The sequence below is a fragment of the Pan troglodytes genome, chromosome 17 (assembly GCF_028858775.2).
Source record: "Pan troglodytes isolate AG18354 chromosome 17, NHGRI_mPanTro3-v2.0_pri, whole genome shotgun sequence".
NCBI lineage: Eukaryota > Metazoa > Chordata > Mammalia > Primates > Hominidae > Pan > Pan troglodytes.
The window spans coordinates 20477048-20621226 of NC_072415.2; the positions used below are offsets into that span (position 1 = coordinate 20477048).

At 43.6% G+C, this 144179-nt stretch overlaps 2 long non-coding RNA genes and 1 other non-coding gene across 4 annotated transcripts; 2 read left to right on the forward strand and 1 right to left on the reverse strand.

The window, feature by feature from the left end:
* Window positions 1-2021: 2021 nt before the first annotated feature.
* LOC107969432 (uncharacterized) lies at window positions 2022-43316 on the reverse strand. Its single transcript, XR_008540663.2, has 4 exons — window positions 42374-43316; window positions 35776-35902; window positions 5512-5632; window positions 2022-2373 (listed from the first exon to the last, which is right to left on the reverse strand). It is a non-coding gene; the product is annotated as an uncharacterized LOC107969432 (long non-coding RNA).
* On the forward strand, window positions 33743-33845 carry LOC112206308 (small nucleolar RNA U13). The gene has a single exon (XR_002940540.3). It is a non-coding gene; the product is annotated as a small nucleolar RNA U13 (small nucleolar RNA).
* Window positions 43317-51334: 8018 nt separating the features above from the next.
* LOC107969433 (uncharacterized) lies at window positions 51335-112118 on the forward strand. 2 transcript variants are annotated; one of them, XR_010151854.1, is made up of 8 exons: window positions 51349-51483; window positions 52257-52365; window positions 84779-84900; window positions 96401-96602; window positions 99973-100133; window positions 101280-101517; window positions 109762-109881; window positions 111844-112099. It is a non-coding gene; the product is annotated as an uncharacterized LOC107969433 (long non-coding RNA). The 2 variants fall into 2 exon arrangements; XR_010151855.1 differs by lacking the exon at window positions 52257-52365 and having other exon boundaries at window positions 51335-51483; window positions 99973-100561; window positions 111844-112118.
* Window positions 112119-144179: the final 32061 nt, after the last annotated feature.

Sequence of the window (144179 nt, forward strand, 5' to 3'; positions counted from 1 at the left end):
GTCATGTGGTATTTTGAGTTGTGTAGCATGAATGTAGAATAACCCATCATCCACGGCATCATCCCTTGACTTCTTTTTTTTTTTTGAGATGGAGTCTCCCTCTGTCGCCCAGGCTGGAGTGCAATGGTGCGATCTCGGCTCACTGCAACCTCCACCTCCTGAGTTCAAACGATTTTCCTGCCTCGGCCTCCTGAGTAGCTGGGATTACAGGTGTGTGCCACCATGCCCAGCTAATTTTTATTTTTAGTAGAGACAGTGTTTCACCATGTTGGTCAGGCTGGTCTCGAACTCCTAACCTCGTGATCCACCCACCTCAGCCTCCCAAAGTGCTTACAGGCATTGGGCCCTGGGATTACAGGCATGAGCCACTGCACCCAGCCATCCCTTAACTTCTTTAGGCTGACGTCACAGCGTGCCTATAATGAATGGGGTCTCTTTCTCCATGGACAACATCTGCCTTCCACGCCGCACCAGCAGGAGGCCAGGTGAAAGGGCTGCAGCAGAACAAGGACAGGGAGCCATCCATACAGGATGGCCTGTCCTTGCTAGTCATGGCTTCAGAATGACCCAACAGAGCAGTGTGGCTACATTGATGGGAAGTTTCATCAGGAGAAATGGATTTGACCACCTCCAAAACATAGCAAGACACATGTGCAGAGTCTGTGGAGGGCTGCTGGTCAGTGGGTGCTGTGCACCATGAGGGACACATGTTGGCACCTACAGCACCATCCCGTGCTATGAGCTAGAGGGCATCACAGCCAGAACACAGAGGGGAGGAGCCCATGCATGGAATTGCACACAGGCTGAGACTCAAGGACCATGGTCACCTTAACCAGGCTGTCAGCACCACTCTGATGGCCAGATCCCAAACGATCTCCTGTGGCAGTAAGTGGGAGTGACAGCCATGCTGGGCTGCCCCCTGGAGCCAGAGCCCACCCATGACCCACATGACTCCACAGGCACAGGTCCCTCAGCTGCTCTGGGCACCTGCAAGGAGTGGGTCAGTGCATGGGGCCAAAGCACAGGCCCCTTCAAGAGGGGAGCCCTGGGCAGGAGACCCTTGCTGGGCCAAAGGGCCTTGCTGCCCTTCACTTCCCAATATATCAGGAGAAAAGATTGGGTGAGGCTCCAGGGTCATTAGAGGGATGTGTTGAGGGAAGCTGGCCAGGGACTGTGAGACGGAAGCCCAGCACCTAGACACTGAGGGCTGCCTGCACTGGGAGCCTCAAGCCACATGGGAAGCCAGACTGCAGGCTCTGGAAGCTGATGGGACCAAACTCTCAAGATGCTCCCTAACCTGCACATACACCTGACGGCAGAGAAGGGGTATTGTTAATTCCCCGTGTTTCGGTGTAAGGATGAGAACGAAATGTAACTACCTTTATGCTTATCATTCTGAGGAAGACACAATATGTGGATTAATTCAAGGAACAGTTTTTAAAAGCAAAGTAACTTTTAGGTAATAAAATTGACTTGTTTTGAAAGATTCATTTCCAAAACCATAAGGAAAATAAGCCAACAATAGGAGGTTACAAAGGTTGGTATTCAGGCAACCTAATTCAATTGCTAGATCTTGCCTCTGTGGATGAAGGAAAGGCTGTGAGTGTAGACCAGAAAGCCTGGGCCAAGTTCTGAATCACTCACTGGGTGATCTTGAAAAAAGTCACCTACATTGTTTGATTTCGGTTTCCCCACCTTAAAATAAGAATAATATTAACACATCTCACAATGAGCTGTTTTTAAGATCCAATGAGATAATGTACAAAAAGTTCAGTGTAAAATGCCAAATGCCAGATGGATATTAGTTCATTCTTACTTAACCACAAAGAAGGTTTCCTCCTTGGCTCTCAGATGCCTCAGCGCAGCTGCAGAGTTCTTGGGCATTCTGCCACTGCCTTCTTTCTGGCCACATCCCCCCAACCACTCACGATGGGGTCCCTGAGGATGTCCATGTGCAAATCCCTGACACTCGTGATGAGGTTAGGCTACATGGCAGAAGGGAACTAAGGTTGCAGATGGAATTAAAGTTGCTAGTCCACTGACTTTAATTAGGGGGACGATCCAGGATTTTCAGATGGGCCCAAAGTAATGACAAGAGTGGAGGAAGGGGACAGAAAAGTCAGACAGAGAAGGGGGGATATGACAGCAGGAACAAGGGCAGAGCGAGCCACGTGAAAGGACTCCATTCATCATCTGTCGCTGGCTTTGAAGACGGAGGAAGGAGCCACCAGCCAAGGAATGTGGCAGCCTCTGGAAGTGGGAAAAGAGCAAGGATACCGATTCTCTCCTAGAGCCTCCAGGAAAGGACACAGCCTGTTGACACCTTGATTGTAGCTCAGTGAGACCCATTTTTTGGACTTCTGATCTCCAGACCTGTAAGATAATAAATGTGTGTTGTTTTAAACCACGAAATTGGTGGTGGCCATTCTGATAGCCTGGGAATTGGTGGTAATCTGTGAGAGCTGCAATAGACAACAAATAGTGCAATATCTGCTATCAAACTAGCTATAGCAAACAGATGGCTTATTACAGTGGCAATAGGTGAGAAATACAGCACCTCATTTCCCAAGCACCCTGCAGGCTTTCCCAATCCCCTGGGATTGGGACTGAAACTAACTCTGCAAAGATTATGACAGTTAGATAAATCCAACATAGTTGACTCCATCTATGACAGTAAGATAAATTCGATGTAGTTGACTCCATCATGCTTCCAACCTTCAAGCTATCGTTAGTCACTCCTGGGTGTAGGCCAAGCTAACTTTGGGAGGAATTTAGTTTAGAGTTTAAGCTTCAAGAAAGGATGATAATACCCCTTCTCAACACCAAACTGCCTTTGTAAAACTAACGAAAGGCCACAAGCTTAGGATTATGACAGGGACCTAAATTCTGCTAAGAGGTAGGCATAAAAAATAACCAGCTATTGTTGAGGAGGTCACCAGATTTGTGACTTCTCCAATTACTCCTGTAGATAACATCACTATTGTAGATACTATGATTGGCCTTTTGAGATTTTTTTTGAGACTTTTGCATTTCTGATGATTGGCTGACTCCACCTGGACCAACAACTCATGACTCAACTGTTCCTGTGGCTCCTACCAGAGATTGACTCAGCCCACAAGGACTGTTTTCCACACCCCTATGATTTCATCCCCAACCAATCAACATTCCCCATTCCCTGCCTGCCAAACTTTCCTTGAAAAACCCTAACCTCCAAGCCTTCAGAGAGACTGGATATGAGTGAAAACTAGGCCTTCCACATGCCTAGCCTGGCAGCAATTAACTTTCTTCACTGCAATACCATAGTCTCAGTGAACTGGTTTTGTCTGTACAGCAGGCAAGAAGAACCCATTAGGCAATTATGCAGCTCTCGACTTCTAACCCTTTTTAGACCATGAGAATCCTACTTACCCTTTAATCCCTGGTCGGATGTCTCCTCCTTCACAAAGCCCTCCCCAGCTTCCCTTTGGCTAGGTACAATGACACCTTCCTATAACTTTCTGCAGTGCTTGGCTCATTTCAGTATACTTCTGTTTCAGATTACAGTTTAATATTTGCAAATGTGTCTTCTCTGACAGACCGTAAGCTGTATAAGGTAAGGGATGGCCTTTTAGTTATTTCTGTACCCCTCACAGTGCCTAATTCAGAGCTTTGAACTGAGAAACAAAACTGAAATCCTAAGCCCTCCAACAAACTGAATAGACCCCCACTTGGCCAAGAGGACCCCAGAGAACCCCTAAAAACTGAGTTCTGGCCATGATGGGATGGGAACTCAGACATGTTGCACTATCCCCCCTCATTTGCTGGCCCCATTAGCTTTTCTTCACTGGGGGCTGAACAGAAACCAGCCCTTTGGAAAGACTACTCCACACCTGATATCAACCAACTGTCTGACAGTGCCCATCCCTTTTGCAGTTTCAAAACAACTGACCAGCATTCCTTCCTGATAAGACTACCACTGACCACAGTGTGGTTTTGGCCAGTCTACAGAGGATCCACAGAGAAGGTTTTTTTTTCTTTTCCTTTGCTTCACCTTTTGACATCAGAGGGCTAAAGTCTCCACCCTCATGTCATGCTAATGCCACTGTTTTTGGACCTGGGTCCCCATGGAAAGGCATGAAGCTCAGTTGTGCATGTGCATGTTTCTCCTTCCATAAATATCCACAACTCCTCCTAGAGATTGTTAAATATGTATACTTGGCCACACCACTCCGTACACATTCTTGCACCCTTTGCCCCTCCCTCTGAGTATCTGTTTCTGGCTTCTGGCTAGAGGCTACGATTCCCAGCCTATCAGACTGGCCACCAGCAAGCTGCCCTTTATGAGAAATGAAGTTCTCCTTTCCAGATGTATAAGCCTCATCATTCTTCAGTTGACAAAATCTTGCAACCTCTGTGTGTCGAAGTAACATAAAGTAAATTAAAAGGACATTTTTCATAACAAGCTACTATCTTATTCAAGGTCCTCCAGAGAAACAGAGCCAATGGTGTCTATAAAATGAGGAATTGGCTCCTATGACTATGGAGGCTGAGAAGTCCCATAATCTGTTGTATATAAGCAGGAGGCCGAGGAAACCCAGTGGTAATTCAACAGGAGCCAAAGGCTGGAGACCCAGGAGAGCTGATGGTGTAAATAACAGTTGAGGGCTGGAAAGATGAGACATTTCAGCTCCAGAAGTGAGGCAAGAAGGAAAAGGGACAGGTTCTTCCTTCCTCTGCCTTCAGGCTGTCAAGGGATTTAATGAGGCCCACACACATTGGGGAGGGCCATCTGCTTCAGATGCTAATCCCCTGGAAACACCCTTACAGAAGTCACAGTTAATCTGGGTACCCCACAGTGCAGTCCAGGTGACACAAAACACAGTTACCCAGAGGGGCCTCAGCAAGGCAGACAGGCTTGTGACCCAGGAAGAGGTTAGGAGGCTTCTCTTCTCCAGCCCTGATCCTGTCTTCTTTGCCATCAAGGACCTTTCTGGGGCACCCAGGGTCTCTTTTTGCCACATCACTTACTGTCTTTCAGCCTTCTTTTCCCAACCTCCCGGAGTGCTTCCTCACTATCATTTTTTTCCAGAATATATTGTTCATGGCCATTATTATTATCTTAGGGTGAAATTAAATCATATGTTACCTCTCTCATTGTGTTTACATTTCAGACTTTATGTGTACTTCTGGAATGAAAAGCTCTTCACTCGTTAAAAGCATTTAGGACTTCCATTGCACATTACAAAAAAGCACTGGGTTGGGACTTAGAAAACCTACAAAAGGTGGACACTATGTAGAACACTTTTAGGATTTCTTCCATCCTGAGATTCTGCAATTTTTTTTTTTTTTTGAGACAGAGTCTCGCTCTGTCTTCCAGGCTGGAATGCAGTGGCCCGATCTTGGCTCACTGCAAGCTCTGCCTCCTGGGTTCACGCCATTCTCCTGCCTCAGCCTCCCGAGTAGCTGGGACTACAGGCACCCGCCACCACGCCCAGTTAATTTTTTATGTTTTTAGTAGAGACGGGGTTTCACCGTGTTAGCCAGGATGGCCTCGATCTCCTGATCTCGTGATCCGCCTGCCTCGGCCTCCCAAAGTGCTGGGATTACAGGCGTGAGCCACCGCACCTGGCCAAGATTCTGCAAATTTTAAAACCTGTGGAAAAAGAGTTTGAAAGAATAAGTCAGGATAAATTTGCCAGGGATAATAGAGCTGCAGTTTTTCCATAAACTCTGTTTTCCCTGTAACTGTGTAAAAAAAAAGGTAATCTTACAGGGACATGTGATATGGTCCTGTAGTCAGTGCCAGGCACAGGAGCAACCTCTGTCAAGTAGCACAGAGGGAAAATAGCAATGGGATATGGGGCATAGCTGGTCTGGGGCTAAGCACATTTTGTTCAGGCCAGGCCTAACCTAGAAAAATGCTCTTTGAGATGCAAGAGGTGGCACAGCCAACAACCAAGAAACAGCTCCTGACCTCTTGGTCTGTGTGGTGTGCTGTGCTAGGGGGGGACTTGGGTTACTTCTTGTGGATACACTATTAGCTGGAACCTATTCAGTGGAGCTGCTTACACAGAAATTTTCCAGCACACAGCTGCACATAACTAGAGCCCTGTTTTCTCAACCAAGACTCACAGTAGGAATTGCAATTTACATCATAACTCAGTACTCAAAAGGCTGGCCTTGGATGTATTTTCATGGCTCAAAGATTTTCTCCAAGTTCTTCTCCTTGCCATTCTTCTGTCCAGTTGCCTCAAACCTGAATTTCCCCCTTGTGCCTGTCTTCTTTAGTCTTCTTTAGTCTCTTTAGTCCCACCTCTTCTTTGGGAGGACTGCCTAGTTTCTAACTTTGGTTTCTACATAAGATGTTTTCTCTTGCTGGGTTCCCTTGTCTCCAAGCATCATAGCCCAGGGGCAACTCCTTACCCAGCTACTACACCCAGTCTTGGCATGCAGACTCCACCCACCCCAGCTCAGGTGCAGCGCCCCAGGTCCTTGCTGTGTGGGAGGAAGAATCAGACAGGGAGTGACATGGCTCATGGCTGAAGATCTGGGAATCCAGTCCACGCTCTGAGTCAGCAGGGAGGCAGCAAGCAGGCTTTACGACCCAGAGCACGATGGCTCATTTTTGGGGGCCTTCGGGATGGAGGGCACAGTAGCCAAGGATAAAGGTATAAAGGCACCTTGGAATGACCAGGGGAACTGACCACCACCATTGCCTGAACCAAACTTATTCCACTTGTTGGTTTGGGACTTTCATGCTGCCTGTCTGTCATGGTTCACTTTTCCTCTGAGAGTGTTTCAGTTCCAAGCTGCTTGTAATTTTTAATTTACTGTTCATATACTTGTGTGCGAAGTTGACACGGATGTAGATGTAGCTCGTATATAGCTGAAAACACACTGAATAAATCAGTGGCAACATCTGCTCCCCTGGGGGCCTAGGTGCTCCTTCTCAACCCACCCACCACGAGGATACATGGGCAGCCTGGGATATCTTGTTTCTTCCCTTCAACGGATGTTCATAAAAGGAAAAAATATCACACATATTCGTCCAAATTCCTTCTCTGAATGTGTAAAAGAAGCTTGTCCAACCCGCAGACCATGGGCTACATGAGGCCCAGGAGGGCTTTGAATTTAGCCCAACACAAATTCGTAAACTTTCTTAAAACATTAAAACATGAGATTCTTTTGGAATTTTTTTTTAGCTCATCAGCTATCGTTAGAGTTAGTGTATTTTATGTGTGGCCCAAGACAATTCATCTTCCAATGTGGCCCAGGGAAGCCAAAAGATTGGATGCCCCTGGTGTAAGACAGCCCCCTTTGAATTCTAGGCATCCCCTGTATTAAGAACTAATGAGTATATTAATTCCAGTGTGTATCTAGCCATCTAACTTTGACCTTGGATTTCTCTTTGGGGGTAACCTTTTCATGAAATGCCTTTCCTCGGTGTTTAAGACCTTAAATCTCCCCACAATGAGCAGGTGGTTGTCTTTGAGAACTATGTGAGAAAACACAGCATTTTGCTGTGTAATTAGGCCTCTGGGGCACAAGGCTCTTTACAGTTACAACACACTGCCCGGCTGAGGCTGTGCCTGTCAGGAGTGCCGCTCCTCTGCGTGGCCTTCGGGTCAGTGTGTAGACTGATCGCGTTTTGGTGAGGAAAGGACATCTTATATGCTGTATCGGCAATTACACCCTGTCTATGAATTGCTCATTGCTGAACATGATTTGAATTTCAAAGGATGCAAAAGAGGACACTGGAGCTCATGAAATTCTCCCTTTTCATCTCCCCCCACCTCCACCAAGGTAATCAAAAATTCAGTGTCAAGCTAGGCAGCTGAAGCAATTGTTGAGACAGGAACTGCAAATCACAAGTCAGGCTCTGTCTCGGTTCTGATTATATTTCTAATGATAGTTTAAGATCTGAAACCTACTTTTTCCTTAGTTATCAATATACAGAAGCAAAGTAACTTTTGGGTCCCCAAATCTGCACAGTAACATAGGGAATGGGATATATTTCTGTTGGGGAAGCATTCTTTATTTTTAAATGTCAAAGGAATTGGGTATTCAGCAGGACACCTAAGGAATAGAATGCTGGGTGTTAAGATCCGAAGGCAAAAACACTGTCCTTATGATTGTGCCTTCAGAACATATTTTCCACTTCTCGGTTAAATAGACATTTATGTCATGCACCTGCATTTGAAAGCTAAGTTCCTGTGTGGGGCCAGGAGAGCACCAACATGCAGATTTCACATTCCTACAAGTTTGCAAATAAATAATTGTGCCTGTGTTGAGAGTGTCAGGTGCAGTGAAGTCTGGGGAGAAGGGGCCATAATGTTCTATATATTCATTCATTCTTCAGAAAAGAGTGATTGTGTTCATGCCCCCAGTACAGTCCTATACACGAAGGATACAACAGAGGCCTGCTTTCCTGGGAGAGACAAGAACAGATGAATACAGAAAAGAGCGTGCAGTGTCAGTGCAAGGCGAGGACTGAGAACCGGGCGATGCGGCTGCACAGCTGGGTCAGTGTGGATGATCAGGAAGGGGCTGATGGGCTGGCCCCTGTGCTGAGATTTTTCTTTCTTTTTTATTTTCATTTAAGATGGAGTCTTGCTCTGTCACCCAGGCTAGAGTGCAGTGGCATGATCTTGGCTCACTGCAACCTCCGCCTCCCAGGTTCAAATGATTCTCCTGCCTCAGCTTCCCAAGTAACTGGGATTACAGACGCCTGCCACCATGCCCAGCTAATTTCTACATTTTCAGTAGAGATGGGATTTCACCGTGTTAGCCAGGCTGGTCTCGGACTCCTGACCTCAAGAGATCCACCTGCCTCATCCTCCCAAAGTGCTGGGATTACAGGTGTGAGCCACTGTGCCCGGCCCTGAGATTTGACAAGCAAGGAGAGCAGCTACATGATGATCAGGGAAGATGAGTTGGATGCCAAAAATCCCTTGCTCTATTAGTGTTGGTTAAATCAGGGAACAAGACTTGCAGGGCAAGGAGCAGCTAGTTAAGGCTCTATGATGAGGGAATGCTGGCAACTTGAAGGAAAAGCAGGGTCACCTGTGAGCTTCAAAGTGGCACGGAGATGAGGCAGGGCCACAGGTGGAGGACTGAGCCTCGGGGTGAGGAGTTTGAATTCTATGAGGGATGTGAGGAAGCCTTTACAGGGCAAGCAAGGGAAGGGCATGATACACTAAATGTTAAGTGAATGCCTCTGGCTGCCAGGTGGAGGAAGGATTACAGAGAAGCTGGGTAGAACCAGGGAGACCTGCTAGACTCCACGTGGTGGGTGAGTACCAGCAGAAGCAGCGTGTACAGCAACCGGAAGTGTGGTGGCTCTGGACTCTGGGCTGTCGTAGCTAAACACGCCTTCTTGGCCGAGTGGTGGCATTCTGCCTGCCCCCTGTGGGCATCATTGAGATTCTGCTCCCCAGCTTCCGCAGTGCTCCGTTTTGTGATGGAAAGTCAGCATCCCTTGCCTTAGGAGAATCCCAGGTATCTGGTAATGGAAGAACTTTTGAGGGAAGCTTGAGACTGGCCAGTCCACACTCTGCTTAACCAAGGGAAGGGCACCACTTCTACCACCAGGAGATACCTGCTGTGGGACACAGTGCTGCTCCAGCCATGCAGAAGCTCACACAGGCCTGCAGCAGTTATTCATCCGTGCACAGCTGCCACTGGCCAGCAGAGCCTGTGACGGGGCCTTCACAGGTAATTCCCAAGATCAAAACAGCCTCTGTACTTAAAATAATTGCTTTGCCACCATTTCCAAGATGCTGCAGAGTGCTTCTGAATTCTGTTCATTTCAAAGAACCCACTTCCTCTATTTGAAAAACGGGTATTTTAATGTCTGCCAGGCCACAATTCCATGAGGCATGATAGTGTGCAGAATGTTCTGGAGATTTCCAGAAGAAAGATCTCTAAGGGCCAGAACTGACTAAAGTCATGTAGGCCACCTCTAAAAGAGGCAAGGCTCAAAGATAAATACTAGCATCAAAAGAGAGGTCCTTTGGTGTGATATGCCCCATGTCATTCAGCTTTGTTGTGGCCAGTCATCGTTGGTGGCAGCTGACTGGTGGCAGAATCACACCCACTGTGTGATTCTCTGCAGAAGGCTGGTGATTTGAGGATGGATAGGAAGTTCTGAACTCAGGAATACCATGCATTTTCACAAGCGTTTTCACTTTGCCTTAAGATTTGTAGAAGATTTAAGTTGGGATCCCATCATCAGCAAAACCTAACACCACCATCCTGAGATAAGCTAAGAAAAGCTAAGAAAAAGATAAGCTGAGAAAAGCTAAGGAAAGATTTGTCAACCTTTCTTCTAGATCAGAACTGCAAACGTGATGCAGGATTTCCTGAGGTTGGGACCGGACCGAAACATTTTCCATCTTCTATTTTTGTTTACTCAGCTTCAACTGCCACCTTTTATGCTATCCTGGGGGCAAGGGGGCACCCATATGAATGACAGATACTGGATTTGGCCAAGATCATTAGGCAAGGGTGCCCTTCCCACACAGTAATGCCTTGCAGGCACAAGGATGGAAAATTATGCCAGGAATGCGATACCGCCAAGCCTGAACACAGAGAGGACACGACGTTGGCACAGGCCTGTTGGGTCTTGACTTCAGCCTGCAGAGGAGCTGGAGGAGGCTGGCAGACTTGGCTCACAAATGGGAAGGCCCAGCTGCCAATGGCTTTTCCTCTCTGCCCATGTAACACTTTTTGTGGGGAATGTGTGGACACAGCTTGAGGCTTTGTATCCACCCTGTCAGTTGGTGAGATAGAGAAGAGATGGGCTGATGGTTATTGAGGCACTACTGCTCAGATGGGGCACTGTTGGAGCCCATAGATGGGGCATTGTTGGAGCCCATAGATGGGGCATTGTTGGAGTTGTAATGAGAGAAGTTGCTAGTGGCCCCTGGAGCAAGACACCTGGAGCTTCTATTCAGCTTGCTCTTCTTCAACGTCCATGCTTCTGTAAGATGAGATTTGCACTGTGCTTTTATTTATATATTTTATTATTATTATTTTGAGATAAGGTCTTGCTCTGTCACCCAAGCTAGAGTGCAGTGGCATAACCATGGCTCACTGCAGCATTGACCTCCCTGGCCCAAGCAATCCTCCCACCTCAGCCCCTTGAGTAGCTGGGACTACAGGCACACACCATCATGCCCAGCTAATTTTTAAATTTTTGTAGAGTTGGGATCTCACTGTGTTGCCCAGGCTGGCCTCAAACTCCTGGACTCAAGTGATCCTCTTGCCTCAGCCTCCCAAAGTGCTAGGATTACAGTCATGAGCCAGCATGCCCAGCACATCATCCTTTTAGAGTGACAAACTCGGGCTGGCTCGGTGGCTCATGCCTGTAATCCCAGCATTTTGGGAGGCCGAGGCAGGTAGATCACCTGAGGTCAGGAATTCAAGACCAGCCTGGCCAACATGGTGAAACCCCGTTTCTGACAAAAATACAAAAATTAGCTGGATGTGGTGGTGGGCATCTGTAATCCCAGCTACTCGGGAGGCTGAGGCAGGAGAATCACTTGAACCCAGGAGGCAAAAGTTGCAGTGAGCCAAGATCGTGCCACTGTACTCCAACCTGGGCAACAGAGGGAGACTCTGTCTCAAAAGAATAAAAAATAAAAAAAAGTTAAGAAGGGCAAATTCAAATAGGTCTAGGGGAGAGGCAGAAAAGCTGCTTTATGTTAGGACCTGGCTTGTATGAGAGGGAACAATAACTGCAAATGTGGAAAACTGGTAGGGAGAAAGGGGATGAGACTGATTTTGTATCACTCTAAATGGTAACTACGCTGACAAATGGAAATATCGAAGGAAAGTTTCCACTCAATAGAAATGAAGTGTTTTCCAATAATTAGAATGGTGGAAAAAAAAAAAAAAGTGGCTCCAGGTGAGAACACCCAGAGTTCAAATTCCAGGTTTGTGACTGACCACCTCTGTGACCACAGGCACATTAGACAATGACTCTGAGCATGTTTTCTCATATGCAAAACACATATGCTTTTGATGATTTCTTATTGATCACCAACTACATGCCATGTTCTAGAGACCATGTTCCACCCAAGAGTTGAAAAAAAAGGGGTAAATAAGTCCTGCAGTTTGCCTTCTAGGTGGGAAGAAAGAATAAAGAATGAAGTGAAATACCCACTGCACAGTGATCAGTGTGATGAGAACAGCACAGCAGGGACAGACATAGGTGTGGGTAGGGTGTGGCTGTGTGTGAGCTGGTAGGAAAAAATCTCTCCCCCTAAGGTGATAAGACTGAATGAAAATCACACATCTAACACCATCCACATATAGTAAACAACAAATAATAGCTCCTTTCCCTGCCCATTTTAGCAATGGAAAGGCTATAGAGAGAGGCACTGATCCCCTGGCCCTTCGGTGTCACATGGCTCTGCCATGGCTGGGTGGACAGGTTATGCCTCTCATCTGTAGTATTACCTTGAGAAGTAATAAGCCAACGTATGCAGTGTGCTTAGAGCAGCACCTTGCACATAGCAGGTGCTGTGTGATTGACAGATCTTCCTGTGATTGCTTTCCCTTTGATTCGCAGGGCTCCCACATGCATTCGCAGGTGCTCCCATTGTGGAGCACCAAAATGATCTCATTGCAGGCGGTGTGAGAATGCAGAATCAGCCAAAAGGAAGCACTCTCCAGTGCATTATTCTCATGCCGCAAAGACCTCCTGGGCAGTAGGAGGGGCCTCTCCCTGGCAGAGGGCTGGATTTGTTGACCATATGACAGTGGGCCTTTCAGGCCATCTGAAAGCAGACAGCAACAGGAGGTGTGGTCTTGCTGGAAATGCTGTAAGGACGATCCATTGAGCACATCACAGGCAGTGGATTTATTGTTCAGATGGGTAGTGACTAAGGTGTGAACAAGTGGGAGAAGATTTCCATGAGCTGGCAGGGCTCATTGACTAGGAGTGTTGGTTTCTCTTTTGCACGGATTAAAACAGTCACCTGGATCATTCTTAATCTCGATCAGCTACTTGTTTTGTTTAACATAAGTTTCAGCTGAGAACTAAGACAAGCTGACCAGGGCAGGCACTCCTGTTCTCTGTTCTTGGCTCCACTATCTGCACCGTGAGGCCTGAGGACTGCATATGACCTTCAAGCTCTCTCTCAGCTCAGACACTGTACAGTTCTCGGATGTACCTGGGATCTGAGCAAGGCGAGTGGCTCTAGGATAAGAGGATACTGGAATGATCCATGGGGGGAGAGGTGCCTTTCACTCTCCAGATGGTCCTTAGAGCAGCAGTCTCAATGTCAGCACAGTGACACGTGGGTCAAAACTGCCATGCTCACACTATGGCCTCCCCGTTTGTTTCCAGGGACATCAGACCAGCTGGACTCAGTTGGCTTTCACCACTGGGATATCTTCTGCAACCCTCGACACCAGCCCAGGAGCTGCAGCACAGCTGGTAGTGGGGCTGGCCAGGGACTCTCCTCAACATCTGAGAACATTGTTCTCCAAAGAGTATGGGTTTCTGGAAAACACATTTATCTGTTTCTTCTGCTGTCCTCCCATAAAGGCAACTTCCCACCCACAGTTGAATTCCTTCAGCTCTTCTGAAACTTCTCTAGTCTCTTGGGGCCCAGGAGGTCAGAGGGGTGTAAAAGATGTCTTGCCTTCTGCCTAAGCTCCCCTATCCACCTCTGAGTTCAGTGGAGAGCAAGCAAAAGTGTAAGGTCATGTGATATCAACGTCCTCCCCACATACTCTTCATTCCTTGGGAGAATAACTACTGGAGAAAAAAAAATGGTGCCTCTTTCAAGAACCGAGTCATTGTGATGGCCTCTGGGCCACGTGGTCAGGAGCTGTCGATGGTGTCCGGCCAACAGGTAGCAAGAAAGCAGAGACCCCAGACCCCTTATAACCACAAACGGCTGAATTCTACCATCAACTTATTGAACTTGAGAGACTACCATAAGCTACAAATGAGATCCGTGGCATGACTAATACCTGACTGCACCTTCGGGGGACCCTGAGCAGAGGATCCAGCTAAGCCATCCAGACTGCTGGTTGGCAGAAATGTGAGCTCATACATGGGTTTTGTTTTATGCCACTAACTTTATGGTACTTTGTTACTATAATGCACTTTGTTTGTATAGTGATAAATAACTATACAAAGGGGAAAAAATCTCAGCCTCATAAACAGATAGTTACTTTGAGTTCCCTAAAGGGGTACTATTTTTTGGGTGAAAGTGACAGTTCCAGTGAGTAAAGATGCTCCTTGACAAGATGCATATTAAACTATTTTCTTTTTTTAATTTTTAAATTATTTTGTAGAGATGGGGGTTCTCACTATGTGGCCCAGGCTGGTCTCAAACTGCTGACCTGAAGTGATCTTCTTGCCTCAGCCTTCCAAAGCACTGGGATTATATGCAGCTCAACATGCTCAGCAATTTAATTACCTTCTTTTTTGGAAAAAAATTTACCTGCATGAGGTATAAATACCTTGGATGACTTGAGTTCTCCAACAATAGAGAAGAAATTTTGCAAATGACACATCAATTCCAATTTAATATTCCCATGGAATATGAGAAATGTAAAATAGAAAACAAGAAAAGCCAGTTAAACTAATCAGTAATAGCAGAACCATTTTTAAACTCATGTCCACAAGGTCAAAGTTTCCATGCAAACATTTATTTAAGATGAACATATGTACATTTAATAGGAACTAAGGGCAAATAATCACTGAACTCTCCTTTCACCAGTTCCGTTTTACTTCTTACTTTTTGCCGAGCCATGTATTTTTCTATGCTACACCCTGTATTTTAATTGTGCTTCTTTAAGTGATGCTATTTCATGTTCATAAGCCATTCCATGTCTCATTGCAATCCACTGAGGTGTGACTAAAGAACACGGATTCTGCATCATAAAATTTGGAGTCAAGTATGGGATCTGCTTCTTAACAGTTGCTAGCTTTTTAAGCTGGTAACTTAACAGCTCTGAGCTCCCTTTTCCTGAGCAGTAAATACCCAATTTATAGCTGTGAATGTCAAATCCAGTGTGGATGTAATGTATCTCAAGCCTCGTGAAGTGGTAAGAGGTCTGCAAACTCTCCTGTCTCTCAGAAGCTTGCAAATACATCAAATAGGCCCAGAATAATTTTAGCCCAACAACTGCAGCTAGGCTGCATCAGGGCAGCGTTGCATGTGTTTCCATAGCTGCCACTACTGCCGAGAGAGTCTGGGGGCTCGCCTTAGAACAAAGATGCTCCTAGCCCCTCGGAGAGTCCTCCTGCAGGGTGGAAGCATGCGCTCTTCCATTCAGGTACAGTCTTAGCCTCCTGCTCGCTGGTGGGCAGCCTCTTTGATCCAGCATGTTGGAGAAATTCAGCCAGCCTCTCCAGATCCTCGTGGCTGAGATGACAAGTCTCATTATGGCCTGGCACTCACCACTGCCTATCTTCATCAGATTTGAACCCTTCTTTATCCCTGGACCTGTCTGCCCAGCCTTGGGCACAGCTCAGCCACTCATCCCAAGGAGCTGACATAAGACAATGAACAGACCCCAGAGTCTGAGGCAGCACTGCCCTGATGATCCCCATTGCTCCTGACCCTGACATTCCATACTCCTTCCGTCCACTTAAAATCCCTCCACTCATCAGCCATCACCTCAGCTGTTAGTGGTGTTTTCCCCCATTGACTTAGATGTCTTCTTCAATCTGGGGCAATAAACTTTCTGTTCTCCCGCTGGCTCCTAGGGTATACCCTTGTCCTCCCGCTCCAGCTAGGGGAGAATTAGAAAAGGTACAGTTTGTGTACCTTAATATTGCTTATTTATTACATAAACATTTCTAACAAGCACATGGTATAAGATTGGCAATTTTTTAGGACCTTCACCAAGGTTAACTCATTTAATCCTCACAGGACATTAGAAGATATGGACTATTATTATTCCTGTTTCTCAGATGAGAAAAACCTAGGTACAAAGAAGCTGAGTTCCTTCCCATGGTCACACAGCAAAGAAGTGAAAGCCACATTCAAAGGCAGGTATCCTGGCTCCCATGCCCTTAACCGCCACACCACACTACCTGGCACTGCCTGGATTCTCCTTCTAGGTGGGTGAGTCCTTCCTACTTTGGGCATTGGAGACTTAGACATTATCTGAGAGGTCTGGTGCGGGTAGGCACAGCTTCCTTCACAAATGGACATCTCCCCTGATTCAGTTCATTATTTTACTCAGACACACCATCATCTAACCACGTCCTGATTCTTAAACTTTCATTCTCTCACCACTCTGAAAACTCTAAAACATTACCTTCAGGCAAATAATTTGGGGGACATTTAAGTTGATCTCCGTTTTCCTCTATCTTTGCACAAGGCATTTAATTTTTTTTGTAGATTAGCTTTTTGTTGAAGGTATTCGGGATGATGAGCTGTAAGTCTGAGCAGTGAGCTTATGGCACCAGAAATATCGAACCAATTCACATTGCCACATAATATTGAATGGCTTACTCATAATCCCAGTGAAACTGGCTCTTATATTTTTTATTTTTTATTAGGTTTGTAATGATACTTAGATATGCTTAATCACATTTCCTTTACTGTTAGTAATATTGTTAGTATGCACTTCTATAGGTGGCAATTTTACTTTTTGAATTCATGTCTTTCCAAGCTTATTTAAATTGCATGACGGAGTTTTAAATATCCATATCAATCTGAAGGGCACAATGCACTTTATCTTTAAATAGGCCATGCTATCCTGTTCCACAAAACAGAGTTTTGGACTTTAGGCTACAAGAAAGCTGAAATATGAGAGGTAATACTGGTATTATTTGTATTTTGTGAGCACTTACCATGTGCTTGTTAATCAATTGACTTACAGGGTGTTTTCTAACCTTAGTTCTGTGCATAACAGTTGTTCCTCACACCCTTTGAAAAGGACACATCTCGTCCCCTATGATGGAAGAGGCAGGAGGGAGGACGGAGCACAGGTGGGAATGTTGAAATGGGAATATTCCAGAGCTGCTGGAGTTCAGAGGTGCTTGAGGAACTCCTCCTTTCCTCTGCATGTTTCAACTTGGAATCCAGTTGACTTCACAAACAATGGACCCCAGGCTCATGAACATCCTGGCTGAAAGTGCTGTGAGTCAAAAGAAAGCCCCCAGCTGGGGTGTTTCTAAGGAAAGCCCTTGATGTCAGGACTGTGTGGGGCGCCTCCCCCAACTTGGAGGAGGTTTCCTGCTGCTGGAGGAGGTGAAATTCTGATGATGGGGGCTTTGGGGCTGCTGCTGAGCTGGAGATTCAGCTGGCGCGCTCACGGGGAGAGGGAGGAAGCAGCAAGCATGCCTCTCAAACCGGGCTCAGGCTGATGGGCACTTCTCGCTTGAATAAGGTCGAGGTAATTATGGGGGTCACTCTTGCTGTGACAGACATTTACACAGGTGCCAGACGTTGGCCAGGACTTCTCGGCTCCTTTGTTGGGATCTCAGCCAGCATTTCCTGGCCACATCAACAGATGGTTCTCTGAAGCTGCCTGGGGAGGAAAGACCTGTTGATAATGAGCTCTCTCTCCCTCTCGTGTAGGGAACTTGCATTCCTCACAGTGAAGGATGGAAGCCCTTTGGCCTTGCCCTCCCGCCCAGCTGATGTGATGCGAGGCAGGTAAATGGGTGATATGGGAAGAGGGGGCTATACTCCCAGCACAGAAATAGTCTCGTTGCCCAATGTAGGACTATACATTCTAAGCGCCAATTTCTGAGGCTCAGGTTTCCAAAAACCAGCTTTGGATTCACAAAGAGAATAACTTTCTTGTCAAAGGTTGCTTCCCATCCCCAGTTGGTGGCAGGTTCGAAGGCAGACCTTCTCTGTTCACAATGGGGTCTCAGCCCTTAGATCACATGATTTATAAGGCAGGAGGGAGTCCCCTGGATGATGGAACCCCCTCCCTTGTATAAATCATTTGATTTAAGGGCTGAAACCCTTAAAAATCATTTGATCTAAGTCATACTGCTTTGGGAGTTCCATTCTCAGATAGGTTGTTCTGGTTGTTTATATTTTCCCTTTACAGATAGCAATACTCCAAAAGTCTGGCTTTTCCATGTAAACCTTCCAGTGCCATTGAAGATATACCACTGAGACTTGGCTTTACTTCTTACATACAATGGAGCCAAATTTCTTATCTTCCACTTATTTAAAAAGTATTGCAAATGCCATTAAATTTAAGGAAACACACAGTGGCTGCAGCATTCAGCTCTGTGTCCTAACCCCAGGAGGGCTCACTTTTCCTTCTAGATCCTACTCTTCATCATTAATTACTTCCTTTTCATTTTGATTTCAAACATTCTTCACAGTCAGTTGATAATTGATAATGAATTTGAAGAGCATAATGAATCCACATAAAGGATGAGGTTATTTAATGTTTTCCAGATGCAGGCAGCTGTCAGGAGAGCAAAGGGAAGGGAGATGCTGGGTCCGGAAACCCTGCTGCTGCTGCGACAAGTGCTCCGGGTCCAGGCTGTGATTTCCACAATCTGCATCCAAACCACAGAGTGAAGCCGAAATTGCGTGAATGATCGGGAGTGTTTGCAGAGTTCAACCGCGGTGTTATCACGTTTTATTCAAATCTCCTAGTCCAAAAAAGAATACCACGCCCTGTTTTTATCTCAGTGCGGAGTGTTTCATTTTGATCAAAATTGCAGTTGCGTAATTGACAGATGAGAGTGAGTGCTTGCAGATGTGAAGACTGGGGTGAAATAACACAGCAACAACACCCGCAAGACTGGGTTAATATCAATACAAATTCAGTCCGCTTTCGTTTCCCGTTCATTTTTCCTTAAGAGATGATAAATTGTCTTGAATTCCAAATTCATTTCTGAACCAGAGATGTAGAAAGACCGCAAATCCCATGTATAAAGTTTTAGTTCAATTGCAGATTCTAATTTTGCAATATTGTGGAGTTTAACTTTGTTTCCAGGCTTAAAAAGGGCCATTTGAAAATTGATCGTACCTACAAATATAAATCTATTTTAAGATACTTTTGAAGGATGCCAAGTTTTTAAACTGTTTTTTCTAGTTACCACATTTGTGAGCAACAGGAGAAGTTAGGAGATTCCGGGAACCCTGTACAATTTAACAACTAGAGTTAAAACTCGGCACCTTCAATTTTCCTAGTTTGCCACTAGAGTTGGCGATGAGACAAAGTAACAAAAGCCTGCAGCCTTCACAATAGGTGAATCCCCAGTACAATTTTCCTCTCCTCTGCTTGTTTTCGGCATCACCATCTCTCCGCTCTGGGTGTTTAATCCTCTTAGGGTCCTATTCTCTCGGGTTGCCCTGAATCTCTGAGAATAGAGGAAGGAATTGGCTCCGATTGAACCATTTGGCAGGAAGAGCAGACTGGGCTTGTGATCCGCTCAGGACTTCTGTGCTCAGCACAATCGCATGGAGAGAGAATGGTGGGCTTGCAGGCACCAAGCTGGTGGGAGAGAGCTGTAGGCTGGGCCCTCCCTGTCCCTGCAGGGACACACGCCCCGCCCCTGTGGCCCATGTGCCAGGCTGGGCCTAGGGCTGGCGAGTTCAGAGCCTTACCATCAAAGCTGCTTTGAACGTTAGAATAAGATGATATTCTTAAAAGACTTATCAGAAACTTTCATGGGAGTCAGTGGGTTTTAGGCAATAAGGATCTCTCTGCGTATTCCTTTTATTTACTTTACTTCTGATAAGTCAAAGGCTCTTGAGTCCCTCCAGTTTTCAAAAGGCAGGCATTCGGAGCATTTCCAGGACATGCAGGCTTATTATCATGGTGGACAGCCTTCAGACCGTCAGCGAAGGAGACCCCCTCAGTAAATCAGCCACAGACTCAGTGCCGGCGCGGCGCAGCTATTCACACCCTGTCACGTGTCACGTGTTTCAGCTGCTCTTTCTCTGCCCACCATGTAATCTCTGAAAAAAAATAGAAGCCTTTTTGTGTGCCTGGGGTGGGGGTGGGGACCCGCCTTGCAAATCCCCCTGCATGGATGCAAAGCTGGACCACTGTTGCCAGGGAGTTGTTTCAGCCTCTGAGGAAATTAAGGAGCTCATGGAAGGAGCTTATTCCCCATTTATAGTGAGTTCAAGAGGGACAATGGATCTGTGTGGCCGAGGATTACCCAGCCAGCCACAAAAGCATCAGGGCCTTTTAATCTGAAAATCAAAATTGTGCATCTAGTGACCCCACCTCAGAGGGAGACAGAATGCCAGAGTGAAGGAATTTTTTTTCTACTCTCATGATGGCAAAACTTTCTCAAGATGCAAATATCACTGTAAAGCTTCAGCCAGGCCTTTTCACAATCTATGCTACAGAATAACCTTCCCTCGGGATCCACCAAGGAATGGTGAGGGCTGCCCTCGGTGGTGCCTCAGGCCCATGGTGCAGAGGTGACAGAGGGGTGAACTGGGCTTGGAGGCAGGAAGGATGCCCTGCAGAGGGCTCCAGGTGGGGCCAGAGAGTCCTTCTCTCCAGGAACACTGGTCCCTTTGAAGACGGTGACAGGGATTAATTTTTCCCACCAGTTCACTTCTGGCCAGTTTTGTTTCTTTCAACTCAAGGGGATTGTACTCTGAGGAAGCCAACGTATCAAAGTACAAGTAGAAACAATAATAATAAATTATAGTGTTTCTCAGACGTATTCTAACACCAAGTGTCCATTCTTGCTAACCACTTTTTTGGCTAGCAGCCAGCTGTCCCTAGGTTCCTTTGTATGGGCAAGAGTGCAGTTTCCTATGTCAGGGTGGCGTTAAATCTTACCAATGGTACTTGCACCACAGAGACATTCAGAAAGTCTTGAACTTATTTGGAGACACATTTGCTTTAATGCGTATGTCCTTGAGTGAGCAGGACACGAGGATGCCCCCTCTACGTGCTTTGCTAAATGTGCTTTGCTAACCTAGAAGTCTCCGAGGCCATCTCCCTGGGGTGGAGAACTAGCACCAACAAAGCAGACACACACTTGTGGGCCTGATCATGTGTGTTAAGTTTATTTTTACAGGATGTAAAGTGTCTGCTGCCTGCCTTAAGAATAAATGTTTGCTAAATAAAAGATAATAAAAATTTAAAAACACAAGTTTACCTATATAACAAACCTGCACATGTACCTCTGAACTTAAAAGAAAAGTAAAAGAATAGGTGTCTGCCAAAAAGACCAAGGCTGTGATCTAAAGGCCACCACGGAGGACCCAGAGCAACATGGCAGATGAGTCTTTGTGTGCAAACTCTACTGTAACATCCTTGGGGGAAGAGATTCTTCTTATAAAACCATGGGTGGGCTCTGAGCCCCCCTGCCCTAGTTTCACTGCAAGAACGACCCCAGGAACTATTATATAATTTGTGCGCTAAAGTCATCAGCCTATGCTTCTGCTGTCATCTGGAGGACCCACTGAAAGCTGACCATTACCAGGAAGAGCACAAAGATAGGACTACCACCCTCCATTTGAACAGTGTCTGCCTCTGGCACCCCACATGGCTCTGACTGCCACATTTTGCGGGACCGCAGAGAGCACCTAGGCTGCTGCTGCCTGGTAGGGAACAGCAGGGACAGCGGCATTATTCCAGCTGACTGTCATGTCCTTTTCTACAGGAACAAAGCCCGTGTATTGTCTTCATTGAATCTGACGGCATCCTGGGAGAAAGAGCAAGATAGATACAGCTGACTCCATTTTTCATAAAAGGATATAAAAATGGTTTCAGTGACTTCCAACATGACAGAAGCTCCCCACAGTGGTGGCAGAATGATTCCAACCTTCCTCCTTCAGTTCTGTGGGTCTTTTCATTACGTTTTGAATGGAATGGATTGAGGTGTACTTGTTTCTCAAATCACAGAACACTACCATTAAGTAATATCATTGTGTCCCAAGAAATAAGTCATTTTTGTCAAAATAAAAGGAAAAACAGATGGTAATAAACTTATCTTACTTATTCCAAGAGCTGTTTCAGCCTAGAAGCAGCCGGTACCACAAAGGCAAAGCTGAGGTCTCCTTCCTTCCCTTCCCCTTCCCCTTTCTCCTCCCCCCTCCTCTCCTCTGACTCACCCCCCGCACCCCCGTGCAGATAATTAATCATGACAACTTCCCAATGAGCCCAGGGGAAGGCTCAGAATTCTCAGCGCAGCAACTTAAGCAGCTAGTCCCAATGCTTGGAGTTAGCCCAGGAAATGACAAGTCCACTTTAATAATCTAAACATTTTGACCAGGTAACACATTAACAAGGTTACAAATCAGAAAATGTAAAAAATTATGATCAAGATCTTCCTCCTACCACATTCTCCATCTACTCAGATTCCTTCATCTCCAAATTAGAACACAATTAACAAGTCACCATAATCATTGGTTTCTTGTATATCCTCTCGGAGATTTTCTTTGTGCTTGTAAAAGCAAATACAGATATCTATTTCCCCCACGTGAATATTGCCTGTACTGTCCATAGCTAGCATCGCAATAAATCTTAGAGATTTCCCTATCGGTCCATACGGAAGCCTTGTTTTTTTGTAGTTTTTGTGTGACTGCACTATGATATATTCAATCAATCCCTACAAATGGATATGGGTCGTTTACATTCTTTTGCAGTTACAATGAGGTCTCATTAGATCATTTTGAACATATATTATTTCCCATGTGTACTGCTATATGTAGGATATATTCTTAGAAGTGGAATTTCTGGGTCAAAGGATAGGGTGTATTTATAATTTACTAGGTATTTCGAGATAGTCATCCTCAGTGGTTTTACACATTTACAAACCTTCCAATTCTACATGAAAATGCCCTTTTTCTGACAGCCTGACCATAGTTGTTTCATCCAACTTCTCTTCTTTCCGCCAAACTGCTGGATTAGAAACTGTATCTTGCTGGAATTTTTACTTAGCATTTTTCTTACTATGAGTGAGACTGTGCACTTCCTCTTATGTTGAAGATGCACTTTTATTTCCTTGTTTCTGTCATCTCCACTTTTGAACTCATAAGTAGATGACAGATAATGTGCTGCTAAGGAGAAGTGGGCTGTTCTGAGGCCACACCCCAGCCCTGTCCAAGTTTGATGTGAGAAGGACGTGCATCACTGTGCCAGCACCAGCACTTAGTACACAGCTGTGGACCCTGAGGGAGCATGAGCTTCAGCCACAGAAGACAGAAACCACCTTCTCGGCCGAAGGAGCAGCTCAGCACAGATGCAGAGCTCTGCATGGCTTATTTGGAAATGGAACATGTCTGTATGACAGGACTCCAGGTCCTGTGACTGGAACATGGCACTAGGCAGTTAGGATGGAGTCAGATAATAGAGGGTCTTGAGTGCTGCGGTACAGAGTTTGGGCTTTGCTCTGCAGGTTGTGGATGACGACGCGAGTTACCGAGTAGAAAATTAATACCTCAGTTGCCCCAACTGCTAGTGCTGTGTGCAGTGCTGTGTGCCCCGGACGTAACATTTAAATTCATATTCACAAGCAGTACATATTAAAGAGTCAGTCACTAAAAATAACATTAGTTGCTAGGGATCCTGGAGAGACAGACACTAATAGTTGATGGTATCGTGGTCCAAAGTCTGGTGTCTGAGTCACCCCGCCAGGCGCCAGCTTCGGTCCTAGGTCACAGATCCTGCTTCACTCCCCAACATAAGCTGAAAGATGCTGCTTGCTAGAATTGAGACTGGAGAGAAGGGAGATAGGATCTGCCGTCATCCCCAACCCGGGTCCGGTTAGAGGGCAGAGAGGGTGACTCTAGGGCCCACTTCTTCCCAAAATGGATTCACAAGATTAGTAGAAAAAGGAAAGAAGAGAAAATGAGAGAGAAATTAGGCAAACTGAAGCCTAGAAAAATGACGGGTTTTCAAATCTCAAGATTTTCATTTCCTGGTCATTCTTCCTTGAGGTGGTAAGGTCCAAAATTCATCAATATTTCCTATTTTCATAGATATTTACAGCATGTCACCAAGAAAAGAAATGGGTGTCTCTTAATAGACAGTCATGCCTCACTTAACCATGGGGATACGTTTTGAGAAATGCATTATTAGGTGATTTTTGTCATTGTGCAAACATCACAGCATGTACTTACATAAACCTAGACGGTAGAGCCAACACACCCAGGCTATATTATATGGCCTATTGCTCCTAGGCTACAAACCTGTGCAGCATGTGACTGTATTGGATACTATAAGCAGTTCTAACACAATGGTATTTGTGTATCAAAACGTAGAACAGGTACAGTAAAAATATGGCAATATAATCTTATGGGACCACTGTCATATATGTGGTCAGTTATTGACCAAAAACGTCATTATACAGGGTATGATTGTATTTTAAACCTACATATAACTTGCTTTTGAATTAAATAATTTAAAAAATATTTCTATGTTACATGATTCTTGAATAGCCCAAGTCGATAAAAGTATTCTGATTTCATTCTATGAACAGGAAGCGGGGGAGGATAGGCGGCCCTTTAATATTTTTGAACCCACGTATTTGTCTGTTGTGCCTCTGACAAAAGAGGGGAAAATCCTATGGTCTCTGTTTCAGGGGATTTCATGTAGAAGTATTTTATAAGCTTGACCTTTTTCATGTAAAATACCAGCTTTGTGACATTTAAATCTACTAGTGAAAATGAACAGGTTTCATTTACTAAGGGTCTAAGATCATAGAAGTCAATTTTATTGTTGAAGATTATAAAAAGAAATCATAAGAAGAAATGTGCCAGCAGAGACACACAAGACCATTTGAACAACCATCCACATTTGAACAACCTGATGTGTGTGGACAGGTGTGTGTGTGTGTGTGTGTGTCCGTGTCAAGACCCACATTGCAGAGAGCTGCTGCTCAGTGACTTCTCTGTCCCAGGGTTTTCCTTCACTTGGCATTCTTTATTACCCTTTCTCACCCTAAGGAGACAGATGGGCTCCACACTTGTGCTTTGCCAGAGATCATTACATCAGTTCTCAGCAATTCTCAGAGCTCCAAGTCCTGTGCCTTTCACAGCTGATGGTGAGGACTCCCTGGGTGGATGAGTTTGTGAGAAGTTGGCCTTCAATATTAAAATAATGAATAGGCTTTAATGTGATTCTTAAGAGCCATTCAACCAGGAAATGTTGGCTTAGATGCAAGAAGCAGTTTTCAGTGAGTTCTCATTTACATATGACTTTCCAACTGCATTTTCTTAGGAACACGGAAATCCAGCGGCTTGCCCAATCATTGAATTTAAACAATTGAATGAAAAACTTTTTCCCCTTGTTAATGTTAGGTATTCTGTACCAGGCAAACAAATACTACTCTTCCTGTGCCTTATAATTTTCTTCAAGGCCATAACCTCAAGTTATCAGAAGAAAAGGAAATCAATGAACTCAGGGACAGGACTGGGCCATCGTAGTGTATTCCTTAAAGCTTAGCAATCATAGTCAATATAGTAACCTAAACATGTGTTACTTATAGAATGCAGACTGAAAACATGTCACTCCATCCTCATGTAACCCCAAAACTATTGATAATGCTCTTTTTTCAGATGCCAATACAATCTTGCTGAGTTTCTCAGGATTCCACAGTAGCCACTAGTTCCTGTTGTAGGAAACACACCACCCCTATTGTAGTGTGTGTTACACATAGTACCAAAGTTTAAGCCAGACAGGAACACTGTCCTTGCATTTTTCTTGCATACATTTAATTCCCATTCAAGCACAGTACACTTTTGTACATGTACACTGTTTTATTAATGTCCAGAGCAATAAAAGTGCAAAGTTATGCCCATTTTCAGATGAGAATCTACTAAGGTCATCGTTCCCATGGAGCCTTGCACCTGCTTTCCCCTGGCAGTGAATGCATCGGTGCTGTCTGCTTTCATTCCAAAGATCTTTCTCCTTTATTTGATTTTTTAAAGCAAAAGCATATGCAAACACCCAAATACAATAAAATACAGAAAAAGTTAACATGTAGTCATTTTTTTGTTCTGAGTTTTATTAAAATGGAATATGTAGAAGACAAAGCTGCATCCATCTTTGACACCCAAGTGCAAACTTGCTCACCTCCTTACAGAACCAGTGTCATGAATTTGGTGAGTGTCCTTCTAGTTAATTTTTTTACGTTGTATGTTATGTATCCATAAACTATACGTAGGACCACTCTCTGTGTTTTTAGATTATATAAAAAGAGTGTCATCCAGGAAAAACCACTTCATTTCTTAAAACTCAATATTATATTTTCAAAATTGATTTATTTTCATTCATATAATCAGCACATAGCTGAATTTTAAAATTTAACCTCTATTTTTTTTAACGTGAGCTAAATTATTTTATAGTTAATTTGACTACTGGATATATTTGTACTTATTTCTGCAATTGTATATCTGTTTTTCATTTATCAGGCTTTTATTTGAAACAACTTCTTACTTTTATTTATTACATTTGTATGAAGTTAAAGTTCTTGAAAGGTGTCTTCCTGAGCTTGTTTTCATTTCATCCTCGAAGCGACCATTCTAGTCCCATTTTTGTCATTATCCTGAGAACCTAACTCATGTGTGATCCTGGGCAAGTTTCCCCTTCCCCGCCTCTCTTTCCTCATCCAGTTGGCCTCGCTCTATGGCCAGGGGTTTTAATTCCACATGCCAGTCATCTTTAATAATAACACTAACCACAGCAGTAATGACACATCCATTTACTGAAAGACTGCTATATTTTAGACAGCATTCCTGAAAAATAAGAGGCTGTGGATAAACACTAATTTCTAAACCAACTGCAAAATATACCCAAAAGTCAGATTTTTTTTTTTTTTTTTTTTTTTTTTTTTGAGAAGGAGTTTCGCTCTGTTGCCCAGGCTGCAGTGCAGTGGCGCAATTGCCGCTCACTGCAAGCTCCGCCTCCAGGGTTCATTCCATTCTCCTGCCTCAGCCTCCCGAGTAGCTGGGACTGCAGGTGCCCACCACGCCCAACTAATTTTTGTATTTTTAGTAGAGATGGGCTTTCACCTTGTTAGCCAGGATGGTCTCAATCTCCTGACCAGGTGATCTGCCTGCCTCACCCTCCCAAAGTGCTGGGATCACAGGCGTGAGCCACTGCACCTGGCCAAAAGTCAGATATTTTTTATTGCCCTGTTAGCTGGACTAATACTTTGTTATGACCAGCATCTTGATTGAGATTTCTCATTCTTTTTTTCCAAGTTTAGATGGGAAGTGAAAAAAAAAAATCCAACCATACTGAGAATCTCTGGTCTATGAGGTTGGGAATATCCTTGAAACTGTCATCCCTCAGACAGGATAGAGGTGTTACAATAAAGATGTCTTGCTCTTGATTCATGCTCATTCTGTTACTGTGGTGAGTTCTTGAATTGATCACTTTCAGATTCTTATCAATGGCAAGGTTCAGCTGTGGATATGATACTCTGAGCTGATAACTCATTAAATGTCCAAACAAACCCCCAAATGAACATCAAATCATAGTCATTCTTTCCATCTTTGTTTGCTTAGGATCCAAAACATTCTGGTAAAACCAACCTACCGCTTGTTAAGCTTTGATAAAAACAAAGAGAAAAAAATTTTCTAAATTCAAGCAAAGAAATGTTTGAGCAGGTTCATTTGATATAATAATATTTCTTGAACGTGTGGAACTTGAAAGAATTAGAAATGCACGAGCTTGAAATAGTAACTAGTTCTCAGTTTTTGAAGATTTTCCCAGAACTACTGGTGAATTGTTCTCTTCTAACATAAACATTTAGTGCCATAAATTTCCTCCTCAGCATTGCTCCAGCTGTGTCCCACAAATTTTCTTATGTTGTATTTTCATTTTCTTTCAGCTCAACGTATTATTTGAATTTTTTTCCTTGATACTTCCTCCTTAACCCATAGATTATTTAGAAATGTGTTATTTAGTCTCTAAGTGCTTGAAGGTATGTCTGTTATTTTTTCTGTCATTTATTTCTAGTTTGATTCCATGTGGTCAGAGAAGACAGTCTGTATTATTTCAGTTCTATTGTATTTGTTAAGATTTATTTTATGGCCCAGTATATGATCTATCTTGCTGTCTTGGTTCATTTTGTGTTGCTATAACAAAATATGGCAGACTGGGTAATATATAATAAACAGAAATGTATTGGCTAACAGTTCTGTATGCTGGAAAGTTCAAGATTGAGGGGCTGGCATGTGGTAAGAGCCTTCTTGCTGCATCTTAACACGGGAGAAATCATCACATGGCAGAAGGGCAAGGAAACGGTGAGAGAGAGAGACAAAAAGGGGCCAAACTAACCCTTTTATAAGAAACCCACTCCCATGATAATAGCATTAATCCAATCACAATAATGGTGCCCTCATAACCCAAGTAACTCCCATTAGGCCCCACCCCCAACACTACTGCATTGGAGATTAAGTTTATCACACATGGACTTTGGGGAACACATTCCAATCACAGCGCATAGTAAATGCTTTGTGAGCATTTGAAAAGAATGTATATTCTACTGTTACTGAGTGAAGTGTTCTATAAACTACTAAGTTGTTCTACATATTTTCTGATTTTCTGTCTAGATGTTCTAGCAGTTGATGAGAGAGGTGTTGAAGCCTCCAACTACAATAATAGATTTACCTATTTCCTTTTTTGGTTCTATCAGTTTTTGCTTCACATATTGATACAGAAGGGGGCAGAGAAGTGCTGAGAAGGGAAGGGCATGCTCCCAGGTGAGGGCTCCACCCCCAAGCCTGTGCCCATGGACCTAGGTGAGGGCAGGCATTTCCGTTTTCCTGCCTAAATGTTGCATTTCCCAAGACCATTCTGGCCTGCCATGCCCTCATCCTGTGCCTATAAAGACCCTAAGACCCTAGCAGGCCGGGACACAAACAGCTGGTGTTGAGAGGAACATATTGGCAGAAGAACACACAAGTGGCTGGACATCAAGAAGACGTCCAAAGGAGCACGCTGGCAGAAAAGCACACAGACAGACACCGGCAGGCCATCGACTGGCGGAACAACATGGAGTTTGGCGGGGTGGTTGGAGGAGAGCCGGCCCGACTCCAGCGGAAAACCACCTTCCCACTCCATCTCCCTTCTGGCTCCCCCGTCTGCTGAGAGCTACTTCCACTCAATAAAACCTTGCATTCATTCTCCAGTCCCACGTGTCCTCTGATTCTTTTGGTACACCAAGGCAAGAAACCCTGGGATACAGAAAGCCATCTGTCCTCGTGATAAGGCAGAGGGTCTAATTGAGCTGACTAACACAAGCTGCCTACAGATGGCTAAACTAAAAGAGCACCCTGTAACACACGCCTACTGGGGCTTCAGGAACTGTAAACGTTCACCCCTAGGCACTGCTGTGGGGTCAGAGCCCCACAACCTGCCCATCTGCATGCTCCCCTTAGGGGGTTGAGCAGCAGGGCACGGAAGAAGTGAGCCACACCCCCATCACACACCCTGCAAGGGGGACAAGGGAACTTTTCTCATTTCAGTATGTTGCAGCTCTGTTGCTTGATGCATAAATGTTTAGGATTGCTATGTTTTCTTGGTGGATCGACCTTCTGTCATTATATAATGTCCTTTTCTGTACCTGGTGATTTTCTATACTCTGAAGCATACTTTCTCTGATTTATAAAAAGAATTCCTGAAAAGAATTTCTGTTTTCTTTTAATTAATGTTTCCATGGTACATCTTTTTTCAAACTTTCATTTTTAACCTACTTATATTGCTATTAATAAAAGAGAGTTCAGACAGTAGATAGTTGGGACATAGTTTAAATCCACTCTGCCAATCTCTGTCTTACAATTGGTAAATTCACATCATTTACATTTATTGTAATTACTCATATGCTCAAGTGTAAGTCTGCCTTTTAATTTTCTTTGTGTTTTTTCTGTTCTTTTATTTCTCTTTTCTTCTTTTTCTTGCTCACCTGTGGGTTACTTAACTTTTTAGAATTCCATCTTTATATATTTGTAGTATTTTGACTATATCTATGTGTGTGTATTTTTAATAATTCCTCTAAGTATGATATTGTACATATATAATTCATCAAAGACTATTGGTGTTGACATTTTACCAATTTGAGTGAACTGTAAAAACCTTACTTCCTTTTAAGTCCCTTTGCCCTCCTCCATTTGTAATATAATTTACTAAGTATTTCCTCTGTGTACATTTGGAACCATACCAGAAAATTTTTGCGTTGTAATTTTGACTTCAAAGTCAAACATAATTTAGAAAACTTAAAAATAGAAAAAAATCCATTTACAAGTTTTTTTTTTTTGCTTTTTCCATGTTCTTTTATCCTTCCTAATGTTACCAAGATTCTGCTTTTGATTTCCTTTCAGTTTCAAGAACTTCTATTAGCCATTCTTTTAGGATAGGTCTGCTGGTGACAAATTCTCTTCATTTTACTATATCTGAGAGTGAGTTAATTTTTTTTTGATAAGTTCATTTCTAAAGGCTATTTTGGCTGAATATAGGACTTCAGTTTCTTTTCTTTTATCACTGGAAAAATTTGTGTCATGTCCTTCTGGCTTCCATTGTTTCTGATGAGAAATCTGTCATTTAAATTATGTTTTTTTTTTCCTCTTGCTGCTTTAAAGATTTTTTTGTTTGCATTTAGTTTTCACAAATTTGATTTTATTGTGTCTTAGAAACTATTGCTTTGGGTTTTTATTGTTTGGGATTCACTCAGCTTCTTAAATCTTTAGGTTTATGTCTCTTGCTGAATTTGGAAAATAGTCATTACTTGTTTGAACACATTTTCAGCCCCATTCTCTTTCCTCTCTTCTTCCCAGACTTTCATTACATCAGTATTAGATCTTTTGTTATAGTACCACAAATCTCTGAGGCTCTGTTTATTTTGTTTTTTTGAAACAAAAGTTTTTTTCTCTATTGTTAGAATTGGGTAGTTTGAATTGTTTTATCTTTGATTCATCTGGTTCTTTCTTCTGTTTTCTCCATTCTTCTGCTGAACTCAGTTATCATATATTTCAATTCTAAAATTTCTGCTTGTTTCTTCTTCATTTCTTCGTATTTTTTTCTATTTCTTTGTAGAGACTTTGTATTTTTTATTTGTTTAAAACATGTTCATAATTTTCTGTCAAAGTGTTTTTATAATGGCTTCTATAAAATCCTTGTTAGATAATTTCAACATCTCTGTCATCTCAGTGTCGGTATATTTTAATTGTCTTTTTTCATTCAAGTTGATATTTTCCTGGTTCATGATATGATGAGTGATTTTCATTTGTATCCTGGCTAATACACACACACACAAACACACACACACACACACACACACACATACACATATATACATGCAAATAATATTGTATTACTTCATGCTATTACTGTCATTTCTTTTCTATGTATGTTATAAGCCCCACAACACACTGTTAGTGTGTTTTGTTATTCGGTTCTCTTTTAAAGATAAGAAAAGTTTCTACTTTATTTAACTGCATTTTTATTTGTTCTAGCACACTTTTTTCTTTGTATACATCTAAATTTCCATCTGCTGTCATTTTTTTTTTTTTAAACAGAGTCTCCACTGTCACACAGACTGAGGTGCAAAGGCATAATCTCGGTTCACTGAAACCTCTGCCTCCTGGATTCAAGCAATTCTCCTGCCCAGTAGCTGGGACTACAGGCGTGCCCCAGCACTCTTGGCTAATTTTTGTATTTTTAGTAGAGACGGGGTTTCCCCATGTTGGCCAGGCTGTTCTTGAACTCCTGACCTCAAGTGATCCACCCATCTCAGCTTCTGAAAATGCTGGGATTACACTTGTGAGCCACCGCGCCTAGCCTCCATCTGCTATCTTACTCTTTCTTTCTAAAAAAAAATGTCCTCGATATTTTTGGCGGTAAATTCTCTCAGCTTTTGTTTGTCTAAAATCTCTTCATTCTGCCTCATTTTTCTAAGACATTTTCACTGGATATAGAATTCTTGGTTGACTGATGTTTATTTTAGTACTTTAAAGATGTCTCTCCATTTTCTTTAGGCTTAGTTAACTTCTGATGAGAAGTTGTCTATAATTCTTATATATTTTTTTTCTGTGTGTAAGTTGTTCCTTTTGAAACTTTCTGGCTCTCTTCAAGATTTTATCTTTCATTTTTGGTTTTCTATAGTTTCATTATGATGTAGACAGGTATATATTTTTTTAATCCTGCTTCAGTTTTCTTGAGCTTCTTCAATCTGTAATTAGTTGACTCTCATTAACTAAAAAATAATTATCAGTCAGTCTTTTTAAATATTTCTTCTGCCTATTCTCCTCTCCACCTTCTCCAATTTTAGGTATTTTATGTTGTCCCATAGCCTTATATGTTTTGCTGTATTTTTTCTCTTTGTTCTTTCTTTGTGTTTCACTTTGCTTAATTTCTATTTACTTATCTTTAGGTTCACTGATGTTTTATTTTGATATGTCCAGTTTGCTGATAAACTCATTGAAAGAGTTCTTCATCTCTGATACTATGTTTTTCACTTCTAACATTTTCATTTGACTCTTGTTATAGTTTATATCTCTCTGCTGACATCCACCATCTGTTCATGCATTATTGTCTACTTGTTGTACTATAGTTTTTTAGCATATTTAACATCTGTACTTACATATTTATTTATTAAAATATTTAACATCCTTATGATAGTTCCAATATCAGATCATTTCTGGGCCAAGCTCTGTTGAATGCTTATCAGCACTGCTACAGCAAAATGTGGTGGTATAAATGCTGGCCATCATTATCAAGAAAGGAAAATGCAGTGTGAAGATAGAAAACGAAGAAATAAACCTATCATATTTTAAAACACTATGATCATAGAAAATTCAACAAAACCCAACCGAAATAATAAGAGTTTTTGGCAAGGTCAAATTTCAAAAAATTAGCATGTTTCAAAAATTTATTCATAATTCAAAAATTAATAGCATTAACAACAATCAACTGGAAAATATTCTTAAAAAACAAAATGCCATTCAGAATTGTGACAATATCTGTAAAGCATCAGGAATTAGCAAATAATGAATAAAAGCAATTTGGAAAAATATTAAAATTTAATTCAACTTTGTACAACAGAATCTGAATAAATAGAGAGTTAGTCATGTTCTTGGATGGACTTTTTGAAAATATCAATTCTCCCAACATTGTTTCATAGCTTCAAAACATCAATCAAATGCCAGATATATTTTTAAGGCACTTGTTAAACTTATTCTAAAATGGTTTAGGACATAATATTCTACTATGTAATAGTCTATGAAGGGTTAAGTCAACTTTAAAAAAGAGGAGCACAGAGTGGGATCTTGCTCTATGAGCCACTAAGATAAGCTTCAAAGACACAGTAATAAAAACAGTATGGCACCAGATAAGAATAGACAAACAGGCCAATGAAATGGCATAAAAAGTCGCAGACAAGATCCCTTGTATATGGGAACTTAATATATGATAAAAGTAGCAGTATAGATCAATAAATAAAGGAACATTCAGTAGACATTTCAATGGTGTAGTGGTAAACCAGTCCCCTAAAGGAAAAAATACTTGATTTATTGATAATTCCCATGGTATAAAAACTCCCAGCACGGCCTATTTCAAACTGCCAACAATTTAGCAACCAGCTTACAAAATTCCTCAATATTTAACAATTGGCTCTTGCCACATGGCACAAGCTGCTCCAACACATCCCTGGGTGGCTTTCTTTATGGAGGAAAATAAAACCAGATTCTTACCCAACATCATTTAGAAAGAGGTGTTGCAGATGGGCAAAAGACCTAAGAAATGGAGATATTAACTATAAAATAATCAAATAATGTAGAAGAATGCAGTATTAACTTCTGGAGGAGGAACGGATTTTTAAACATAACCTTAGATCCTTTTGTGGATCATAAGCATGATGATTGGTTTTTCACACTAACGTGTGAAATGTGCCTCCTTAAAGCCTTATTATAGCATTGGCATATTACCCATTGAAGGTGAAAAAAAACATAACATAACCTTAAAGCAGAAAACCATAAGGCACAACGATTACATTAAAATTAAAAATTCATGTCCAGTGAAGGATACCATGGACAAGACAAGCAGGTATGAAAACATAAGAGAGGATATTTGCAATCAATACACTAAAAAAAGAGGCTAATATCTCTGCTAGCTAGGAATCTATCAAGAATAAGTAAAAGACGACACAACCAAAAAATATGTAACAAGTAATTCATGGAAGAAAAGTCCAAAAGGCTGACAAACATACAAAAAGATATTCAAAATTATTAGTGATTAGGAAACCATAAACTAGAATGATAACATTTCTTTGCACTTAAATGAGAAATGTCAATTGAAAAAGTGAGAAAATGAAAATATTGTTGAAAATGTAGGAATGTAAGAATCTCATGGGCTGTTGGTGAAAATATAGACAGAGCAGCCACTTTGGAGATTAATCCGGAAGTACTTAGTCAATCTAAGTATGTTTATACCCAATGACCCCGCAACTCCACCAGAAATATATTTTCTAGACTATATACCACTTCTGGGTATGTATTCTAGAAAAATTCTAACACACTCTTATAAAATAACAAGCATTAAAACCTGTTATTTGCATAGGCATAAGAGGCAAAGTAGGTGTTCATTCCTGGATGAATAGGACAGCAACATGGCTATATATTAAAAACATAACTAAGTGAAAAAAGTAAAAAAATACCATGAGCACAATCCCTTCATGTAAATTAAAAGTGTATGCACACAAAACAACATAGTTTTTATGAGAAGACATACAAATAATCAGATACACATAAACCACCTTATAATTGCGGCATACAGAGAAGGGAGAAATGGAAGCATGGAATGAGATCCTGTACAGGCCAACAATACCACGAGAACTCAAAGCTCGACACCTGAAGTCCCAAACAGACAAAAGAACCATCATGCGGATGATGGGTTAAAATTGTTCTACGTGGTTCTGGGAGGACATAACTAGAGTAAGAGGCTAAATATCTAAGGGATCATAGATTTTTGCTTAATAAGAAGAAAAGAGGTTTCTTGATGAAGCAATGAGTTCCTCTATATTGGAGATGTACATTAGTTGCTGAATGATCACTTAGTAGATGTTTTGGACCTAAATCTTGTGCACCTTCTCAGAGTCCCATAACTGCCTCCTGCTGTCCAAAAACATTTCCCACTTCCTGGGGCCATTTCTGCCATGATCCCTGAGCAGATTGGTGTCTGAGTTGCACCCTGGGCTCCAAGGCTCATGTGCCCAAAGGCCAAGCCCACGTGTGTCAAACCACCACTCCTCTTCCAGATATGAATCAACGTGATCTCATGTGTCTTGGACTTTCACCAAACAGCCAGTGTTGCTACTGGGAAATGTGAGGGAAATATCTTGCCTCATGGTGAACCTTGACTAGTAAGAACTGGGAGAAGGGAGATAGCTTAGCAGACAAACTTGTTTGCTTTCTTTCGTCTGTGAAATACCCCCAAAGAAGTCATTAATTTCAGCAACCTCTCGGAGAAATGCTCTGTGCCCTGTGGACACACCTGCCAAGCCACTGCTGAGTTTCTTCATGGCTGTCGTGAAGCAGCAGCCAGCACACCCAACCGCATGGCTCCTCTCATTCCCTTGTCTTGTTTCCTTGTACACACCTTTGGATTTTTACCTGCCAAGTTAAGGGCTAGTGCTTTAATCCTTGACTCTGGCTCTGCTTTCTAGAAGACCTTGCTAAGGAGCAAAAATGTTGTCTGGTGGACTCAAGCTGGATGTGGTGATCTGTGAGGCCACTTACACCTCCAGGGGTCTAAGGTTCTACAACTGTGGCCTCATCTTCTGAACAGCAAGATTTCCCACAGGGCTCCTAATGCAATAAATCTTTTGCAAAACTGTGAATATAGGCTACCCATCTCCACTTTCCTTACCTCACATCAGATCATTAAGCTCTTCTTTATCCTTTAGGTGTCAGGGACCAAGTGAAGCTTTCAATATTTGCCAAGAGTGATGACCAGTATGTTATTACATGTAGTACTCCAAGTTCCTGCAGCCCTCCTGAAGAATGATGAAATATTAAGGATCAGTTTTTGATAAGAATACTTAAATGAGAGTCAAGACTGTGGATGGCTCTATATCCATTGATGACTAATATGTGTGTTTTTGGATAAGCTATTGAACTCTTTGTTTTTTCTGCCTTTAAAACTAGACAACATAGTGCTTGCGTGAACATATCATAGAATCGCAATGTAGGAGCTAGAAGCCTGCTACCTCTGACAGATGGGGCCGAGGAGAGGATTGGATAACTTCCAGGAGGAACTAGAGAGATGCAAGGAGTGAGAAGACAGGGAGCTGGCAAGTCTGAGCTCAAGGTTTTTATCTAGAAAAGAAGCTGAGTTTGCCTGCATACAGAGTGGGTGAGACAATGTGTTTTAAAATACCTACAGGATGCTTGGCAGATGGCAGGTGTTCACCAAGGAATAGTTAAATTTGATTCTATGCATTTTTTTTACAATAAGGAGGAGAGATAACATGTATATGATCTTGTTCAGTGAGTGTTGGAATAGACACAGCCGTGCGGAGCCCTAAGGACTGATCATCAGGCCAAGACTGAGGACCTCAGCACAACCTTCGGGGAAATCGTGTGGGGAGAGCCTCGATGATAAAGATGTTAGAAATTACCTGGAGGGATGCTTATGCCATGGTTCTGCTGATAAGAACAAAAGAGTGCATCTGGACCTTTGATTGTTTAGCAATGGAGCAAATTATGACTTGCTTTGAAAGAACTTGCTGGTTGAAAGCTGCTGGCTAGACTTCTTAACCATGCCATGAAATGGGACAGTGGTCCTGATCTGATGAGGAACTTGAGAGTAAAACAGTTGCTGGGGACAAGATGATTGCAACTTGGGTTTCAGATTCTTATATTTCAGACAACACTAGATAAAATGTAGAGAAACTAGAGAGATCACACAGGAGGCTAATTATTGGATTCTTCAAGAAAATGGTGATTATGAATTCCCAACACAGGGAAAAAGCCCTTTCTGCAGAATGATGAGTTTTTTAAGGATTGGCTTTTGAAAAGAATATTTAAATGGCAGTCAGGAGACTGGATAGTTTCAGATCCATTGATGACTAATATGTGTGTTTCTAAGTCAGTCACTGAACTCTTTGTTTTTCCATTTTTAAAACCAGACAACATAGTACTTGCCCAAACATAGCAGAGAATCATAACATAGGAAGCTAGAAGGGTGCCACCTCTCGCAGATGGGACAGAGAAAAGACAGAACAAATCTAAACAGATGCAATTGTTATAATAGAACCTCCAGGGTGTGGGATGTAGGTCAAGGAAGCAGGGCCTGTGTGTTTTACTATCAACCTTGTCTTCCAAAGACAGTGTTTCTGGGAAAAGTGGCAACCTTGTCCAAGCGGCATTGTAGTGCTGACTTTTTGTTGAGTTGCTTTCCTTACAAGCTCATTCCTCAGGGATCAAGTGCTCCTGGGTTCTGGTTGCCTTTATATCCATCCTTCCCTTTCCTATTCCCCTCCCGCCCGCCACCCTTTTAAAAGCTGCTCTGGGAACAGGACCTATTTCCAAGCAATTTTGCATACACTCGACCTCTTCTAACATTTTAGATTGTTTTTGCCAGGCTCAGTTTGGGAAGCTTTTCAAAATAAAAGAGTCATCTCTCCTGTGTAGTTCTGCTCTCTTGAGAGCAAAGAAGGGAGGCCTTTGCTCTCTAATTATGAGCAATTCCTATTCCAGAGATTTCAGGCCCAGGAGGAGGGAAATAGGAACCCCCTGCCAAATAGCCTGGGCCTGAAGGGCTGAATGGGGCCTGTTCATATTTGTGTCTCCAGTTACCTGCAGAATGTCTGGAGAAGACCTTCAGTAAGATGAGGGGTGTGCACTTTACTACCCACATTTAGAGAAATATGTAGGAATTGTTTACAGGGCTGTGACTAATAATCTGCCAAACATTAAAGTAGGGTTGCATTTATTTAAAGCAAAAGTTTTAAAAACACGCAATAAATAAGAGAAAAAGGCACAATCACCCTCCTAAATAATAAAATTAGCAATATTTAATTACCTGTATTCACACTGAAATGAACAGTATTAACATGCTCATTTAAATTAAGACTGGTTTATTTAATTTACATTTATGAGTATATTTAATGGAAGGCAAGGGATACATGGCTAGCTTTCAAGAGGGGAGCCAGGGAATCTTTTGATGCCTGATGCCCCAGAAGGAGTACAGCAGATGCCTCCGAAACAATGCAGACAAACATTCCTGGCCTAGTGGCCTTTGTTCCATGTGGCCACAGTTCACCCCCTGCTCAGGACCCTGGGTTTGGGCCAGGAGGTGGCCCAGAGGGTGCTGAGACAGCCTGGGTGGGACAGAGCCCGAGGCCCTCATGACCAGAGGCTGAGGCCTGAGCCTAGGGTCACAGTGAACTTTAGCAGACCCCACGCTCAGGGCTCACTAACGTCAGCAAGGACAAGATCAGAGGTGAGGCTGGGCCCCATACAAGGGTGCAGGGTAGTGGCTGATGGCTGCTGAGTCCCCTAGTAATGACCACAGACACTACTTCAGCACTGCTGGCCATTTTTGGGACAAAATTTTTTTAAAGTATAATTAATTAGGATTCATTGCTCCCTCCCTCCCTTTAGTAATTATATTTTATGTTTTCCCTCCCCACAAGATTCTGGAAGATCCTGAAGTGGATGCCATGAAAAAGCAAAAACGCAAAAAAGAGGGTCAGACAAAGGCTCCAGTAGGCAGACCTCAGGTCTTCGTCATGCCCAGGGGGTGAAGGCCATCACAGAGAACCAGCAGACAGTGGGCTCCTAGCACAGGTGAACTCTGACTAATGATAACAACGGCTCACACTGGCCGGGGGCTTCTCTGTGCCGGGCACTACTGTGATGGTCCTATGCACAGTCACTCATTCAATACTCCCATCAAAACTTTGAAGTGAGCGTTTTTTGTTGACCCTGTTTTATAGGTAAGGAAGGTGGGGTGGAGAGGGTAAGGGAACACGCCCAGGGTTACAATTCTTACAAGAAAGGATGAGCTGTGATGGGAACCCAGAGCTGACTTGAGAGCTGGATTGCCGACACCACCCAGCAGTCCTTCTTGTGCATGTGATATTGGGGTATTATGCCATGTGCTTACTCCGTGACCCAAAGCAAGTCACTTACTCCTCCCATATCTTCACTTTCTCATCACTGAAAGAAGTGGGCAGGACATAAGAGAGTGGGTGGGCTGTGGAAAGGGCATGAGCCTGCTGCAGGGCACCTGCCATTCAGTAGCTGGGTGGCCTAGAAATTGCCTATACCTCTCTGTGCCATATCTCAGTTAATCTACACAGATCCTGGGGAAGGTGCTACTAGTATCTCTATTTTATTTATGAAAATAGCAAGGTGCAGAAATGGGAGGGAGGTCCAGCAAGATGAGGCACCTGTAGTTGTCTGAATTATTCCAAACCCCAAATTTAAATATGAAAGCATTTGTCCTCTTCTAATATTCTGTGATTCTTACATCTGTTAAACCTACCTTGAAGAATTAGTAGGAGGATTAAATGAGGCAATACTATTGAAAGAGCTTTGAAACTAAAAACCACCATGCAAATAGGAGGTCTAGCTGGGGCAGAGAAGGTGCATCATAGCTCTCCAGCATGTGATGAATTTGCACATGTTTCAGGGCCAGAAGCACTCAGGTCTAGGTGGGAGAAGTAAAGGAAAACAGGTATTCCGCTCAAGTTACACTCCAAGTGTTGGGGACCTTCAAAGGAAAAGAATGCAAAATTATGAATACAAAATTGCTAGGACTCTTCTTCTGGCTTTGAAAGGAGCTCATGGAAGTGAGGAATTATGAAACTGAAGCTCCATCAGCTTCAAGATATCCATGTTTGTGGATTAAAATAATAAATGTTATTAAAATGTCCACAGTACCCAAGGCAATATACAGATTAAATGCCATCCCTATCAAAATTCCAACGGTATTTTCACTGAAATAGAAAAAACAATTCTAAAATTTGTATGGAACCAGAAAAGACCCTTAGTTGCCAAAAAATAAAAAATGTTGAGAAAGTAAAACAAAGTTGGAAGCATCACACTGTCCAGTTTCAAACTATATTGTAAAGCAAGAATAAACAAACAGTATGGTACTGTTATAAAAATGGCACATAGACCAATGAAACAGAATAGAGAGCCCAAAAATAAACTCATGCATATATGGTTACCTAATTTTCAACAAGGCTACCAAGAAGACACAATGGGGAAGGATAGTCTCTTCAATAAATGGTGTTGGGAAAAATGAATATCCACATGCAAAAGAATGAAGGTGCGTTATCTAACACCATACACAAAAATCAAAACTTAAGACCATAAAACTCTTAGGAGGAAACACAGGGGGAAAGCCCCTTGCTATTTTCCTTGGCAAGCATTTTTTTTAAAAATATATCTCACCCAAAGCACAGGCAACAAAAGCAAAAATAGACAAGTGAAGTTACATCAAACCAAAAAGTCTCTGCACAGCAAAGGAAATAATCAACAAAATGAAAAGGCAGCCAATGGATTAGGAGGAATTATTTGAAAACCATGTATCAGATGAGGGGTTGATATCTAAAAAATAAAAGCAGCTCAAACAACTCAGAAGTATAAACACAAATAACCCCGTTAAAGTATGGGAGAAGGACTGGAATGGGCATTTCTCTAAAGAAGATGTACAAATGTCCAGTGGCTATGTGGAAAGGTGCTCAGCATCACTCATTATCAGGGAAAGGCACATCAAAACCACAAGGACATCTTGCCTCACACCTGCTAGGATGGCTTTTACCAAAAAGACAATAGATGAGTATTGGCAAGCATGTGAAGAAAAGGGAACCCTTGTTCATGTTTGGTGGGGATGTAGATTTGTGCAGCCACTGTGAAAACATATGGAAGTTCTACGAAAATTAAAAATACAACTACCATATGACCCACCCACTCGTCTTCTAGGTATATATTCAAAAGAGATGAAATCACGACCTTGTAAAGGAATCTGCACTTCCATGTTCACTGCTGCATTACTCACGACAGCAAAGATATGAAAGCACAACCTATGGGTCCATGAAGGGATGAATGGATAAAGAAATTGTTATACATACACACACAAATGGAATATTATTCAGCCTTAAAAAAGAAGGCTGACACCATAGATGAACTTGGAGGACATTATGGTAAATGAACGAAGCCAGGCACAGAAAGACAAGTACTGCATGACCTCTCTTACATGTGGAATCAAACAAAACAAAACAAAACAAAACACCTCAAATACATAGAAACATAGAGTACAACAGTGGTTACCAAGGGAAGGGGATGGGGAGATGGAAATCAAAGGATACAAACCTGCAGTTATATAGGATAAATAGGGCTAGAAATCTAATGCATAGCACAGGGAGCATAGTTAATAACATTCTATTGCAGACTGGAAATTTGCTAAGAGAATAGGCTTTAGGTATGTTTACTATAAAAAAAATGGTAACTATGTGAGATGATGGATATGTCAGTTAGCTTGAATATAGTGACCATTTTACTATGCATATGTATATCCAAACATCATATTGTATACCTTAAATATATACCTTTAAAAAAAATCCAATCTGCTAAAGAAAAAACAAACAAACTGATTTCAAGGTTTGCAATGACTCATGCCAAGAGCCACACATGGAAAGGAAGAGCAGATGGTTTGTCCCAGAGGTGTGGTCGCTGAAAGCGCCATGTAGGGAAAATAGGAGGCCCCAGGCTGAGAATGTTATGTGTGATTCTAAGAGAATGAATTCGATTTTTGAAACCAAAATCACTTTAGGAAGTTTTATGCTCAGCCCAGCGTTGCTTCCATGGCTCAAAACTTCCTTTGTGGAGAAACTATAGACCCTAAAGTAGGTTCTGTCAAATGCTAAGCCATGGCCAGCCTGTGAATGGTGCTGAAATTTGTGGTACAAAATAAAATCATTTTGAGCTGAACCTAGTGATAAAAGTAGGTGAACAACCTGGGCAATAACATTTTGGGGCAACAGAAATGAAAGAAGTATGAAGTACTAAACAGATTTTCTTTTGTGGTTAATATACTCATTCTGATAATATTTTCCACAAAGGGACAGAGGTCAACTTTCAGAAGATATCCAGTAGCTCCTAAAATTGCTCTACGTATTTGGATGCTGCATCTCTGGTGTGCTTCCTTAAAAGGGAAATAACAGTGTGACATTTAATGAGTAATGAAATGATCCTAATATTCCATTTCCTCATAAAGATGTAGTGTTAATAATAATACCGACTCCTAAGGTTGTCATGAAGATTAAATGACAGAATGTATGTGGAGCACTAAGCGCAGTGCCTGGGATATATTAAGTGCTTAATAAATAAATATTAACTAATTAATATGTTGGTGTTCAGCATCTTCCATTTTCAATTCACTCTGCTGGGAGCATTTAAAAATTATCTTATTTAACATGCTCATAACCATCCCAAAAGAGATTATAATCTACCTTTTGCAAATGAAGAACCCCAGTCTTGGAGACGTTGAAAATCTTCCCAGTATCAGGAGTAAGTGGTGAGCAGGAATTCAGCCCTACAGAGGCTCCATGTCCAATGCTCTTTCTATTCTTTCTCATGCATTGTTTTTGAGCTATGTCCAGCGTAGATCCATGCAACTCTGTAGGTGCGGATGGACAAGGTGTTTCTCTCTCACATGACAGAGGAGGGGTTCCCCTCGCCTACCAAACTGGGGAACTAAACTTGAACCTACATCTACTGCTTTCCAGTCAAGAGTTCTTTCTAAAGTGATGCGCACACTCTCTCGGAGCTGAGAATGTTATGTGTGATTCTGAGAGAATAAATCAGATTTTTGAAACCAAAATCACTTTAGGAAGTTTTTTGCTCAGCCCAGCCTTGCTTCCATTGCTCAGAACTTCCTTTGCGGAGAAACTGTAGACCCTAAAGTTCTGTCAAATGCTAAGCCATGGCCAGTATGGCCAGACCAAGTCAACAAAGTTCATTGCTGGATTTCCAAACTGAAAGTCATAATTTGCAATCCTCACTTATTTCCTGAGATGTAGTTCCAAAACATTCATGCAATAACAGGAGATGAGCCTGGAAATTTTATTTACTGGGAAATCTTTATGATGAGCAGCAAATCATTTGGTAAGATGTCTTATCATCAGGATCCATTGTAAAGCATTTATGGAAAATGAATTTCTCTTTAGAAAAGATCTGCCAGTATCATATGCATGCTCTGGCTACAACTTTCCACTTCAGATTTCTATTCTTCTATATTTATTTAGAGTCTCTTCTGCTCAGAAGGCAATGATCTTTGCTTGATGATGAACTGTGTGAAATCCTCCCCAAGAAGTAGTCTTCGATGGAGTCACTTCTGCTCTGTTAGGAGGCACTTCACCATGTCTCTATTACTATACTTAGACAATGTTACCTGGGTAACTCCTGGTAACAGGTCATTTGCAACCCACAGATTATGACATCTCTATCGCCCACAAACCATTGTATATGATTCTTCCATTACCATAGAGGTGAAAAATTTAAAGTCACTGCTCATTTTTAAGTCCCTATATAACGATCCCTGTGTGTGGATGCTTCTAGTGTTTAGACTGTTGGACAAATGGTTTTCTACTCTATTTACTTTTGGAGACTGGAGTTCATCTGGTGAAAATGGCCCTCATGGCCACCCTTCACCTTCCAGTGGCTAATGTGCCTATTGAATTCACAATGACCTAGCCCTATGCGTATTCTTGTGATTCTTAGAGGGACAAGTGTCAAGGTGCGTGTGTACACTATGGGAGAGTGCCACTGGGTGTTTTCCATTAAACAGTGAGCTCTGTCATACAGTGCTCTCATGATGCACTGTTACCTTTCCCACCACATCTCTCTCCCTGCTTACCTGGAAGGTACATGACTTTGTTATCATTAGTTTCTATAGTTAAGAATTGAGACAAATGTGGACTTCAGTTTTTTTCTTTTAGTTGATTAACGTTTAAAACAACTGGGCTTAGATATTTGAGCTGAAAAAGGAAGTCAGTTTGGTTAGTCAGTGCTTGGGGTGACTGCATTCATTAGTAAGCACATATTTACATAAGTTTCAGTGGAAACACATTTGTTTGTACAAATATGGAACAGAATAGGAATATGTTTACAGCATTCTCACTTGGCAACTCAGAAAAAGACTCATCCTGCAGACACACATACAAATCAACCCTCTTCTTCCCCTCCCCCAGCGTTCAGCATGGAAAGCTGGCCACCCTGGTTCTTTATGGCTCATTTCTAAACGTCAAATTCACCTCTTACACGGAATCTTGGAGGTCATCTGGTTGAACTGATCCCAATCAGAAGTGTCTTCCCTGGGATCCCTGACAGGTGAACTTCCTGAACAAGTTCAAAGATGGCATCCTTCCTTCTTAGAAGATGACCATTGCTTTTCTGAACAACTGTTACAATGTTCTTTTCACGTTGATGCAAAGTCTGGGTCTTTAGAAACTCTTCCTGTCTGTTCTAATTCTATCCTCTGGCACCAAACAAAACAAAGCATTTCCCTCTTGCCCACAATAGTGCTTCAAACATTTGCAGGAAGCTCTGTCATCCATCCTTTGTTTTTTGCTTCTGGCGAGCACCTCGTTCTGTAAGCAGTCCTTTTAAGACGCAGTTTCTGCTTCTATCACTTCCCCAACCACACTCTGGCAGCCCGGCCTTGACCTGGGACTTGGCCTGGCATAGAGGCGACGACACCTCCTCATCTTGCAATATCCTTTTGGATTTCCTCTGACAGACTGTAAATACTCAGCCAACAATTAAATTCAGAAAGTAATTATTTTTGAATATAAATGTAATTACTAGGAAGTTATGAAAATGCATCTGATCTGCTGGATATGATGAGTCAGTAGGTTGGGGAGAGCTGTGCCTTCTGAAGTTTTATGTACTTTAGTCAGTGCTCCTCCTTTTCTGCAGAGGTGAAGTCTATAACCCCAGCTGGCATTCTGCTAAGGCAGGGTTTCTCAGGCAGGAGTGGGAACAAGCCTGAAAATCTCCATCTCCCCAGAGGGGCAGAGTAGAAGTTTGGAAAAGGCTTCCAGATGACTTTGATATGCACATATCCCTTTTCTAGAATTGAGAACCACGGCCTCAAGGACCTCTCTGCGCTTTGGGGAAACAGACCTGATTTGGTCCTCCTGGGTTCCTGAAAAGAAGTCCTCTTTACAGCCCCAGGTAAACCCACTTATGCTCATTTCTCCACTTTCTCAAAATCTTAAAAAAAAAAAAAAAGAAAGAAAGAAAAAGTTATCTATACACTTTTATAGCTGATTCTGGACTCTGATGTCCACACGCGAACTGTTTGTTAGGAATGCACGTCCCATATGGAGCCCAGCACCCCGGCTGTCTCTGTTCCCACTCAGCAGGGACTGCTGTGTCCCCTCCTGGGATGCCCTGCCAATCTATCCTTTGATGTTTTCAGGGGATCCAAATGATGTCCAGATCCAAGTCCAGAAGGGATTACAGTCAGAGATCATTTTGAAGTTTAATGTCTTGGAACATTTTTTATTTCAAATTTGTTATTTTAAGTACACATTGTGATTTAATGACTCTTTCTGGGATTTCAGTTTGTGGTTGAGGTCTGAGAGCTGAAGAATGCATGTTTAATTTTTTTCATCCTATAACCAGTGTTTCATCTTAGACTAAATAGATGCACATTTTAGAAATCCCACAGGATCACTGAAAAAAACATTGATGTTTATACAAATGCTTGCATGTTTGAGTGAATTTAACTAAAGGAAACAATCAGATCTGGTTCCAAAGACTTTGTGGGACCCTACTAAATCCTTAATTTCTCCCTTACTTCTGACTTCACAGGACTTTACGTGGATGTACAGTGCTGGGCTTTATTTGTGGGCACTAGGATCTCCTCCATTGACACTGGTCTTTGTGGCTTCAGCTTGTAGCACAGGGAACATTTTCTCATTGGAGGGAGGCTGAGCTCTGGCTGAGTTTTGACGAGCAGGTGGAATTTTCATCCTCGCTTTGGAAGTGATGAAGAGAACTGGCTAAAGCTGGATGGATAAGGAGACAGAGAGTATGATGACAGAACTTTGAGAGTCCAAAACCATACCCTTCCCCAGGAAGAAAGGGCAGGGGGCAGATCGCCTGTTCAGATTCCACAAAGTGTCTACTCAGGCAAGGCTACAGTTTCACTTGAAGAAATGTCTCTGAACACCAGAAAGGTAAAGAAGTATTGGCCACACAGGACAGAATTGTCTAAAAGCTTCTCTTTTCTTGGCTGTGCTCAGTTTCTGGAGAGCAAGCCCACATATTATTCATCTCTGGATCAACAGTATAGAGCATGCCAACCACTACATGCACAATAAAAGTACATTAAATTTTAATGAACAAAAAAGTGAATGATTGAATGCTTAGGGTGGGTTAGAGAACACACAAGGGTAGTTCCCGCGGACTTCTCAGTCACACCAGCGAAGTATGTATATATAAAACAATATGCACATGAATTCCCAGTCACATGTGCAGAATTCCTAGAACCAATGATTTCTAGTCCCACTACTGGGCATGAATGTGCAAAAAAGTGGCAATATTCCCCACATGGATGTAGAACATGTACAGAAAGTGAGACGTTACTGATAAATAAACACATTTCAGCTGGAACCTTGATTCCCAAAGCCACAGAAAGAGACTGTTTTAAAAAGAATTGGTGAATTGAATGTCTGGAGATTTTTCCAAGTTCAGTGAATTCTACGACAATTGGAGGACAAATGTATTTTTTGGCACAATGCGACTGTGGGAATAGGTGGGGGAGAGGGTCACTCCCAGGCCCAGCAGCTGGCAGGGGAGCGCGAGCCATTTTAATGATAGTGGAGTGGAGAGCTGTCAGGGTTTCCAAGGGATTTTAATAGTCGTGCGGTCAGAGTTCCCTGAGTAAATAGCTTCCATTTCCACTCCTGCTGCCAGCTGGCCAAGTCGGGGACCACCTAAGTCGTATGCCCCCAAAGGAAATGGAAAGGCAGGTTCTCCAATCCGACAGTTCTCCACCCCCAGCTACTGCTTCTCCGCTGCCTGAAATCCCACCAGAGAGGGATGTGCCTTTAGTCAAGATTTGTTCCTGGTTAAAATTTAAATATTACTTAGAGGAATAATACTTCAAACCTCTGTCACTCCTTTCAAGCCTATTCTTACTTATGAATGGGCTTTAGAAACTGTTTTGAAAACAGGTATCGAGTGAGAGAAGAAAGGCTCTGGGGTGAAGGGGCCCCAAGACTGTTTGTGGCCCTGGTCTCGCCCCCAGCCATGGCCCTTCCCATGTGTCTGTGCAGTGTCCCATTAAGAGATGAAGGGTGTTTTCCAGTTCCTTGATGCTGAGCTTGGCATTGTGACTTGCCTGGGCCAGTGGGACAGGTGATATGCAAGCACAGCCTTGACAGGCACTTAGGGGACCAGGCCCGATGGCTCTCACACCTTTGCAACTGTCACAAGCACACTCCTGCACCAGCCTGCCAGAGACCAAAAGACACCCGCCCCAAGCCGAGGGGCAGAGGCTGTCCTAGGGCAGCCAAAAGCTAGCCAAGCCCTGCAAAGGGAGTGAATCCACCCAGATGAGTTGAATCCCTTAGGCTCATGAGCTAAGTAAGTGTATATTTTTGTGTACCACTGAGCTTTGGGGGTTGTCTTTGTACAACATTACTGTGGTAATAAATAGATGATATACTGGAGGAAAAAAGGGCCTAAGGTGGATAAGCCTGGATGCCATCATGACAAAGTGTGCCTCCCTCACAATTACAAATACATGATGCTGCCTCCACATTTGGGCTGTGGGAAAATAGCAGAAGATGTGAGCATGAGAGCAACGCTGGAGTTGGCCTGTTCTTGACACCAGGGGAGACTGGTGTGTCCTCCCCCAAATACAGACATATAGCTCTGTTCTTTGTGTCTGCTGTTGAGGGGCCTGAGAGGGCCAGAAGGAAGGGATCAAGACTCATGTCATGGTCAGGGTACACCAGTGATTGTCACATGGGTTGCCTTTATGATCTCAGTCAGTAGGCCTGGGAGTTAGGAGCCTCTTTCTCCGTTCTACAGATGAGAAGACTGAGACCTACAGAGATGAAGTAACTTAACTGTGTAAATCAGGGGCTGGCAAACCTCTTCTGTTAAGGAGCAGAGAGCAGGTATCTTAAGCCTATGGTAGTCTCTGCCCCAGCAACACAGCTCTGCCATTGTGGCATGAAAGGAACTGTAGACCACACCCCAATGAATGAGCTTCCCCTGGTAGAAATCATTTATGAACATTAATGTTGAATTTCACATACTTCTCACATATGACAAAGTAATATTCTTTTGATTTTTTCCCCATCATTTAAAAAAGTACAAGCCATTCTTAGCTCACATGCTATACACAAAAATAGGCAGCAGGCCAAAGCTTGCCAACCCCTGAGGTAGACATCAGGGCTTAGATTCAAACCTATAAAATTTTGCAACTGACTAGGAGGCCAAAAAAATCTTTGTAGAGTTTGGACGTCTCTTAGATTCCGTTGCCTTCATTACTGCTGCCTAATACCCTTCTGTATAAAACATCAAGTAAATACCCACCTCTCCTCTTTTGTAGAATGGTATTTGATGCAGCATCCTAAAGTGCTGACACTTTATTTGCAGTTCTCTGGGAATTAACTGGATTCACTCAGCACGGGTATGAGTGTGCATGTGTGAGTGTGTGCTGAGACAGACTTCAGTGAACTCACGGCACGCCATGAAAGATTGCCTATGTGAGGTAGGTACACAGTGCTATTATTGCCTCCACATTGCAGATGAGGAAATGGTGGCTTGAAGGAGTTAAGCAGCTTGTTCAAACTGACTCCATAAGGGGAGCCGAAATCCAGACGCCTGCTCTCCCAGCTCCAGCACCAGCACGGTCAGCACCACCCCTTCCTGCTCTCAGCAATCCTGAGAAGACAATTAGCTGTCCCGTGAAGCCCTTGCCTGCCACCAGCGCCATCTGAATCATGCTTTGCCTGAGGCTGTCCCATCGGAACAAAACAGGAACATAAATATTCATGACAGGATAAAAGGAGCAGGCCAGGCTGTTTAAAATCATGCGTGCAGAGCACACTTTGCAAAGGCAATTCAGCTCGCGAGCCTCTGTGCCACGCTGATGAAGTTCTGATGCTTGGCGGACCTCATGGCATTCCGTGGTCATCTGATTTCCAAGAGGGAAGCTGATCCCTCGCCATTGTTCCACGTGCTGTCGTGTCCCGAAGCTGGAGTTTCACCCAGAGACAGGCCAGCAGACACTTCTGACCATAGACAATGCATCTGCAGCCTTCTCTTCAGAACAAAACCACCAGCTTCCCTGACCTAGGTAATCCAAAGGGCTCTTTCTCCACCTTGAAAGAGTCTATGTCTCCTCCAGGCATCTCACCGCCTGCCATCAAGGCGCCAGCGCCAGCGCCAGAGTCAAGGCACTCTGGTGCAACCAGCCTCCCCGGTGCTCTTTGCTTCCCGTTCACAAAGCATAAAACACACATGGAACAGCCCATTCTGTGGGCTCTTCCTTCTCGTACGTAACACAGGTGCATTGAACATCCACATGTGTTATAAAGCAGGATTCAGAAACCTGAGTCTCTGTTGCCACAAGCCTCCACTTCTCAGCCTTGTAAATGTGGATGAGACGTTTCCATTGCTGAGAGTCAGGTTCCCTCTCCATAAAATGAGCGGTTATAGTCATATCTGTGAGAGCATTTTAAAAACTCTAAAGGCCCCTACATGTAGGTAAGCAAAAATTATATTAAATCCACAAAGGGTCAGTAGCTCCAATTGCAGCAGCACTCACCAGTCAAGGAGGCTGTAAGGAAACCAAATCAGATTGGGGTGAAGTCCCAGAACCCCTGGGCCAGCCTTCCAGGTCCCTGGAGGAGGCAGCAAGACAGAGGAGTAGGGTCGCTGCTAGGTACCCCATGTTGCAGGCTCTCCTGTAGCATGCATTGCATCCCTTCTGCAGATGAGTTCAATGCTGGTGCACACAATGTTTTTAAAACTGCAACCACTACCTCTTTGTGACCAGATTCTACAGCATAGCTGACTCTTTCTGACTGAAAACACAAAGTTGAAGGAGTTATAAAATCTAGGCCGGGCGCGGTGGCTCATGCCTGTAATCCCAGCATTTTAGGAGGCCGAGGTGGGTGGATCACCTGAGGTCAGGAGTTTGAATCTAGCCTGGCCAACATGGTGAAACCCTCTCTCTACTAAAAATACAAAAATTAGCAGGGTGTGATGGCAGGCACCTGTAATCCCAGCTACTAGGGAGACTGAGGCAGGAGAATTGCTTGAAACCAGGAGGCAGAGGTTGCAGTGAGCGGAGATTGTGCCACTGCACTCCAGCCTGGGTGACAGAACGAGACACTATCTAAAAAAAAAAAAAAAAAAGTCTGATATGCAATCAACATGTGATGTTTAAGAGGACATGCATGTTTGCTCCTTGTCTATCAAGTATTCGGTTAGTCATTACACATGTATGATTTTAATGATTTTATCTCAAAAAATGAAGCAGTAATGAAAAGGACATTTATCTTTTCTTTAGAGTCTTCTTTCCTCTCCAGGCTCTGGAAGCCCCACAGTCTACCTGTGTAGTCTACCTGTGCTACACACCCTATGCAACCCAGCACTGCCATATCAAAAATAAACATTCCGGCTTCCATAAAACGGCTTTGCCCTGCTGAGCGGACCTGATGGGGCATTTTCAACATGCTTATGAAGGTATCAAGATTGGACGGCTGGGACGAGGCCAGATAATGACAGAACTTTCCCTCAGAAAATGTCTTAAATGTCATGGAGCGGTTATTGAAGGCCGTGATGGGTTGGATTAATATGGACTTGTTTGCACTTGGAAGGATTACTGAGGCAGTGTGTAAATGATGGGTTTACGGGAATGAAAACATCAGAAAGATCTGTTAGGAAGCTACTTAAATAACCCAGCACAGGAGAGATGACAGTTTAAACCAAGAGAAGTCGGCTGGAGATGGAAGAGTAGATTTGATGGCTACTTAGGGAAAAGCAATTGATGGGACCTGCAGCTTGGTTAGATGTTGAGGGGAAAGAAGAGAGAAACCTCTGAGGCTTCTGCATTAGGTAAATGGGGGAAGGCGGTGAGGTTATCCATAAGAGGGAAAATGCATGGAAAGCCAGTTTATGGAGCAGGAGGACATGTTACGTTTTGACATGCTTGACTCGAAGTGTTTTGGAGACATCCAAGAAGGGGACCCAGTGAGCATTAGGGGAGGGTCTGTCATGCCCAGAAGAGAGTTATTAGCTCTCAGGTGGCAGCAGAAGCCAGGGGGTTGAACCAAATCACACAGAAAGATTGGATGCTGTGAGAAAATAAGGCCACAGATGAAGTCATAATGAATCCCAACATTTTATGACATGGACCCAGGAACAGAAGACCACAAAGTGGGCTGGGATCTGTGAGCCCAAAAAAGCAACGTTCCACCAAAGTCAAGGGAGGCTGGAATGTCAAATTGGAGGTGTCTAGGAGTGTCAAATATTGCAGAAGGTGTTAAAAAGGACCGAAAAGTGTCTGCTGAGATTTGCCATCCAGAAGGTAATTAAAACTTGATGACAGTACTTCCAGTTGAGAATTAATTGCCTCCCAGTGTTGTTCACAAAGATTCTGTGAGGCTGGATGGGCGGTGGCCATTCGTAAGGCTCATCTTTTAAAGAAGTTTAACATTGAAATTCTACATATCTCTGTTTCATAGAAATATGTATATATGTATAAAATCTCTAGTAACATCTTCCTTTTCTAGCCAATTTATGTTTCAGTTCAATATTATTAAGATGTTATTTCTTTTTTACTTCCCTCCAAATTGAAATGTGGTTAAAATTGGTGTGACGCATGTCGAGCTAGTGCCGATCACGTTTAGGAATTAGGCTCAGCTCTAAATGAGTAATGCTAATGTTTGTTGAAATCTTGAAGCCCTGACTTTCTGTTCAGAGGAAGAGCAGTGAACTCGATCTCCTCTTTAACTGTGTGGGCCACTGCTAGGGCCCTGCAGCCAGCAATCCCACAGTCTCTCCTGCTTGATTAAGTGGCCGATGCCTGACACGGCCTGGTATTTCGGGTGGGGAGGTAGGAAATAATAAGCAGTGATTTCATTTGTTTCTACAAATTACAGCTGGTGTGCTGAGTCCTTCCTTGGGGCCTTGTGTCAAGGGCTCGGGACCCTGCTGGGGCAGGGGAGGCAGCTCCTGCTCAGTTGCCATCAGTGATGAGTGTGACACGTGCAATGTACAAGTCCCCTAAATGTTTACATGCCACGATGAGGCATTTTAATAGGTAAAAAATTAAAATCCATACTTTTTCTGTCTTTAAAGCACAGCTCAAAATGGCCTCTGCAGAATAAACGGAATGAGCTAGGTGTGGAACTCCAGGCACAGCAGTCAATTAAGGGCTGTTCATTAACATTTCAAGCACTGCAGATAGGTGGGTCTTAGCAGCTGGAGTTAAGTAGTGTGTTCTGATAGATATTCCTATTGTGAATTCTTCATTGGTTACTATAATCTTTACGGAAGCCTAAACCGCTTCTCAAATAACTTCACCTTACATTGTTCCATAAAGAAAGAAAAGCTATCTATTTGAAGCTAGTTTAAAGAGCAATTATTTGCTTGTGACCTGCCCTGGGAGTGTGCCTCTATGCTCAGCTCACGTGCATTTGCAGACACACTCCCACAGGCTGCCAGGATCTGAAATCCACAAATGGGTCCTTAAGTCATAACTGACGACAAATGTGTAACCAGATTAAAATCTCGCGACATTTCTTAAACTGCTTTTACTGTAAGCTCTGGAAACATTGGTTTCAAAAATCAGTCATGTCACTGTCACTCTTGGAATTTGAGAGCCCAGAGTCTAAAAGCCAGAAAGGTTGTTCAGAGCTTGGTCTCTGGCCTCTAGAGCTTTCCCAACATGTGATGGGCACACGCCTCAGGCACAGATGACTTCACTCCCCAAAGACTGAACCAGAGAACTCCAAGGTTCAACTGATCATCTGGCTTATTTTATCCATAGTCTATTTTCATTTGTTAGAAGAGACACAATTTCTTTTTATCTCTGTCTTCTCCTGACTAATTCTATTAGATCAGCCCTCAAATACACCATGTGATTTGTACAGGGATATCATTTTTATTCTTTTTTTTTGGTCCCCTTTCACTTACCTCTAATCATTTTTATTCTTGAATGGCATAAGTCAAACTTTTGAATTTTCTAATAGAATGACTTCTTTTAAAATTAAAACTTGCCTTTTGACTTCCTATTTACTTATTTATTTTTATTGTTAGATAAAGCAGATAAAATGTATTGACAATTTAAAATTTTGAAAAACACAGTGCAGAAGTTTGGCCTCATGGACATATATTAAACCTGGGCTTTATTTCACATTTTTCAGCACATATGGAACAATTGAAATTATTTGATCTCTAGAAAAATGTTAAGAAATGTTAAAAATTTTAATCATAAAGACTAACTTTGGCATTAATCATATTTTTAAATGGTATATTAGGTGACTTTAGATATTAAGAAATTTAAACTGAGCAATATTTCTAAATGAATATTTAGAGTTTTTTAGACTCAAAGACAGTGACTTTCGGTAATTTAAAAACAAAAGTGAACATGATAAATAATAGCAACTCACACAGCGCCCTCTGGACTTTACCACCCACTTTGATGTAAACTGAGTGAAGCTTGTTAGAATCATGCTCAGAAAAGTTGGAAGCTTTGAGATTTTAAAAGTTTGAGAAAAAACTGAAAGTGGGTTTTCTCTTTAGTATTAATGCAAACATTTTCTGAGGCAGTTGTGTTTTCGACTGGAGTTGTAAGGACTCTACGGCAGGATGCAACCTTTAGGGGCTCCCAGGGCTGATGGAGGGGGCAGTCTGCACCCTCCCTTCCCACAGGGTTCAGCTCCCATCCCAGCCTCTGGGGTCCCAAGAGCTATGGGCACAGAATCCTTTTCCCTCTCTGGGGATCATGTGGGGCGTGGGTGCTAACAGACCCCTCTGTGGGTTAGGAGTGGAGGTTTGTGGCATGAGCCAGCAGTCTCCCCAGTGCTCACTCGGATCGAAAGGGGTGTCAGACCTGGAAGCCAGGCCGCTTTTATGTGATGGTCCTCTGAGGCCTGGAATGAGCTCACCGAAGCCCTGGACCTGCAAGAACAGCTTTGGTTCAAAAACCATTTGGCAGAGGCTTCAGGAAAGACAATCACACAATGCACTAAGCTGGAGGGACACAGGCTTGGGACATGAAGGCGAGAGGTGACAAAAATTATCCCTGAGCAGGCTGGGAGCCGACATCACAAAGGATTCTGTGAGGTTTCTGGAATAGCTTATGCCTTACTTCCCATCAAATTTGGATTAGCTGTGGTAAAGGAGGAAAGAGAACAAATAAAGGAAATCCAGAGATAATCCCCAAACCTCCATTTGAGCTAATAGTTTAAATTCCTCCTATGCCAAGCCAAGCTTTCTGTGTTTACCAGAGTTGATAATGAGAGGCAGAGTAAACCAGCCTCTCTTTAACCCTCTTCCTGCAGAGCTCCTGCTCAGCCTGTGACTGTAATAGCTGGGGACATCCTGAGTATGGATAAGTCTGTCCCAGTCCCACTTGGGAGCTGGGCGATGTAAGGGATGTGGGAAGAGGACCCACCCCAATGGGCACCACCAGTCACTGGGGGATGCTGAGGGAGACCGCTCCAGGCCAGCAGTGCCGGTCCAGGCAATGCATGGGGCAGGTGGAGCATGCCCAGCCAGCCAGGGAGGGCAGACTCTGCAGAGGCTGCCTAGGGACATTGCTGAGCAAAGGCGACCAAGGCCCAGCCTAGACACAGCTGGAGGAGGGGGATGTGTGCAGAGAACAAGGGGGAAGAGCTGAGAAACTGAGACACTGGGGAGACATGCAGCGATGAGGCAGGGGTCTCCCTCTCCCCCTCTTTCCCTCCCTCTTTTTCTCTTCCTCTTCCCTGCTAGCTCTTTCTTTCTCTCTCCTCCGTCTCTCCCTTTCCCACACTTCCTCTCCCTCTTCCTCAGTCTCCCTCTCCTTCTTCCTCTCTCCATCTCTTTCTTCTCCCCTTCTCTCTACCTCCCTTTATCCTTCTCTGTCTCCCTTTCTCCCTCCCTCTCTCCCTCTCCCATCCTCCCTCTCTCTCTCCTTCTCTCTCTCCCTTTCTCCCTCCCTCTCTCTTCCTCCCTCTCTCTCTCCTTCTCTCTCTCCCTTTCTCCCTCCCTCTCTCTTCCTCCCTCTCTCTCCTTCTCTCTCTCCCTTTCTCCCTCCCTCTCTCTCTCCCTTTCTCCCTCCCTCTCCCTTCCTCCCTCTCTCTGCTCTCTCTCCCTTCTCCCTCCCTCTCCCTTCCTCCCTCTCCCTCTCCTCTCTCTCTCCCTCTCCTCTCTCTCTCCCTCTCTCTCTCCTGGTTTCCTCTCCATTTCTCTTACCCTCCCTCTCTCTCTCCCTCCCTCCTTATGTCCCTCCCCTGGCCCTCACTCTCACTGCCAGTTTCCCACTCCCTTTCTCTTCTGGACACCCACTATCTTAAAACCACAGGCTTGGTCACGGCGAAACTGGCCCCTCACTGGAAGTGGACTCAGGTGTCACTTCAGTTTCTATGGTCCTGAAACCCTAGCCCCAAGCTGATATGCAGTAGCTCAGAAAAGTTGGAAGTCTTCCCATGCAGACACAAAGGCTCTCAGAGTCACCTCTGAGATGTCCTCTCCTTGGTGAGCCCCTTGTGAGATGGCTTCATGGACTTTTACTGACCTTCTCAAATCATTTTTTCTGAGTGGAAACAACCGCTCAGGGTCTAGATCTGGGCTGTAATTCAGCAGTATAGCTAAGGAAATTGCTGACCTTGGACAAGTCATGTGGCTGCCTCCTCTGTAAAACAGGAATAAAGTTAGCCCATCTCACCCAGCTCACACGTTGACTCCAGCCTAAGCAATGCATCCTTCCGGTCTAAGAAACACACCAGAGAACTGCTCCCAGGGACTCTCCCTCCCTTCCTCCCTCCCTCCCTTCTTTCCCTCCTTCCTTCCTTCCTTCCCTTTCCTTTTTCCCCTCTCTTTCTTCCCTTTTTCCTTGCTTTTCTCTTTTCCTTTTCATTCCTCATGGTTCTCTTTTCCTTTTCATTCCTCATGGAAGTATCTCTGGCCATATGAACACTGAAGCTTCCAGCATCCCCCACCCCATTGATATTCTGATGCTTTTTAATTCTTTTCCATTTGGTAATAATTTTATAAATGTGCTCTGGGAAAAAAAATTTAAAGATTAAATGATGTAAATACAATGAAACTGTACAGAAAATTCAGACACTTAGAATGCACCTATAAACTGGCAAATTATTATTCAGGAACTGGAATCTTCTGGGGGCACATGAGGTTAAAAGGACAGATTGGGCCTCAAATTTCACATAGTTTCAACAGGACTAACTTTCATACAAATTCCTTCTAGAAAGGGGAAGTCCTAGGCAGTCCTGGAAGGACATTTCTAACCACCTCGAGTTCTCTTCTTTTTGGTATCTGAAATGCTCAAAAGGAGCCCCAGTGGGCTTCTTACCAGCTGCCAATAATTTCAGGCTCTTAAATCAGTATTCTCTGTCTTTCTGCTGAAAAAATAACAACCTAGCCTATGAGTGAGGGGCTAAGCCCATAAAGAAGTCCTAGTTCAAAGGCACAACTCACCCTACTGTGTTATCCTGAGGACAGAAAATGGTCTCAGCCCTTCCCAAATCTTCCAGAGGCCCTCACCCTCCTCCGCATACTCCTCCACCTGCTCACCCATCAGTCCAACAGCCTTTAGACAATTGGCTTTCTTTCTCCCCTTGGTAGAGGGGTGGAGGAGGAAGAAGATAGCGCTACCCACCCACAAAGCTTTCAGAAGGATGAGCTCCTGGCTGCAGAAAGCAAGGGGCTTCTCCACTGGGCAGCACGTCTCTTGTCTCACGAGTGCAATGGCACCTCCCCTAGTTGGTGTCCTCAACCTCATTACCTGCTCTCTGAGCCCTGGGCTCACACGCACTTACACAAAGGGTCACAGGCCCGAAATCAGAGCACTGAGCTTCTTCCTAAGGGAGCAGGCAAATGTTGCCAGCAGACATCAGAGCATCAGGGCTTCCTGAATGAGCACTACTGTCACTAAAACGTAGACGGAGGTGTCCCATCAAACATATCTCCACGGAGGAGTCCTTGGAGGCAGCTCTCCACCAGGAGAGCTCAAGCAGCTGTTTGGTAAAAACTAACAGGATGTGACATCTCTTGTCTTCTCTTTCCTTTTTTGTTTTAGGGCATCAGGTGCAGCATATCCACAGAATTAAAATGAAATTTTCTTCTTATCATTATTATTATTCAAGATTTTTTAAAGAAACACGGTGATGACCCCAGCCCTGAGGATCTCACTAATATTTTATTGTTCTTACATGTCACCAGGAGACTCACGCAAGCAATCTCACAAAAAGCAATTCATAACAATGGAAACTGCCCCCAGTCACTGAGAAAGGATCTCTTGGGTTTTAAAAGATCTTTTCAATCTTTGAAGTATGCCCTTGGCCTGGCTAGTTTGGTGTCCCTTGAAGGACTTTTTATAAAACATGAAACTTCCTCCACATTAGGCATTTGAAATCGAATCTTTTTTTTTTAAGTTGCAAAATACATATTTTTTTGCAGACCATCTGTTATTTAGTAATGTGCAAATTACCAATAAATAATTCCAGATTCTTTTTTTGCAAGCATAGCTATAAACAAACTGATCCACATGCAGAAATGGAAGTCATTTTCTCTTTGAAAATTCATTAACTTCTGCACGATTGGAAGAGCTCGGGAGAGAAGCTTCCCGGCAGATGTCCATGAGTGTTATTACTGTACACAAACAATAACATGAGGCCAAACACTGACATTCTTTGCAAATCTTCCTCTTGTTTAGCATTCACTTCAGTGGTCTCATCATACGGGGTTTATACGTGTGACTATAAAACCCTTTAAGATGGATTTATGTGTAATAATCTCATTTGTTCTTTTATCTGGCTAAACCATTGGAAAACTATGATTCTTCTCCCATGAAACAATAGAGAATCACAAATAAAAATTGCATTTAATTTTTTTATTCCCAAGAAGTTATTGGGAAACCAAATTTCCTAAGTAGTTCACCAAACGAGCCACTGCCATTTCATAGGCAGGGGCATTTAGATTTGTGTCCTTGCCGGGATGGTTTAAGAGAGTAGAAGGAAAGTAGTATTTACAAAATCTGCACAAAATGCTACCTCCAAAATTGCAGTTAAAAGCCACTGACGAGCTACCAAAAGCAAACAGAAACTATAGGAAAGTTGACCTCTGAAAGATGAGAATTAAACTGAGTAAATGTCTTAGTTTCCTATTGCAGCCTAACAAAGTATTGCAAATGTAATGGCTGAAAAAATATGAATTTATTATTGCATAGTATCTGTGAATCAGGAGTCTGGATATGTGTTAGCTGGGTCCTCTCTTCAGGGTCACACCAGACTGAAATCAAAGTGACAGTCAGGGCTGCCATTTCATCTGAGGCTTGGGTCTCCTTCCAGCTCCCTGGCTTTGGCAGAATTCACATGCTTGCAGCTGTAGAACTAAAGCTGTCAAGTCTTATAGGCTGCTCATGAAGCCCTGGCAGATGGCACTCCTCATATGTGGAGGCTGCTTCTTCAAGGACAGTGGGAGTGTTCCTGCTGCTTCTAATCTCTCTGACTTCTGTTCATGTGATTAGATCACACCCACCCAAGATAATCTCCCCTTTGACTAACTCAATGTCAACTGATTAGGACCCTTAATTACATTTGCAAAATTCCCTCACTGTTCCCACATAATCAACCTAATTGCACAAGTGAAGTGCTGTCATAATTAAAAGTCTCACCACACTCAAAGGAAAGAGATTAGTCAGCACATGTGTGCTGGTGGCAGGAATCTTAAGGACCATCTTAGAACTTTGTCTACCACAGTGAGATTTAAGGGTTCATGCATTTTGCCTGGTGGCACTTTCTAATTTGCACTGCAAGTACAGAAAGTCTTATAAGTTTAAGGAGCCAGAAGCCACAGTTCAAGTCTGACAAGGTAACTAGACAATTAGAAGGAAAATCCCAAAAGAAAGGAAACTTCAGGAGGGAGTGAGTCCATCAGTCTGCATGTAAACTCTTCCCAGATAATAAACTCTCTTAACCATTGGACCATGCATATGCATGTGAGACTTTAAAAGGCCAGGCAAGTAAAGCAGCTGGAGGCTGAAATAATTGAGAGATTTCAGCTGCTGGATATCACAGGAGAGACCATTTGACAACCTGCTACAACAAGACTTGACATGTTTCAGGGGAACATAATTAAACCCAGAGTCTCTACATATATTTACAATATTCAGTATACAATTAAAAAATTCATAGAAATACAAAGAAAACAAAAAATTGTGACCTATACTCAAGAAAAAAGTCAATAAATACCAGATCCGGGATGACCTAGATATGAAATGAGTAAGCAGAGACTTTAAACTGCTCTTATAAACTTTCAAGAACTTAAAAGGAATATTGCAGTTCCACTGTCTATGTGTTTACATTTGTCTGCTATCTCTTTGCTTATCCCTTTATTTTAAATCCTTCTTTGTTATTTAAAATAGAGGAAAACTTGAAGAGAGATTTTGACTAGAATATATATATATATATATCACAGCAAAATTGACTGGAACATATATATATAGAGGGGGGGGGAAACTTGATGTTAGGGAGAATAAAGAGGAAAGAAAGGAAGTAAACAAAGATGACTGATATGGTTTGGATCTGTGTCCCTACCCAAATCTCATCTCAAATTGTAATTTCCACGTGTCGAGGGACAGGCCTGGTGGGCGGTGACTGTATCATGGGGTGGCTCCCCCCATGCTGTTCTCATGATAGTGAGTGAATTCTCATGAGAGCTGATGGCATTAAAGTATGACACTTCTTCATTCAGTCTCTCTCTCTCTCCTGCTGCTATGTAAGATGTGCCTTGCTTCCCCTTTACCTTCTGCCATGATTGTAAGTTTCCTGAAGCCTCCCCAGCCATGCGGAACTGTTAGTCAATTAAACCTCTTTTGTTTATAAATTATCCAGTCTCACATAGTATTTTTATAGCAGTTTGAGAACAGACTAATACAACAACCAAATTTCTCATGTGGGAATGAGTGAGGAGTTGAGAGAGGTGAGTGGGAATGTGAAAAGATTATAAAGCTCATGAACACCAGAAAAGGGAAAATAGCCATTAACCATAGAGAAAGGGGGCAGAAAAACGAAACTGGATCATATGAACAAACATAAGAAAAAGTAACAAAATAGAAGAAATAATACTAAATTTTGCTTTAAGTTTCTAATTTTTAGCATTTAGTTGGGTTTTGTTGTTTTTATACAATCTGGAGATATCAGGTTTTCAACAGAATTTAGTCTTTTTATGTTTATTGTAATACTAATTTTTAAAATTAATTTTCTATCTTTTAGGGCAACATCTTTTAATAATTTTAATTTTAATTTAATGGGGACTATTTAATTTAATTGGGACCTTAATAGATAGGGACTATTAATTCCTTCAGTGTCAATCAAACACTCAAGGAATTAATAGTCCCCATCTATTAAAAGATGTTATAAAGCCAAAATTAGGCACTTGTTGAATTTTAATCTGTTTAAGATTGGACAGAGTTTTGATCACCATTTCAAGTAATTTAATGTCTATTTACCCACTTGGAGTTTTTTTTTCTCTCTTTCATTTTTCTAGAAATATATTCATTTCATCTAGGTTTTCAGATTTATTGGGGCATAGCCATTATATCATTTTGTTCTCGCATTGCTGTAAAGAACTACCAGAGACTGGGTAATTTATTTTAAAAAGAGGTTTAATTGACTCACAGTCCTGCAGGCTGTACAGAAAGCCTGGCTGGGGAGGCCTCAGGAAACTTACAATCATGGCAGAAGGCAAAGGGGAAGCAGGAAATTCTTACATGGCAGGAGAAGGAGGAAGAGAACAAGGGAGAAGGTGCTACATATTTTTAAACAACCAGATCTCACGAGATCTTACTCACTACCATGAGAACAGCAAGGGATGTCTGTGCCCATGATCCAATCACCTCCCACCAGGCCCTCCTCCAACACTGGAAATTACAATTTGACGTAAGATTTGGGCAGGGACACAAATCCAAACCATATCAGCCATCTATAATATCCTTTCATAATTTTTTTAAAGTTTATTGTATCTAAGATTATTTTCCCATAGTCGTTCTGAATTTGGTTTCTTTGCATCTTCTCTCTTCTACTTGATTACTTTTGCCAGCAATCTCACTCAGTAGCTTTTTAAAGATTCAACTTTTGGTTTTGTTATTTTTCTCTAGGAGATTTTGTTCTAAAATTTAAAATTACTGAGCCAAACATTTACTCCCACAACTAACACTTTTCAGGCCCCAGGGAAATACTTGTCCATATCTCTTACCCTATGCCCTGGCATAAAAGGCAAGTATTTCAAAATGCCGTGAAGGTGTGTGGCTCATGCTGCTGCTGACTTTAGAAAATGACATTGTGTTGTTGTGCTTGGATAATGTTAGCAATGGGAGAACTTTACTAAGATAAAATAAAAATTAATTGCCTTGTCAAATCCTTCGTCTCAGAGAGCACAGAGGCAGTAGATTTTTTTTTTTTTTTTTTTTGAGACAAGGTCTCACTCTGTCACCCAGGCTGGAGTGCAGTGGTGTGATCTTAGCTCATTCCAATTTCTGCCTCCCGGGTTCAAGCGATTCTTATGTCTCAGCCTCTCTATTAGCTGGGGTTAGAGGCGTGTGCCAATACGCCTGGCTAATTTTTTTTTCTGTATTTTTAGTAGAGGTAGGATTCCACCATGTTGGCCAGGCTGGTTTCAAACTCCTGGCCTCAAGCAATCTGCCCTCCTTGACCTCCCAAAGTGTTGGGACTACAGGCATGAGTGACTGTGCCTGGCCAAAGGCAATAGATTCTGGCATACAACAATATTGTTATGTAATAGTAGAATTGAACATGATTTTTCTGTGGTTTTGTTTTACTTCTCTTGGTTTTCTAAGTTGTGGTTCCAAAGGTCATCACAAATTAGTATTTATTTGTAAAAGTTGGACACAAAAATTTAAGGAACATTGTGCAATATGGAAAAAAAATTTTATTATTCTCAAATATGTAAATATGTTAATTGAAACATAATGTTAGAAACTAGATAAGATTAAATGTTAGAATTAGAAAAATATTTAAGAAGATTTATTTACATTTCAAAAAATCACATTTTAATTGGAGTACTAATATTTATTAATTGTAATTTGTATTTTGCTTTTGAATATTGATAGATAATTTTTAACATTTTAGAAAAAAATAACTTTTTGGAAACTATATAAAAGAATTTCAAATGTTTTATTTTGTCATTTACTTTATGTACATACAAATATTGATGAAAATACATTTATATTTTAAAACAATGACATATTAATCCTTTAGATTACTAGCAATGAATATAAGTAGTGATTACAATGGAAATAAAAATGCAAATAGACCTGAGAAAGAAAAAATAGGGAAAAAATGAACATTTCCAAAACGGAGGTATTCTTAAATGGTTAAAAACTAGAAAAAATAGGCTGGGTGTGGTGGCTCACGCCTGTAATCCCAACACTTTGGGAGGCCGACGGGGGCAGATCACAAGGTCAGGAGTTCGAGACAGTCCTGGCTAACACAGTGAAGCCCTGCCTCTACTAAAAATACAAAAAATTAGCTGGCTGTGGTGGCATGCGCCTGTAATCCCAGCTACTCAGGAGGCTGAGGCAGGAGAATTGCTTGAACCCGGGAGGCAGAGGTTGCAGTGAGCCAAGATCAGGCCACTGCACTTCAGCCTGGGCAACAGAGCAAGACTCTGTCTCAAAAAAAAAAAAAAAAAAAAACTGGAACAAATAGAAATAACCTGATATTTTACTGAACATAACTTGCATTAAATATGAACAAAACGTGGCATTTTTATTTATATTTAATCATTTATTAAAACAAGGAATATGAGCAATAAAATTATTCTCATCAAATCCACAAGTTTATAAGATCATGTGAAATCCTCACAATTTCATAATCTTTACTAAATGAAGATTTAACTACTGGTTTTGAATATAACAATTTGAAAAGTCAACCTGAAGGCAATTATCGCAACTCTGACTTGTCAATTAGAGATGAAATAGGCAAACTGAAGTGGAAAATATGAAACCTGAGAAACTTGGCTCTGTTTATTGAATAATCATCCTGGAAAATGGCCATGGCATCATCAGACAGTATGAGAATGTTTCCAGCAAAATACAATGTGCTCAAATTAATTACGGTTTATTCATTGGTTGAAAGTGGCAGAAATTTTAGGATTTTATTTTATACCAAAATCTTTTAAATGGAGGGAAAAAGTGTAGTCTCTATATGCTAGCCTGAAAGAACACCTTTTGTGGCTATAGTCAGAGTGTTTTACAGCAAATCATCAACATTATCTTTAATGGGTCAGGAGTTTGAGACCTGACCAGCTTGGCTAACATGGTGAAACCCCGTCTCTACTAAAAACACAAAAATCAGCCGGGCACGGTGGTGGGCACCCGTAGTCCCAGGTACTAGGAAGGCTGAGGCAGGAGAATCGCTTGAACCCAGGAGGCGGAGGTTGCAGTGAGCCGAGATCGCACCACTGCACTTCAGCCTGGGTGACAGAGTGAGACCTTGTCTCAAAAAAAAAAGTATTAAAACGTAAAGGTACTTAAGGAAATGTTTTTAAAATCAAAGGAAATTTCATGAGATGAAATATTTAGCAGGGAATGTTCTGGTATCTATAACTTACTTAATGATGTATCAAAAAATAAGATGAGTTGACACATGGATAGGTGATGAATTGATGGATAAATATATAAAACATTATAGTAAAATGTTAAAGGTATTAATAGAATCCAGGTGGTGAGTATATAGGTGTTTACTAAAAATGCTTTCAACTTTGCTGTGTCTCTGGTAATATTCATGATAAAATGTGGAACAAAAATGAAATTGCATGTGAAGCTTACAAAAAGAGCCATATTCCAATAAAATACAGAGAAATTTAAACAAAAATGAAATGTTTACATGACTAAAAATGAACAGATTTACATACAAAGGGCCCCAAAACTTATTTCTATAGAGACTGTGGTCTGGCTATTAAAGGTCAAAGTACAATTCTTACTTAGAGAAAGTTAAACAAATTGTGCAATATTAACTGATATTTTTGACTGTCTTCATGAAATCTCCAAATTCAGACATTAGAAGAAAAACTAAAATATAGACGGTAAAAAAAATCACATATTAAATGATATATAATCAAAATTAAATTATTTCATATTTTTCATGATAAAAATAATTTATCACAAAAACCTGATATAGTATATAAATCATGATATGTCACATTTATGATTCATTTCTGAATCTAAGAATTTATTTAAATTTTTTATTGAAAATTCCAGTTGCTGCTGCAGAGTAGTTTCTCCAAATTGGAATTAATTAAAATCAATCTAAATTATAAAGGCTCAAGAAAACTGGTTTCATTTGGCATTAGTATCAACAGAAAACAAACTATATATTATAAAATTTTCAATTATGAAAGCACAACTAGTGACTTCACTGAGAGTAAAACAAGAAAATAAATTTTATTAAAAAATATATAATTTATGAATAATGTTGGTCTTTATTGTTTTACTCTTTGAAACACTACCTGTCCATTAACAGAACATCTAGACATATGTGATAAAAGTTATATTCAGTAATCTTTGACACTTTGTCAACTTTTAGTCATATTAAGACATAATTCCATTTTTAAAAAAATTTAGATAAAATTCCTTGAACAGTACAACTTAACAAAAGCAGATTCTAGAAGTAGATAACCAGCTAATAGTATTTTTAGTAAGTAAAATGTACTAATTAAAATTAAATTGAATTTGTAAATAAATCCATTCCCCAAACCACAGGTCTAAAAGGATGTACTGGAAAATTCTTCTTATAATCTTACACAAACTTTTCTAGAAAATAGAAAAGGAACTACTTTCCAGCCCATTTTATGAGGCCAGAATAACTTAATAACAAAACCTGATAAAGGCATTAGAAGGAAAAATATTTCAGGCCGTAATAACCCTCATTAGCAGATAGTTTAAATTATATACACTTTATGGCGTATAGCTTATAAAGTATATTTTAAAGTATATAGTGAATACTAACAGTATATAAAAAAGGATAATCCATCCAAACAAGTTGGGCTCATTCTAGGAAGCAAGGTGTGACTTATCATTTAAGAAGGAATCAGGGTAACTGATAACACCAACAAAATAAAGTAGAAAAACAGAACTTCTGATTTCAATAAATATATAAGAACATTTAATTAAGTTCAATACCAGCTCAGGAAGAGAAAAAAAAAACTTCTGGCAAATTGGAAATACAAAGATAATGCAGGCATTGTTAGTGCCTCACCCATATTCCAACTGTGATTCTTTCTAGGGCTTTTTTTTTTTTTTTTTCTGTCCTAGAAGAAATGCAAGCCAAAAATGCTGGAAAGTTGGTTTTAAGAAGTAACCCTCAGCCACTGCTGGTCTCATTTTTCTGATGTGGGTAACTCTGAGGTCTGCCCAGGAGATTGAGCTCCAGTTGCCACAGTGGTAGCTGGAGCAATTGCATACCTTCCTCTAGTCTCTTCTGTACAGCTCTCTCCTCTCCCAGATTCTGCTCCATTGACTGCAGTCACCCTGACCTCACCAGGCTCCGTGGAGCTCTGTCTGTTCCACTTTGGGAGACTGACGGGCTTCACTTTAGCACCCTCCCTGTGTTGTGGCATGGAAACTCCTTGCAGGCAATGGACTGGGGTATTCATGGGGCTCACCTCATTGTTCCCCTAGGTGGAAATAAATGCAAGCAACCCAGAGGAGAATAGGCAAATGCCCCAGTTGGAGGCTGTTGGCTTGGGGAAGCTGTGGGCAGGCTACAGAAGTGGAATAGCCTGGATGATTTGTTAGAGGTGAATACTTGGATTTCTCTGGTTGGTCCTAAGTTGAGGGTAGGGGCAAAAATTAGGTAAGTTTTCAGTTATTAATAAAGTCATGGCCATTTTGGACAAATTGTTGTAGAGGTTTGTATTAGTCTGCTTTCACATTGCTATAAAGAAATACCTAAGACTGGATAATTTATAAAGAAAAGAGGTTTAATTGGCTCATGGTTGCAGGCTGTACAGGAAGCATACCGATTCTGATTCTGGGGAGGCCTCAGGAAGCTTCTAATCATGGCAGATGGTGAAGGGGAAGGAAGCAGGCACGTCTTACATGACCAGAGCAGGAGCAAGAGAGGTGGGGGAGTGCCACACACTTTTAACCAACCAGATCTTGTGAGAACTCACTCACTACTGTGACATAGTACCAAGGGGAAAATCCACCCTCATAATTCAATCACCTCCCAGCAGGCCCCACCTCCAACACTGGGGATTACAATTTGACATGAGATTTGGGTGGGGAAGCAGATCCAAACCACACCAAGGTTATTGGCTGGCTTCCTGGAATGGTGGCTAGGGATCATAGCCTGGCTTCCTGGGCTTGTTGCTATAGATGGTGGGTTGGCTTCCTGGGCCAGTTACTGTAGATCATAGTTTGGCTTCCTGCACTGGTTACTGTAGATGGTAGTGTGACTTCCTGGGCTGGTTACTGTTGACAGTAGGTGGCTTTCTGCATTGGTTGCTGCAGAGGGTGGATTGGCTTCCTGAACTGGTTACTTTAGACAGTGGGTGGCTTTCTGCATTGGTTATTGCAGATTGTGAGTTGGCTTCCTAAACTGGTTACTGTAGACAGTGGGTTGGCTTCCTGAACTGGTTACTTTAGACAGTGGGTGGCTTTCTGCATTGGTTATTGCAGATTGTGAGTTGGCTTCCTAAACTCTTTACTGTAGACAGGGGGTTGGCTTTCTGCATTGGTTACTGCAGCGGGTGGACTGGCTTCCTGAACTGGTTACCGTAAACAGTGGGTGGCTTTCTGCATTGGTTACTATAGACAGTGGGTTGGCTTCCTGGGATCCTCACTGCAGATGGTAATCTGAATTCCTGGGCTGGCTTTGCCAGTTGTGTGTCAGAGTTCTATGTTTCCATGCAGTCTGGCCATAGTCGGTTTGTATATGCCATTTCTCATATCTCAGGGATTACCCTTTGCTGCCTCTTGCGCAATGCCTGAAAACTGTTGTTTCAAATGCTTTTCTCAGTATTTTGATTGTTTTAGGTGGGAGCATAAATTCAAGCCCTGCCCCTCTATCTGGGCCCCTCTATCAATGGGATGCCTTGACGTCCCAGAGTGAGTTTCAGGTTAATTGTTTTTCTGTAATCTACCTGGGCTTTACTTCCTTGGTCCTCTCCCATTTAGTTTCCTCTTTACTTAGCCTTTTCGTAACCCCTTTGCTCTTTTTTTTTAACTGGTCCTATGCAGCCAATACTCCTTTTTTCGTTGCAGTCTCCGGCTGGGACCCCATCATAAACAGAAAGACCTCCCACAAACACTTCAGCACCTGTTCAGCCACCTGGGAACTTCTTACCTCTCCATGGCCTTTGGCCTCAATTTTGAGGTTCTAATACTTTCCTAAACCATGGCAGGATCCCAGATGCTTTGCTTGGACTCACCTGGTTATTCTGGCCAGGCTGGCCTCAGCACCAGATACATTGCTGTCCAGTCGCTTCTCTTGATGAGCAGAAATCTGCCCAGCACCAGACACTCACTCCCTATTGTGTATTCCTGCAGCCCTAGAATGCCTTACTTTCAGATGCACTCCTCTTAAAACAGTTCAATTGACTACAATCTCTTAAGCACCTTAAAATTTTATCTAGGAAATTCTCACCTTTATGTATTTTTTTACGTTCATGCCTATTATGAATGGTAATTTTAGCTGCACATGAAGCTCTTTATCTTATTCATATTTTCCTTTCTGTGTGTTTATCATGCCCTACCCTGGATGGTGGGTATTTTAGGGGAATGAATTTTTGAGACTGGAAAAATGGCCGCTTCTATTGTATACACTAGATTTAAGAAGTATCTTTACCTTTTTAGATAAGATTATATATAATCTTCACTCACATAGAGACAAGTATATTTAATTAAGTGTACGGGTTTTTAATTTTCCCAAATAGAACACACTTGTGTAGCCAACATCCAGATTTAGAATCGGAACACTGAAATTGCGTTTTATTTCTACCTTCCTGGGCTATCTCTGCTATGAGGCTGACTGTAAGCTTTCTGAGGACAGGAACTGCGTATTGGTTGCTCACTTTTGTGTCTCAAGGGTTATAGCATAGTGTCTGGCCCATATTGAGGGCCTAATTTGTTGAATGAATTTTTTGATGGTATTAGGGAGATGGAGCCATGCTCTTACTGGAAATAAATTGAATGCCATCTGTAAAAAAATGCAATTCCTTTCTCCTTGGCTGTTACTGACACATTTATCCTATGTGTGTAATACACAACAAAGCTCAGTAAAATTGCCATTATTGAAAATATATTTAAATGACAATTACAAAAACAAAGCCAACTTTTTCTCTATTGTACCTATGAAGAAAACAGACACAGCCTCTCCCATTTTGACAAATGTTGGCAATTGAAACTGCTTAGAGTTAGGGTGCTGTGGACAGCTGTATGTGTTCATGAAAGCAAATGTGTTTGGGGTAGAAAATGCATTGAAGTTGGAAAAATCCATTATGGTCTGGCAATCCAAGTGACAATAAGAATCTGCTCCTTTTGGATAAGAAGTTGGGTTTGCTACTCAAGGAAGGAGCAGGGAGCAGTTTGAGCCAAGTTCCACAAGTTGAGTCCAAATCTTATCCGTGATGAATAGCACTCATCCTCACCAAGCCCAGCACCTATCATCTTGTATTTATCTTTGAGAGACAAAAAAAAGTGGAGAAATTTGTGGCCTAGATTTGCTCATCTGCAAACTTTGAAAAATGTGTTGGGTGACTACATTATTCCAAAGTCATGGGCACTCACTAGAATAGTCATGGCTGGAAGTAAGTGAATGTCCTGCTTACTCCAGGGAAGAGGGATTGGAAATGGCCATGTAGGGGGGTACTGAGCACCCTCACAGAAGAACAGGCACAGGGAAGTCACCCAGCATTCTCATCACCATTGGGTCATGGGGACACTGCTACAATTTCCTCTTTTATGAAGGCTATCTTTGTTCATGCTCTCAGAAAGAAGAACAAAGGGAGAACCTTGTTTGTCTTGTGAAGGAAATGCAGAAAGCCTGGTATAGGTGAGAAAAAGTGACTTCCCTTTACAAACTAAAGAAATACAGGGGTCGCCCCACTAGCTGTGGGGTATGGGTGGAGGTGGGGCTGAGTGTCTGAGAGAAAATGCTCTATGGTGTGGGCTGGAGTTTGCTATGAGTGAATTGTTCCAGAGCCTTCCAGCTTCCTGCTAGGGCATTGAAATCCTTTGGCTCACTCTGGGATTTGGATGTGAGACAATTTGCTCTAAAGGGACTTTGGCACAGATAAGTCATTATTATTAATAAACACATGGTGAATGCCAACCATGTGCCTAATGCTGAAATAAAGCTTTCTTTTTCTTTTTCTTTTCAACGTTAAGTCACCAAGTAAAGGAGAAGGCTACTCAGCCCCTTGTTATCCCAGAAGAGGCAATTTTATAGTCTCCCTGTCCCCATGTCCTTGTCTTTGAATCCTCAAGTGCATTTTTGAAGGGTCTTTTCTCTTCCTTTAAGAGAACATTCCAGGACACCATAAATGGTGACTCTAAACTCTTCACCCCTTTCATTATCAAAAGAGTAGATTTCAGAGAGGAATGTAAGTGTCTTCTGACATAGCCTGCAGTCCAACCTGCTCTTACAGGCTGACTCATTTCATAGCAGCTGGATTTTAATGCCATGTGGTATCAAGCAGGGCTGCTTCTAAATGACTGAGCTTGAATTACATGGATGAATCTTTAAAAATATATGGTAGAAAGAGCTGTGTTTATTTTTAGTGGGTTTCTTCTCCTGATTTTCTCCCCGCAATGTCTGTCTGCATATTTCTCTGTCTGTACATTTGATCTCATAGGGAAGCAAGGAAAAGTGGGGTTTCTCTAAGGGAGACATGCAAAAGATGTTTGGAAAAGCTCCTTTCCTTTATTGCTCAGCAGTGACTTGTGTTTAGGAGAATTGGCACCAAAACAGCATAGTTTACCTCTTTCTATTTTTAAGCAATAAATGGTTCTTTTAAATGACAGTGATCCACATTAGAGAAGATTGGGTCAGGGTTGGATAAAGAATCAGAAGACGTTAAACAAAGAGGAGAAGACAACAGCTTCCAGCATTTTCACAATGACTTTCATTTCAGAATTTCTAAGCACCTTATAAACAGATGTTGAAAGGAGACAACCGATAATTTGCAAAATAAACTAGAGAAAAGCAGAAAATAATGAAAAGAAAAGCTCACATGCTTTTTGGTAGAGTTTTGGGGGCTCTGGCCTTAAGATAGTCCCTTTCTCTTACTGCCTCTGGCACCCCAGGTCCTTCTCTGATCAAAGGCTGCATAAATTGCCCCTTCTTGGTATAATTTGAGAAGGCATACTTAGAGTCCCTCCAGATTCTTTCCATCATAGCCCACCAAGGTGTTTAAAAGCTTACCACTGAAGAGTCGTTTATTTATCCATTCTTTTGTTCAACAAATTCTTATTCTGTGCCTACTAAGTGCAAGAGTAGCATGACGGCCTTGGCGTGAGTCGGAATACTTCCCATCTCCCAAGACCATGGCCAACATCTCTAGTAGACGTTTCTTGAAGGACGGCGATGCAGGCAGCCATCCCAAGACACTCTCCTTTTGTTTATGGTACTCGCCTACTTAGAATCCCTCAATGGCTGCCCTCCTACTTAAGATAAAGACTTGAGTACTGAGTGGGGCCCTGAAGCCTGGATGCTCTGGCCCTGCTCCCTCTGCTGTCTCCCTGGAGGCCAGCCTCATCCTTGCTTCATCTTCCAGCTGCATTCTCTCCTGGGGCCTCCACAGAAGGCAGGCCTGTATTCTTCCTGGCTTTAGGACCTTCAACCTTGTTGTCCTTATGCCCAGAATAGTCCGTGATTCCCCCCAACCCCTGCCATGCACACACATCTTTTTACCTAGTTAACTCCTATTTACCTGGTTCAAGTGTTACCTCCCCAGGAAGCTTCCTTCAATTGTCCCTGCACCTGGTCAAGGTCGGGCCTCCTCCTCCTCACCTCCCGAGGGCCTGGTCCTGTTCCTGCCAGCACTAATTGTGGTGTATAATGAGGTTTATCTCCTATCATCTGTCTCCCCCGACAGAACTCCATAGCATGTTGCCTGGCTACATCATCCTGGAGCAGAGCTTGATCCCTGGCACTCAGCAGGCATTCAGTTAAAATTCACTGAATCAATAATTATGAGCATACACATGGAATAAGTATATCTCATTGCTTTCCAGGCTGAGCCTCAGGGGTTAAAGACGAAGTGCAGCTGAAAGAGCATACAATTTGAAGTCAGACAGGGACAGGGACAACAACAGCCCTCACCCACTGCCCATAGGACCCTGGGCGAGGTGCCTGGTGACAGGGAGTGCTGTGTGCCAGAAACCAGGCTGAGTATTTCCTATATACTCCCATTTAATCCTCACAACAGCACCCTAGTTTGATATTATTATTTCTATTTTAAAGATCACCAAGTTGAGAGATTTAGAGGTCATGCAGCTAACTAAATAAGTGGCAGAGATAGGAGTGAAACTCATATCTGGCTGATGCCAACACTGACGCCCTTGAACACCACCTAGCTTGTTACCATGTGTGAGCTTGCACTTTTCAAGAATTCAGTGAGCAGCCACCTCGAGAGCTTGTGTCTTACAATCTTCTCTTCTTTAAGTCTCTCCACCCATTTTGTCACTATCAGATAAATTCCTAAATTCAGCCGGCTGCTAGGGATAAATACTCCCTAGGGTTAGGTAGGGTGGAATTATAAATTTGTTGAATTCACAGTTTTTCCATTAGTTTCAGTTAGCTTTTTCTACACACCAAACTATCCCTAAAACATATTGGCTTCAAACAACAGCAGTTTACTGTTTCTCACAGTTCTGTGACTTGGCTGGGTGACTTCTCGGCCTTGTGTCACCAGGCTCACTCATGGGCTCCATGCAGCTGGAGGGTGAGATGGGCTGGAGGGTTCCAGGAGACCCCTCTCACATGCCTGACAGCTGTGCTGCCTCTCCGCTCTCCTCCCTGCAGTTGCCCATCCTCCAGGAGGCTCGGCTGTCAGGGTACGACAACAGGGTTTCTTGAGGACTGGCACTGGAAATCTCATAGCATCACTTCCAGTACATTCTGTTATTTAGAGCTATTTACGAGGCAGCCCAGATTCAAAGGGTGGGAGAATAGACACCCCCTGTTGAAGGGAGGAGTGCCAAAGTCTCATTGCAAAGGAATGAGAAATTGTTGTGAACATCTTTGAGTGTAAAATACCATGGCATATGATGGAGTAGGATGAGGTCACTAAAAATAGTCACAAAGCATTTGCCATCAATATAGGAAAAGCACTGTGAAAAATGGAGGAACAATGACATGTATTATTGTCATAGCAAAGTTTACAGGCAGAGAAACCATGCGTAGACTGAAGTACAAAACGAAGGAATGAAAACGCACAAATGAAAGAGAAAGAGAATGGAATTCCACCTCAAGGTGTTTCCAGGACTTGTAGCAGCAGGTAGTGGCGGAGACAGAGTCCATGCTGACCCCTCCTCTCCGAGGACTGCCCGGGTAGGGGCACACACCCTCATCCTCTTCCCAGGAGAGCTCGTCCTGAGTTCGGAGGACTGGGCCTGCTAGCCTCACCTCTCCTTCATTTCCTACTGTGGGATCCTCTGTCTCCCCAGCGTTCTCCATCCTCCCTAAGACAGTAGCCAGCTTCAAAAACTGGTTGGTTGCTGTTCTGGCAGTATTTGCTCCCCTTTCCGATAAAAACATACCAGATCCACACGTCAGCTACCCAGGGAGACTGTCCATACCGCGCAGCTTGAGCTGAGGTGCCAGGGACCCCTGGAATGGGAAGGAATGCAGCCCACACTGGAAAAGCCCTATGTCCAGACACCCACAAAGCCTCCCCCAGGCCTCTCTGGGACTGTCAACTCCTGGTGGCTCGGCTCAGGGGAGCTGCAGAGAATCTGCCCTCAGACTGCTGAGAAGACACAGCCTGGAAAAGGCGGCAGAGGCTCCTTTGTCATTCACACTAAATATCCCTTGGATTGAAATCCAGATCTCAGTTTAGATAAAAGGGCTACTCTTGCCTGTAAGTTTCTCTGGGCAATTGTTCATTTATGAAATGAAGACCTTCTTTAAGGCCTCTGTAAAAGTTTTATCCTTTCTTCATAGCGTCTTCAAACTTTATTGCTGAGGAGGCCTTGCACCATTGCAGCGCTCCCAAAGCAATCCACTAAGGTGCCCGGGGTGGCCACAGGGCAGGGCGCCCCAGGAGGCTCTGGGCTGAACCCGAAACTTTCACATGTAAGACACTTAGACTACATTTTACATTTCTATCAAATAATGACTTTGCAGGAAGGATATTTGATGTTCTCTGAATTCCTTTGCGTCTTCATGTACCCCCGAGTTTAAACGTGTCAGATTGAGAAACACAGAGAGCAGAATCTGTCCCTTCACAGGCGAGAGCTTACAGGTGGGGCCCTGAGACCCCAAGGGCTGGATGCCTCATCTTGAGTCACACATGGAGTGACCTGGGACTCAGCTGAGGCAGCCCCCTGTGCTGACCCCAGTCTCCCCTCACAGACCCCAACCTTAGGGTCTCCGCTCAGGCTGTGAGTGGGGTTTGGTGGGAGAGAAAGGAGACTTGTAGTAATATCTTCCAGATGTCAAAAAGATGACGTTACTTCTGAAGTTTAATTGCTGGTAATAATGAAGGGGCTGAGAAACACAGGGAGTGATTAAAGTTTTTGAGTAAAGCAGAGGTTCGGGCTTAGTCCGTTAATGACACTGGCAGGGGCAAGGGACAGGGGCTCCAAAGCCACAACCACCTACTCTTTTTTAAAAGAATGTGGCTTTGGTGACAGTATTTCATAAACCCACAATACAGCCTGACAAAGGAATCAAAAGCATGCTTTAAAACACCCATCACTTTGGACTTAGGAATTTATGTTTTATAACCCTGAACAAAGGAATAAAAATAGATCTATATACTTATATGTTTTAAATGGCCTTTTGGAAAAGAATGAAAGTGTGTATAATTGGGACCTTCCCAGAAGATCTGCCTTAAAAATATGCCTCGAGAGACAAAAATGATTTTTTTGCCTTGTTGTATACATAAGTTTGTGGCTTTTAGAAGTTTTCATTTTGCTACAGGCTCATTTCCTTGGTCAAATCACTGAACTCCCATGGTTTAATTCTTTTGTTTGTAAAATGGTTGAGTTTTTAAAAACTGCTATAGACCTTAAAAAGTGTGAAATTCTAGGAATCTATGCCTGCCTAATTTATTTTCTTTCAAACAGGCCTTTCATATTTTATTTAACAAATTATTTTATTGGTAAGTAGAAGAAGAAAAGCTGAAGAGATATGCTTGTGTCCCACCAGGGCTGTGACTGTGACCCCCATAATCTCAGTGAAGGCAGCACTTCCATCAGCATCTAGACAGGGCTTGGCAAACGGAAGGCACTCAATCCTGAATGAATGAATGAATGAATGAATGAACCTGTCCATATCTGTTGTTGCTACGTGTGTTAAAATCCAGGAAAAGTCTCCCCCCAGCCCCCAAGGACGTATATCATTGTGTTAAAATACTTTGTAAGGTTTCCAGGTGGAGCAAAGTGATCACCCTTACACATTCACAATTTATATAATGAACGAACATAAATTGATTTTTATTTTATGTTTCAAAGTAATGGAAGAAAATTGCTAAGAAAATATGGAATTTATTTTATGACATCTTGGTATGTCGCTGGCTAAAATATGTTTAACAGCTTTAGCAGAATTGATATGTAATTCACACACCATATAGTTCACCCATTTAAAGTGTGTAATTTAATGGTTTTTAGTAAATTCACAGAGTTGCTCAATCATCCCAATAATCTAGTTTTAGAACAATTTATCCTAAACATTTTCCTAAAAGGAAACTTTTGCCCCTTGGCAGTCACTCCTCAACCCCTCTCCCCTCCCCTTCCCACTCCTCACTCCCAGGCAAACATTAATCTACTTTCTCTGCAAATTTGCCTATTCTGGACACTGCATATAAAGCAGAACTGAAAACAAAGGACCTTATTTTAGCATAATTCCCACTGTGGTCCATCCATCCAGTCTTTATGGATACAGATATGCATATCCATGTTCAGTTGGCCCTCTGCATTCATGAGCTCCACATTTATGGATTCAACCAAACATGAATCAAAAGTTTTTAGAAGAAAAATATTCCTCAAAGTTCCAAAAAGCAAAACTTCAACTTGCCATGTGCCGAGTACCATGTTAAATCCATGAGAGTCAAGCGATGTGTGGGCATTGCATTAGATATTATAAGTAATCTAGAGATGATTTAAAGTATATGGGAGAAGGTTTGTAGGTTATATGCAAATACATTTTATATTAGGGATTTGAACATCCACAGATTTTGGTACCCAAGGTGGCTCCAGCAACCAATCACCCACGGATACGAAGGGATGACTATATATATCTATACTGAAGGAAGCACACATAAATATTACAGTTCATGTCTTCAATCATTTATACTTATCTTTATTTTTTCCAGCCTTTTGCACTGATAATATTAGTTCTCTATCAAAAGTTATTTTTTGAATTTTGAAAGTTTTTAGAACATTTAGGTAACATTGATGCTATGAAATGATTACAAAGGATACTTAGGGTCCCCATTTTATGAAGTAGCGAAGTATTAGAGTTATGTGACAAATGTTTCTGCTTTATGATGGACAGCTTTACTGAAGCTGAGCAGCTTTACCTTAGAGTACATTTTTTCCCAATCCCTTTTGTAAACTTTATTTCAGCTCATATACAATATGGTTTGTAAAAGGCTTTTAAATTCTTTCTGGAATGAGGCTCAATATAAACACAAAGGCAAATAAAGGATGATATTGATCAATTTAGTACAGACGCATTAGCCAGAGATGAATGGGAGAGGAAAATCATCAGGAATTAAAACCAACCTAGAGCTAAATATATCACTTGCCTTTTCAGATTTGTAACAAGGAAAAAAGTTGAACAATTTGTATTCTATCTACTTTCTTTTCTTGTTTCCTTGAGGAATTCCTTCTAGGTAAGGAAATATCTCAAATTTGAAAACCAGACCAACTATACCAGAATCATGTATCATGTACTGTGTTTATTAAAAATGTGAGACTTGCTGAATCAAAAGCTCTGGAGGCATTGTCCAGGATTTTCTATTTACACCCCAGGTGCTTCCAGAGTTCAGGGAAGTTCAGGAACCCAAGGATAAAGGCAGATACAGGCTCCGGCCCACAGTCCTTGTGGGCCCCTCCTGCCTGGGGATGCGTAAGTGGACCAGGTGACTGTGTCCGGCAATCATGAGCGTCCAGAAGGCTCACCTTGTCCCTCAGCCCGAACCCCACACCCGAATCCTGCCCTCCTCCCCACCCCACCCCCACCACCCCAAACTCCCAAGGATTTCTTCGGGCCTAGGGATGGATTTCATCAGCAACATGGATAATCAGTGTTGGTGGGTGAAAAACTAGTGGCTCCGTCACAGGGTTGCATGCCTGCTTCATGGCATTTTTCCTAGGCACAGCCACGTGGAGGCTCGCCCTCTCACCAGGGTTGACTCCTCCAGGATGGCCTTCCCCTGCCACAGCCTGGGCCTCCCAGCGGTCAGTTGTGGGCCTTTCTGCACATGGCCGAGGTCTCACCAGGGGCACAGCATCAAGGGCTGAAATTGTCTCTGGCTTGGCCTTTGAGAGAAACATTTCATTCTCAGGCATGAATGCAGAAAACAAGTAAACACAAGTCGTTTGCCAAAGCAAAAAATGCAAGCAAGGCTTTCCTTAAAAATCTATTTCTATTTCCATGTAAGTGTCCTTGTCATATTATGGTTAACAAGAAAAATATCTTGAACTGGGATTGATAATTTTGTAATTACCACCGTGCTTTTAGGTTTATACATGAAGAAAAAAAATGCATTGTTTCTTTATCAAGAGAAAGAAATCTGCAGGCTGTCTTGGATTGGATTGCAAGTTTGTGAGTGAGTTGTGGGATGTGTGTGTGTGTGTGTGCCTGTGTGAGTGTGTGCGTGTGCGCGCAAGTTCATTTTGCGTGTTAGGTGTGTGATTCCCAAGGCTCTTCCTAGCTCCAAGATTTTCCACAACACACCAGCAACTTTCTTAGGCTATCAAGGGGTTTTCCTTCTTTTGTCCTAGAAAATGGATTTACTTCAAAGCAGATAAAATTTGCTTTTTTGAGTTCTGAAAAAGAAAGGGCTCTGGAATGATTCGTTTCTTATGCTGATATCCTTCCATCTTCAGACATCTGAGAGGTCTTTTTCCTCTTCAAACGGGATGTTTCGTTCTGGTGGTCCAAGCGCTTGAGTGTGTGTGAGTTGTGTATGCTTGTGTATAAGCTGTGTGTGGAAGAGTGAAGAGTGTGTGTCAATATATGTGTGAGTATGGATGTATATATACAAGTGTGTGCACCTGTATATATACTAAATTTAATAATGTCTGGAAAATAATCCTGAAGTTAATAATATCTAGAAAATACAACTGGTTCTGAGGCCTTTCACCCGCTGATTGCTGGCTCAAATTGCTGGAATCAGACCTAGGTCCAGTCATGTCCCCAGAACCTGGAGTTGGGTTCCTCTCTCCAGCTCACCACCGCTGGCGCTAATCACACCTGGTTGCCAGCACCCTGTGGCCCAAGAGCCCAGTCCTGCCTCCTCTCTGATGGTCAACGAGGAGTGGTCAACACGGGTTCTCCTTCACATCACTGCCCATCAGGCCCCAAGCCCAGGCTAGATGACACGGATTCCAGGAGCCCAGGACGTTCACGCCCTGGACACGCAGGAGAAGTTCTGCACACCCCACACCATCGTGGTGCCCCTACCATGGCTGATAAAACTTAATAGAGGGAGAAGCTGTCAAATTCACAGAAGTTACTAGAGAAAATGTTCTGAAATTAGGTGTTGTAGATATTTTCAAATGTGTTACGACTGCATCTATAATCCCATGTAACATAAGACAGTATCTAAGCCAAAATGATACAGCACATTTTTTCAGTTCTCAAATACACTCTCCCTCCCGGTGTCTTAACATCTCTGAATTCAGGATGTAACTTCCGATCAATCAGTTTAACTGATAATATATTTTTATTCTCTTGAAAACATAAATATTAACTGATAATATATATTTTTATTCTCTTGAAAACATAAATTAATGGTGTGTCTTCCAATAGATAGCATCTTAGCTTTGATAACACAGTGCCACATTAATTTATTTAAAGCTCAGTATCTCAGGATTATAGATACGTTCTTTGAAGCAGGCTTCCGCCCTTCCCATAGGAGATGTCTCTGTCACTGGTGGGGAGGCCTTGTGATTAAGCAGAGGGCAGGCAGGACAACAGGCAAGCACACCCACTGCAGGGCCACAGGAGGGGTGCTGTCAGCCGCCCCACTCATCTGTCCGTATTCTCAGATTTGGGGAGGGCAGGGATGGAGCCTGTAGCCTCCTGTTCCACCCTGAGCGCTGGAATCCAGCCCCTGGTCTTGCAGCCTTTACCTGTTACTATGATGCCCAACCCAACAAAAGGGAATCCTTGATGCCGGGTGCTATGCTCAGCATTGTGCAGAATTCGTCTCATTTGCTCCTCAAAGTGGCCCCTTGAGAGGGCACTCTTGGCACTTGCCTTTGCAGATCAGGACACAGAGGCTGCGGGAGCTCAATAACCTCCTGTTCACATCCTTCCCTGAGTGATGGAGTGGAGGGAGACCCGGCAGTCCCATGCTGGAGCCCACACTGCTGCTGTTCCAAGTCTGATCTGTGGACCATGGGCACCAGGCCCATGGCCCTGGGTGCCTAGCACAGCCTCGAGTACATCCGGAAAGACCCCACCCCACCTCCCAGGCATTCTGCTATGGCCCAGGGCCCCAGCTCCCCAGCTTGAAAACTGCCCTTTCCTCCTCCTCAAGACTTTAACATTCCCACTCTCTCAGTCGGGCAAGTTCCGAAAAAGAATCTGATTAAGTGAATTCACACTAATCGTGTGGGACAGGAGGGCCTCAGGAGTTTAATGTTCAGCGCTTTGCAGTTGTCAGAGTGGCGCTAACAGAGTAGTGGGGGAGCTGTGAGGAACGAGGGACAGCAGAGGGAAAGGGTGCACTTGCTGTAGATGGGACAGTGCAGGGCCCCTGGGGCCGATCACAGGGACAGGCGCTTGATGGCTGGGTCCCTGTCATCCGTGGACTCGGCCATGCTGTCTTTGAACATGCATCTTCTTCCCTGGCCTCACACAGGGCAAGGCTGAGCACCAGTCAGGGGCTATGTGCGACGGGCGAACACACTGTTATCACCACTAAGGCATGTGCCCTGCTTGCAAGGGGCAGAAGCTGAGCCTGCACAGGTTCAGGGCGGTTCTCCTCGCTGCTGCAGACACCTCCAAAGCACCAAGTCTCCCTCTGTGAACTCACCATTTGAGCCACTTCTTTCTGTTACTGGAAATAATCCCCCCCTTCAAATTTGCTTTGCCACAGCAGGGCTAGTGGCCAACTTCTTCTCTGAGGCCCCTTGTCCAAGGTTCGCGCAGTTCCTGCAGAGAGTGGGCCACAGGGGCGTGTGGACAGTGCCCGATTGAGTGGCTGGCCCGCCCGCTGGGCACCGGCCAGTGCTCCCAGGGAAGCTGCAGCCCACCGGCCCCTCCAGCAGGGGAGGCCAGGCTCTGGTGAAATCCCTAGTGATGTGGTCACCCCCACTTGGCACAGGCCTGCCACAGAGTGCCCAGGAGGAAGCTGGAAACTCCGAGGTCCAGCCAGGAATGAGGCCAAGGCAGGGATGTCGCAGCTCCTGCCAGGGCACCCACCGTTGCTCTCTCCTTCCTTGTTCCTCACTCTTCCCTCCCCCGTCCACAACATTTTATTTTTCTGGGAGCCAGGTTGAATGGGTTCATTTTTCCATTGATATTTTCTCTGATGCACAGCCCAGCTCTGATGCCAAGTGGCCCCTTTTCTGTAACTTGCAGCTCCAGGAAAGCCCCCGCCACCCCTTGGTCCTTGTGTGTGCTGTTTCTCTACCTGGACAGTCCCTCAAGGAGTCTCCTTTCCCCCAGTCTTCACTCAGAAGTCACCTTCCAGGCCACCCCATTCCCGCCTCCCCAGGCAGCACCTTAAATCCCTATTCTCGGCACAGGATGGACACAGACATTCAGTCTATAGCAGTGTGTTAGTGCTAATGTTCATTTTTATATCCTGTGCTTATTTCTTCAAAGGTTACCAGGTTCACCCATTCATCTACTTTTTTTTTTTTTTTGTGGCGGGGTCTTCCTCTGCCGCCCACCCTGGAGTGCAGTGGCGCAATCTCAGCTCACTGCAACCTCCGCCTCCCAGGCTCAAGCGATTCTCCCACTTCAGCCTTCCAAGTAGCTGGGATTACAGGCATGCGCCACCACTGCCCGGCTAATTTTTGTATTTTTAGTAGAGATGGGGTTTCGCCATGTTGCCCAGGATGGTCTTGAACTCCTGACCTCAAACAATCCACCTGCCCCGGCCTCCCAAATTTCTGGGATTACAGGCATGAGCCACCGTGCCTGGCATTTATGGAACACACTCGACATGCCACTTATCTGCTCTGCAGCACACAATCCCAGCTCTGAAGATCAGGACACTACAGCCCCAAGTTTTCAGGGTCCAACCCAGAAGGGGGCATGCGAGGCCAGTACAGGGTTTGGAGATGGCTTTGCAGAGAAGCTAGGCCTCCCGCAGCAAACGTGATGGTGCAGGAAAATGTGTGCATGCTCAGAGGAGAGGAGGAAGGCCATTCCTACAGAGCCCGTGGCATGGGTCCCATTAAGGATGCAGCTGAGATTGTCCAGGTGGGAGAAGGTGAGGAGAGTGGGAGGGGCTGGAGAGGGGGCTAGCTGCAGAGGCACAGAGGGAGTGACACCCATGGGATTTTTGCACTTCTCAGATGTGAGGGAAGGGAGACCGGGAAGGAAAGACACCAGAAAGGACGACTCCACAGACGCTAGCTGGGATGACTGAGTGTGTGACAGTGTTTGAGTCAGAAGATACAGGAGAAGAGGCAGGTTTGGGAGCAAAGATGATCATTCAGGCATGGACATGCTGAATTTGTGATGCCTGTGAGTCCCTAAGTGGAGACGTGCAGCAGGCCTTGGGAAATAGAGAGCTACCTCAAGAAAAGGGTTTCAGCTGGAGTCATGAGGTTAGGACTTTGGACTTATGAGTAGCAGCTGACATCCCTTCAAAAGAGCATGTCAAGTGGTGAGAAGGGCAAAGACAGAATTCTGAGTGAAATCAGCATTTACAGGTTATAAGCAGATACCGCTTGTGTACACAATGCTGGTCATATGTGGGCATGGACTGGAACTTCCTCCCAGCTGGAAGTCCTGAGATGGGAGTTTCCTCTCAGCTGTGCAGGAAAGCCCTGGGCTGTGGGGCCTGCAAGCTGTGAGCCCATCGTCTGCAGAGACATGGTGGGCCATTCCAGGCAGGTGCTTTCTTCCTCTCATTATGATAAAGAGGTCTGAGGACCTATGAGAGGAGGTCCCTTCCAGAAGGGTGTTGCAGGTTTAAGAATGGGTTCATCTTTCCTGGCAGTAGCCTGACACCAGGATCTGAACACATAACTGTCCGACACCCAACTCTTGTTCTTTCTATGACACTAAAGTCCCACGGCAGGACATGACATATATGTGAAAAAGCAAAGAGAAGCATGTCATATTTGCAGAAAATATTTGGTTGAATTTAATGTTATATTTACATGAACATTGTATTTACTGTATCACTCAATGTAGTGATCTCACTCTATAAAATAGAGTAGAGAGAATTTCTGTCTGGTATGAGCCATAACTCTTAGAAAAGGGACACCCGTGCCCTCTGGCCAGTTTGCAGTCCTTTGCAAGGGGGCGTGTGAGCATACTGGAGGGGTGGTCTGGTGGGTTGTGTATTAGCTTGTTTTCATGCTGCTAAAAGACATACCTGAGACTGGGCAATTTACAAAAGAAAGAGGTTTAATTGGACTTACAGGTCCAGTGGCTGGGGAAGCCTCACAATCATGGTGGAAGGCAAAGAGGAGCAAGTCACATCTTACATGGATGGCAGCAGGCAAAGAGAGAGTGAGGAAGACATAAAAGTGGAAACCCCTGATAAAACCATCAGATCTTGTGAGATGTATTCGCTACTAGGAGAAAAGTATGGGGGAAACTGTCTCCATGATTCAATTATCTCCCACCAGGTCCCTCCCACAACACGTGGGAATTATGGGAGTATAATTCAAGATGAGATTTGGGTGGGGACACAGAGCCAAACCATATCATGGTGGGTGGGTGCCAGCTGGGCCTCGACAAGTTTTAGGAGAAGTGGAATAAACATGTTATTCAGTGCTTTGATTATAGAGACAAAAATGCTCTGTCTGCCTAATAACATCCCCCAGCCCACCTGCAAGGTGGGCCCTGCTGCCTGCAATGCTGGTGAGACCAGACTTGTCAGGGCATTCTCATAAGTGCCTCTGTTAAAATGCAGACGTCTGACTAGAGTCAGATGTTAACCACCAACACCTGTTATCAAAGGACCATGGACCGTTTATCAGATTCATGGTTAGGGGGTGGGAGAGGAAAGAAACAGTGGAAGTTTCCAAAGCAAGGGTCATGAGCGGCGCCTCCTTGGTCTCAGTTCAAGGGAGCCGCAGTGGGCTCTGCAGACACCCTGAGGTCAGAGGGTAAGTGGGAGGTGGCATGGCCACAGGGGAGGAGCACAGCCTGTGCAGAGCAGGAGTGGGGCTGACAATAAAGGGAACTGGGAGGGACCTGAGCTGTGGATGAGGATGCAGACCAGGCAGCCACTGGAAATGCAGAGAATAGAGATTTAGGAGTGACAGAATGGACAAGAGTATGTGGATGCCCAGGCACCTTTTCTTTTGGCCACGACCCTGTCACTCAGGTCTCCTCTGCAGGCCCTGTCCCAGGCCCCTCTGGTTGGGGTAACTCCTCTCCATTTCATGGGTTGGGCTCCCCCGGGATTGCTGTCAGATGCCTCCTGGCCCTCACCGCATGTGCAGAGGCATCAGAGCTCCTTGATCACATGAGCTTACCCTCCAGCAGGGTTGGGCCCTGGGGGTGTTGGCAGCTCCCAGAGTATACAGCATGGTCCTTGTCCACAGTGAGGGTCACTCAGCCCAGCCGTGATGCAGAAGGAGGTGACAATGAAAAATCCCATGTCACCCAAATGACTTGAAGAAGCCGAGCTTCTCAACGACCCCACACCTGCATCCCCAGGAGCTTCTGGGAGCCATGCCTCACCCATGGATGGGGCTTTCTGGATACCTGGCACTGTCTCTTGCGGCCTGTGGGTTGAGCAAAGGCCCCAGGCTTCCTGGCTTGCGGGGCTAATTTTCTTGGCATTTTCTTTATTATTTCTTCATCTGGTTCCCATGGAAGGCTGGGAATGGCTTCCTTGTGAGCGTGGGCTGGATCACCTCCTCGGATGTTAGGTTACCTGAAAGCTGCTGCCTCCTTCAGCACCTGAGCAAGGGAAGGGGGAGAGGGTTCACTCTGGTTAGTGAACAAGCTGCCTGCTCCCCAGCATACTGGCTGAAAGAAAACCTTTTCCAGACAGGCCCAGACTGCCTCACACCACAGTTCAATTATCCACGAAATGAAGGGGACTTCTAGAGGCGAGGACATTTCTAGAGGCTTCTCCAGCAGCAGGCTGCCTGGCTCTGCTCCCCAACAGGGTCCTGAGATGTCAACAGCGTGTTGCTGGGAGTAGGGTTCCTCTGGGATGTACCCCAGGGGTGCAGGTCCTTCCTACATAGCTCACTTGGCAGCCGCCTCTCCAGCTGCTTATTTTATCACTTACCTGTTTTCTCAAGAGCTTCCTGAGGAGGCACCGGACAAGGGGAGGCAAAAAGAAATTCAGCGAAGAACAACATGCTTTTAAAATAAGGAAGAGGAATGAGACCATCTCTAGTGCTAAGAGACACTGTGATACCGTAGCGGTGTGAGCAGCAGCTCTGGGCTCCACAACCCTGTTACAAATTCCCCATCTACCGCTCCCAGGCTGTGTGACTTAACTCTTTCTTGTTGTTGTTTTTAAATTTGAGGTAGACTTCTTATAGGCACAGCTGGGATTTCAGCCCAGGTTTGCACGTGTCCAGGCAGAACCTTTGTGACAAGACCATAAAGCTAGAGCCATCACCAGCCAAAGGTCCTGATGATGACACTCATGAGGGACAGTGGCAGCTTCAACTCTATTTATGAAACTTTCCAGTTTTCACAGCCAGCTTCCCAGACAGTGACTAGGAAAAGTCTAGTTTGCCCATGACTGAGGGAGTTCTTGGAATTGGGACTTTGATTTTTTGGTGTTTTTCAATAAATGTGTGTCCTTTTAAAAATAAATTTAACCTCAAAAGTTAGATCTTATTTTCTCTCATTCAATAAATGTGGAAGCTAAAAATCTGAAGTTAAACAACTAGTTCAGTTGTACATATAAAGCCACCTTGTCCTAAGCCTATTCCACGAATCTTTCATTTGTTAGAACCCATCCGTCTAAATAACTATTTGTTTAAAAAAATTGGAGAAGAATGAATATCAGAAGTACAAACCATTACCTTAGTGAATTACCAAGTATCCACATCTGGGAAAATCTTTCAGGGCATTGTGAGAGCAGCGATGATGATGTCTGCAATGTGCTTGGCCCTTCATATGTGTCTGATCCAGTTTACTTTCGGGGACATCCGTCATCACCATTGGAATCCAGACACACACCATGAAACGTGAGTATGAGAGCACTTAAATGGGATGACAGGCCGGGTGCGTGGCTCATGCCTGTCATCCTAGCACTTTGGGAGGCTGAGGCAGGTGGATCACCTGAACTCAGGAGTTCAAGGCCAGCCTGGGCAACATGGCGAAATCCTGCCTCTATAAAAAATACAAAAAAAAAAATTAGCCCAGGCGTGGTGGCATGTGCCTGTAGTCCCAGCTACTTGTAAGGGTTGAGGTGGGAGGATGGCTTGAGCCTAAGAGGTTGAGGCTGCAGTGAGCCAAGATCACGCTACTGCACTCCAGCCTAGGTGACAAAGTGAGACTCTATTAAAAAAAAAAAAATCCACTTTTAAAAAGAATAAAACAAAGGAAAAAAATGGGATGACAGACATCCAGCCTAACAAGCCCTTTGCACAGGCATCCTGGCTGTTCTTACTCTTAGCCCATCTTCCCTTGTGGCCGCTCCTCACCCCCAGGCATCTCCTTGTGGGCCCCGCTCTGCCGTGTCCATCTATTCCAGGGTTCACTGATCTGGGGGCCTGGCTCCCATCCCTGTCAACACTTTCCCTACTTCATCTGGGCACGTGAGAAGGGATCCTGCTGTTGCCCACCCCAGTGGACAAGGAGAAGATACTGTGTGCAATGGGAGTGCTTTCTGAACATCCTTTTAATGGCCTACCTGCTTTTAATCATTAAGAAGAAAAAAATGAATCCTGGGAGTAGAAAATGGTGTTTATCAAGTGCCTATTGCCTGCCAGGGCACACACTGGCACGCCTCACAAGCTAAGTCCCCTCAGCTCTACTTTACAAATGTGGAGACTGGAGACGGGAGAACATATTTTGCCCAAGATGCGCAAGATATTCTCTCCTCTTTCCATCTTCTTCAAACCCAGGTTCGCTGAGTTGGTCAGGGGAGACGGGGCAGCTCCTGCTATTCCATTCACCTGGTGGACTCTGTCCCTCATCTGTGATCTGGAGAAAAAGTCTCTAACGCAAGTACATTTTAAAGATTAACGCCCAAACAAAAATCAACTTAAAGACATTCTCACAGAACAGACATATTCTGCCACTACCACCATTCTCCTGTCATCCCACTAGCCTTGCACCAAGGGCTTGAATCTGCTCTTTAGTGGAAAGAGCATAGCTCTCCATACTGGGTCCTTCTGTGACCTTTTTCAACTTGGAAACATCAAGAATTTTTCATGGAACTCTACAGGTTAAACCTGGGGAAATTAGGTAAATGTATTCTTCCCACCAGGGATGTTTTTCTTTTTAACTTTGTGGACTAATAGGCTTTAATTTCCATCACAGCAGCATTTCTTAAAAAGTGATACTCATATCATTATGCAGGTATATGAAATGATTTTAAAGGTTGTGTATATATTTGAACATATTGTAGCAGGTCTATTTTTCAGAATCACATCATCTTGGGTACAAAAACGCAATCTTCTATCTGTCTAATTGAGCTGAACTTTTATCTTGAGCCCTCATTCTGCCTAATACTGGAAAATGTAATCCAGTCAATTCCAGGCTTTAGAGTTGATTAAGAATATAAGGAATCTAGACATAATGTAGTGTTTATTTATGTTAATGTAGTGTTTATGTATGTAAATACTGTAACAAAAATAGGTTTAGGTCAACTCTAGGGATGCAACAAAATATGTTTCCCTTCTGAGGGAGTTCTACATCATTCACATTTGAGAAGCACAGGGCTAGCAAGCATTAGCAAGCTGGGTAGTGCTAGTAATGGAAACGCCTTGCTCTTAATGTCTCAGGCTATTTTTGTTAAGTATTTTGAGGACACTTAATGACTATGCTCTTAAGATTTGGGGTGGGGAGCCTCCGAAGCCTCCGGGTTCTTGCTCCACACCCACATTCCTGCCCTCCAGGGACATGGCGTGTGCACACGTGCACTGCGTGTTTCGCGTGGCCTGCCTAGCAAGGGACCCTGGGCGGAGACCTTGGCCATGGAGCACAAAACCCAGCACAAGGGAATGGCGGGCGGGGTGCACCCCATGAGGACCTTTTGTTAGGTCACAGGAGGGGACACTAAGGACAAACAGTCCCCTCTCTAAGTGGTTCCCACGTCACATCTGCTTCTCCTCTTGCCAGCCTGGAAGGGTTGTTTTGCTCAGATTTATGTGTTCTGGGCTTTGCAAAATGTTTCTAATTGTTCAAATTTCTTGTGAAAACCCCTTATCGCCTGTGTGTGCCTCTCTGCCCAGCTGTTCCATAGATGTCTATGTTTACAGGTTGCTGCCATTGTGCCTTTACACACTTTATTTGTGTTGACCTTCTTTCTCTCTCTTTTTAAGGCCATAAGTCCCTTAAAGATCAGTTTCCCTCTTTTTCTTTTCTTTCTTTCTTTTTTTTTTTTTTGAGACAGGGTCTTGCTGTGTTGCCCAGGCTGGAGTGCAGTGGCATGATCATGGCTCACTGCAGCCTTGACTTCCTGGGCTCAGGTGATTCTCCCACCTCAGTCTCCTGAATAGCTGGGACTACAGGTACAAGCAGGTGCCACCATGCCAGACGTTTTTTTTTGGATTCTTTTTTCTTTTTTTTGCAGAGACAGGGTTTTGTCATTTTACCCAGACTGGTCTTAAACTCCTGGGCTCAAGCGATCCTCCTACCTCGGCCTCTCAGTATTGGAATTACAGGATGAGCCACGGTGCCTGGCCCCACATTTTCCATTTTTAGAAAACTGCGTACTCTAAGAGTTAAGCGATGTCTTAACACACTATTAAACAACCTATTTCTTAAGGGAAAACTATCATTATAACCTTCAAAGTATTTAAAACTTGGACATTCAAAAACTCCCTAGAATTAACAAACTCGAACATTGAAACAGATGGTTCAAGGGAGAGGGCGGGTCTGTTTCTATAACAATTACATACTTGGAGTAACCCACCGGCTTTTTGGACTTCCTGGCCTGTGGGTGGGGAAGAGGCCCCTGGGTTGGCCATCACCACCATTCTCCCCCAACCCCCAGCCACCCAGCACCACAGCTTCTTTCAGTTCTTCGGTGGAAAGGCACAGAGCATAGCCCTTCCTTCCTTCAGTGACACTTTTCCACCTTAGAAATATCAATTATTTCTCGTGGAATCCTATAGGTTAAAAGTGTGGCTTTTTACAAAAATTTAAGTTCTCCCAGGTTGACATCACACTAAACAGATTAGAACCAGCTTTAACGTGTGATAAGGTAAGAGTGAGGCTTGAGAAGTTCAAGGGAGCCATATTCAGGAAGCGGCATAATTCTTTTCAGAAAATAGGGACTGAGCTCTTTACTGGATCATTTTTGTACAGGGCATTTCTAAGATGAACTATAACAGGGAACTTATCTGCATGCTGACAATTTATGGCAGCTAGAAGAATATAAAAAACAATTTACAAAGCAATAAAGAATGAAATAAGTTCTACAAAGCAAGTCACTGTACAAGAAGAGTTACGATGACAAGCCACCTTGCAGGTTGGGGGTCAGGGCTCAAATAAGCTTAGGAAGTAGACAGCTCATTTTATGACAAAGTCTTATTCACAGATCATTTTTATCTTGAGCAACAAACCAAAATTTATCATTGTGTGGGAAGGGGGAATTTCTTATCATTCTAGAGTAGGAAAAATCGCAAAGATGTTTTAAGAACACGGAAAAGAAGGAAAGAGGCCTCAGGTGACCTGTAAGGGTCTCACATGTGACACTGCAGCTCCATTCAGAGCACAGGTGGGTGCAGAAATGCCCGGGGAAGGTTATCACTCAGGAATGTGTCTGGCTGAGGTCCACACTAGGATGGCAGACCATTCAGACGATCATCTTAAAGTATTAAAAAGCAAATATTCCACATTTCTAGACAGTGAATGATTTCAGCACCTGTTTAAGTAAAGCACTATGCTGAATACTTCATGGGAAATCCAAAGAAACCGATAGTAAGGCTTGGATTCCCAGTGTCTTTGACTAAATCTAAAGAGTACTCCCAGACAGGGGATGGTATTACTCAACGGACTCTCCTTACGGCAGGACCGTAGGCAACTCAAATCATCTAGACTCTGGTCCTCAGCGTGGAGGACCCAGGAGCTAGCAGTTAGCAGCACCATCAGCAAAAGTCAGACTGCCGATGCTGGACTCACACTATCCCACCTCGAGACAGAGACTGCTCTGCAGCCCAAACCAGCAAAGCATTAAGTTACTATGAGGAAGACTCTTTCTGTGGATTGGACTGTCATCCAAGGTGCACCTGCCGAGTAGGAAGGGACTGGGAGAGAAAAGCAGTGGTCAGAAGGTTGCTTAGAAATGGGGGTTTAAAGAAAGGAGAAAGTAGGTTGCCTTGAATATCTTGCAGCCAGGTAGCTGCTGGTCAGAGAGCTCCTGTCCTCCAGCGCTGCATCTCCCTTCCTGGAGAGCTGGTCCTCTCCATCTTTCCTATTTTCTCCATCCCATTGGCTTGTCTAATAAGAGAGTTTGTCTTTAGCTTGGTCCATACATTGGTTAATTAAACTAGAACTAGTTGCTAATCACATTGGCCTTGGAGATATTCATTTCCTTCATTTATTATTGATATGATTATTTTCCAGTTCCTGGCAAGGCAGCAGTAGGGGGAAGGGGGCGTGTAGGATATCTACTAACATCCTTATCATTATTATCGTTTTTTTTTTTTTTTTTTTTTTGAGATGGAGTTTCGCTCTTGTTGCCCAGGCTGGAGCGCAGTGGTGCGATCTCAGCTCACTGCAAACTTCGTCTCCCGTGTTCAAGCGATTCTCCTGCCTCAGCTTCTCGAGTAGCCGGGATTACAGGCGCCCACCACCACATCCAGCCAATTTTTTTGTATTTTTAGTTGAGACAGGGTTTCACCATGTTGGCCAGGCTGGTCTCGAACTCCTCACCTCAGGTGATCCACCCTCCTCGGCCTCCCAAAGTGTTGGGATTACAGGCATGAGCCGCTGCGCCCAACTCTCACTAACATTCTTATAATTCATATACTTCTACAACCTCACTGGGGAAACAAGGTCTATGCAAGCATCATTTATACTCATATTATCTTCTTGAGAGTAAAAATCACTTGCACACACATTATCTCACGAATCCTCACAAAAACTTCATAGACAATGAAGCTAACTGTTTTTTTCTTTTTTCTTTTTTCTTTTTTTTTTTTGGCCTGCTATGTATTGCTCTCTCAGTTGCTTTACATTTCTCATCTCATTTAACCCTTCTCCAATGCTGCCAGGCCAATATCACTTTCCTAGTTTACATTTGGGAAAATGGAAGCAGTGGGGCTTGCCATGTCTTCACTAACATCGGACAAGTGGTAAAAAGCCTACGTTAAAGATGGATGGAATGCTCTCGACTCTAAGTCCAGGGATTTTTCAACTACTCTCATGAAAACAGATCTAATAAGTAACAATACAGGAACAATCGTAAGACAAAAGAGGAACAGGCCAAAAAGTGTGGGTCTTTACAGGAAGGAGCAGGAGCGCTTGGGACAGGGAAGGCAGGGGAGTCGAACTCTCAAAGTCAGCAAACAAATGCTGATGATAAAAAAGTTACAAACGTGATATCTGAGATTTTAATATCCTATTACATCCTTTTTCCAAATAAGCATCTAGGAGGAGTTGAGATGCAAATGGTCATTTAGGATGTTGGATGAATTTGCCTGTTGCCTGTCGTTAGACGGTGAAATTGTCTTAGTTACTATTCTTTTTCCCCAGGGCTTATCTTTACTTAAGTTAGACAAAAACCAAATTGTACTTAGCAGGAAATGGCCCTTCCTTGTTTCTTTGTGCCCAAATTAATTTTGTCATTGGCCTGTGGTCCAATGTCCCGGAGGCCAGAGAGGCAACCTTTCTCCTTTCACCATCCCAGAGCATCGCAGAGGAGAGGGGCTGGTTTTGCTGGCGGGTGGGGCAGTGTCCAGGTGAGCAATGCACAGGTCTCGACTTTCCCTGAGTGCAGCAGACCCTGCAGGTGGGGCCTTTCTCCAGAGTGCCACTTGGCAGGTGTCCCCTAGTCCACCAGCACCTAATGAGAATCCGGAGACTATGGGAAGCTTTTCGGCTCTGTCCAGGGTTTGCAAGGACTGCTGATAGGACGGGTGAGTGACCCAGCGGACAGTTCAAGAGATGAAAGGCAGCCTTTCGGATTAAATAAGATTTAGGAAATAAAAGGATTAGCAGGGCACAAAAGCTAGATTTACGGGTTTATTTAGCCAGTGCAGCATGGCATGCTGGGACTGAGGGCATCCAGAAAGAGATAAAAGGAACTAACTCAGGAGGTCGCAGGGCAGCAGAGACAGCAGAGTCCCCCACCTCCAAGCCAGCTAAATCTTCTGATAATTGAAAACAGGCCAGAAAGGGATATTCCCCACTATTAATTTTGACTCCTCCGCCAAGCAATAAGAAGAGATACAATGACAAGCCACCTCTCAGGTTGGGGGTCAGGGCTCAAATAAGCTTAGGAATAGACAGCTCATTTTATGACAAAGTCTTATTCACAGATCGTTTTTATCTTGAGCAACAAACTGAAGTTTATCATTGTGTGGGGTGGGGGAATTTAATAATTTAATATCATTCTTGGGTAGCAAAAATCACAAAGCTATCCTTCCGTATTGGTTATCTTTGCTCAGTATTTCTCTTCTCCCAAACTGTGGAACCAGAAACCCCAAGGCTTGAGGAAGGGCTGTTGGAGCGTATTTGGTCTAATGGGCCCTGTGAAGTGGGTGCCCTCGCCAAGGTTCTCTGACATACGCCAGGACCCTCGTGGTCAGGGGCAGGACAGCGTGCTCCAGAGACAAGCTACTCCACTGTAAGACAGAGGAAAGTTTCAGCACTTCCTCCTGAAATTATACCCAAATCTCCATCACACTGGTCCTTACTCTGCAACATGCAAAAGCTTAGAACAAATCTAGTCTCTCACTGACATGATTGCTATTGGAAAATCTGAAAATAGCTGGTATGATGTCCTTAAATATTCCCTTTCCCTGGTTGAGCTTCTCACTGTCCCCTGTAATTCCCACGATCTGATGTCTCATTTCCTTTCTGGGACACTAAAAGGAGGGTGTATGTAGTTTTGGGCCTCCTTCCGCGTGGCTCTCCGTGCCTGGAATCACTTGTGAGGTTTCTTGTCCTAAGCAAGTGTCTTATGACCCCTGCATTACCATGTTTGATAAACACCCAATCTATCTACCCTCATCAAAGTCTCCTTCCTTTAGTATGAGACTACAAAAGCTGACACTAGAAACCTACTGTGAGAGCTATAATGAATGCACATTTCCACATCTGTGCATTCAGTATTGATCAGACATTCCTGAGCACCTGATAATTATCTAGTGTCTGCTCAGTGCAAGGGATAGGTGATTCCGATGTGGTCCCAGCCCTGGAGGAACTCAGAGTTTAGGAGAGGAAATACATACTTAAATAACTGTAATTACATGTGATATAAATTATAAAGAGGTAGGCTCCAGAGATCACAGTATGGGATATCTGAATGTTCAATGGGTAAACAGTAAAGAAATAACTTCCTCAGCAACAGGGAATATGCATATAGAGAGCTATGAAGGCAGATAGGAATTTGACATGTTCAGGAAACCACAAATTTGAGAGTCTTTCATTCCAGAGTGAACTGCTATGGTGAGAGATGATAGATAGATAGAGTGATCGATAGATAAAGAAAATGACCTCCTGCCCTACCCGGGTGATTTGATGGAGATGACAAGTTTAACTGAAACTCGAACTCAATGCAGGATGAAGAAAGGGTTTAGAATGGGTGGCAGGTGGGAGAGAATTTGTATATGTACGTGTTGCTGTTAACAAAGATCAAAGTAACCCTTCATTTCACTACTTCATTGCTCTTATTTAGCCATATATTGAACTCATTTCCCTCTGGTCAGAGTTTTGAAGTTATAAAAGATATATATACACTTCCAAAGCAGGAGTGGACCGAGTCAAAATCTGTCGAAGGCGAAAGAAACTTTGGCAATTATTGAGTGAAGTGATTTTCAAAGCATGTGGCAGAAGTAACTTCTTTTTGGAAGTGGAAGCTCAACGCCTCTGGCAGGGGCAGGGGCAGCTTTGCTAGGGGCAGGGGAAGGCAAATGTAGACTCTACCTGTTCACCCTCCCTTCTTTCTCCCAGCCTCTCACCTTTCCCAACCCTCCCATTGTCAGGAACAAAGCCTAAAGCTGACTTCGCAGATAAGGAAACTGAACTGAAGGGCAGAAACCAAGTGAAGAGAATCCTGGCAGGCCCATCAGCGGCATAGGCAGGGCCAGAAACACAGACTCAGCCTTGCAGAACTACATTGAGATGCAGGTGATGTCATTTTCTTTTAGGGTTAAGTTCGTTTATCACCTGTGAGGAGTTTGCCTCGTGAAAGAGCAACAGATGGGTGAACAGTATAGAGGCCAGGTTACTCTGTGTCTTTTGTAATTGATGACAAATCTAAACTGCTACACGGGGCGACAAGAGCAAAACCAGAGGCGTCCCAATGAAGAAACGTAGAATGATAGGTTTTATTTTTTGCTGAAAACCATGCGATATGAAAAATATTATTTTTTAAACTAAAATCCAGGTTTTTAACAAGCATTTATCCTACACTTTTTGCCATAGTGCTGTACTAGATACTAGGCATGCTTTGGAGAATCAAACAGACACAGCCTCCACGCATAGAGGTGCATAATTCAGCGGGAAGACAGACAAGAAATAGAGCTAACAACTCAGACTTTTTTTTTTTTTTTGAGACGGAGTCTCACTCTGTCGCCAGGCTGGAGTGCAGTGGCGTGATCTCAGCTCACTGCAACCTCCGCTTCCTGGGTTCAAGCAATTCTCCTGCCTCAGCCTCCCAAGTAGCTGGGACTACAGGCGAGCACCACCACGCCCGGCTAATTTTTGTACTTTTAGTAGAGATGGGGTTTCACCATGTTGGCCAGAATGGTCTCTAACTCTTGACCTCATGATCCGCCCGCCTTGGCCTCCCAAAGTGCTGGGATTACAGGTGTGAGCCACCGTGCCCGGCCACAACTTAGACTTTTTAATGTGCTGTGTACGAGTTCATTTACCACTCACAACAACTCTACGAAGATGTTCCTCTCATTGTCTGGGGGATGGGGCTGGCTGCAGAGCCCAGGCAGCCTGCTACAGGGTAATTGCTTGAGCACAATGAGGGCGGCCCCATAATTATGACAGTGCCACCAAGGCCAGGGCAGGAAGCCAGGCACTCACTCGTTGTCTCTGCACCTCAACTACCAATATTTTTATTTTTGCCTATTTGTTTAGTTGTCGCCACACATGCCCTTCTGATGTTTACATAGTAGCAAAAATTGTATACACATAATGGACTGTATTATCCATAGCCTGCTCACCAAAGCCCCACTGGATATCTGTGACAGGCCCTACTAATCCCCACAAACTAATCCTAAAATAGCCAAAGCCTTATTAGTATGGCCTTCCAAGAGTACTCACTGGATGGATGACTCACCCCAGCTTCAGACTCAGCCCTCAGTATCATAAGATGAACAGTCTTCTCTCTCCTGAACTTGAGGTTTGGTCTCTGAAGCCCCCTGGGGCCAGATGAACTGGAGGCTTATGGGATGGGGTCGGGGGGTGGGGAGAGTACATCTCAGTGGTTGAAAATGAGTAATGTCAGTTTAAATTACTTTTACCAACGCTGCTGTCCGTCGGAAACATCGGCAGTTCTCTTGCTGGTCCCTCTTTCCCCTGAGCTGGAAGGTGGAGGCCTCTGCAGAGTCTGGTTTCTCCATCAGTTCAACTTCTGTCTTGAAACTGCCTCTCAAAAATTCTGCCAGTAGTACCATACTCACTCATTATGCTTTTTTGCTATGGATTTATTCTGCTCTTATAAACCTCACTTATTGCCATGGAATTTGGGCTGGAAGGAAAGGCAAACATATGCTCAAGCTTCACCTTGAACTTGAGCTCCTTGCGGATTTAAAAATTTTGTGCCATCACCTTTTCAGTTGCCACTGCTTCCTTCCATCACATCTTTTTTTTTTTTTTTTGAGACAGAATGTCTCACACTGTCGCCCATGCTTGAGTGCAATGGCACGATCTGGCTCACTGCAACCTCTGCCCCCCAGGTTCAAACAATTCTCCTACCTTAGCCTCCCAAGTAGCTGGGATTATAGGTGCCCGCCACCATGCCCAGCTAATTTTTTGTATTTTTAATAGAGACAGGATTTCACCATGTTGGCCAGGCTGGTCTCGAACTCCTGACCTCAGGTGATCCGCCTGCCTTGGCTTCTTCCCAAAGTGCTGGGATTACAGACATGAGCCACCGTGCCCTGCTCCATCTCATCTTATATTTCAGCCTTTATCACTGTCTTCATGAAGTTCATGCTTCATTGAGATTTATTGAGAACATAATCTAATGTTTTTGAAAACTTTCTTGTATTTCTTGTGGTAAGGTGCTTCTTTTTTATTTATTTATTTATTTATTTATTTATTTATTTATTTATTTATTTATTTATTTTGAGTCAGGGTCTTGCTATGTTAACCAGGCTGGTCTTGAACTCCTGGACTCAAGCTATCCTCTCACTTCGGCCTCCCGAAGTGCTGGGATTACAGGTGTGAGCCACCGCACCCAGCTGATGCTTCTTCTGAATAGGACTTGACTTTTCCTGTGGCTAGAAGTGTTTCATTGGCTTTGTTTCTTTTCCGTCTTGATTGAGGCAAGATCTATCCAGATGCTCACAGATGGGACAGGTGACTTCCTCGCGTGCTAATGAATAGCCTAGTTTCCAGTGCTATTAGGGGGTTTCCTTTTCTTTGTAAAATTTTATAAATAATTTGTTAGGCAGTTGGGAGAGTAAATGAGATATATGCTTAAACACAGAATGATCAAAAGACCAGTCAACACAGATGACTAGACTCTCAAATGTCCTCAGTGAATCTTCTGCTGTGAAAGTCACAATCTTTAGAACTGATTTGGGGTTTTAATTTTGCATTCTGTTCTTTATTTCTGGCCCCACTGGCTTGTCCCTTAGGCATCTATTGTAGGTTTACTTGCCCCTTTTTTCTCGACAAAATGTTAAAATATTTTTGAGAGTCTCCTTAAGATGATATGATTTCCATGAGAGTTTATTTCTAGGAAGATTGTGAACGTGGCTCACAAACCTTGCTTCCAGCTAAAAGACAGGGTTTTTTAAGGTGAAAATAATCAATATTCCCAACTCTTAAGACACACCAAAAATTCTTGGAGGAAAAATAGAGAATAATTTAAACCAGAGTGAATGAAGCTAATACTGATTGAAATCCAGAAAATGGGAACTCCAGCATTTTCTGTGGTCATGGTAAAATGCATTTTAACAGTCTGAATCCAGCCTTGATTGTCATCTAAGGGCAATGGAAGTAGTATTTCCAGCTCTGATCCACTGTATAGAAATGCAGACGACAAATGCATGTTGGAATTGGATGGTGGTGTGGTCCTTATGGAAAACATAGCTTGATTCACATGATTATTCGAATTCAATAGTTTTTCACAAAATCACAGAACTTTATTCTCTCACTTTACAGATCAACAGACTGAGGCCAACAAAGGTGAAGACACTTGCCTAAATAACACAGCTTATTTGCAGAAGAGCTAACAAGCGTTGAGTCGATACTATTTTAGCTATATTGTGTGACTTTTTGTACCAGAGAACTTGCAAAAATCATCAGGGCCAGATGGCCTGCAAGATATTGGATCATTAGGACATAAAAATTAGGTAAAATCAAGGTAAGCAGACATTTTCATCAAATTAACTTTTAATAAAAAATTAAAGGACTTTTAAGGTTAAGGAGAAATAAATATTCTCAATAGATTTTCAGAAAAATACAAGCTAAAATGTTGATTTAAGTAACTATTAAGTATTTGATGCTTTAAATTTTTCTGAAAAGAGATCAGGCTTTTATGGCCTAAATTCTTTGTTCAGAACAAATTAATCCGTGTAGTTGGGCTAAACACTTTACCTCTTGGTTATCAGCTTGATCTTTTGTAAAATGAGTGCTGAAGAGATGAGTAGTTTTCCACAGCCGTGTTTTGCCATTCTACAAAACTTTATTGTTGACCATTGTTATGGGTCGAAATGGGTTCCCCTCCCCTCAAAATTCATACATTTCATTCTGAGTCAGTAGCTCAGAATGAAAGAGGTAATTATGTTAAAAGGAGGCCATTAGAGTGGATCATAATCTGCTATCACTGGTGTCCTTATAAGGGGAGGGATTAAGTATCAGAAAATGCGAAAAAGAAAGACCACATGAGGGTAAGCAAGAAGACAGCCATCTAAAGCCAAGGAAAGAGGCCTCAGAAGAAACCAACCCTGCTGGAACCTTGATCTTGAACTTCTGGCTTCCAGAATGGTAGGAAAACAAAAATCTGTTGTTTAAGCACCTGGTGTGCAGCACATTGTTATGGCAGCCCTAGGAAACCAAAACAACTGTAAACTGAAAACAGCTATCATTTATTGTGTGCTGACTAGGTAAGACTGTACACATATTTAATCCTCTCACCATCTTCATGAAGTAGGTGCCATTACACACTCACTTCTCATATTAGGAGAGGGAGGTTTATCAGAATTCATCAGAACTCGGCTCAGCGCGGTGGCTCACGCCTGTAATCCCAGCACTTCGAGAGGCCAAGGCAGGCAGAACACCTGAGTTCGAGACCAGCCTGGCCAACGTGGTGAAACCCCGTCTCTACTAAAAATACAAAAAAAGTACCCAGGTGTGGTGGCAGGCAGAGGTTGCAGAGAGCGAGATCGTGCCATTGCACTCCAGCCTGAGCAACAAGAACAAAACTCCATCTCAAAAAAAAAAAAAAAAAAAGAATGAAAACCACCACTATTCATACATTCCCTATTGATTCAAAAACACTAAACATTCTAAAATATAAAAATGATTAGTCTGGTAGATGATAAGCTAATTGGTATCTTAAGCATAGCCCTGACATTCTGTTGTTGGTTTGTTGATTATAATATGAAAGTAGAATTAATATGAGGCTATTCAATCACTTCTCAGGTACCTGGTTTGACATAGTGAATCTATAATTACATACATTTATTATCAAAATATCTGTATAGAAAATGTATTGAACTGTTTCTGAGTGGGCTGGTGAATATGATTGGCAGATGATCTAGTATAAGAAATAGACTTAAACAAATTGGCAAGGCCAGATTGACATGCACACATTAGTTTGGTCATTGCCAACACTGTGCAGCATCCATCCCTCACAAATGCTTTCACGCTTAACTAAAGTTCTTGTATAATCTGTACAAGTGTATATTTTATTAAGGGCAATACATGACATAAAAATGTAACACTTCTTTTTAAAAAGAGAATAAGAATGCATTTATTACTTAATGTTGAATAAAGTTTGTTTACTTGGAAAGAAGATTTTTCAAAAGATTATTAGTTTATAGTCTTAAATGGACAATTCTTTAATATTTGGCTAAATATTCTTGGAAGAATGAATTGCAAAACTCACATAGATGTGTCTTTTACTTAAGCTGAATCTTCAAGGAATGATGACTTGTCTTCAATTTTGGAGTTAAACTCACATATTTAAGAAAGTTAAAATGTTTTGAAATGCACAAAAAAAGTTCACTATGAGATGTCTCTTTGATTTTTCAAATTGCCGATATCACTGCACTTCAACAAAAATACTTTTTCTATGCCTGTAATTCCAGCACTCTGGGTGGCCGAAGCAGGTGAATCACTTGAGGTCAGGAGTTCGGGACCAGCCTAGCCAATATAGTGAAACCCTGTCTCTACTAAAAATACAAAAATTAGCCAGGCATGGTGGTGCGTGCCTGTAGTCCCAGCTATTCAGGAGGCTGAGGTGGAAGGATTGCTTGAACCCGGGAGGTGGAGGTTTGCAGTGAGCTGAGATCACGCCATTGTACTCCAGCCTGGGCAACACAGCGAGACTCCATCACAAAAAAAAAAAGGCAGCACAAATAATTTTCTGAATGCTTCAAAGTAATTTTTAAATTACTATTTCATAAGAAGGGCTCTGATTTGAAAATATGAAAATTATGAATCCATTCACAGATCATAAAACAATCATTGGAAAAACATTGAAGAAAAATAATTTAAGAATTATCACTAGAGGTAGTACTACAGTTAATTTTTAATTTAATTACAGTAATGCAGTTTTTTTTGAATGTCAAATCCAAGAAATTTTTTGTTACCTAACGAGGCAGTACATGCTATAGTCACATACTTAGCTAGAAAAATGTATGAGAAAGAATGAACATTATCATTTATTACACTCTCCTAACGATGTTCACTATTAAACATTTTTGCAACTTTAAATATACATACAAATGTGTATTTACTTTTATTTTGCTGATAAAATAAAATGTTTTCACTTTCTTCTATTTTTGAAATTGTTTTATATATATATACCTGTATATAAAAGTGTTTATTTTCTTCTTTTTGAAGCTTATTATGACAATCCAATATGTGAAAGTCTACAGCAGAGAATTTAGAAATTTTAACTGTTTGTAACTGAATTTGTGCTAAGAGACACCATGCTAAAACTAAGGGGTTTTCATCACTAATATTTTATAACAGGTCCAAGAGTCAAATACAGCTAAATGTAAATTTTGTGCACTTGAGTTAGCCTAAGATACAGCAGAAACTAATCAGCTGGAAATGGTTTTTAGTATGACATAAATCAATTTTTATACAGCACTATTAAAAATTTCATTTTAAAATACTGATAATAGAAAAACCTCAATGTGATTACTGAAAAGTTAAGAGTAAATATTTTAAAAAGCATATCACTGGAAATTGTTCAAATCAATTTTATGTGCTTTACTCTTACAAATTTACTACCAGTAAAACAATGTCTTCTCTTGTCTTAATTACTGATTAACAGAGTTAGAAATTATGTTATCACACTTATTTCTTCAAAGAAAGAGAGTAGACAGAATAAACAGCAAAATGATGCTACACAGTTTCCTACAGTGAGGTGGGGAGAAAATTACCTTCTGGAACACAATGATTAAAGATGTTAACATCCCCCTACTTTTTTTTTTTTTTTGATACATACGATTCAAGCTTATGTAAAGTGGACTGACTTCTCCTCATTTCCTTATCTACAGAACGTCGGTGCTCACCCAGTATGAGGATCATACGAATTGGTGGTTGGAAAAGCATTGAAATGTCACTGACTTTGACTGTCAGATGTGTGCGGTCAGGCAGGCATGTGTTTCTCGGATGCTCATTGTAGCTCTTGCTTATCCATTTTTATTACCTGATCCAGGTGGGTGTGTAATGCTACAGGTAATGAACCCAGTGAACTCAAGATCTGCCTCCTCCAAGTGTGGTCAAATTCAATAATTTAGGATTAAGACAATTATTTATAATTAAAATCCCGAAGTAAATATTTACTAAGCACCTCCTAAATTCAGAACTGACACCTGTTGTTCGGGTGGACAGTCAGGGTCTTCGAAGCAATTCACACACCACATTCCATGTTCTTCAGTGACTCACAAGGAAGTTGGCATTATTGTGTGTGGAACAGCAGCAGAGCTTACTAACATTCTCAGCTACAAAACAAAAAATAACGAACCAGAGACTTCAGCTCAGTTCTTGTGATTGGAGTTGTGTTTCCTCCAGAGCGATGAGCATGGTATAAGACGCCTCGCCCTGCACCCCATCACGGCTCTCCCCAGACAGCCCTGACAGAGGGTAGGTACAACAAACACACGTTGCTCAGTCGCTGCCGTCACCTCTCCAAGCTTCTGTTCCATTCTCCACTCTCACATTATCCACTGTCATGAAACAAAAGGAGAAAAAGAAGAGAAAAACTACGTTCAAAATTTTTATTGTTACCATGATCCTTACTGTTGTTATTATTATACTGGTTTATTTTAGAAGGAAAATAATTTGGGTTTAGAGGTGCTTAGAGGTGGATTGCGGAAATTTATAGTGTAGTCGTGGGACTATAAGGATGAAGGAACCATTGCCCTTAAAAAAATTAGGAACTTGGTTGGTTCGTTACAGTATTCATTGATATGAAAACATCCAGAAACTTACAGTCAGCAAGGGTGTATGTGAGTCACAGCTAACATAATACTCATGTGAGTTGTGGTCAGAGACTAGCATCCCACGGGCCCTGGAACCAGACACACCTGGGTTTGATTCCTGACCACAGCTTATCACTATCCGCTCTTTGGCAGATGGCTTAACCAAGCTAACCTCTATTTTTCAGATCTGTGGAATGGGGATAATAATAGGACCTATCTGACAGGGTGGTTGGGATCATTGACTGAAATAACACATGAAAGAGCTTAGCACAGTGCCTAGCAGGCAGTAAGTACTCAGGAAATGTCAGCTGCTGTCAAACTTTCTAGGAACAGAAAAGCGGAGCTGTATCTAATATAGCTTAAACTGGTATGCTCTGCAGGACAGGGAGGAGTCTCATTTTGCATCAAGAGCTTTCCATGGGTCATCTTATTTCACCCTGCACGATGCTGTGTGGTCTCATCACCACTGAACACACAAGACCCTGAGACTCTGAGAGGTAGACACTGCACTCTACAGCTGCGATTCACACCTGGATCTGCTGGCTCAAGGTCTGCACTCTTTCCACTGCACCACAGTAACCCACATGAATCAGCAATGAAAAGGCAAGACGGAGTAAGGTGAGGCCAATGGCGATGGGGAGCGCAATGGGATTTCGAGAAGGGGGCTCGTGTGAGCTGGGGCAGTCAGGAAGGGGGCCTGGCCCTCAGCTGAGTGGAAAAGGGCAAAAGGATTTGTTTAGACTAAGGGGAAGGGTGCACATTCGGGAAAGGTCAATTCCACCCCCTCAACCTTAGTCAAGACAGGATTTTATGCTCACCAGAGGCCAAGTCCTTCTTTGTCAGTTGATGTACCAACAGTCCTGGCTGTGGGCTTGCTGCACAGTTCTCATCAGGACCAGAAAGGGGGCCCAGGTCAGCCTGTCCCTCTGGGGCCATCCATCACAGCTGCTTCTTACCCAGACTGGGGAAGCCCGGGACAACCTCTGAGTCCTGGCACCTGCAGCCAGGCTGTGACAGCATTTATCAGAGGGCTAGGGGCAGCCTTGTCCCTGCAGCTCTTGTATGCCTGCTGGGGAGGGCAGGACTGGCGGTAGAGAAGATGGGATCCAGCTGGGGTCTGCTGGCCTCAAAATGGTCTCAAGTAGTGAATGCAGGGGCTCCCACAGGACTAGAGCTTTGCATTTCTGGTTCTTCATCCAGTTCTGAAGCTTAGACATAGTGGATATAAAAATAATCTGGGGAGCTTGCTCACAATGCAGGTATTCCTGGCCTCACCCCAACTATTTTAATTTCAGGTAATTTGGGTGGGGTTCAGGAATCTTCATTTAAGAAAAATACCTCCGGTGACAGACAGATGGCCATCAACCACAATTTGAGAAAAAAAAAGCCTCAAGTTCATGCTATTGAGCTCAACCTTTGGGAAAAAATTCTTCTATCCTGTGTGAAAGAAAATGGTGTTTTTCTAAGTCCCAAGAAAACATCCTAAAGGGATGCAAGGAAGGATTCGATGGGCATTCCTTCCAAGGCGTGAAAGGAGAGCGGATGGCTGTGTCTTGTACTCAGCTGCCCTCCACAGAGCCTGTGGCAGACCCGGGAATGTCCATGTGTCTCAGAGCTGAAGTGAGGTGCATAGGCCAAGTTCAAACCAGTGCCGCCTCCTTGCAGGGTGGTCAGAAAACACATGGACATTTGTCAAGAACTCTGGAGTAGCCCATGTCTGTGGTTACACAATGAAACATTCTTCCCCAGCAGCAACCCCCAGAAGGCTTCCAATATTTCGCGCCCACACACTGAACATGAAATAGTGATTCATGGTAAGAGGATGTGCATAGAAAAAGCTTAGAAGTGACCCCTTCTTATTTTGCAAATAACAAAAGGAAACACTCCTTTAGATCCCGTGTAATTCAGAAGCTGATTGGGTGGCGTGTGGGCTTTCAGAGAGAATGAAGACAGACATCTGGCAAGGACTTTTCTTGGTCATAATGTCTTGCTTCTCATTCTGCTTCCGATGGCCTCCAAGAGGATGCAGTTATGGGGAGAAATGGGAAGCAGGAGATCTGGGGTCAGGGGAATGTGGATCACAGGGGTGTGTCCAGATCCCTGGACCTGCCACGTTTGTGATCTCGGAAACATGATTCCATCTCTCCATGTTTGTATTTCTCCACGTATGATTAATGGTGCCTCTACTGACATGTGGGCGTGATGATCATAAGATGATCAAAAAATGGTTATTGAGGCCAAAACTCTCAGCATCGTCGTGGACGCTTACACTGCACATCTGATCCATCGCAATACCTGCAGCTCTACCTGCCTTCTTGCGTCTCACCATTCCTCACCCTTGCCGCACTGCCACCCTGGCCAGAGGCTATCACTTCCCACCGGGGCTGTTGCAATGGCTTCCAAACTGGTCTCAAAGCTCCTCCCCTGGCACTTCAACCCAGATTCTTCCCCATCCAGTCAGAGCATGGCGCTCCTCTGCTGTCGCTCTACTCTGCCTTGCTTCTGCCCTCGGACTTGGTAGAATCTGCCTTACCTACAGAGCTATAAGGTCTTGCAAGTTTGATCTGCCTACATCCTCACCCATAGACAACTGCCCTCCTCTCCTCCCACTTCCCCTCTTGCTTGCTTCTCTCAGCTCCCTGGCCTCCCTGCTAACCTTGGAAGGGCCAGACAAAGTTCTAGCTCAGCCCATTTGCACTTCCTGTCCCTTCTGCCTATGTCACTTTTTCTTTCTGATATCAAGCATAGCTTATTCTCTCACCTTCTCAGTAAGCAATTTCCTGCCACCCTATTTAAAATTGTACACCACCCTTTACTCCATACCTCTTTCCTGCATTTTTCTTTTGAACATAGCAGTTATCACCATCTATCATACTGTAAATATGACATGTCCATCTTGTTAGTTGCCTGTTACCTATCACATGATGACAAACCTGGCACATATTTGTTGAAGGAACAAATAAACTATAATGATCAATTCAATTCAAGTTGGCTAACTCATCAGCAAACATCTGTGGAATCCTTTAAGTGAGACGGATTTTGGAGAAGTGATTATTGTAAGTTGTTATGTTTTGGGTATGTTAGGACTATCACTACTTTCTTATTCTTTCCTCGTTTATTAGCAGAGCCAGGTAGGTGCAATTGCTACAAAGTGATTTGATGTGGCCTTTCTTACTTTTTTTAACCTGTTGCCATTAGACCTTCTATATTATTCAGCAGTTACTAGGTTATCCTGCAATAACAAATGCACTTTGAAATTCCCAAAACATACACTTAGATTTATTTCTCACCCATGCTACATGTCCAACTTGGGGCAAGGAGTTTTCTGCTCCACGTCGGCACTCTGGGATCCAGGCTGACAGGGACTCCATCAAGAACATCTTTGACTGAAGAAAGGAAAGAGAGTGCAGACTCAGGTGGAGCAAAGGTGTCCAGATTTGACCAATTAAACGGCAGCCCAAGAGACCTGTGTCACTTCTAGGCTGAGGAAGAAAGTAAACCCCCGTGCAAGGACCTTGTAAAGTGCAGTTTCCCACACGCCCAGAAAAAGAAAAGGAGAAGCAACACTGCTGAGCCCTAGTATTACCCAGCATTCTTCGGGTGTAGAAATTGTTTAGTGCTGCAGCTAGAATTCAGAAGAAAAAAACACTGTCTGATCCATTCATGGCCCCAAAGTCAAATATTATGGGAAAAAATATTAAAAAGAAATTGAGCAAAGATTAAAAATTATAACGGACAAAACTCCAATATCCTTATTGAGTCTAAAATGGTATTTTTCATGTATTCCTTTGTGGTCACTTTAAACCAAACTTAGAATATTTTAAGATATTTTTGTTCTTCATCATCTATTTAGCTTTACTGAGTGTTCTTCTGCTTCTGTAAAATGCCAGCTTCAAGAATGGTCCGCACTTATGTAGGAAATGGGCGAGGGCAGGGGGAACTGTGTTAGAATGCTCCAGGCTCTGTGGGAGGGATAAGGGATAAGGAGCACTCACATGCTGTGAACAATTCAAGCTGCACCGAGACTCTGAGGAGGTGATGTCACTACTTGCTCAATGGCCCCAAAGAAGAAGGTTGTGCCAGGATTAAAAATTGGGTGTTGAACTCCGAGAGCTCTGTCCCTTCCAGCATAACCCACTAGTACAGAACGCTGACTTTCAAAAGCTGGTGAGGCTCAGCCACTCCAGGGAATCAGAGCTCTAACATCAGAGTGGCTGAGCTGGGAGATACCCAAAAAGGACCATCTCAGTCAAATCCTTGTTTTATAGATAGTATTATTAATAATGTTTTCAAGTGCAGATTGGAGCTGGATATTTTTATATACATTAGCAGGGGTGCTTCCAGGTTATAGGTAGATTTAAAATTGTTCTGATTGGCAACTGGCTGAAAGAGTTATTATCAATAGAAAGGAATGTCTGAGCTGCCATAAGAGGTTTCAGAAACCAAAGTTTTATCATGCAGATGAAGCCTCCAGGTAGCAGGCTTCAGAGAGAATAGACTGTAAATGCTTCTTATCAGAGTTAAGATCTGTGTTGATCTTAATGCTGGTCAGCTTGTCTTGAAATCAAAAAGGGAGGAGGGCATAATGAGGCTTGTCTAACACCCTCTTCCTGTCATGACCTGAGCCAGTTTCTCAGGTTAATGTTGGAATGCCCTGGCCAAGAGGAGGGATCCATTCAGAGGATTTGGCAGAGGAACTCAGAATTTTATTTTTGGTTTACAAGGTGCCATTGCACTCCAGCCTGGGCGACAGAGCGAGACTCGTCTCAAAAAAAAAAAAAAAAAAAAAAAAAAAAGAGATAACTTCTCTCTTAGCAATTTAACCCTTAGAAATAAATTCTCTCCCAATGAACTAGGACAGAATTCTCTGTTACCATTTAAATTATTTTCTGCTTCTGGATATACATTTCTTTCTCAGTGGGCAGATACTGTTGCCATACACTTCTCTGTTTCCCTGCCTCCTGTGGAGGAGTCACATTTTGTTTCAGCGCTCAATTTACAAAAGAGAGATACCCGTTCTAGTTCTGGGTTACTCTTTTTTTTTTTTTCTTCTCACTGTCCCCCAGGCTGGAGTGCAATGGCGTGATCTTGGCTCACTGCAACCTCTGCCTCCCAGGTTCAAGCAATTCTCCTGCCTCAGCCTCCCAAGTAGCTGGGATGATTACAGGCCTCTACCACCACGCCTAGCTAATTTTTGTATTTTTAGTAGAGAGGGGGTTTTGCCATGTTGGCCAGGCTGGTCTCGAACTCCTGACCTTGTGATCCGCCCACCTCGGCCTCCCAAAGTGCTGGGTTTACAGGCGTAAGCCACTGCGCCTGACCTCTTGGTTACTCTTGACCTTTAAATGATGTTGTCTAGTGATTTCTTCTGCAGAATGACAATTTCCTTTTCCACTCTTGAGTGATGCTGTACTCTATGATCATTTGTTCTCCCTACTGGCATTTTCTCTGCTGCTTCTCTCTCTCTTTATGGAGGTCCCAGTGATACTGTTGCTTCTTTGAAAACCCTCTTTTTTTTTCTCTGCAAACTTCTAAGATTTTGTCTTTGGCCACCAGCAGGTTTCCTGTTATGGTTCCGGTCATAGTTCTCCTTTTTGTTTGCTCATATTTTTTTGTGAAGCCCACAGGAACTAAGATGTGCTAAGTGCATTTGACCATTATTACCTGAAATTTCAATCATAGGGAACAAGTGTCTTCTCCATGACTTGTCTCTATGGGAATGAGGGAACCCATTGCTGTGAATTTCACAGGGTTGTGAGAATGACTGCTCTCCCATCTCCCTCAGAGCGGAGATGGATGAAGGGGTTGATAGGCACAGGCTGGCTTCAAAGGCAGCAGGAGAGGCCCCGGTTCTCTGACTCCTGACTGCACTCCCTGCCCTCTCTGGGCTCCTGTTCTTCTGACAAAAAGAGCAGAGTGTCAGACTGGACTCGTCCACCTGCATGCATACCTTAGCATGTACTGAGGTTCCAGGCTCAAACTCTTCCCCAGGTGACTGCATGGGAGAGGAGGGGGCTGAAGTCACAGACTGGGAGTTCACTCCTGGTGTGTAGGGAGCAGACTGCACACAGCTGAAAAGAAGTCATGAGTGCAGGCAGGGCCCAGGAGTGGGGAACAGAATGTATTTTCCTGTCACTCTACTTCACCAGAGCCAAGGAGGGAAAAAAAAACGAGGAGGAGGTGAGGGAAGATGCGCGGCCATATGTTTCAAGGGGGCGGGAGAACTGACCCCTCAGTGCACACGGAGAATGTCTGACCCTCACAGAGGCCACCTGCACTGGAGCTTGGGTGGCAACAGTCAGGGAGGGCCACCTTTAGGACTCTGAGAGCAGGACACCAGAAAAAAAAAAAAAAAAGGAAAACATTTCATTTGAAAGACTGGTGTTTATTACCGAACAACACTGAAAAATCATGTCCTGGGACACATCAGAATTCCACTTTCTTTCCTCATGGCTTGGTCTTGTTTTTATTTTGACCTGGGGCAGTAGGGGAGGGGAGCCATAAGCTTTTCAGAACCAGGGCCTCTAGAAAGCCTTCCTCCAGTCCTGGCGACAGCTGCTGCCAACAGCAAGTGCTGCTTTGAGTCTGCATTTCCAAAGCCCCTCTTGGCTGTCCCCATGGTTGGCATTTGCAGGAACACAAGTGCCCCTCCCAGCTCCTCAGCAGAATCAACCCCAGCTCACCCACAACACAGCCAGGAGGAGGCACAGGGCCTAAAGGCCTCCACAGCCACACGGAGGTGCATCTTGGCCCTTAGCGCTGGGATATGCAAAGCGGGGTCCGCAAGGGGTGTGCCTATGGGGACCCAGAAAGATCCACCCACAGGCTTGTTTCACAGGAGAGGGGTGTCTCATAAAAACTACACACCCATCCTAATTGCAACCAATTCTGTTCATTGAAAGTCAGTAAAAGGAGGATATCATAAAAAAGGATACATGTGTACTGTAAATATTTCTTTTACCAAAAACACATGTTTGTGCGTTCACTCGCCAGGATTTTGATGGAGTACTGAGGCCTTCTTTTGGCTATGAGTTGCTCACTGAAGTTCTGTGTCTCCTTGCATAAACCGCTCCTATGAATCATTTGTGATTTCCATTTTGATTTCTTTAAAGTGAAGTGTGAAAATAAAGCCATTTGAGAAATAATCAAAATTCCAAAACTTCTGGAGTTTTATGATACGGTTGTCTCACCTACACTTAATTCAACAGCAATATGCTGAAAGACTTGCCTGTTTGCAGCCTTTTCAAAGCATTCAACTTACGTTTGTTTGTTTTGTTTTGTTTTTTGTTTGTTTGGGTTTTATTTATTTATTTATTTATTTATTTATTTATTTATTTAATGGAGTTTCACTCTTGTTGCCCAGGCTGGAGTACAGGGGTGCGATCTCTGCTCGCTGAGACCTCTACCTACCAGGTTCAGATGATTCTCCTGCCTCAGCCGCCAAAGTAGCTAGGATTACAGGCACGTTCCACCATGCCTGGCTAATTTTGTATTCTCAGTAGAGACCAGGTTTCACCATGTTGGCCAGGCTGGTCTTGAACTCCTGCCCTCAGGTGATCCACCCGCCTTGACCTCCCAAAGTGCTAGGATTATAGGCATGAGCCACCACGCCTGGCCTGGACTTAGTTTTAAGAGAAACAATAAATATCCTTCTTTTTGTACTCATACTTCATTGGTTTCACACTATTTAATTAGATTATGTAATTGCAGTGACATGTGCAACTGGAATAAACAGGTTGGGAAAAAATATGTCCGATTTGTGGCAAGCATACATCTCTCTCCTGGGGGACACAGAAGAATGTGTGCACCCCAGAGAGCTGCTGCAGAGCTGATGATGTTCAGCTTGTGAGCATTCGTGACTGTCTTCCATGCAAGTACTGTTACTCGTAAACACAACACATGCATTTCTGTCGCACTGTCGGCTTTCATCAGTTTATGCTGCAGTGACATATAGCTCCAAAGCTTCATTGGCTTACAAGAACAAATATTTGCTTCTCCTCCACATCAGGCACCCTTCCCATTTGGCTGGAGCTCCATGTCTCCCACTCGTTGTTTCAGAATCCAGGTGAAAGGATCTGTCCCTATCTGGGGCATGCCAGTATCATGGTACAGGAAAATTAAAGGAGATGGCCCTCTGAAATTCCTATAGTTCAGCCTCTCAGAGCCATTGGAAACCTGAAATCTGAAGCTCCATCTACCACAGACTCTTCAAGAGCTGAGCCTAGGAACAGTACATACCATGCGTTCACTAAAAGCTTGTTAAATGAGTGAATGAGTTTGCCCACCTTCATCTTAGAGACAGTCCCAGCACTGGAGGGAAGCCACAGAGCTCTTCTTGGAATGAGAGAGAGGACTCTAGGGGACATGTCAGTAAAATGTTGTGGCTCAGGTCACATTCTTGGGAAGAGCATCATCACGGGGCTGAGTTCTGGATGCCAGAGGATATTGGTAGCCCACACTGGACCGGATCCTAGAAGAAGCAGACCTTGGGAAGAGCTGGAGAGACAGGGAGGGCTCCAGGGGAAATCTATGATGAACAATTGATGGTCAGCATGGCTTCCCATGGTCTGGGACCAAGCCCCTGAGCCCACAAACAGAGCTTGGGGATAAAGTAGACAGACGAAGGCAGCAGGTCAAGAATACTCACCACCCTGGGGAATGTGTGTTAATCTAGTCTTATTATTTGAACAGGAAACAAAAAACTGATCAAATACTTCTGGGAACTCCTTCTGCAGGCTTGACTTTCTTAGCCATCAGGCACACTCAGGGTCCACAGCAAAACTCCAGCTGCTTCCTTAGGAGTAAATAATCTGATGTATAGAAAGTTCTTGACAAATATGTGTTCCTCATCTTTCGTTGCAGCTTCAAGCACTGATGACCATCTGTTTTAGCCCAAGTTGCCTATGAAACAGAGCGTTATGCAGAAGCTGAAGTACTAATGCCTTATTAGAGGATGCAAGCCCAGGGAAGCAAGAGTGAGAGGTAAAGAAAGAGATAAAGGAGGAACAACCAATGGACAGGGGTGCATTACCAAGATGGCCACTACTTCATTACAAAAAGAACTGATAGATCCATCCTGTGGCATGGCTCAGAGAGGCTACAGGAAACATGGCATCTCAGAGCATCATTTAGGAAAGGAAGGGTGAGCAGATTATCTGTGGAACTCCCCCTGGCTCCTGGTGTTATTTTGGACCCTGGCAGCATCCAGGAAATCCAACACCTCCATATCGTTGGCCACTGGGGAAGGTCTGGTTATGGTCAGCAGATCTGGTTTGGAGCATAAACTGAGTATGGTATTTATCCATAGTAAAATCCCTGTTTAGTGGGTCCCTTTATAGTATGCAGGATGGTACCTAGATCAAGTGGTTGTTATGAGGATTAAGTGAAATCATGAACACAACATCCTTAGCAAAAACCCAAGGACATGGTGAGTGTTCAGTACATGTAGCTGCATTGAACCCCAAGGCACAAGAGCTGTCATCACCGTGTGTGTGTGTGTGTGTGTGTGTGTGTGTGTTGGCCTGTTTGTGCACATGCAGAGGATGGCAGTGATGAGAAAGAAAGTAGTCAACATCTCTTACTCAAAGTCTGACACAGTCCACTAAATTGATCATTCACCTAATTTTCAATATTTTCCGTGTTCTAAGGAAAGTCGTCTAATTGATTGTCTTTATAGTTTTTGAAGTGTAACATTGTATCCTTTCAGTCTGGACATAAAATCATCCCCATCCTAATTCTCTAGTCTCGATTCTAGGGCTATGGACTTGAGGAAGCCTTTCTAAGTACATGTGTTGAGACTGCCTGAGACCTGGCAAACTTCTTAAAGGAAATCCAATTTGCAAGGAAACCATTGCCCAACTGAAGTGAGACCGAACAAACATGATTTGATATTTCCATGAAGAAATTCATTAACGCTGCTTTTCATGATATGACCTTGCTGTGAACACCAAAATGAAGTTTGGTGAAAAGGTCTCTGGCAGGGAGCGTGAGGCTTCTCCTTAGATAGCCTGGAACAGGTATCACCCTGGTGAGGCCTGGTATAGCCGCAAGTGTGGAGCTGGCCCCTCATCAGTCACTCTTGAGAATCACCCAGTTCTGTGGGTAGAGAAGGGAGCTTTCCCTGTCCACTCATGATAGGAGAATCCACAGGCCCCCAGGTCCTGAAGGAGGAAAGTCCGCAGGAACTTCCCTGTGTCCTCAGCCCATCTTAGTCAGTTCCCTTTTGTCTCCAACCTCCAAAATGTACATTGCATTCATCCTCCCAACTCTTTATTTAAATAGTTCTACGAGGTTATAAATTGAAGAGTTCTTCAGAAACACAGCAGTGCACGCAGGCAGCATTCTGTTCCTAGGATTTGGTGTGTGAACTGTCCATTCCAACCCCTGTAGCACTTTAAGGCAGGAATGAGCCTTGGGGCTACATCCTCTAGAGGTTCACCCTTCCCTGGGTTGATTCCCCATAGATGAGAATCTTGCCTTTACAAGTCTATTAGGGGACACAATTCCATACAAAACAGTGCAGTCTAGGAGAAGGCAGCGAGCACAGCATGTGTCCTCACCCTTTTTAGACACTTGCATCCTAATGAACCCCTCTGGGCCTCAGTCTCATGCAACTGTTAAAAAATTGAGACAACGATAACTATAGTACCTCATGGGGTTGGGGATTAAATGAGCTGAAATTGATGAGCTCCTTATCAGTGTTTGTCACTAATCAGTCTTATGGCCCCAGGACTGAATGCAAGGACAGAGCTTATTGACACTGATTGTACCCATCTTCTACAAGGAGAAGTAGATACCATTTCTATATCTACTTACATACAACAAAGTATAAAGGCTACATAGTAGATTCATGTGTTAATCTCCAACTCCTCAGTGAGAAACTGTTGATCACCCTTAGCAATCATGGCCAAGAGAATCATTACGGATCCCATCTTTGTCTTCCAGGTCCTGGGGACTTTTTCTTCTTGTGTCTGTACCTCATCAGTTAATTCTGGCTCCATACAGAGTGCAAAAATATCTACTCGCTGCTCTAGGATCCCCTACTGTTAATCATAGAAAGCCAATCGCCGGGTATGAACTTGCAGAAAGCACAATCTTTAGGAACTGAGTGCTCCTTAATGCCTTTTCACAGAAGGAATTATTTCCCTCCAGTTGCCCCTGTGGTTTGTTTGCCATGGTGTCCTCACCTAAGCATTTGAGGAATAAAACAAAAGTGAATGAAAATGGTGGTTGTCTGATTGTTGTCATGGTTGCACGATACTGCAGCTTCCTAACTCTAGCCAGAGAGTTCTGTGTCCATTTTCTTGGTCTAATACGCACTCTACCAATTTGTGTACTCCATGTGCTATTAGAATGCAAAGGTCACTTGAAGCTCTAGCAGTCAAGGAACTGTCCCTCCTCCCCTCAATTACACAGCATGAGACCCTTCCTTTGTAATACTATAAAATCGATTCCCCCTTCAGTACATGTACCTAAGAGATTTTCTAATTGGTCCATTCATGTCCAATATCTACCTCAATGCTGTCCCTACACCAAAGGCTATATTGAAATATTTGTATTTTTCATAAAGCTCATTGTTTAAAAAAAAGTATTAAGAAAAAATAAGAGGGAATGTGATCTTGGAGCCACATCATTACTGTTATCAAATTATCTTCATCCTCTAGCCAGCAAATCAACAACAGAGCCCAAGTCTATGCATCTTGTGCCAATGACACAGGTCTCTATGCCACAGCAGAATATAAATTAGTTTTCAAAGTGGCAATCTGGTTATCTAACTATATCTAAACTCCTTCAAGTCAACAACCCCAGAAAATGATCTAAGCTCTTCAGTACTCTTGATGTTAGTGTGATTGATGCCTTATTTTTTTTATATAAACAGAAAAATGCAGCATCTATTAATATAAAACTTATTATGAGTCATCCAGGTTTAGAAGTTAGAGTTCAACCGCTTAGAGATATTTTTCAAATGCCATTGCATGAAAGTATTATCTTACCTTTTACTCCATTTTTAAAAGAGATATTCAGCCAAACACTCATACTCATATCCCCATACGCTTATAAGCAACTACCTGCTCAAAAGACTATGATTATGATTTTTAATAGGACTGCATTTCTTCCCAAATTTAGATAAAGTAATTTCTTATATGTCCAAGTAATTATTTAAAACATGAATTAAAATATAGAAAATGTTATACACATACCTATTAAAATTTGTTACTGTAGTAGGCGAACTCAAGAGGTCTGATATCACAATACCTAGGTTAAATCTTGGCTACATCACTGTTATTAACTAGAATTAAGTTTAGCTGCCTATAAGAAAGAGTCTCTGAAGAACAAAGGCAGAAACAAGATAGGAGTTTATTTTTCTTTCAGAGAGAAACCCAAAGGAAGGCAGTTTAAGGCTTCACAAAGTCATTAACAAGCCAGACCACTTGTCACTCTCCATGACACTCTCTAAGATCCGACCTTCATCCTGAAGGCTGAAGATGGCTGCTAGAGCCCCAGCTACATCCACATTCCAGGCAGCACAAAGGAGGAAACAGCAAAAAAGGCAAACACCTTCCCTTAGAAAGACTGCCTGGAAATACCACACAATACTTCCTCCCACAGGTCATTGCCCAAATCTTAGTCATGTGGCCACATTTAGCTGTGAGGGAGGCTGGGAATCACATAATTTTAGCAGGAAACAATATGATTTAATACTTTGGGCAGAACAGTAACTAAATAAGTAAGTAATCTCTACAAGTAAGATTATATGCTAAGATTTTAGGAAGATGTCTTTGATTACATGGACTCAACACTTTAACTACAGATTGATTTGGAAGAGATGATACTAGCTACAGTGAACTCTTGGAATCAGTGTGTATCCATGAGTGAACTTAATATGGAGCACGTTTTCTGGAAAGCAGTCAGCCTCTTCTGTCTCATCTCTCACTTTATGCTCCAGCCTCACTGGGCTGTTCTGATGTTTTTCAATTCACAGTAGAGTCTCATGCCTCTCCCTTTCTTCATTCACTTCTTCTTTTGAAGACGCACTTCTCCACTCCTAATTTCAAATCTACCTGCCCAAATTCATCTCTTTTTTTAAGATGCAGTTCAAATACTTCCATTTCTGTGAAGACTTTTTGGGCCATATCAATATAAATAAATCTCTCACTCTTTCACACTCAGATTTCATTATATCTAGTTTCATTTCTCATATCACAGTTTTGTGTACCTGTCTTCCTCTTTTATTAGGTTTTATACCCTGTGAGGGCAAATACTATCTTACTCATATTTGTGTCCTCAGGATCTGGTACAAAAGATTAGTACATTGAAGGTGGTCATTAAAAATGCACTGAATGGACTAGCACTACATGAATGACTTAGTTCATTTCATGTTGCTGTAAAACAATACCACAGGCTGGGTAATTTATAATAAAAAGAAATTTGTTTCCTATAGTTTGGAGGCTGAGAACTCCAAGGTAAAGGGACTGCATCTGGTGAGGGCCTTCTTGCTGTGTCATAACATGGCAGAAGTCACCCCAGGGAGAGAAGAGTACATGAGAGAAAGCCAAACTGGCTTTTATAACAGATCCCCTCTCGGGATAGCTAACCCATTCCCATGATAACCCATTAATCCATTAACTTATGAATAGAATAATCCATTCATAAGGGCAAAACCCTCATAACCTAATCTCCTCTTAAAGTTTCCACCTTGTCCCACTTCTTAATACCATCACAATAGCAATTAAATTCCAACGTTAATTTTGGAGGGAACATTCAAACCATAGCAATGAAATAATGAGGAAAGAGAGTGCATTTATTTACACAGCTAGGATAATTTTTTAATTTCATAAGATCAACTCTCAGATACTGCATATTGATACAACTCCCTGGCATGTAATTGCTACATTTCTACATATTGAATTTTGATGCAGTTAGGCATTACTTTCCTGCTCACAGTTAGTTTTAGTTAATGGATTATCTCATGTGAATAAATATGTCAACCAAAGAGGCAGCAGTGAAGGACAGCCTGAACTTCACAATCATATTTCCACTTCACCATCTCATTCACTAAGTTAGGCTTCTAGATTTCTACGGTGACAGGCCAGTGTAATAACTCTACCAGTCAAAGAAGCAGTTACTGTTTTACTTATATTGACCACAGGACTTGGAGAATCACAGACTCAGAAAAAAATGTCCCATTTAAATATAGAAAAGGGCAGTAAAGATTTGAAGCCTCAAAGGCTACTCAAATAAGAACAAAGAAATGTGTCCAGGTTTAATTTCTAGCACTAGGTATTCTGAAGGAAAACCTAAGAATCTGAGAAAGAAACCTAAGAAGGCAGACTAAAATAGGAATAAATATAGTAAAACAAATGCAAGATTTGTATACTCATTTGTACGTCATTGAAAGAAATTAAAGAAAACCTAAATAACTGGAAAGACATCTTTCCATGGATCTTTCCATGGATTGAAACAATATTGTTAAAATGGCAGTATTCATCAAAGGGATCCACAGATTCAACAACTCTCTATCAAAATACCAGCTGCTTTGTTTTTCTTTTGCAAAAATTGACAAATTGTAATTTTATAATACTAAAATTTACATGAAAACGTAAAGAAACCCAAATATTCAAGGTAATTTGATGGGAAAAAGGGGATAACAAACTTAGAAGATACATACTTCTTGATTTCAAAACTTAATCCAAAGCTACAGTAATCAAGACTTGTGATATTGGTATAATGATAGACATGTAGATCAATGGAGTAGACTTGAGAGTTCAGAAAGATATCCTTACATTTACAGTCAGTTCATTTTTGACAATTCCATTAAATGAGACGATTCAATGGAAAAAGAATAGTCTTTATAACAACTCATGCTGGGACAAGTGAATATTGACATGAAAAAAAAAATGAAATTGAACCCCCAGTTTACACCATGTATAAAAATTAACTCAAAATGGATTATAGGCCTAAATTTAAAAGCTAAAATATATAACTCTTAGAAGAAAACATAGGAGTAAATTTTAATGTGCTTCGATTAGTGCCAAATTGCAAAAGGGAATTGAAAAAGCAGTACTGTTGGGGGAGAGGGTTTGTGACAGAAAGGAGTCACCAACCCTCTAGGTATCAGTTATATGGGTGTTTTCGTGTGTGAAAACTAATCAGGTTGTACATTTATGAATTGGTCACTTTTCTTTGTTATCTCTCAAAAAGTTCACTTTAAAAAAACAAAGAAGGCATGCTACTACCTCAGATTTTTGCAGGACATTACTTTCTAGCAAGCAAATGGACATGTGAGTTTAATGTACCCAAGCTCAAGAGAAGCACTGGGCCACAGCCACTTGGGAAGATAAAGACTTTAAAGTACGAGTGGAGCAGAGGCTGCTAGGCAGGTAATCTTCAGGGACAGGAGATGGGAGGCAGTTCGAGGCCACAGCACCAGGCTTTGGGGCCTGAGAGCCCTGAGCCATCCAACTGGGGGCTGTACACGATCAGAACAAAGGACCAGAATCAGGCTTCCCATAGGTTCTCTGCAAAATTACAAGTGCCAAGAAGGCAGGACGTGAGTTTTGTTCACCATTGCATCTGTAGTGCCTGTTCACAGTGGCTGCATCATAAATGAATTTTCGTTCAATGTACTCCAAATTCACAACACAGGTACTTTCTCCTTTCCTGTACTTTCTCATGGAAGAGGGAAGTGTGCTGTTCATGACATATGCTCATTGTGTGCCCCATCTGTTCCCCGTGGTTCAGGGCAGGATGGAGGCGCTGGAAGGCATTCAGGGTTACTTTTCCCTCTTGTGTGGAAAAGTGACTTTGTGTGCCCAGCCAGATGTTGCTTATGCAACATGCTCGCACGATGTGAAATGGCAAGCCATGTGAAAGACACTAGACACAAAGGACATCAAACATTGCAAAATTAGTCCTTCTCATGTGCTGTGCCAAATTAGTCATGGACCATTTGTTGTAGGAATGAATCATGAGCACCAGCTCATACAAGCAGGACCCCTAGTCCTCTTTCCTTGGGTATCTGTGGTTCTGCATGAATTTCAAAGTTTGGGGGCTGGGCCCAGGGAGCCTGGGGGCTTCTTCCTGCTGGTTTTCCCTGGAACTTGCCGCTCGGTGGAGAGCTCCCTGGGGACAGACAGCACAATCTGTGCTGGTCAAGCTGTTATATAAGAGTTGTTACTACAAGTTCACAGCAGCTTAAATGGGTCTTTCCTATGGATTTTAAGACCTTCAGAAACTAGAGCTTTGGGACTTGGACCTCTTTTTATGATTTCTGTCTCATTGCATGGATTAGTCTTCATTTCCTCCCTGAAGCTATTTGCATTCTTAACTGAGCAACAGAGACTCATGAAAACTGGACTTTCTCATTTTAATTAACTTCCCAAAAGGTCAGTCCACTGGTCAGAGCAGAGCAGAGGTGGGGGAACACTGAGTTTCAGCCATGACTCTCCTGTTGGTGCACGTGTGAGCTGGGCCAAGTCATTTCCCTTCTCTGTAGCAGGCACCCTCAACCCTAGAAGATGAACAGGCCCCACTCTCCACTCTCCCTGTCAATTCTAGCCCTGTGACCTTAAAGGACCTTGTAACCTGCCAGAATCCAAGCGATCAGACTCCAAACCTAAAGAGACTGAAGTTATGAGCTATGCTCAAATATTTGTAACAAAACATAGAACTATGCTTTATTTGCTTCAGGGGGAAGAACCAGAATGATTTGGTAGAAGCTACTCAGACAAAGATTTGGGCCAAACAAAAAAAAAGCTTTGCCTGAAAATAGACCTGCAAATCAAACAGAGCATTCCTCATTAGAAGATGCATACAAGGAGACCCTCAAGCATACAAAGAGACCTCATCAGAGATGCCGCACTAGGCTTTAGGGGACAGCAGGAGTCTGGAACTAGGTTCGAATCTTGGCTCTGATGCTTACACAAGCATGCAACTCCGGACAAGTCCTTCAACCTCTCTGATACTCAAGTATCTAGTATATCAAGTCAAAATGATGATAATCTTTATCTCAGGGGTTGTTGTAGGGGTCAAGTGAGATAGAGCACATGGAATGCTTAGTACTTGGTGCAGCAGAGAGAACGTAGTGAGAGCTCGGTCAATTCTACTTGCCCACACTACTATTTATATGTGAATTGGGAGGGGAGACTCTAGCATCCTTTCTGGGGCTGAAAGAACATGTCGCTCTGCCTACATGGCTGGAAGGCTGAGAGTGGGTCTGCAGTGGGTGTAAAAGGGTGGTGTGAATTTAGGCAGGGCCAGATCATAAGGGACCACAGGCTTATTAAGGACTCCGGCTTTCCCTAAGAAGCCACAAGGAGCCCTAGAAGACTTTAAAGATGAAGATGGGCATGATCAGATGAGTCTTTGGAAAGTCTGCTCTGATTGCCTTGTGGAGACAGAATTAGAAGACTCAGGATAGATGCAGAGAGAGAACAGATGACACTCACTTCAGTGGTTTAGGTAGGGAACGATCAGTGGGGCTGCAGAAGTAGAGAGAAATGGGCAGATCTTAGAGACACTTAGAAGGAAAGTGGAGACTTTCTGGCATGTGCAATTGGATGTTGATGATGTCATTCAATAGTAAACACTGGAAGAGGTCTAGGCTGGCCATAGGGGAGAGGGGAGAGAATGGTGAATTTTGGTTATATCGAGTTGCAGGTGGCTACAGTGTTGATGTCAGATTGGATCTATGCATCTCAAATGCAAGTGAGAGGCCAGGTGGAGGTCTGAGTCATTGAAGGGGGCATAAACTGGTGGTCTCAGGGAGATAACATAGACTAAGATATTCTTCAAGAGGAAATTAATGCTTGAGAGGAAGGGGAGAGTCAGCAGAGGAGACTAAGACACAGCCAGAGAGATGAGAAGAACTGAGGGAGGGTGGAATCCAGAAGACCAGAGAAGAGCACGTCAACTATTAGTCAATAGTTGTGTCAATTCCTGCTGAGAGGTCAAATAAAATAATGGCCTGTGGAATTTAGTGCTCTTGGCCTTCACCAAGGCACTTTCAGCAGAATGATGGGGTGACAGGTGGACTGGAGGGGGCTGGGAGAAGGGGAGGTAAGAAAAGGCAGACAGTGGGCAGATGCACAACTCCTTCGAGAAACTGGCTCTGATCTGTGGGAGTTGCACTTTCCGCTTGGAGGGGAAAGTCTCATCAATGAGTTTGATTGGTTGGTTGGTTGGTTTTAAGAAGGGAAGGCTTAAACCTTTGCTAATCTAATGGGAAGAACTTGGTCATCAGGGAGCTATTCTGAGGGGAAGGAGCCAGGCAGTTTTGGTCAGGGGTAGTGGAGTACCCCCAGCCCTCCACCTTGGCTCTGCCTGGCACCCCTTCCCCAACTACCACCACCCATCATGGGGGTCTGCCCCCAAGCATGTTTGCAGTTGAGATGGGAATTGCACAATGGACTGAGTACTGGGGCTTCTGAGCATCCTTGTGTTTTCATTCAACAAAAGCCATGTTGTTTTTCCATGAACCATCATTTGTTTGTGAGAAAGAATATGTCAGTTGCAAGCCCACTTTGTTTGATACTGACAGAAACATGGTGTAAGATTCAAAAACCAAAAAAGATCAAACTACAAGTAAACTAAGCATCCCCTGGCCCAGCCACCTGGTCCCTGAGGAGAGAGCAGGACCTGTGGTCCAAAAAACCCAGCTGAGCCCTGACTCATCACTCACTGGCTGGATGGTCTTGGCCAAAGTGTGCATTAGGTTTTATTCCTTCATTTATTAAATAACCATAGCAGGTGCCTGCATTAGAACACACAATACACTCAGCTCAGGGATACCGAGATGAGTAAAACCAGCAGCTGTCACAGCTTCGACTCCTCTTCTCCAAATGAGCTCCATGGTCCTTGTACCATCTGCCCTTAGTGAGGACCAAACAAGAGCAGAAGTGCTTTAGCTCATAAGGCACTGTACACGTGACAGCTAGCCCCATCTTTACGAGTCACTTAGAAGATCTTATCCTGCTTTCAATAAGTACGCAGTCAGACTGGAATATGAGGTGTGTACACATTAAAACAAACAAACAAAACAACTAACAAATAGGCAATGCACAGCAAATGCAAAATGAGTAGAAACTTTCCAGGTACAAAAAGTCCAAAACAGTGAAGGGAGATCACTGTGTTTTGGAGAAAATGGAGAATTCCAAGGTCTCAAAATAGAATGTGGTGAAAAGAAGGAGAGGCGAAAACTCAGAGAGGGAGAATGGTGAAGGCAAGACTATGGATATAAAAGGGCAGTATTTCTAGTATCCAAAATTAGCAGAGTCATATTCAAATCCTTGCCCATTTCCATATGAAGAGTCCCTTGAAGCCACCTGGGCTGTTGCTAACTATCTCAGTGGCTTTATATTTCACCTTCCTGAACTTGTTCACTGTGGCCACCTCATTCCCAGGTTTCAGGGCCTGGAGAACAACAAGAACCAGTTGCACTTACAGTTTGCAGTGTTTTGTCTTAGACTTAGATGTTTTCCTGTTGCAAAACACACACGACGTTTTAGAATCACAAGATCCTAGAAGGGACTTAGGAGTAAGAAGATCTTGGTTCCAGTCAATGATCTGCCTCTTAACAGCCTGCTGCCTGGGTGAGCCACTCAAGCCTCTGAGCCCCTCTCCTCACCGGGACATGGAGATACTGATGCCAGCCCCACCACCCACTTCCCAGGGTCCCCGTGAACATGAACTGATCTGCACAAGAAATGAATGCAACATAGATATTATTATTAGCTAGTTCACTGATTCTCAGACTCTCCTGATCCCTAGAGTGCCTTGCGGGCCATCTCAGGGGTGAAGGAGCCAAACGATTGAGCTGTCCTATAGCCCACAACCCCAGAAGCCGAGCTTTGATCTGCTGTCCATAAGGGTCCTCTATTTATGTGTTGAATGAGGTTTAGCCTAAAGCTGCCTCTCTACATATTTTAAGTTCAGTCCAAAGGTTTCTCTGTGCACAGTGAAAAGCAACCTAACTGGAAAGGTAAATAGATGTAACCTACTCTGTGCCAATCATCGAGTTTCAGCCAATCAGATGTGGCCAACTGTGCAAACTGTGTTCAAATCAGGCAAACGCGGAGCTGTAATCAACATGGCTGTTTCTGCGCCTCCCCCTGTTTTCTGCACCTCACTTTCCTTTTTCTAGCATAAATCCTCTTCAACCATGTGGCAGTGCTAGAGTCGTTCTGAACCTATTCCAACTGGGGGAGCTGCCTAATTTACAAATCATTCATTGTCCAATTAAGCTTTGTTAAAATTATTTATCTAAATTTAATTTTCTTTTTTTTCTTTTTTTTTGTGTGTGTATGACAGGTTCAGTGAGAACCTGTTGCCCAGGCTGGAGTGCAGTGACAGGATCATAGCTCACTGCAGCCTGTACCTCCTGGACTCAGGTGATCCTCCCACCTCACATCTCAGTCTCCTGAGAAACCGCAGGTTCCTATCACCATGCCTGGTTAATTTTTATACTTTTTGTAGAGATGGGGTTTCGTCATGTTGCCCAGGCTGGTCTCGAACTCCTGGGTTCAAGTGATCCTCCTGCCTTGGCCTCCCAAAGTGCTGGGATGATAGGTGTGAAATTTTTTCTTTGTACTTATGAAACATGTTTTCTTTTACCATATGAAACACTTAACATTTATAATTCATTTTAAAGAATCTCCTTCACTTAAAGGAGTGTTTTTAAAAATCACTGATATTTCATCTTCTCATTTTACGGACAGGAAAAGTGAGGCCCAGAAAGGTTAAGCCATCTGCCCCAGGGACACACAATGGCAGAGCTGCGGAGGCTATTTCTGATATTCTTGCTTCAGTGCTCCGTCCACCCCTTTGTTGTTGGTCAGGCAGATGCTGGAATGTTCCATCAATATAACCAAGAGAAAACAACTCAAGTTCCTACCCCGCAGTGTAGACACGCCCCTTGCAAAGGAAGAGCAATGTGGTTTGTAAACCACAGTTTGCCCCCAGGACTGTGGAGTGAGTCTGGAAGGCGTGGGGGTGGTGCTGCGGGGCTCACATGGTGGCCATGTGGGGAAGCCTGGACAGACACATGGCAAGGACACGCTGTCCATCACGCCAGCTCCCATCTCCGTGGCGCACACACCAGCTGCCTTGCAAACAAACTGCACAAATAACCCCCTCCCCACACCATCTCTTGCATACTTCAGGCCTTGATTCAAGCAGATGTGTTTCCTCTTTTAAAAATAAAAGAGGCATTAATTTTCACCAGCCTTCTCCCTCCCCTCCTCCATCCCCCAAGGACTCAAATTCCTCCTTCCGGCAAACTCGGCTCCCCTCGGTTCAAAACTACAGTTCAAACTCCAGATTATCATTTGGTAGAACATTTGGAAAATCACCTCATTCAGAAACAATTAAGGTTTTATAAGATAATGTGTGTTGTTGAAAACATCCCATTACTTTTAAGTAGGGAAAATTCCAGAAATTCTATCTATTCATCTCTCCTATCCAATAGTTCTTGTTTTCTATGTGAGGAAAAGTCTTCTTCTTGGAATATTTAAGAGAAAATATGCATGAGAAATATGTCAAGTCATTGCATGGATATCTACCAATGTCTGAGAAATGGCCCTTGACCTAGAGTTGCTTCCACATTTGTTGGTGAGGTATGGTACAATACAAAGCTGGATATTTCTGTAAGTCTTTCATGCATGTACATTATACGTATGTGTATGTGTCTGCGCATTTGGTGTGTGCCTGTGCATATGTATATGTGAGCATACTTGCATATGCCTGTATATGTATGTATACGTGGGTGGGTGTGCATGTGCGTGCGTGGACATGAGTGTGTGTGTGTGTGTGTGTGTGTGTGTACCATGTGTATACCATAAGTTCTGATTGCTGCTAAGGACCAGAGGCCGTCACTGGCTAGAACAGAAGGAAGAGTGTGGCCCTGAGAGGCAATGGCACCTGGGGGTAGATGGGGAAGTACAGACAAGGGTGTCCCTTGACAAGGAAATAAGTGAACTGAGGCACAAAGGCAGGAGGACCAAGAGGCTGCAGGATCCAGGGGAGATCACATGTGAATTAGTCTACAACAGATTCCTGCATCCAAACAGGAACTAGGGCTTTGGGTAATGTCAGCCATAGGCTGAATAGTAGAAAAACATTGAGAATCACAGCTACACACAGGGGATTGGCATTACCAGAGAGCCTGTCTTCACTGCCCAGTAACATGCACGTGATTTACCACCTGTGCAGATGAGGCAGGGCCCACTGCTGCCACCTCCAAAGTTCCCAAAAAGAGCCCCCCACCTTCTAGTCATGTGAAGTGGGACTGCATCAGCTGAATAGGCACAGGCTGATCCCATTTAAATAATGATATGATTGTACCTCCCATTCTGCAGAGGAGGAAGCGAGGCTTGGAGAGGGGAAATAACTTGAGCCCGAGGTCACTCAGCTATAACAGATACCAAAGCAAGCCCCTGCAGCCTGTGCTGAGGGCATCTGTTCTGTGTTCTCCCTCTGCCCTGGGTCAGTGCCCATCCAGCCCTCAGCACAGCCTGGAACACCAGTGTCAGCTCTTAGTAGTTTCTCTTGGCTAAAGCGAACCCCAGAGGTGCACCACACGTAGCTCATTTTTATAAGCTCTGTAAATACCCTCTCCATTGTCTGAATATATATGGGTTTGAAAGATTTTAATTCCATGAGTACATGTTGCATTCTCTGGAACACTTCTTCACAGCATGATATGCTGGAGCTCCAGAGAAAAGGTAGGGATCAGGCCTCAGGGCCTCTCTTTCCTTCTCCTCTAGTGAGTGGTGTGCTAAGGAGGCAAACAGAGATGGAGGGAGTAGAGTGGGGAGAGTGGATGGTGTGGAGGGTCACCCACCGAAAGAACCGAGGTTCAGGCAGGGCCAGGAACTCTGCATACCAGTGCCATGCTGACCAGTGCACCCTGAGGGTCACTGCAGAAACACACAGCAGGGCACCCTGGGGAGTGAGGCCGGGTCTTTCTCAGGAAACAGCAGGCCCCAGAGCCACAGGTTGTTTCATGGGAACCCGCTCCTAAGTGGACTGCCCTTCGCTTCTGCCAGGCCTGGCTCCCTGACAAGTGGATTGCTGTAAAGAAACTTATTAGAAATGAGGGTGAAAATCCACTAAGGAGCATCAGGGCTGCTTCCCCCTCACAGGTCTCCAGCATGCACAGAAAGTAAAGGTCTGATGCTTGGCCACTGCCAAAGGTGATCAAGTGGGACCAGGTGTCCAGAGGCCTCCTAGAACAGCTTCTGGAGGGGGAGAAGCAGGAAGGAGGGATGGGGCAGCCCCTGCCCAGCAGGGCATCTCAGCCCAACCGCAAGGACTTGCCTCTTCTTACCTTTTAATCTTAAAGATCCTTGAAAGAGATTTTCAATTTTCCTTCCTCAACCCAACAGACATGGAATGACAGTCTGATGCTGCTTAAATTAAAAAAAAAAAAAGGACACGGGAGGTAGGGTGGGGGCAGGGAGGTGCCAGGCACAGCCAGCTGCCTCAGTAGCTCCTTTGTTCTGCAAGGAGCCTCAGGGGTTGCAAAGGGCCCCACATCACCGAGGGCCCAGGCTGAGACAGAGACGGAGCCCCCACACACCACGGCACTGGCTGTGCACAGCCGCCCTCCTTTGATCACAGGTGTGTGCTCCGACGGTCATTCCACTTCAGTAACCACACAGAGACTCTCTAGGAAGGGGACTCGACTCAGGGACTGTGACAAAGGACTGAGTGTCAGAGCCAGCTTTGTGGCCCAACACCAAAGGGATCCTCTTTCTCATTGGGAGGATTGCTTTCCTTTGCCATTCATAAGGACGATGAAGACGTGCGTGGTTGAAAGGACGCATGTGGAGCTCTGAGATGGGACTCACCGTGGGGGCCCGCTGGCTGGTGCTAGGAGGGCATTGGGAGCTCCGGTGCATTTGGATGCTCTTCAGCTGGGCACATCATTACTTCTTTTTTTTTTTTTTTGAGACGGAGTCTCGCTCTTGCCGCCCAGGCTGGAGTGCAGTGGCACAATCTCAGCTCACTGCAATCTCTGCCTCCTGGGTTCAAGCGATTCTCCTGCCTCAGCCTCCTGAATAATTGGGATTACAGACATGCGCCACCATGCCCAGCTAATTTTTTTGTGTATTTTTAGTAGAGACAGGGTTTCACCATGTTGGCCATGCTGGTCTCAAACTCCTGACCTCAGGTAATCCACCCGCCTCGGCCTCCTAAAGTGCTGGGATTACAGGTGTGAGTCACCACGCACGGCCACATCATGACTTCTGAAACTGTTCCAGAAGAGAAGGCCCAAGCAGTCTGTTCATTACTCAGAATTATGTCTGGAGCAAATAACAGAACCCGCCCCCCCGCCCCTGCCCCCAAGTAACTGTGACTTAAAATGGAGAGAGGTGGACATCTTTGATGTTTACAACCCAGTGTTCTGTGAGACTTGGGGCCCCTGGCTCCCTTCAGCTCACACTTCCGCATCCCTGGGGCACAGTGGTCACCCTGAGCTCAGGACGGTGTCAGCAGCAGGAGAAAGGAGTGCATGGAGATGGGGCACAGTCAGGCGCTGGTTGTCTCCTAAGGAAAACACCCCGCAACCGCCCGCAACTCTTCTGCTTAAATGTATTATTGGCTGGAATTCAGTTTCATGACTTCAACTGCCTTCAAGAGAGGCTACAAAACACAGTCATTATTTTATTTTGAGACCCATCGTTCTGGCTAAATATCTAGCTAGCACCCTGGAAGAAATGGAGAAATACCAGCAAGCTCCATCACTGCCTCCTTCACCAGAAGTTTATGCTTATCACAAATCCTGTCCACAAATACAGCATCCTGCAACGGCTGCTGAGTTTCTTATCTCTACCAGAATTGTCTTCCTAAAGCAATTGACTCATGTTCCTCCATGCTTTGAACCCTTCTGTGACTCTCCACTTTGGGAAGGAAGAATTGGAAGTTCCTATCCTGCCTCACAATGGCACAGAAGATTCAGATTGTGTGTTGAAGCTGCCCCACTTCCCCAAGCCACACTCTCCCATTTCCTTCTCAGTGAGGCTCCGGCATTTTGCACCTACTACCACCATGGCTCTCATGAGATTATATCACATTGTTAAATTCCAGCAGCAAGTGGCTACTTGAACAAAATACAGACTCACAAGTAAGAAAGACACTGGCTGCCTTGGCTATAAGACTACTGCATCCCAGAGGTAGATTGTCACAGCTGACCCTGGACCAACAATGTCCCCCTCCCCTCTTCCCAGCATCCTTCTGCCCTTGTGTTACCTTGCTCTCTGGAAGGCAAAGTGGGTGAATTACACAGGCAGCAGGTGGCTAAGTCCTGTGTGCACAGTGTTAATGGATCTGGCAGGTTGATACAGCAGATGCCTGCACAGCCTGGGGACCAGGAAAAAGGAGTTTGCACCCTGACAGTTAGGAAACCATGGTTATCCTGATGAGACAAAGGAGGAGGGTCCATGTTTTCAGAAAAGGGGCATTTCTGGCAATTGCGTAGCTTTGCTTCTGCATGAATAAGGGTTCTAAAAGCAGATTTTGTCCTCAGATGCAAAAGAACACAGAAGAAGGGACCTCATAGTATAGACCAGAGTTCAGACAGGGCATTGCTTCCATAAGCACCGCAGGTCAGTCATGGTCCTTTCTCTTCTGATGACAAGGTGAGCGTGGCACCTAGTGCCCCACGTTATTCCCAGAACATGGAACACGTTCCTTCCATGAGGCTGACTTGGGTTGCCGCAGGTTCTGCAGCATGTGTTCACACTGCTGCTGCGGGGCCCTGCCTCGAAAGCAAGTCAAGCTGGACTTAACTGGACTGGCTTGGCCTCAAAACACAACGTTGACAAACGGAAAGCTCTAAAACTCCTGGCTATTAGCTCTCCCTCCACCCCAGAGTCATCCCTTCTCAGAGCCACTTCCTGAGATTCTTAACGTGAGTCACAGTCCTGTTTTGGTCCCTGCTCAGCAAGTGTCTGGGGACAGACTTCTTCCCATCAGAGGCCTGCCTAGGCTCTGAGGATACAGTGGTGAACGGAATACGGGAACTTCTCACATGGGGATCCTCATGGAGGAGCCATCATCCATGTCTTTGCAGATGACGGGCCCAAAACTGAGCCTCCAGCAAATTCTAGAGACAGAAAGTGGACTCAGGGCTGCCTGGACTTGGGAGCCGAGTGTGAGTGTGAGGACAGAGGGTGTGGCTGCTAATGGGGATGGGATTTTCCTTCAGGGATACACAAATGTTTTAAAATTGGATCTTGGAGGTGGTCACACAACTCTATGAATTTACTAAAAAGCACTTCAAATGGGTGAATTACGTGGTATGTGAGTTATATTTCAACTAAACTTTTTTTTTTAAGAAAGCCTAGCCTAGTTTCTTGACTACTACGTCTTCATTCACACGCCCTTCAATCATCCACACTTTTGTGTATGTGGGACGTCGTCAGAACCCCAAACTGCTGGACCTCGCATCCTGACACTGCAATCTTGACAGGTGACATCCCATCTGCTCATGACAACAGCTCATCCAGACTTCAGGGTAGGCCCCTGGCTCAGTCCTCCATCCAACCCTCGCTCCCTCACCCAGACTGAAAGCCCAAGCAGATCTTTGCCAGCGGCCCTGCCAGCGGCCCTGAACACCCCGGCAGCCTCTCTACCTCCACTTCTCCTTCACTCCTTCTCCCCTCCCTCCACATCCCTCTTAGAGCATGTGGTTTGCAGGATGCTATTGATCTGCGGTTTCCTGCAAGGGCCACACTGTTTCTCTGTTTCCTATCTCTGCCCTGACTCACCAGGGTACCTCTGCCGGGATAGCCTTCTCCCACAGCACCTTGTCTGAATTGTTCACCTCTTCTTCAAAGACTTCCCCTCTCTCACAAGCGCAGCCTCTCCTGACAAAAAGTGCTGAGCCCTGGAGCCCTGGGAATCTGTAGCCTTTATAGATCCCGGGATCTCTTTAAAGTCTCCGTCTGCAGGAACACCGGCTCCAGGGGAAGGAGAGCTGATGAGTTCTGTCCCCTGGTGGGAGGGGCAGGAAGTGGGGAAGGTTGGGGTCTTCCACGCCAGATTGTAGTTTGTTTTCTTCCAAAGTGTTGAGAATCAAGCACATCTTTTACCTCAAAAATTAATTTCCTTCTGAAAACCCCCATCTAGTCTGAATAAGACAGTCTTAGTCTTCCTATATAACTAACTTTGACTTTACTTCTTGTGAGCTAATCATCCTGGTCCCAACAAGCTCCTCGCCTGGATTCCATTTCAAAGCTCTCCCACATTAACCAACAATGATGTTTTCCCCAATCATCTCTCCCTAATCTCTAGGATTCTGCCCTGGCCATAGTGTGGGATATAATGGGCTTTCTCTTCAAACAATCCGATCATCTTTTATTCTTTCATTCATAGTACCTCCCCCTTTCTTCTTTTTCTCCTTTTTCCTTTTTGCCTTTGTTAGATGCCTAGGCACGCCTCAGTACCAAGCGTTATCAGTACCAACTTACATTCCTTTCCTTACTAAAAAAAAAAACAAAAAACTAATTTTCGAGCTCATTACAGACACCCCTTCCCCTTTCTTATCACTTTCTTTTTCTTTTACGTACCCACCTTATCTAAAAATATCAAATGTTTAGCCAATCGAGATTAGTTTAGATTGTACGACCCAACCCCAGCCAATGAAAAAAGGGTACAGGGGCAGAACTTGTGTCAAAAATAACGGCTCTCATGCCCTTTGTTCAAGGGTACTCTCATGGCAACTGGCCAAAGAGACACCCCTCTGTGCAAAAACAAAATTGCTTTACTAAAAATCTTTTGTTCAAGTGTTCAATTTCCGTAAGATTTTAACCATTATTCCTAACAATAGGAAAGGATGGTGGTAGTGCCAATATCTTCACATACAAGGAGGGAAGGAAGGAAGATACTAAGGAAGGGCAGGAGAGAGGTAGACAGGGTGGAGATTTCACCTCTATGATGTTCATACTTGCTCCTCAAGCCTGTACTTTGGGGTGTTCTTAGTCATAAAAACTCACATGCTCATTCCTCCATTCTATGGGGTGAACAGACAGCGTGAAATCTCAGCTTAGGCTCAACGATAATTGCACTTTGAACTTTTCCTTCTAGATAAAATTTGCATTTCAGCAAAGGCCTGCAAGGACTCCACTGAAAGACATGACTAATTAACATTCTGTAATGATAACGGGACCACTGGAGAGGGGGTAGATAGATCTTTCACAGAAAGATCCTTCTCAAATCACAGCATTTAAGGTAACCTATGAGAGCATTGGCCATAATGCTTGGCACATAGATGTTCTGAAGAAAGCGTTGTTTTCTGTGTTTTATATTATCTGCCTTATTAATCAAGTGTTTCCTAGTAAGCACATCTGCAGTTACATTGTTTATCCAATTAATGAAATTGGAAGTAGGTCTTGGAGAGTACTGAGGGGTTGGGGGAGTGGAGAGAAGGCCCTCTCCTGTGCCGAGGTGCTCACAGATCGTCCATGGGTCTTGAGGCCCCTGCTTCAGATGGTGGTAAGATCTGTATACAATCTGCAGAGAAAGTTTCACCCTGGAGAGTTCCCAAAAACATTTGAAAAACTCTATGGGCTGGTGTTTTTCTTTGCAAATGCCCCTGTAGGAAAATAATAATAATAGTTAAAATGGAGGCCTCACATAGCACATGCCAGGTGCTATACTAAGAGATTCATTTTGATTATGTTGCTTGGGTAAGTACATTATTATCCCTATTTTATAGATGAGGAAATTGAAACTTAGAAAAATAAAATACATTTCCCAAAGTCCCCAGCCCTGGTGAGCGGTAGAGGACCATTTGGGCTTTCCCTCCACTCCCCACGGAGCAGGATGTGGGGAGCAGAGTGAGGGGCTCCCGGGGTGCACCGCAGATGGGACAGTGGGAAGCAGCGGTATAAACACATGAAGGAAATGGGGTTATAGGACATATCTATAACTCTATGAGAGAATTCCCATAAAAATCACATGAGAACGTGGCTGGGGGCTGTGTGGAGGCTACGTTTAAACGAAGCAAGCTGTGCAGCCCCTGAGCCTAGCCGCGCTGGTTTGTCTGCTCTGCCCGGCAGGGTGGAGCTCAGAAACAGGCCAGAGAGCTCAGAAATCACAGAGCACAATACACATTGAGTCAGGCTCTTCTTAGCCTTAATGCTTCAACATACGATTTCTTTTCCAGGCAAAGCTGAGCTGTGTCTGGGCTGATTCATTTGTGAAGTCAGAAGGGCATTGTGCTTGGAGCTGGCAAAGGACTCTGTCCTGGATCTCTGAAGGCCGGCTTCCTCCAGTGGCCAGGAGGCGTCCCTTTCCCAACAGTGGGTGGGATCCAGGGTCAGCTCCTACCCAGCAGAATGAGGCCAGGTAGCTGGGCCCACGAGGGTCTGCTCTCGAGCCTTTCTGCGAGAACCTGGGCCTGGTGTCACCAAGAGGACAGCAGCCCCTTGATGGAAGGTCCACTGTGGTCCATGTTAATGGCATCATCTCCAGCTTTAACTTACGTCCAACAAGCATCTTAAAATACTGAGATTGCACAGGAAACTAGGAATTTATGATAAAAATAAAAATCTTTTACAGTATCTCTAAATATCGCCTAAAGATGTTTCCCACCTGGGATGGTGGTATTCATAAAGTTGCTCCAACCCCAAGGAGGATATGAAGTGTTCATGAATGTAGCTTCCTGCTTCAGTATGGAAACCTTCAGGCTGACGTGAAGATCGGGGGGATGATTCAGGCCCCAATTTCCAAATCTCCAGGTGAGGTGAGGTGCAACTTCCAGGCTCAGGGAAGAGTGTCTGTCAGTGTCGTCCTGCCCAGGCGGCTCACCTGGACAGCAGCGCAGGCACCGATCACGTGGGCCAGTCAGCCGGCCACTGCTCCCTCTGAGCTCATGGCTTCCCAGTGAAAGCCGCACCACACTGAGGGCCCTGACTCATGGCTGGGAGAGGAACTCCATCCACGATCATTTTAGGGATACAGGGCTGTTCTTTTGCGTTCTGCGAGCTTCATAGGGGCGTTACGATGTGACTTAGCACTTTGTTTCAGAAATGACCAATTAGTTCCTTTTAAGTCCCCTGTAAGGAGGCCAGTGACATGTTCTTGGAAATGTAAATTCATTGGTTTGTGAAGTTAACTCATGAGAAAACACCAGGTTAACCCATTGTGTCATGCCCACCAACGAAGATGTCCTTTTATGGCTATGGGACCTGGCCTGAATATGGGCCTGGCTCAGGACTGTCCTCTGGGAAGCCCAGCACTGAAGCACTTGGCCACTGGACGTCCCCAGACAGAGGCCTGAGCTTCTGAGAGCCAGCAGGCAAGGAGGAAGACGTACTGCTGCCCCTGATATCCAAGGAGGGCTGGGTGTCCCATGCTCGCAATCTGCTAGAGTGGAGGGAAGAGAGAGGCCTTGAGCCTGCCCAGGCTTTCCTCCCTCCCCCTGTTCTTCCACTTCTGCACATTCATCCTTCCCAGCATCTGCCTTGTGGAAGTGTCGGGGGCTTGCACAGGGTGATTTCCTGCTGACCAGTGCTCATTTCCTTAGGAGGAATGACTTGCATTCTCTTGTTTCATCAGACGAGTAATTAATCCAACAAACATTTGCGAACAGCCTGCTCTATACCAAACAGTATAGCAAGTTCTGGGGCCACTGAGCACCCTGCTCCTAGCTAGGGGTGCTCGAGTGAAGCTGCAAGGAGAAGGCATTCTGAAAACATCTCTGTGTCATTTGAGAGGCATAAGCTGGTGAGTGGAAACACAGCCAGGAGAAAACTGGGCAAAATGACCAGCTCTGTGTTTCTGGGGCAGAAAGTCCCTTTTGCACCAGACCTGCATCGTGGCTTGAGGCCCTGCCCTAGGAAGGAGGCTGGAGAGAACAGGGAGATGCATTTCCAGCCTGCCCCTGGACGCCAGGCCCACCCCACAGGGCAGGACAGGCTGGGCAAATGGGTGAGTCCTGTGAATTTGAACCAAATGCATCAAGCAAATGGGATTCCAGTAGCCAGAGTCCTTTGTATCCTCTTTGTTGGTTTAATTCAGTAAACATTGCCTTGACCCCTAAAATGAGGCAAGTTCTGAGGATATCAAAAATAAGTAAGATCCATTTCTTGCCCTTAAGGAGTTTATAGAAGAAACAGACATAAGTATATTTAATTTCACAGCAAGTGAAATCTCTGTTCATATTTTAGATGTACAAGAAATATTGTTTCTTACTTTTTTCTATAACTAAATTTAAGTCATATTTTAAGTGCCCATTTTTGCAGAGTGGTAGCACACAAATCCCAATACATTTGTTCTTTTCCCTGTTACTCCTGCGGTTGGGGATAAGTGCTGGGGGCTTTGTATGGTGCCAAGAAATTGAGCAAGGAGACATCCATGCCTCATCTCTCTCCACTCACATCTTCTGAGCCAACCATCATTCTTGCCAGGTCTTCACAACTGGCCCAGCTGTGTCACCATAACTTGTCCCTTGTTCATGAAGTCCCTTAGGGGCCAGCGCATTGCTTCATTCCTTCTCTGCCTCTCTCGGACATTCGGGTGTCACTGCTGTTCCCATCCCATACTGGGTGTGGGAAATTCCAAGAAATTATCTAAGGCTCTGTCTACTTATGTTTTTAACTGAAACTGCTGGCATCCCTCCACCAACCACAACACTGTCTATGGTGGCAATGGGCATATCAAGTTGACATTTCAGAAAACATCCTGAATCTTCCCAGAGGGAAAAATAAAACACGCCTCACATAAAAGCTTGGAGAACAGAATGTCATACAGCTTCTCAATTGCTACACCATGAAGCAATGCTTTCAGAATCAAGGCAAAATGACTTCCAGCCTAGAATTCTATACCTAGCTAACCTGTCAATGAAGCGTGAGCATGGAGTTGTGGATCTTCATGTGCGGAAGCCTTGGGATGCTTCTTCCCAGGCATTCTTCCTCAGGAAGGCCTCAGGAAACATGCAGTTGAGTGCAATCATAAGCTAGAGGAGTGGAGGACAAGAAATAAGAGCACATGGAATCAGGATGGGAGAAGGAGGACATGAATTCAGAATGACGGAGGCCTTGGGTGAGAACTGAGCCACAGGCTTCAGGAACAGCCTAGCCCAGGTGGCAGCAGGGCAGCCAAGGAACCACAAGAGTAACAGCACTGATGACAATTACAGCAACAGGCTACATACAACTGACAAAGCATAGAATGTGCATGGACTTCTTCCAAGGAAATGTTCATTTCTGTGGAAGATTTTGGGAAGGAATTCATGATAGGTATTTAGAAAGCTAAGCAAACAACAAGAAAGAGGCAATTATTAATTCAAAGCAGGAAAACTTGTACAAAAGGAAAAGCAATTATATTATACTATGACTCAACTACGAATAAAAGTAACACAGTTCAAATAACGTAAATGAGGAATACTGACTCCATCCAAAATGGCGACATCATGATGTTGAACTGAGAGGAAGAGGCGTAGAGGTAAGGAGGAAGGGGTGGGAGGAGTTGAGAGAAAGGGAACTCCCCATCAATGATCCCAGCTCACATGGAAAACCAAGACATCGCCTGGGTCATCTGTAGACTCAAATGCAGGGAGATCCAGGCAAGGCAGGTGAGAGACGCTGCCACCAGAGAGCAGGAATCAGCAGTGGGGCTGTGAGGTGGGGAGCCATTGTTCTTTTCATTGGAAGCCTGGGAGTGCTATTGATATCTTACGCTCTGAATATGCATACCTTTGACTTTCTGAAAAGAAAAGCCACATTGTGCCAAAGGGAGAGGCAAGATTTGGTGAGAGTATTATGTTGAGAGGGGATTTCTATACCAGGTTCGGGGCAGAAGAGATCACACACCCATCACTCACATCAGGATCAGTGTCTCCTATCCCCCCCGGGGGGGTGGCATTTCTGTAGCTTCTCCCTGCTGAAGCAGGGTCTGCAGACAAATGCCTGCTGGGCAGTCAGAGCCAGGAAGTCAGGTCCTCCCATCCTCCACATGGACCCACCTGAGGCACTCTGGGCCTCTCCTGCTCTCACATGGTGCCTCAAATATCCACGTTAAAGATCCACGCCTTTGAAGCAGGATCCCTCCCAAAATACAGAGGTGACCTCCTTCAAAGTGGGCACAGACAAATGCTTAGGATATCAATTTTGTTCACCCCCCACACACTCACATGCACACATGCACATATACCATCATGCTTGCCAACCACAAGAAGATGGGGCAAACTTTGCTGCAGACTTCCACGTTATACAATTACAAATCCAGACGTGGTTCCCCAGTCCCTGTCCATTCCAGGGGAGGAGGAGCTGATGCCACCCTGACCATGGGGCACAACAGTCCCATAGCCTGAGGGTCCGACAGCTCACCCTGAGATGAATGTGTAGCAGGGTGTGCACACCTGTTATGACACTGTCTCTGAAGGTTTTCCCTGACAGGCTGCTCCGGCAGGCCCAGCACAAATGCCACCTACCACTGGTCTGTGATGTTCGACTCCACAGCTCATGTTCTTTCCAGGACTCCAAGCTCCCCTCAAGACAATTTTTCCAACAATTTGGAACCGGCTCCCACCTTAATCCAAAGTTCTGTGAAACCCCACCTCAGTCTAGTGTAATGTGGAGGAGAAACACTTACTCCCCACCAGCCTGTTCAGGGAAAGCCATCAGGGTGCTCGCTGGAGTGGCGGTGACTACAGCAGTATCTCCTGTCAAAGGAAGAACAAACCCCATTTCAGAATGGGGTCTGGTACCCGCTGGGGAACCCCTTGGCCAAGATGCCGAGTGACAGCAGGAAAGCTCCATGGATACGTGTATGACATCTCCTGGGTGAGTCCTAAAATATTCAGGAAGAACACAATCTTGCCACAGGGGAATTTCTTGAGAGCAAGTAGGGGCTTAGTGCGAGAGAGAGTTGCATGTTTAGGCTAATAACAAAAGCATGTAGATACTTATTGACTGGAGAAATCCTGGGACAGCTGGTTCTAGAATTTGAGAGTAAGGCCATACAGAGGGCTTAGAATAAAACCTCATTTTGGGCTATTTTTGGCCAGAGTGCAGAGGGGAGCATCAGCGCAGGTACCCAGGATGCTTCAGGAAGAGGCCTCGCCCAGTACCTTCGGGACAAAACCACAGGGATGGAACTGAGAGCAGACGCCAGAGCTTCTCCCTGCCCAGAGGAGCTTCTGAGAAATGCAGCCCCACCCAGACCCACTGAACTCACATTTGCATTTTTACAAGATCCAGGCGACTCCTTTGAGAAGTGGGCTCATCAGCTGCTGGGTAAAGTCATTGCAGGGATAGATAGGAGCGCCTAAGGGGCTTAGGGCTCCAGTAACTCTCGGATCCTTTTAAACTCCAAGACTTTCTGCCCCAGGCCTCTCCTAAGCAGTCTGCTGAACCAGGTAATTCTCATTCTCATAACTGAAGCCATTGAGAAAGGAAAATATCTTGAGCCCCCAAAATCACTAAGCTAAAGGGATAAGTCAAGCTGGGAACTGCTTAGGGTGCCTCCTATTCTATTCAAAGTCACCCCTCTGCTCACTGAGATAAATGCATCTCTGATTGCCTTTTTTTGGAGAGGCGAATCAGAAACTCAACAGAATGCAAAAGTTTGTCTCATATCTATCTATGGACCAAGAAGCTCCCTCCCAGACCCACCTTTCTGGGTGGTCCCAGACCACCTTTCTGGTGGTCCCCGAACCAATGTTCGTTTTCCATATGTTGACTGATGTCTCATATCTCCCTAAAATGTATAAAACCAAACTGTGCTCTGACCACCTTGGGCACATGTTGTTGGGATATCCTGAGGCTGTGTCAAGCGTGTGTCCTCAACCTTGGCAAAATAAACTTTCTAAATTAACTGAGACCTGTCTCAGATTTTCTGGGTTCACACCATGGAGCCCAGTATTGTCCCTCAGGTGTTGTGGTGGGTTTTGTTGTTGTGGCTGCATGATGAATGGTAATCATTGAACACTTTACACAACAGCTCCTCTGTTTGTAATTTAAAAGCCCTGGTGCCATTTTCTTCCTTCTGCCTTCTGGATAAGGACCACAGCAACTGATACCCCACAGTTGCGGTGAAGAAAAACAAGGGGGGCCCTGTTGAAATAATCCCAATGCAAAATTTACATTTGAGGGAATGCTGCTAATAAATGTACATTTGGAGAGCATTTATAGGAAACTGTACATTTCAAATCAGAGTGGATCTGTGCTGCAAACCCAGTTCGCAAGCATTTGGGAATGTCAACCCAGCGATGTTCCTTGGAAATGGCTCATTGTCATAAATTTTTCAAACAGGTTAACACAAAGCTAGGAGAACAATAAAAGCAAGGCTAAATTTTATTTTTAGAAAGTGCCATAGCTGAACTGATTTTTAAGAGAGTATATAAAAGAAAGAATCTAGATCTTGGGAACTGGTAGAACCAAGTTATTTACCATTTTTACTGTTCAATTTCCGCTGGTAGAAAGAGGAAGGAAGCCGTAAAGGGCCTGTCCATTGAAAAGAGACCAAAGTAGGAACGCAAATAAATACTGGAACCCAGTGGTTATGGTAACTGACAACCTCAAAGATTTTTCACATCCTCTCTGGGGAAAAGAATATTTTATGCTAATTTGGGGGGTAATGGATGGCATTTTACCCAACATGTAGATCCTAATGTGAAACTAAAAATTTCCATGAAGAAAATATTTTTCCACTGGCCGCCAATTCGAGAGTCTCAGAAGCTAAAAAGGCAGACGTGTTTGTGTTCCAGTTAAACTTGATTGATAGCCTTAAATCATTATAATTAAACTTTCAACAGTAATGGCATGCTCTCTTCTATTTTCCTTGTACGTGGGGCTTCCCTGCAAGACTGGTTGTGTGAATATGGCCACGTTATTTCCTCTGGGGCAGACCTCAAGGTCCCCGGTGGTCTCTGGGCTTGTTTTCTGTGTTCTGCATGAATCAGGAGTTGTATGTCCAAGGGACACCAGCAGAAATCCCCATGAAAGGAAAGGCTCCTTGCTGCTCCCCAGCTGTCCCTCAGGCACAGGGACAGTGCATGGGACAGGTCTGTCACGTCAGGCCGAATGTGCAACGCACCAATCACGACAGCTGTTCCTGTTTGGCTTTTTCAACTTCAAAGCTTCCTGCTTTCCTGAACATGCATTCCGAGTTTTATTTTCCAGCACTACAAACCATCAAGTTCCCCAAGTGCGCTAAAGGTCAAGCTTTCATCCCAGGCCTAAATGAATACACTTGGGCCCTTTCCTTTTTTGTTTTCCTTTGGGGAAGTCATAAAAACAGCTTTGATAATTAGTAAACAGCCAACATTTCCCCAACCCTCATAAAACATAAAGGCGATGGGAAAACCCAGATTTGCTTTCAAGTCTCATAGAGGCTTGTGTTCCGGGGGCCCACATTCCTCTTCTGAGTGCAAGCAAATTGTTCAAACTGCCTTGCCGGGTCTGTCTGTATTGCCTGGTCCACCCTAGAAGGAATATGACCAGGTTCAAGTTTCTGTCCTGGCCATGGCATGTGAATTCACTAAAGGTAATGGGAAACTGGCCTGATTCATGACAGATTAGAGACTACAGTTGAACTTTGGATACTGAAAAAATTATTTGAATTTTTCATTACATGTAAGAGCTCCATATTTTTTGTGTATTTCTCCATCTTCCGGGTAAACCCAGTAAAGTCACAACAAATATACAGAAGAGTTTTAATCTGTTTTGAATTATTTTAAAATTCTCAACCAAGCCTCTTAGTTAACTCAAGGACACGAAAAATATTAGCAGCTGAATTTGAGTCCATGATATGTGGTTGCCTGATGTCACATCACAAGGGTTGGCAGAGTGATCACCTGGGTACCCACACAGCTTAATGGCTCTGCAAAGAACAGGCAGGATGCAAATCCACCTTGGCCACTTTGGAGCGGCGCTCCTGTCTTAGCTGGAGCCTTGGCTGGTGCTGAGAAGCATAAAAGACAGGAAAGAGGAGGGGGCAGGCTGCCTCTAGCCTCCTCCAGGAGGGAAAGTTGAGCTTAGTGGGTGATAAGTGTAGGTGATCTCAAAACATGAACAATTTCTGGTAGCATTTCATTCAAACAGAAGACAAGTACACCAAGGAAGTAGAAAATACGTTGGCTCAAGAGTTTGCAAAAGAGGCAACATCTTCGATTAATTCATGGACTACGTGGGAAGTGTGCAGAGGACAAAGAGGAAAGATGTAAAATTAAATACTTTAATTAAATAAGACAATGCCCAGTCAGACTTATTCATTGTAAGGACAGAAACCAACTGACTTGTTTGAGCAGCAGATGAATTTATTTAAACCTCAAATCCCACCCAGGCCTGGCCGGAGAGGACACGTGGCCCTCACTGCCAGGCACTCAAGCTGGGACTTGCCCACTGCCCACCCTGGCACGGGGCCCCATTGTCATTTCTAGCCTGCTGACACTGCTGCCTTTTGTGGAGGGGCCTCTGCCCTCTGTTTCCAGGAAGGCTGGGACATGAGGATCTGCCGTGTTCAGCTTCTGAGTGGGAGGTGCCTCTGCTTACCATGGAGGTTCATAAACTGGGGATTTCTCTGAGCATTAGAAAGAGTTAGAAGCAAAAAGGAAAAAAGAGACGTCTGCAGTTTTTCACCCCTTCTCCCTTAGCAACATCTTAGAAATGAAGAAGAGTCCTCCCTTCCACAGGGCAGAATGGACCCAAACTCACACGGTGCTCTGAATTGACTCTGCAAAGGCATGGCTCTTCCTGCCACAGCCCAGGCATGAGTGTTGCTGCCTGTCCACTGACTGGTCATTCGCTGCTTTCCTCACCCAGCTGCTGGGGCTTGGCCGTTCTCTTGCTTCCTCCATGTGCACCTGGCTCATTAATTATGCTTTTCCAGGGAAACATGTGCATGAACTAACACTTAGTGCTTTAAAGCCTGCTTCAATTTTGAAACAATGTACAACTGAAAATTGTAGGCAAGATGAAATATGGATCTTCATCTGCCAGGTCTTTAAGCACTTTTCCTTCAAGCTCTCTTTTTAAAGAGAATGTTTAACCTGTGTATTTCATTTACAACCTTTTTATAGTCAATAAATGATCATTGAGAATCTATGCCCGGCTCTAGGTGTGTGGACATAGACAGTTATCTCCATAGAACCCTGTAAGTAGTTATACCATCCCCTTTTGCAGATGAAGAAATGCAAGTATCATCTGGCAGAATGGCAAGGCTAGCTAATAAAAAGTCACTTCCCAAACACAGGCCTTTCTGTCCTTTGGAACCTACCCCTCCAAGGAGCTGTTTCCCTGGAAGATGCCCTCACCTAGGACAGCTTTGTTCTAGGGGGAGTCTCTTACCCCTGTGAGCCCATGCTCCAGACGTCCACAGTGGGCCTTCATACCTTGGCTATAGAGGTTAAATCAGGTATTGATGGACACGTGTCTGACAGAGTTCGTGTTCAGAGTGTTGGGGAACATTGCTGGAGTTGTAAGCTGGTTCTAATCATCAGAAAAAGTGTTGGAAAGCGGGCCTTTATCCTTCTGTCCTCTCAGGGAGCTGGTGGCTCGTAGAGACTGAGAATCACATATCACACACCACCCCAAAGAGATGCCATGAAGTACAGGGTTGTAATGATTCTAATTAAAACACCAAAAACCAAAGTGAAATCCCTGAACAACAGAGAGTGAACATTACAGCTGCCAAGACTTTAGCAGCAGAAGGGAGCCCTACACAAAAACAAAGGAAAGGTGTTCTCTTGATGAAATGACTTTCTAGCCATTTCTGTCTGGGGAAAGCAATGCATTTCAAGAGGAAGGGAGAATAGAAGTGTGGAAAAGTTCAATGCCCACATCAACAAAATCACATTCCATGAGGTTCACATGTGACCTTTAAAAAAGTTCAAACCATTCATTTCAATAGCATTTTTGTGCTTCAGATAGTACTTGACTGTAATTGAGTTTCTATGATAAGATCCAGGGATAACAAACAGATTATCATCAGTTGTCAAATGTGATCTTTCAAAAGTAAAGGGCGGTCAGGTGCGGTGGCTCATGCCCATAATCCCAGCACGTTTGGAGGCTAAGGCAGGAGAATGGCTTGGGTCCAGGAGTTCAAGACCAGCTTGGGCAATATAGTGAGAAACGATCTCTATGAAGAATACAAAAACTAACCAAGTATAGTGGTGTGCACCTGTAGTCCCAGCTATTAGGGAGGCTCAGTCAGGAGGATGGCTTGAGCCCCCTCAAGGCTGCAGTGATTCATGATCATGCCACTGCACTCCAGTCTGGCAACAGAGTGAGACCTTGTCTCAAAAGAAAAAAAAAGTCAAGGGCTCTGGCACAGTGGTGTGTGCCTGTAGTCCCAGCTACTCAGGAGGCTGAGGCATGAGGATCACTGGAACCCAGGGGTTCAAATCCAGCCTGGGCAACACAGCAAAAGCCTATCTCTAAAAAAATAAAATCAAATAATAAAATTAAATTAAAAAAAATCAAGGGCACTACAAAATGCCAACTGCAAATTGATGCAAACTCTCCACTAAAGAAACATTCATATGCCAATAGCATATGGAATGACAGAATACATCTTCGGACCTGGTGAATTAATATTTATTTGGCTATGACAGAGGGGCAGAGCTGTAGATTTTGCTGGACAGGGCTCCAGGACCTGAACTGGGCCCCCTGGAAGCCTCCCCTTAAGATCTTGTCATGCAAAGAGGCTCCCAAGCATCCAGAGGGCCCAGATTATTTTCAACCAGCTGGAAACAGATAGAGCTTCAGAATTTTTACCTAAGCATTTTGTGGGGAAGGAAAAAAAATCCTACTTTCATTATCATTAGCCCCATGAGGATTCTAAAACCCCTGATGAAAAATAGGGCATATCAGGCAAATAGCCCTGCCCTGAAAGAAGGGGAAACCAGAGGCGCTCTGAGGGGCCTGTACTCTGCGTTTTTCCCAGGGTGTTTTATGCACCAGGTGTAGCAGATGAAAACACCAAACCTCCTGGCTTATGGAGGGATCCAACCACTGCATGTCCTACAGCACAGGAGACTCTTTAAAGTGTATTTGATGGCCGGGCATGGTGGCTCACGCCTGTAATCCCAGCACTTTGGGAGGCCAAGGTGGGCAGATCGTGAGGTCAGAAGATTGAGACCATCCTGGCTAATATGGCGGAACCCCGTTTCTACTAAAAATACGAAATATTAGCCAGGTGTGGTGGCGGGCGCCTGTGGTTCCAGCTACTCGGGAGGCTGAGGCAGGAGAATCCCTTGAACCAGGGAGGCAGAGGTTACAGTGAGCCGAGATCACACCACTGCACACCAGCCTGGGCGACAGAGCAAGACCCTGTCCCAAAAAAAAAAAAAAAAAAAAAAAGGAGAAGGAAAGAAAAAGTAAAGTGCATTTGATAAATTCAGATGCTCTCTACATGTTTCTGGGCACACTTTCTCTCACATAGTGTTTGGAGCAAAGAACTCAATGAACTTAAAATCCCACACAGAATGGTGGGAAAGTCTTGCTTCACAAGTTCCATCTGTGTTTATCAGTGTCCGTACCACCCAAATGTCCTTCTGGGACTGGTGTTAAGACCTCAAGATTAAGCCTCTGTCCAAGCGGAATTTCTGAGCAAATGTAGATTGTCACGGAAGTCTGCTGTTACACTGAGACAGAATAGTCCCGAAATGTTAAATTTACATTATGCTCACCCTGTAATTCATTTGAGACCCTCTTAGTCCTGCTCTTGTTAAGGGCAGGACTCACTGTCACAGACTGATTTGGGGTGTTAATTAATGCCTCTTCTCTCTTCCTCAAGGGACACCCTGAGTTTTCAAAGGCCTCTGCTAGCCATGCTCAGTGCAACCTGCAGGCTCCACCCTCCAGCCCTGACACAGATTTAGCCCAAATTAGACATGATGGAGAAGAAAGGGAGGGAGGCTGAAGGAGCCCTGCGGGTCCTGGGCTTTGTGAATGCGTTTGAGCAAGAGCGTTGCTAGAGTGCTTCTGATCTCAGAAAATACCAGGTAGGCAAATCACTAGAGATGAAAAAAACAAACAAAACACAACAAAAAAACCTTTTTTAAGGTAAAACTATAGAAAGAATGAAGCAGATAGAATTACAGCTTTCTTCAGACAGTTTAAATCTTCAGTGTTTCCAAAACCTTAGGTTTTATCAGAGGAGGTTGAAAACCCACTAACTGAGTCCAGCCTCCGCATAGCACAAAAGAAGCAACCGAAGTCCCCAGGGGAGCCCAGTTTCTTCCAAGGCCACAGATAAGGGAAGGGCAGAGCTCTGAGCGTGGTGGAGAAGCTCCACCTTCCAGCCTCTCCTCAGCCCACATGGCCTCCCTTTCTCTCACTGCAGACTCTTTGCTTTGAAGAAGCCACATCCTTGAGTATTTTGATAAAATCGCATCTCTATTTCTGTCAGCTCCTGGAAGTTGGAAACCAAGGCATTATTGAACCTTCATTAAGCTCCAGCTTGTAGGAAAACCAGGGAAGCAAAAAGACTTCAAGGACCATCACTGTATCTTTATGTCATCCTCCATAGCACAACATATGTGAATAAAAAACACTGGTTAAATTGAGAAAAATCAGAGCGGGCCTGGACCTCAGTGTTTCCTTTTTTGTGTTCTATTTTGTCGCTTGTGTTGGACATCAGGCATAAAGATTGTGTTAAACATACTCTTCCGATTCTTAGCACTTTATCACTATGGGTCTATGCAAGGCATTCAAATTATATTTATTTCTCTATTAATTCATTTACTGACCCATTCTTTTCTTTGGGAACTAGAGAAGCCCTCTTTACTTCTTATTAGTAGTAAAATAACAATCCTCTGGCCGTTATGAATATTGTAGAATTGTACAGGCACGCCTCGTTTTATTACACTTTGCTTGATTGCACTTCGCAGAGTGCATTTTTTTCCAAATGGAAGAGTTGGGGCAACCTTGCATCGAGCAAGTCTATCGGTGCCATGTCGCCAACAGCACATGCTCCATGTCTCTGTGTCACATTTTGGTAATTCTCATGATATTTCAATTTTTTTCATTATTATTATATGTTATGATGATGTGTGATCAGTGATCTTTGATGTTACTACTGTAATTGTTTGAGGGAGTCACAAACTGTTCCTCTATATAATACAGTAAATGTAATCAATAAACGTTGTGTGTGTTCTGACTGCTCCACCAACCAGTTGTTCCTCTACCTCTCCCCTCTCCTCAGGCCTCCCTATTCCCTAAGATACAACAATACTGAAATTAGCCAATTGATAACCCCTCAATGGCCTCTAAGTGTTCAAGAGAAAGGGTCATATGTCTCTCATTTGCAATTAAAATCTAAAAATAAGCCAGACATAGTGGCACACATATGTAGTCACAACTGCTCAGGAGGCTGAGGTGGGAGGATGGCTTTTGCCCAGGAGTTGGAGTCCAGCTTGGGGAGAGGGAGGAAGGCAGGCAGGCAGGCAGGCAGGAAGGAAGGAAGGAAGGAGAAAGGGAGGGAGGGAGAGAGGGAAGAAAGGAGAGAGAGAGAAAGGAAGGAAGGAAGAAAGGAGAAGAAAGAAAGAGGAAGCAAGGAAGAAAAGAGAAGGAAGGAAGGAAGGAAAGAAAAAACTAGAAATGATTAAGCCAGTGAGTGAAGAAGGCTTGTTGAAAGCTGAGATAGGCCAAAAACTAGGCCTTTTGCACCAGTTAGCCAAGTTGAAAATGCAAAGGAAAGATTCTTGAAGGAAATTAAAAGTGCCACTTCAGTGAATACATGAATGATAACAAAGTAAAACACTCTTTATTGCTGGTATGGAGAAAGTTTGAGCGGTCTGGATAGAAGATGCAACCAGCTGCAACATTCCCTTGAGCCAAAGCCTAACTCAGATCAAGCTCCTCTTTTCAATTCTATGAAGGCTGAGAAGAGAAAGCTGCAGAAGAAACTTTGGAAGCCAGCAGAGGTTGGTTTATGAGGTTTAAAAAAAGAAGCCATCTCTGTAACATAAAAGTATAAGGTGAAGCAGCAAGCGCTGATGGAGAAGCTGCAGCAAGTTATCTAGAAGATCTGGCTAAGGTCACTGATGAAGGTGGCTACACCAAACAGCAGATTTTCAGTGAACATGGAACAGCCTTCTACTGGAAGAAGATACCATCTAGGACTTTTTGTAGCTGGAGAGGAGGAGTCAATGCCTGGCTTCAAGGCATCAAGGGACAGGCTGACTGTCTTTTAAGGGCTCATGAAGCTGGTGGCTTTAAGTTGAAGTTGATGCTCATTTGCCATTCTAAAAATTCTAGGGCCCTAAAGAATGATACTAAATCTAGTCTGCATGTGCTCTATAAATGGAACAAAGCCTGGATAACAGTGCA